The sequence below is a fragment of the Drosophila takahashii genome, chromosome X (assembly GCF_030179915.1).
Source record: "Drosophila takahashii strain IR98-3 E-12201 chromosome X, DtakHiC1v2, whole genome shotgun sequence".
Taxonomy (NCBI): domain Eukaryota; kingdom Metazoa; phylum Arthropoda; class Insecta; order Diptera; family Drosophilidae; genus Drosophila; species Drosophila takahashii.
The window spans coordinates 8,331,008-8,446,070 of record NC_091683.1 but is presented as its reverse complement, the minus strand read 5'-3'; the positions used below and the strand labels follow the sequence as shown (position 1 = coordinate 8,446,070).

At 38.2% G+C, this 115,063-nt stretch overlaps 2 protein-coding genes across 4 annotated transcripts; both read right to left on the bottom strand.

Annotated features, from left to right (window-relative positions):
* Positions 1-17,324: 17,324 nt before the first annotated feature.
* Positions 17,325-83,952, bottom strand: CARPB (Carbonic anhydrase-related protein B). 2 transcript variants are annotated; one of them, XM_017157515.3, is made up of 9 exons: positions 83,478-83,952; positions 60,089-60,399; positions 37,337-37,387; positions 33,468-33,604; positions 32,614-32,826; positions 22,901-22,996; positions 20,655-20,876; positions 17,891-18,074; positions 17,325-17,559 (listed from the first exon to the last, which is right to left on the bottom strand). In XM_017157515.3, exons 2-9 carry the CDS (start codon positions 60,144-60,146, stop codon positions 17,537-17,539), a joined length of 984 nt encoding a protein of 327 aa, XP_017013004.1. In that variant the 5' UTR covers positions 60,147-60,399; positions 83,478-83,952; the 3' UTR covers positions 17,325-17,536. The 2 variants fall into 2 exon arrangements, with proteins under 2 accessions (XP_017013004.1, XP_017013003.1); XM_017157514.3 differs by lacking the exon at positions 83,478-83,952 and adding an exon at positions 69,442-69,607.
* A 1,312-nt stretch (positions 83,953-85,264) lies between these two features.
* On the bottom strand, positions 85,265-89,212 carry LOC108068050 (obg-like ATPase 1). Of its 2 annotated transcripts, none has more exons than XM_017157425.3 (6): positions 89,108-89,212; positions 88,998-89,051; positions 88,699-88,890; positions 87,248-87,308; positions 86,686-87,067; positions 85,265-86,044 (listed from the first exon to the last, which is right to left on the bottom strand). In XM_017157425.3, exons 3-6 carry the CDS (start codon positions 88,877-88,879, stop codon positions 85,475-85,477), a joined length of 1,194 nt encoding a protein of 397 aa, XP_017012914.2. In that variant the 5' UTR covers positions 88,880-88,890; positions 88,998-89,051; positions 89,108-89,212; the 3' UTR covers positions 85,265-85,474. The 2 variants fall into 2 exon arrangements, with proteins under 2 accessions (XP_017012914.2, XP_017012915.2); XM_017157426.3 differs by having other exon boundaries at positions 88,998-89,048; positions 89,108-89,188.
* Positions 89,213-115,063: the final 25,851 nt, after the last annotated feature.

The following is a 115,063-nucleotide window of genomic DNA, read 5'->3' as shown; positions in this document are numbered from 1 at the left end:
AATTACACAACTTTCCTAAAAAATAGGTATTGTTTTTCTAGAATCAAAGGCGATTTCGCCATTAACTCAAGAAAAAAGTCCGGAAAATATTGCCATTAATCCAAGAAAATATCGCCATTAATCCAAGAAAAAAATCAACTATTCTTCTTCTTATTCATTTTATAAAAAATTTTATGGCAAATTTCCATAAACCTAAGAAAATTTTTCTATAATCTAGAAAAATTTTCTTAATTCAATGGCGATTTGAAATCACGGGCGATTTTCTAAAATTAAGGGCGATTTTTTTTCTGAGTGTATTTTCCACGTCCAACTCTGGGCTTTCCCTTCTTTCCCGATTTTCCCTAAAATGCCCGCAGTGAAATCTACGAAAATGTCACAGCAAAAACCGCATGCAGCACAAAAGTTGCAACTTTTTGCCCAGTGGGCGTGGCAGATGGCGCCTTCGCCTGCGTCTTCTCTTTCTCCTTTCTCCTTCAACAAGCTGTGCTCTATTAGAATCTTCTTTCTGAGTGCTGCCTTTTGCATAAATGCAAAATATTCAAGGCTCAAACTGTGCCAGCTATGAAAATCTGTCTGAAAAACGGGGAAAGGGGAAAAGGGAAGGGAAAACCGGGGCGATATGTCCGCACGCAGGATACGAAATTTGAAATGTTGCAGCTGCATGGTCAACAGCAACAATAATTTAAAAGGCCACAAGTAGCGCATTTTAGTTACCTCTCAAGGCTGGAAATTTCTTTATTATTTTGTTTTTTATTTTAAAATATTTTCCCAATTTTTCACATGATAAAATCTAAATTACAAAAACATGACATCGTATTTTATTAAATTTAAAATTATGTATATTACAATACACCTTTTCTTTAATTTTTTTTTAAATGAGTAAATCTTGACACATTTTTTGAAAAATTAAAAAAAATATTTATATCCATGCAATACAATTTTTATTTACTTTTTTAAATACAGCTTCTCTGGGAAATTTATTCAAAAATTTGCAAAAGAAAGCTTTCCAAGCATGATATTCTTTTTTATTTCTTGTTCTTTTTATAAGACTTTAAGATAAACCATTTTTGAATGCCATTTCCTGCTAATATTCAGCCAGATTAATTTCATATTTATTGGCCGGCTCTCTCGGAACCCACGGCCGTATTCCATGGGATCCTTCCACTTGATTGCAGTTGCCAATTTCCAGGCCACAACTCGAAACGGAAGTTTTCCTGCCCACCGAGATGCGAGATGCGTCGTCTGTGCCATGGCTTTTCTTTCCTGTGAACTGTTTTGTAGTCCTCGCTCTCTTTTATTATTATTTTTTCACAGCACGCAAAACTTTGTCCACAGTTCTGACTTCCCAGTGGGCGGGTCGGCTTCATTGGGCACTACGTGAGATGCGGGTGGGCGTGGCAGAGGGAAGGGGTTTTCAGGAGGTTTTCAGGAGGCAGGAAGCCAAACTTGAGGCAGAGCAGAAGTATCTGTTGCAATGTCACCGACTTGAAATGGCCAAAAGCAGAGAAAGGGGGCGGGGCAGCTGGTAAACGATAATGAATAATGTTGCTGGCGATAATGTTGCCGCCTCCGTCAGCAACATGAAACTATTCGAGGAGCCAGGCGATGGCATCGTGTGAAAAAAAGCACGAAAATCACGAAAAAGTGTTAGAAAGTAAGAAAAATCTTATAGCAAATTCAAGATCGTTTTTACATTTACTGAATTTATACTTAGAAACGAAAAGGCAATATTAAAAAATTGTATTTTATATTGTTATTCATTTATTTCAAGATCATTTTTATTACAATCCTATTAAAATAATTTGTATGATTAAATAAATGAATAAACGATATTTAAAAACCCTATCCAAATAATCCTTTAGCAATTTAAAGATTCTTCCTTAAAAATATTATAATATTTATTCCTAAACTAGTGTCAAAAACTAATGAAATATATTTTTGAAAATCTTTTTCACTTAGTAAAAACTTCTGGAAAAATCCGCCGGCACTCACGCTCTTCCCTAACCCTTTGGGCCAAAGTTCAAGAGAATACTGATAACATTTCAGTGGAATAATTTCAGCTACAATGACTGTCACTTGGCCAGACACCCCCTCCCGCTCCCCCTCCTCCACGACAACCCCTACGCCACTGCCAACCCAGAGAACCCCTTTTGGACTTTGGACTTTCAGCATTGATTCATGGCCGGGCAGCGTGCTTATGAATAACCATTCACAAATGTCCCCCTGCCCCTGCAACTCCCCATGCAAAGTTTTTTTTATTGAAAATTCAAGTCGTCATCGTTGTTGGCATGGAGCAAAAAAAAAGAAAAAAAATAAGAAAGGGGGAAACACTTTTATCACCGCATAAACAAAAATCGAACAAAACTCTCCGGAATGCGACAAAATAAATAAAATAAAATAAGAATGCGAAAAGTAAATAAATAAAAGTTTCCAATTCAGTTGAAGTCAACGTGTAATATTTATGCCCGAGTAAGCAGAGGGCGAAGGGAGGGTTAAGGCGTCGGGTGCTTTGGGGGTTAAGGTACGTCTGGGATATGCCCATACACCCGGCATAAAGAAAACGCACAAAGGAGGCAGCCGAATGTTTATCGCACGCTAATCACAAATCGCGAATCGGAAATGCGATTATTTTTGCACAGCCAAGCACAGCCAAACAGCAATGGAAGGGAGAAAGCGGGGGGTTTTTTTTTGGAAGGACTTTTTTGGGGAGGGCAGGTCGAAGGTCACACACCTGCTCAGGTGGAACAGCTGAAACGGAGGATCATCAACCCAAAAAAGGGGATACTTTCTTACCGTTTTTTTTAACTTGGTCAAAAGTGATCCAAAATCTCGAAAAAAATAAACTTTTGGACAATTTTAAATTTTTGTAAAAAATGGAAAAAATAAAATGACCAGGTTTAAATGCCAATCGTTAGGAAATTTTATAACGAGTTTAGAAAGGTATGACAATCCATATTTGGATCAATATTTCCTTTGTTACGGTCAAAAAACGAATTATTTTTTTTTTTTTAATTAGAATCTGGGTTTTTGGTAAAAAATTGGATTTTGATCAGATTGTTTTTTTTTCTATAACTTGGCCAAAAATGGTCCTACACCAAAAATAAATACTGTTTTGAACAGATAACTAAACAATAAAAAAATCCGTAAAACTTCCCGGGTGATCCTGCAAAAATAAAAATTTTGAAAATTTTCAATTTTTTTATAAGGGGGTACCTCATGATTTTTTACGAAAAATGGCAAAAAATAAAATGTCCAGGTTTAAATGCCAATTGATAGGAAATTTAATAACGAGTTCAGAAAGGTATGACATTCCATGTTTAGAGCAATATTTCCTTTGTTACGGTCAAAAAACGAATTATTTTTTTGTGAAAAATTGGAATCTGGGTTTTTGGTAAAAATTTGAATTTTGTTGTGTTTGTTTTTTTGCTATAACTTGGCCAAAAATGGTCGTACACCAAAAATGAATACTCTTTTGAACAGATAACTTAACAATAAAAAAAATCCATAACACTTCCCGGGTAATCCTGCAAAAATAAAATTTTCGCCTATTTTCAATTTTTTTATAAGGGGGTACATCATGATTTTTTACGAAAAATGGCAAAAAAATAAAATGTCCAGGTTTAAATGCCAATCGATAGCAAATTTAATAACGAGTTCAGAAAGGTATGACAATCCATATTTGGATCAATATTTCCAATGTTTCAAGTAAAATACCAATTTTTTTAATGATTTTTTAGTGTTTTTTGCTGTAACTTAAAAAGTATAAAAAATACAAAGGTGGGTTGGTTTGGATACATTTTTAAAAGTCCTCGGCTAATGTACAATTTTGGCTAAAGACCAAAATATTCCCCACGTCTATTTGTCATTTTTAAAAGTTTTTCAACAAGTAGCTAAAATAAAATAATTCCAGGTTAATACTTCTGTTACAAAAACTGTCTAAATATAAATAAAAAGGGAGAGAGAGGGGCTGTCTGCTAATCGAATCCCCCTGGAAACGACGCCCCTGTCCGCCGTTAAGCAGTTCAAACACGAGCGCACACACAGAACATTTCAATTGTCAACAATGTGCTCAAATGTGAATGCATCAGCTACTGAAACCACTTCAGCCTGCTGCTGCTCCACTTGCTATTTAAGGGGGTGGAGACCCCCCACAGGGGTGGTGGGTTCAGAGGGGACAGGTTAAGCTCTCTTCATGCGCGCATTTTATGTTTGCCTTGTGCATAAAACGCGAATACCGAAATTGATTTCGCTTCGATTTAAATAGACACGACTCCCCGCTGATTCTGGTTCAGATTTCCGATGCGAGGATGTAAGGGGTGGTCACCCCACCCCTTACTCGGTAAGCAGCCAGGAGTAGGGAGTAAGGAGCTCCTGCACGACACATGGAGACACAAAGGCAATTGTTGGGCCAAGTAAAAGTAAAAGTGTGCATAAAACGACGGCAGTCAAGGCGAAATAAATAAGCCGAATAAACAGGGGCCTGGAAAAGGGGGGAGGGGCGCGGCTAAGGGGGGTTCTAGGAAAAGGGGGGTTTCGCTTTTTTTGTCGTTCGTTTGTTTGCCTGGGTTGTTGACAATCGAGGCGGAACGCAAAATGTCTCACGGAGCTCATTTAACGGCCTCCCATCCAAACAAACGAAATTTATGTGCTCTCCACGCGTGTGAGTGGGTGTCTCTAGCCCCTCGAAACCCCCTCCCCCTCACACCTTTGTGCGAGGTGTGCGTGTGTAAAATAATGAGTCATAAAATTAAATTTCATTTTCAGCGCAAACTTCGATTTTGGACCCCCAGAGGCTCTTGGTTATTTTTCTCTTGCTTTTCCGCAAGACAGAGACTTTTCTCCAGGGAAAACAGATCTGCTGGGAAAACTCACACATCTTCCTCAGCATTTTCCAATGCAATTCTTTCCTTGTGCCAGGCCCTAATTGTCACACTCATCGATTATCGCTGCTTGGCCTGGCAAATAAACACATCAACCTATTGACACGCACCTTTCCCTGGCTTTTCCCGGCTTTCCCTGGCTTTCCCCCGCTTTTCCTGGCTTAAGCCAAGGCCTTTGCCCTTTGTCTTTGCTCATATTTCGAGGTGTGACAAAATGAATATGTTAACTGCGCCGGCGAACGCATAACAACCAACACTCCCTTACACCTGCAATAGGAAAAGAAAAAGGAAATGGAAAGCAAGGGAAGGAAAATTCCCCACCCCACTAACGACTGCTTGCGTGCTTTTCATTTGCGGGGGAAAAGTGTTTAGTAGGCCTTAAACTTTCGCCGTTTTTAATGAACCGCCCCACGGGAAAAGCGGAAAGGCAAGTCAAAGCGACAATTGACATGCAACTCGAGGGGCAAACGGGAAAAGCAAATGGCGATGACAGTTTGGTGGCCTTATATTCACAGTAAATTAAAAAAAAATAATATGGAAAAATTTTAAATTAAATAAATAACACACAAAAAACATAAGAATGAATTTCATATAAATTCGTAAATATATTTAAGTTATAAATTTGCACAATATTTTATATAAGTAAAAAATTATATTCTTCTAAGACTTTTTTTTTTGCTGCAACTTAGCCAAAAATGGTTTTAAACCAAAAATACATACTGTTTTGAACATGTAATAATAAAAAATAAATCCATTTTAAAATGTTCTAAGCTTTTTTAATATTTTAAAATACTTTTATGGCTTAAATAGATAGTTGAATTAATTGAATAGATAATAAATCATCAATATAGTTTCTTATTTTTGCCATCTCTAACGGTGCATCGACTTAGCCAGTTTATGCCCTCTTCGCTCCATTTCCTGTGTCAATTTGCGTATGACTGAGTGGGGGTTCCGAAGGGGATACCGGATATTCAGGACTCAGCTAGCAAAGGTCATAATCAAATTTTATGGCAAACACTTGAACCAAAATTGAGTGGAACGGGCTGAGAGTTGGAGAATCGTGGCAGAGAATCGGGGGAGGAGACAAGTGACTTTGGCCTTTGCATACTTTGTGGCACCGAAGCGATTGCCAATTGCATAAAAGCCAATTTGCCATGGCTGCAAAATAGCTGCAAGTGGCAATTTATTAACACATTCAACACAAGCACCAATACAGGTGCAGCGATAGAGGGGCACTCACAGATGCACACCGACACACACACAGATACTAAGGATTTTTGCATCAATTGCAAGATGGCAACGCAGCTCGATCGAAACAATTTTGTAGGAGAGAACGTAGAACCGCAACCCGAGCTGACTTCTCCAGGTGGCAGGCAGCATGTGGCAGGCTTTTCTGAGCCAACCCCCCTTCTCCATTTTCCAACCGCCGCCCCTGAAAAGCCCCTCCGATTATTATAAACGCTCACCTGCCGCCTCACACAAAATGAGCTATGCAACTCAGACGTGGCTGCTGCTTCCTCTGCTGCTTCTTCACTTGCCACCTGAGCCCCCGGGGACGCAGGGGGTCAAGGGTGGTCAAAGGGGGGGGGGGCACTGGCCCCTCGTCTGTATGAAATAAGCAAAACTAATATTTCAGCGCCATAAATCATAAAAAGAAATAGAAATTGCTGCAGCCATGGACTGCTTCTCGATGGAATCGGTGGACGGGCGAGAGGAGGGGGTTTTTAGAGGGCGGTGCTGCCAAAAGGGGCGGGGCCCGCACCTGAAAACAGTTGCAGACACTGACTCTAGGTCAACTTAAACTGGCTACAATTATTTATTATTCTTCGAATTGTTCTTCAGAAATAAAGAAAAACTGGAAATTATATTTTGACACTCACAAATTTAATATTTCTTTATTTTAGAAAAAATTTAATAAGCTAACAAGAATTTTTTAATATTATTTTTAGACTTGATTTATTTAGATTGTCATATTTCATTATACTAATCTCTTCTTCAATATTTACTTTTTAAACAAATAACCACAAAAACTATTCTATTAATTTCCTCCTAAATACCACTGACTTACGAACTCCGTTTCCGCCTTCGAATGACCACTGTACCGTGGGGCACGCAGGATCTGAACCTGAACCTTTCCCTGCTCGACTTTTGCCTCCCGGCATTGCAGGTGGGCGTGGCAAGTGGCAGGTGGGGGGCGAGGGCTACTGGGTCACTTGTTCATTGTCATAAGTGCAGTTTACATTCAATCTAAACACTCACCACTCCGCATTCCACGCTCCACCCACCCACATAGTTCAATCGATTTCTATCTGGCAGCGCATAAATCGCTTTGCCACATGCCCCTGGTCGTCGAGTCGCCTTAACCCTTGGCCGGCCCACTGTATCGAAACGACCCGGCTGCACCCCGAACATCGGAACTTTGAGCACCGAACATGTGCATAAATCGTGGCGGAATCTGGAATCCATATATATGGCAAAGGGCTGCAAGGTGGCCGGGCTGTGAGGAAATTGTATTTGTGGTTAAATTTAATGCCCTCTGTCTTAAAAGTGAAAAATATTCAGAGTTCGGCGGGGGAATTATTTGAATAGGGAGAACATTTATACTTATTATTTAGAAATAAACTGTAATTTAAATATGCAATTATTTTGTACAGCCTTATGATTTTATAATAAAGTCAAATATAGTTATCTAAATATTTAAAATATAAATTATTGTTAATTAAAAGTTTTCTTCTGAATTTAATATTCTTTTTACTTAATGCCACTGTCTTAAAGGTTGGTAATATCTTAAAGTTTAATTTATAATTTCTATTTATTAAAACTTTTTAATAACTTTCGAGTTTTAAAATAAAATCAAAAATACTATATGTAAATTTTAAATATATTAGCAAATTATTTGTTTAGCTCCTTAAAATAAATTAATACAATTTTTAATCACTTTTTCATTTAAATTGGATTTTTTTAAATTTTCTATATTTTATTTTGAATTTCTAGAAAATCATGGCTTGTAAATTTCATGTTTAGGGCAAAGTTTAAGTGGTTAATTTGGCGTTCCCCTTGCAGTTTGACATGCTGGGAATATCTGCAGTTGTTCCAATACGCTGCGCGGATGTACCTGACCCTTACCCCTTTCCACGCCCCCTTTAGCGACCGACACAACGCCACTGATTAGCCGGGAACGTGACCGATTGGCGGAGTGGGTTGGTTCATTTCGATTCGATTCGTTTCGGTTTGGTTTGGTTTGGTTTTCGTGCTGTTTGGAGGAACATGCATAAGTATAAATTCCAGCAGCCCGAGGCAATGACTTTTGGGCCACCCAGCCACCCCTTTTCGCAAGCGAACCGACGGCATTATTTACTGCCAGCAGTTCCCCTGGGTTCCCAAAACAGCAAATAGCAAACAGCTAACAGCAACCGTGACCCCTGACCCGTAACCTATAGCCCGCAGTCCATAACCGATTCGGGGGCTCCGAACTCCGAAATCCGAGTGTCCAAGTGTCCGAATGTCCCAGATTTGCATATTTTGATGATACATGGCTCTCTCGCTCCGCTGATGCTACCAAAAACTACACGAAATACCCAAACTACCGAAAAGGGGGCAGGAATTTATGCAAAGGCGCGTGGCCCCAAAAAACGCGCGAAAATTCAAAACGCGCGGTTTTCGGTCTGCATATTTTAATTTCCTCTTTTGTTTGGCTTTGGCTCTCGGCCCCCTTTGATTTTTTGGCCACTTCCTGCTGCCGCTGCAGCTGCTGGCCGTTAACATCCGGCTTCCGAGATTGGGATTCGAGTATTCGGATTTTGATTCCGATTCTGGTTCTGACTCTGTGTCGCCCAGCACCTGAGTTCGATCGGTTTGTTGATTCGCCACACTGCCGCCTTCTGCCACCTTTTGTTGCCTCCACCCAGTTTGCAGTTTTCATATTTCCAATTTGCCGGCCACGCGTTTGACAGCCCTGCGGAGCCCAAAACTGGGGTCCATTTGCTTTGTGGTCCCGATTCCGATTCCCAACTAGAGAGAGGAAGTCCGCCGTAATCGAAAGTGCTTTCCAGGGGAAAATTGCAATACCGCAAACTAATCGCCCAAGAAAAACCAAATCAGGCCTACGAAAACTAGTTACTATTCTGTATTCGCAATTGCAAATGGCAAATTGTGTGCAAATGCGGTCAACTTATTAACTGGTTTTCATTTATTTTCCATTTCCCTGTGGCCAAAGGGCTTTTTGAGGTTTTCGATTCTCTTAGGAATTTTTAATTACTTTTCAAAGGCAAAATAACAAATTTTACAGCTTTTTTGGGAATTTTTATTAGAGATAAAATAGTTAAAATTATTTAATAAATATTTATTAAGTTGAAAAATCTATAAAATATTCTATTATTTTTAAATGCTTCTGAATGCCAAAATAAAATTCAATTTAATTAAAATAACGAGAAGGTGTGTAGGAAATTTTAAAGATTTATTAAGAATATTCAAGCAGATAAAATGTCATTTAATTCTTAAATAATATTTAAGGTAAGAATTTAGTTCGTAAATATGTTATTTAAATTCAATTAAAATAACAAAAGATTTGAGAGGAATTTTTCAAGATTTATTACATAAAATTTAATCTTTTTATATATTTACTAAAATTTAATTTTGGCATTTCAATCAACTATTTTCCGGTCAATTTAATTGCCCAAATTTCGATTTAAAACTAGGAAACCGTAAGCGCATCTTGTTGCTATATTATACAGAAATCTGTAAGGATTTTCACCCTATTTCACCTATTTTCAGCTTTTCCGCCAACGACTGAAAGTCGACCACTGGCATATGGGTAATCCGATCCAAGTGCATCCACTAGTTTGGCTGCCCCGAAACTTTCCGCAGGTTTCGATTTGATTCTGTGGCGCTTTTTAGTATCGAAATTGAAAATGCAGCTGGACGGCATTCGTTTGTGTTTGTTTTTCCAGGGGGTTTCATTTTGGTCTCGGCCAGCTCCTTTTTGTTTTTCCTTCTTTTTTTGTTTTGCATGTGTAATCCGATTGCAGGCGAGGAAAAGTGAAATGTCTGGGAACGTCATCATCAAGCGAAGAGCAGTTTGGTTTTTTACCTATTTTTTGGGTTTTGTGTTTGCCCGTGAAATTGAAAACGGCAGCCGCAAATTAGAGGGAGAAGTCGAGGGGGGAAATAATCGATAGGCCGCCGAAATGGCCATTGAACCCAGGCAAAAAAAAAAAAAGAAAATCCAGCCAAATCTATTAAAGCCAAGACTTAGGATCTCGAGGACTTAGGGGGCGTTTGTTTAACAAATTTGCCGCTGCCCATTAACACGGCTGTTGCTGTCGCATCCTGGGGGCCAGGAAAAAAGAAGGAAAATATGGGAAAAGGGAAAGAGAATCCGGGGAGGAAGCTGCGCAACAGAGCCAGGATATCCGGCATTTATTTCGTCCTCGTCGCTCTTCCGTTTTTTATGCCTTGATAAGACAAGCCTCCCCGCGGAATCCCCCTGAAACCAACAGAAAAAAAAACCGAAAAAAACACATGCCAGCAAATTCAAATGGGAAATGAAACAGATTTTTATCGTCCGGCAGCATAACGCATAAACTCGGCCAACACGAAAATCCATTTTATCATCTTATTATTATTATATTTATTTATTTTCCCACCGCCCCCCGTTTTTTGTCCAAGGCAAACTATTAAATAAAATGTTGTTTGGCCTGCTCATCGCTTTTGATTACACGCCAGAGTCGTGGGATTTCAGTTTAATCCGATTATCAAATGCGGTTTTGTCAGTTGGCAGCCGTGTGTGTAGTTCCTCAAGTTTTTATTTTATTGGAACTTAAAAAATAAATTTCTCAAATGTTTGATAAATAAATTAAGCTGCAAAAAATTACTTACTTAGCTTTCATTTATACTAAATCATTAATGAACTGCTGTTTTATTTTCTAGAATTTTTCCAGAGTATTTAGAAGTGTCCTTTTATTTTTCCAATATCATTTTTAATTTGCACCTCTTATGGGAACGACAACGGCGCAGCTTTATTGTTGTTCGTCGGTGGGCGTGGCGGAAATTAGTTTTTTTTACGGGACAGTGCCACGCCCCCTTGCCGCCATTATCCTGCGCCTCCTTGGGCTTTTGTCGTTAAAGGTGAAGGCTTTCGGAAATAAGTAATTGTTGTGCTGTTACAGGTAATTTCCTCACAGGATCTGGGGGATTAGCCCCCTCCCCTCCCCACCAAAAAAGCAGAGACAAAAAGCGGTATCTATATATACTCGTATATTTGTTGTCCTCATATACACATATATACTCAGATATATATATAGCTTTACGGATGTATGTATATAATTATATATAATTTGTGGCCTGCTAATCTTTTTACACATGTCAGTATATATAGCACTATATTCGAGGGATTTCAACACACAACAATTGGGGGCAAGCTGATTTTTGGGGCAAGTTACATATAATATATATCATTTTTAGGTATAATATTTTTTGCCTTCCTTTTTTTACACTACACACTTGGTGTTCGCCTTGGTTTCGCTACTTAATTCGTTAAACATACAAAGCATTTAGTTGGTTTTCGTTTTCACTATGTGATGAATATATTCGAATATATATTCGTATTGGTTTAATTACGCTATATGGTTTTTATGTACTATATATAGGATTATTCGGTGGAGTTTCTGCTGCTCCAAAAAAATGTACATATGCCCTTTCTACGCTGCTAAGTGAATTCTTTTGTATTTTCTTTGTATTTTCATCATATTTTCCTTGTTTCTATCATATATAAACCTTAAAGAGAGAGAGTGTGTGCTTTTCCGCCTAGTTACATTAGGATATTCATCTAGTTCGATAGGTTATCATTGGTTATCATCGGGTGCTTGACCCAAAAGTTTATTCTTTTCCGGCTCGTTTGTGTGTGTGCTTCGGTGTTTCTATGAGCAAACAAGAAATCAACTGAATTTACCCAACAATCAGCGAGTTGTGAGCACAGCTCGGCCCAAAAATGTGTTTGTGCGAATTAAACAATTTTTGGCAAATTGAAATCCAAAAATTTGCACCCCTCGCCCCTCCGTTCGGAAGTCTATTATTTATTTACGTGTGAAATGGAAGCCAAACTCTTCTTTTCCGTCGGCTGGCCTGAACCTGAACCCTTGGCCTAAAGTGCAGAGAGAAAAATAATTGGTGAATTGGGTAGAAAGTAATCAGTAAAGAAATTAAGCAAAGTAAAAAAGATTTTTAATAAACAATTATTGGTGTAATTTAATGCAGATCATTACAAATTTAGCCTTTATTACATTTTGTTTGTGTAATTTTATTACCATTTTAATTTATATTGTATGTTGTAATATTTTTAAAATTCTAAAAATATTTTAATTTAATTTGAGCAGTTTTCCCTCGTTAGTGACACATTCTTTTTTTTAGCTGTGTGTTCCAAATATTTGATTTGGCAATCAGGCGCAAATACAACAAATTTGCCACAAGAGTGGGTGGGCCGAGGGTGGGTGGTCAGTGGTTGCTGGGCAATTGCCTTGTCCAGTTCCTGTGTCAAATGCATGTCACACACACAAATGGACACACACACGCCCAAAGTGTGAAATGAAAACACGGCAGCAACCGAAACGCGTTACAAAATGTTAATTTGCAGTGACATTGGCGGGGGGTGGTGGGTGCTGCTAAGGGGGGTGGCCTGTGGGTGGTGGGTGATGGGTAGTGGGGTTTGCGGCAGGTGCCTCACTTGACCGCAAGGCGGCAGCTTTGTGCTCTACAGGCATTAACAAACAGCAGCAGCAACAACAACATTTGCAATCAGTCGCCAACCGGCAGCAGCAACAACGAGAAGCTTGATGATGACGATGACGAGCAACCGCTAACACCAACCGAGCTGCAACCAAATGACCAATGAGCCAACCACTGCCCACACACACACACATGCAGGCAGCCACCCACACACACGCACAGACAGACAGAGACAGATAGACAGACAGACAGAGAGGGAGCGATATAGAGTCGACCATGTGTCAGGGCAAGCTTGTCGCTCGTTATACCCCTCGAAATAAAGGGAAAAAAGGGTTTGATCGACTGGAGAAAATCACAAAAATTCTCCTTTATTTTTAACTGAATTTCGGTTTTTTTTTTATTGTTTTAAAAAAACGGAAAGCTAAAGCACAGAAAAATATTGAATTTTTCTAATATTTAAAATAAAATAGTTAAGAAAAAGCATTGCATACTTCTAGGTGACTTAAAAAATGGTTAATGTCCTAAAGGAATTTTTCTTAAAAGAATGATAAATACCCTAAGACTCTTGTGAGTCCAGGGTATCAATGGTGTCGATCAAAACTCACAGCAATTGCCGCTGGATGCTGGATGTTGCTGTCGTTGGGTCAATGTTGATGCTGATAAGTAGCAAAACATGAGGTCGCCTGTAATTATGCGAGTGTTGCAAGTTAATTGCAATTGTGTGCAACTGACGGTAGCGAGATTAATTAAATTCATCCCATGCACGCCGTTCGCCATTCGCCATTCGCCGTACTCGCAATTGCAATTGCAGTTGCTGCCCCGCAGCAATATCGCCGCCCCGCAGCAACATCGCCGCCCCAGCGGCAACATCCTCCTGTTGGCTGCCATCACTCAATGCCAGGACAAGGCAATGGGGACAGTCAATCTGTTTATTTGCTTATCCCACCCATTTTAACCCACTGATGCCCCTCAGCACCTCTTAACACCCCCAAATGCGCACACAGGAATGGCATTGTTTAAAGTTTACTAATTTCATGCATATTGCCGGTCGGTCGGTCGGGCGCATTTGTGTTAGTTAAGTGATTTATTGTCGCAAAATTGTCATTATTAAAAATTAATGATGTCATAATTAAGTGTGTTGCTGCTGCTGTTGCTGTTGTGCCGTGCGTTTTATTGTGAAATGATTTACATGGCGGAACATTAGCTGCTCCGGACATTTTAGCAGCGCAAATTTATGAACTGCAAACAACAAATATGCTCGATTCAATTTAATTTCCATAATTTAATTAGTCTTGTGTGGACAGCAGCGATAGCCCCAAAGGGGGTTGATTTGCCCGCATGGGTGTGTTATTCAAGGGGGCGTTATAAAGGGAAGGGGGTTGCAATTTGCATAACCAGTCGGCAGGTAACCTTGCTCATCTGCCGGCTGTTCCGGTTCGATTCGGGTTTTCGAAAACAAGAACGAGATATGATAATAACAATGCCTCGAGGAAGTCGGTGGATCTCAGACCCTCTGGCTATCCCACTATTCTCCTGGAAATAAGTTGCATCACAAGCTCACTTTCGCTGACACTGCAGTTTTGCAAGCGTTTGATGGGCTGCTCATAAAAATATTGCAACATTTTACACACTTCTTTTTGTGCTTTTTGTGGGGCAATAGAAAAAAAACGTTCAATTGGAAAAGGGTAAAAATGCAGATTCATCAAAATCTATACACCTTTTTTTTTAAAGAAAAAAAGGCAATTTAAAAAAATGTTACGAAATGAATAGAAACAAAATACATAAGATAAATTAGTAATTTTTTTTCTTACATAAAATTATATTTTAAATATGCACGAATTAACTAAATATTTATTACACTTTACAGAACAACCCACAGTCGACTCTTCTGGTCCACAGAAATATATGAATGGCTGGGAATTTGTCACTTTGTCAAATTACAATATTTGCAGGGCTGTTCCGAATGGGTTTCGCCCTGTCATGATCGATGTTGTCTTTTATCTGGGAGCCTGGGAATGTCCACCCACAGCTTCAATGTATTAAAAATAATCACCGAAATGGCCAATAGCCAAAATGGCCAACTGCAATCGCAAAAAGTACTCATATATATGTATAAATCTTCCCGCCGCAACTTTTATGGCGTCGATAAAATGGTTTTCCCCTTTGAATGGCAAGAAATATACCCTGTTAGCCCCCTTTTAAATACGAAAAATAAATCCATAAAAAAGGCTTAACCTTAAAATAAGTTAATTTGAAGCTACTTCAGTAGTTACCTGCACTTTTGCGAGTCTGCGGTTCCCTCGGCCCGACAATATATACATATGTGTCGGGTTAGCCCCGTCCGGTCAGTTGCCGTGGTCAGCCATGCTGAGCCATGCTGTGCCACGCCCCCTGCTGTGCCGCCCCTCCGCCCACTTGTGCAGCAGCAGGCAACATAACTTCGTGCAGAACTCACCGCAAATCAGTTTGGCCAGAGTTGGCTCGTCGGGGTCACCCAAACCATTTGATTGATTGAAAGTCAGCCAAAGTTGGAATTGAGTTTGCTGCAAATAAACTGATGGACCGCTCTATTCCCTAGCCGGGCTAATTGGGTCAACAGTCTAGCTTTGAGATACCCTGTAAATGAGGAAGAATCAAGGGGATTTATGGGCTAACCTAAGAACATCTTTAAAAATTAAATATAAAATAATTTTTAAATTGATGATAAAACCCAAAAATAAATAATGAACGATTTTAATAACACCAAAACATCGCAAAATTAACAGGGAATCTGCCTTTTTAGCTTAGATTGTAAAGTTAATTTTACTTAAATATTTTTTAAAAGTTGTTATGGTCCTTAAAAATTAAAATGTATCACTAAAAATCAAGAGTAGAAGATCTACTACTTAAAATAATTTTTTAATTGTTTATAAAATTCAAAATTAAATTGCAAAAGATTTTAGTAACCCATAAATTACAGGGTATCAGGGTGGCTGGCGGCAGCAGCTGCCGCTTGATTCGCTCAAATAAATTACACTTGCCATGTATTAATTTAAGTCATAATTTCCCATTGGCAAATCCCTCGATGCACAACTGAAAAACAAAGCAAAAACAAAACAAAAAAACAATGCAAACTGAAAAGCAACTAAATGAAACAAAGAGCTCGCAAAAGTTTCTGTCGAACAACTGCAAAAATGTCAACTTGTGCAGAAATAATGCAAATGTTTATACAAATTATTATGTGATTTTGCAGGAGCCGAAAAGGGAAGAGGGTACGAAAAAAAGTTATTTGGCCAGCTTTCGACCATGTCCCTGGCCAACGTATACGCGGCGTATACGTAATCATTTTCCTTTCGGCCATTAAAAAGTTGATTTTTATGCTGGCCAAAAGCCCAACCGAAGCGAAGCGAGAGACAGCCAGCACTTTCGTATTTAAACGTGATTTTAAATAACCGCAACAGATTTTGTGGTTTCATGTTGCATTTGCCGTTCGATAAGCGACAGCCCGACATTCCCGGGTGTATCAGGGTGGTTTAGGGTGGCCCAGGGTGGCCCGGGGTGGTTGCCGAATGCCGGGTGAGTTGGTTTGATAAGGTCCCCGGTTACACAAACCGGTGGGGAACTGGCGCAACACTGGCTGCTGCTGTGGTCAAGTGCATTTAAAATGCAAAATGCACGCATTTGCGGCGACACTGCAACGTTGGTTGGGTGAGGAATGGGTCGCATCGGGATTACGTATTAAAAATGCCCAAAATTCATAATTTTAAAATTGCAATTAAATGTGCAAGCATTTTAAGCCCTCGCTGGCCCTGCAAAAAGGGTAAATAAATTGGTAGTTCGTCACGCTTTGGCTGATCAAATTTCAAAACAAATATGTTTGTTTGCTAACAGAGACTGCAAATTCACAGCTAAATGATAATTTAATGTAGAAAAAATAGTAAAGCCTGTGGAAAACATTTTAGACCTAGCAAAACATGTGCTTTAAATATATAAAAAAAATAAAAATACAAAAAAAGATATAAGATATAAAAAAAGATAAAATAAATATAAAATATAAAAAAAGATATAAAATGGCGGTGATAAATATTTATGGTATTTTTTTCCCCATCGATGTGCTCATAGAGATTAGCACTTGATTATTGTTAATGTTATTACCTAATGCCCACGGACACACGCACACACACAAACACAGAGGCCGCTCTATACACATTTAGGGGGCACATAAACAAACGCCAGTTTTTTTTATATATCCACCGACAGTGAATTTGCATTTGAAGTCTGTTCGTTTGGGTGGGTTTTGCATAATCATAATGCCTGCCATAACACTTTGCCGGCTATCGATACTCCTATTCTGTATTCTGTACTCTGCATTCTGTATATTATTTTGATCTTTTCACGTTTTTCGTTTCAGGCCTAACATAAAATATACAATAGTATTTTTTCGTTTTTGTGTGGATTACGTTAATGGTTATGTCGGTAATTATGATTACTAGTCATCGCTATTTTTTTTCGTTTTATTTTGTTTTCTCTTTATATTTATCGTTATTGTACTTACGCTACGCACACACCAAAAAAAAAATATTTATCCTCTGACTGCGATTGATTTTTTGTTTGGGGGAGACAAAAAAATGCACATTTAATGCTAATTATCGTAATCGTAATCGCTATCCATATTATTCCTTTGTTTAATCTCTGCCTATTTTATATATATCTATATATATATATATATATATATTTGTGTGTGTGTGGGTTTGTGTGTATTTCCAATCGCCATTTTGCTGCACTGATTTCCTTGTGATCCTTTTCTTTCAATCCTTCCCTTTTCTTTTCCCTCGGCATCGCCTTGTTTATATGTATGTTTAGTGGAAGCTCCTGTTGCACGCCGCTCGCTACTTACGTCATACGCTTACGCTTACGATACGTTACGTTACGTTACGCCATCACGCCGCCGACTTTTAGTTCTGTTTCCAACTGGTCGCTGTGAAAATATACAAAATAACACAAAAAATTAATAATATTGCCATAAAAATGTGTAAAAAAATTACAACGAAATTTTAGATTTAATTGCAAAGCTGTTGGAGAGTCAAAATGCAAATTATAGCACAAAAGAAAATGTTTAGAAATAGTTTCGATTTTCAAAAAGGTTTAGCCTTGTAATTATATTTTGTAAATTTGTAGTTTTACTAGTTTTTATGTAATAAAATAGAAATAATTACTACCAAGTAATTTGACTAGTTTTAAATCGATTAATTAGCTTTAATTGTTAGAAATAAAGAGCAAATGTATTTAGTTTTATATAGTTTATTTACCTTTGTAGTAGACCTCGCGGTACATGGTGGGGCAGGCGGCCTTGCCGTTCGTCTTCGTCGTCTTGAAGTCAATGTTGGTGCGAATGGGCCGGTGCAGCAGCGGCTGGGGCGGCCTGTAATTGTTGCCCAGGGGCGCTTTCGGGTGGTCGGGGCTGCCCTGCATCAGGCGGCGCAGGGCGTGCAACTGGAAGTAAAATAATAATGACATTTATAATAATTATTAAATAATACATTTAATTTTTTAAATCGTATAATAGAATTTCTTTTATTATTCTGAGTATTATAGGCCTATTGAAAATGTGTCCAAAGTAATTCTTTTGTGGGCTACAGTGCGTATGTGTAATTTAATTTATGAAAATGAAGTTATATTAACTATAGCTAAATAACACTTAATTTTTAAAATGGTACAAAATGACTTTAAAATAAATAATCAGTTTTTCCAAAAATAAAATAAGGTATTACTCATACGGCACGTAAGAAACGTGGGTGGGCAACGGTGCGTATGAGCAATAGGCTTTTAAAGTTTTAAAAATCTTAGGATACAATTTTAATCTCTTTGCTAATAATATCCTTTTGCCTTTCCCTTAAGGTAATCATAATTTCTCTAGTGCCTTCCCTCATAAATCGAGACACGGAAGTAGATCAACAATGGCTCGACAATAAGCCAATCCGCCCATCCGATGAAGATAAGCCGTAGAGCCCATCCATCCATCCATCCGTTCGATTTTGGCCCGCCTGTCGAGCGTTTAACGTGCATAATTATAAACTTTTGCGCAAACACACACAGCATCATCATCGATCCGCAGCACTTGGCAAAAAATCAAGCTTGACACAAATTGCTAATCCTAAAAATAAGCGCTCGCTGAACAAAAAACTTAAAAAAGAGGAAGAAGAAATGAAAACACTTTGGCTACCCATACATACGAACACTCACGCACACACACATAGAGAGAAGGGAAAGCATCGATGAGACGACAGGAGCAGCAGCAGCAACAACAACGAGTCAATAACACTTAATCTACTCAATCTGTTTATCAATTGACTTCCGTCAAAATCGCTTTTCACGACAACGTGGCCGATGGTTGATGTTGATTGAGGAGAGCGGGGGCTTCAGTGGGTTAAGGGTTCGATTCCGTTCGCTTCGGTTTTCGCAGGAGGCGGGGGAGTGCCCGTTCAAGTGTGAATTAAGTTGGCTGTACGTATATGAATTTCTGTGTGTGTGTGCGGATGTGGATGTCCCGAAAGTATGCAACACTAAATGGCACTCAAGGATTAAAGCCTGTTTATGGCTGAATTGTGGTTTTAAAATGAAGAGATTTTGCAATAATCATGCAATTTAAGCTGAAAGCCTAAGATATTCAAAGTTTGAACTTAAAAAGGAATTTTAGAAGATTTTAAACTAAAATAAATCTGTAGGTTTTAAATTTTTTAAAATACGCCTAAAAGTATGATGTAAAAATGCTACAAGATCTTAAAACTCAAAATATACAAGAATACCTATTAAAAGATTTTAAAACAAAATATTTCTGTAGGTTTTAAATCATTTTAAAAAAATGTAAAAAATTTGATTTCAAAATATATCATAGCCCACATTTAGACAGTTGCATAAACGATTTTAAACCTCTCTTTTAATTACAGAACTCAGTGTTAATCACCAACTCAGTTTAAGAACCGGTGTGAAAACCCTTAACCCTTTGGACGCTATCATCTTGCCGGTTTTCCGGCTGCGACAGAGCGCACGTTAATGGGTTAATTGCAATTTCAGCTCATGTCGCGCAGCTTCCTGTGCTTTCACTTCCTTCCCTTTGGCTCACTGGTGTTACTTTAATTTGGTAAATTATGTTTTGCCAGCAAGGTGCTGTCGCCGTCTGCCGTCTCTTTCTGCCACTCCTTTGCCGTCTCTTTCTCTTTCGCCTGCCATGTGAGTGTGCAATGCAGCCAGTAAATTACGTTGCCGGAGAATCGTGGACCAGAGAGTCCTCCGTGGCTGCCACAAGTTGTAATCATGTGCCCATGGGTGCCATTGAGCTTGTTGAAGTTTTTATGAGTCTGCCTGCTGCAGTCGCGTGTGTGCTGGTGTCCCTTTTCCGCTTTTCCTCTTTTCCTCCGCCCTGTTTACATTGTTTACACGTATGCCGCTGCTGGCCACCATTCAACCGCTCGAGAAAACCACCCACTCACAACCCACCACCCACTGGCGTCTTTATTACAGCGCTGCACTTAATAAACATTTGTGTTAAATTTTTTTCCCCTCTTTTTTTGCCCGCTGCTGAATGTGTGCTCCTCGCTCCTCGCTTTTCGCTTTCCGCCGCTCGCCATTCCTTTGAGTTATGGACACTATCCACTTTGTTGCTCCTCCAGCAGCGGCAGCAACTCAATTTAAAACTTAAATGAAATTAGCTAATAAAACAGAAGGAGCCGGGGAGCAGCGGACATCGGAGCACTGTATACTAATTAACAAACATTAAGGTGCTCATCACTCAAAATGCTTTCTTTTTTCTTAGCGACTTGATGAATTTGGTTGGGAAAAAAAATTTCGTTGACTTTTTTACTTTGTGCTGGGAGAAAAGTCAACGATTAAATCGATTTAATATTTAAACTTATTTTATTTTAAATGGCCCACAAGATAAGGGTTAAATTTATAATCTAGCACTAACTTGCTAAATTTTTATAAAAATATTATAAAAAATATAACTTTTTAGTGAAATCTACCTAATTTAATACATGGGTTTATGAAGTTATTTTTGGTATACATTTTAAATACCTGTTGCTTTGTTATGTAAATGGGCTTGTTGAGCACCACCCAAGTGACTGTTTCGTGGCAGGCTGGTGCCGTTGTTGATCCATCGTAGGTCATATAGTGATCCGTTTCCGGCAGCAATCCGCGAATCGAGAGTCGCTTCACAAACGCCTCATCGCCGCCATAGCGAATGCGCTCCAGCTGATCAGTAAGCATGCGCAGCTCCGCATTCGAGAGGTCTCCAAGCTACAGAGTACAAGAAAATAATAATAATACATTTTTGTAAAACATCTGGGTTTTTGGTAAAAAAAAGGAATGTTTTCAATTTTATTATAAGGTTATATCATGATTTTTTACAAAAAATGGCAAAAATAAAATGTCCAGGTTTAAATGTCAATCGATAGGAAATTTAATAACGAGTTCAGAAAGGTATGACAATCCATATTTGGATCAATATTTCTTGAAAAATTGGAATCTGGGTTTTTGGTAAAAATATGAATTTTTTTCTGTTTGTTTTTTTGCTATAACTTGGCTAAAAATGGTCCTACACCAAAAATGAAGAACAGATAACTAAATAATAAAAAAATCCATAACACTTCCCGGGTAATCCTGCAAAAATAAAATTTTCGCCAATTTTCAATTTTTTTGTAAGGGGGTACCTCATGGTTTTTTACGAAAAATGGCAAAAAAATAAAATGTCCAGGTTTAAATGTCAATCGATAGGAAATTTAATAACGAGTTCGGAAAGGTATGACAATCCATATTTGGATCAATATTTCCTTTGTTACGGCCAAAAAACCAATTATTTTTTTGTTAAAAATTGGTATGTGGGTTTTTGGTAAAAATTTGAATTTTTTTGTGTTGGTTTTTTTGCTATAACTTTGCCAAAAATGGTCCTACACCAAAAATGAATACTGTTTTGAACAGATAACTAAATAATACAAAAATCCATAACACTTTCCGGGTGATCCTGCAAAAATAAAATTTTCGCCAATTTTCAATTTTTTTGTAAGGGGGTACCTCATGGTTTTTTACGAAAAATGGCAAAAAAATAAAATGTCCAGGTTTAAATGTCAATCGATAGGAAATTTAATAACGAGTTCGGAAAGGTATGACAATCCATATTTGGATCAATATTTCCTTTGTTACGGCCAAAAAACCAATTATTTTTTTGTTAAAAATTGGTATGTGGGTTTTTGGTAAAAATTTGAATTTTTTTGTGTTGGTTTTTTTGCTATAACTTTGCCAAAAATGGTCCTACACCAAAAATGAATACTGTTTTGAACAGATAACTAAATAATAAAAAAATCCATAACACTTCCCGGGTAATCCTGCAAAAATAAAATTTTCGTTAATTTTCAATTTTTTTGTAAGGGAGGACCTCATGATTTTTTTCGAAAAATGGCAAAAAAAATAAAATGTCCAGGTTTAAATGTCAACCGATAGGAAATTTAATAAAGAGTTCGGAAAGGTATGACAATCCATATTTGGATCAATATTTCCTTTGTTACGGCCAAAAAACCAATTATTTTTTTGTTAAAAATTAGAATGTGGGTTTTTGGTAAAAATTTGAATTTTTTTGTGTTGGTTTTTTTGCTATAACTTTGCCAAAAATGGTCCTACACCAAAAATGAATACTGTTTTGAACAGATAACTAAATAATACAAAAATCCATAATACTTCCCGGGTGATCCTGCAAAAATAAAATTTTCGAAAATTTTCAATTTTTTTGTAAGGGGGTACCTCATGATTTTTTACGAAAAATGGCAAAAAAATAAAATGTCAAGGTTTAAATGTCAATCGATAGGAAATTTAATAACGAGTTCGGAAAGGTATGACAATCCATATTTGGATCAATATTTCCTTTGTTACGGCCAAAAAACCAATTATTTTTTTGTTAAAAATTGGAATGTGGGTTTTTGGTAAAAATTTGAATTTTTTTGTGTTGGTTTTTTTGCTATAACTTGGCCAAAAATGGTCCTACACCAAAAATGAATACTGTTTTGAACAGATAACTAAATAATACAAAAATCCATAATATTTCCCGGGTGATCCTGCAAAAATAAAATTTTCGAAAATTTTCAATTTTTTTGTAAGGGGGTACCTCATGATTTTTTACGAAAAATGGCATAAAAATAAAATGTCCAGGTTTAAGTGCCAATCGATAGTAAATTTAATAACGAGTTCAGAAAGGTATGACAATCCATATTTGGATAATTATTTCATATTTTATCGCTCATAATTTTTGGGCACCCCGGGGGATTACTTACCTGCAGCAGAATGGAGACGCCCACAATGCCCTGGGCGCGATTGAGGGCATCTGAGAAATTTGCATACAGCTGGGAATTGTAGCCGAATATTTGTATCTGGGAAGAAAACAAAGGGGAAATAAAGAGTCAGCAGGAGAAGAATATATATACAGAGAAGGAGAAAAGAGAGAGAGAGAGTCAGAGTGAGATATATGGTTAAGGGCTAGAGAATTCTTTCTTTTTTTTGGTGTCTGTGTGTGTCCTGCCTCCATTCTTTATTTCTTGTGTGTTGTGTGGCCAAAACTTTATTGTTGCTCAATTTAAGCCCAAATGCATACAGAGGAGGCGGTGACAACCGACACACAACTGGGGGGCGTGGCTGGGGTCAACGAAAGCTTTCGCCTTGTTTCGCATAAATTGCCCCGAAATAATCCCAACTATCAACAAAATGCACACAAATACAAATACAAACACAAACATTAGAGCACGTGGGCAAAAGCCCACACAAACACACACACATTTGTAGAGAAGATCAAGCAACAGAATCAGCAAATATTTTGCTTTTAGCCAAGACACCAAAAGGGCCAAGATTTTTCCTACCCATCGCCACCCCCAAAAACACAGACACGTGTGCATTTGCACTTTTGTTTCATGTCGGCAACGAAACGCCTACAGATGAAGAAGAACAGAGAAATCGGGAAGAAAGGACAAAGGACAAAGGAGAAAGGAGAGGCGAGTCCACAAAATGAATCCTAAAGCAGATGCTTAAAGCGAGGGTTGCACAACGGACTTATCGGTTATCGAGAGTGCTTGAAAGACAATCGTCGATTGTTGTTATGATCAATCCTTTCCTTATAACTAGCTTTCTTCCAATAACTATCTGGATTTTCTAAGTTTCTCCTTACTCAAAGGTTTTTAAAATATATATTTATGCATTATTTTATTTTTGATTTAATATTCCATCAATATAATGTGTATACTTCAGTATATTAGTCTTTTAAAGTAGCAGAAATATTTTTTGTTTTGTTTTGTAATAGATTAAATATTAAATATTATCTAGCATGGTATATTATTATTTTTGTTTAATTTTTTAGCAAATCCCCTGCAATCCTTCGTAGTGAAGATTCCTTTGAGTTTACTTTTCGGGCATCCCCTGCGATTGTTTGTGAGCTTGTGTAACATGTGTACATGGATTTTCGGGGGGATTTGGGTGTTGGAATATGTTTGTTTCCCCGACCTGAGTGTGTAGGTGTGTGTGCATTCGCTGGTTGACCAGACCAGACGCACCGAGCGGAAGGAAATGCTGCAGACAATAGTGAAAATAATAATAATAATAGCAGAGGGCCCACACTGATGGCCAGTGGGCATGGCCGTAGGCGCTGGGCAGTTAATAGTAGTAGCCCCGGAATCCCCCCTTACTTGCCACATGTCCTGGCCCGACTTTTAACTCTTCTTTTTCCCTGGGAAACTGGAAACTGGGGGATTGCACATACATACCAAAAGGAGAATGGCTGAAAAGAGCAAGGAAATGCGAGGAAATGCAGGGCGGCAGGCGGTGAGGCGGCGAGGCTTGCATTTAAATATTAAAAAACTACATGCTGCAATTTTAATGTGTGCCCAGCAAGGCAAATAAAAATTAAATTAAATTAAAATTTTCCCAAAAGTTACTCTTTTTCCTTTTTCCCCGAGTGTTTGGCGAAGTTGCAATTGCCGGGGCAGCGGAAAAAAGGGGTGGCAAAAATGGCAACTAATGCAAATAGAACAGAAGTTTCTATCAGAAATGAAGAGCTCGGTGGGTACAGTGCATTTCGCAAGTATACGTCTAACTTAAATAAAATAAAAGAAAAACACGGTCTTCAAGGGTATGGAATCATTTATAAAGGTGCCTAAAAATACGTTTTCATTTTATTATTTTTTAAATTTTATTTATTAAAAAATACATTTTTAATTAAGAAATATTTAAACACACGAAACGCACTGTCCCTGCATATATGTACAATGTACATATACTTAAGTATGTTTGAGAATGCAGATGCAAATGAAATTTTGACGAGACCATGGGCAAACTGAAGATGAAAACCCCACCCCTAGTTTTCTCCTTAAAAACTGGCCACAGTCCGAGCACCAAGCTATGTTCATTCACACAAAAACGCTTCCTGCTCAGACATCCAAAAATAGGAGCAGATTTTGGGGCGTTAACTGCATGAGAAAACTGAACAACCGAACAACTAAACAACCAAGCAGCTTTGCCACTTGAACAACAGATGCTGCACTTTTTGTTGTTAATTAAAAATTTAAAAGAAAAAACTAGTTTCGGAACTATAAAAGTTTAAGTAGACGATTTAAGTGGAGCCACCTTTGAATAAGCAATTTAATAATATATTTTTGACAAAAATAAACACTGAAAAGTAGGCATTTATTGCTGAATACTTTTAGACACCTTTAGAAGTGAATTAAAAATATACAAATCCCGCGAAATAAGAGACTATTTTTGAAAATTAAACCCTTACCGAAAAGTTTTTAATCCAATGCTCTTTAAATCAAATTAAATCAAATCCCCTTCCTTTAGTCAATAAATCGGAGTTCGCAACACATAAACCAGCTCAATTCCTTATGCCTTCACACCTTGGGCCTAAATATCTATGAAATTGAATCATAAAGGCAATGAACTCCCCACCTCCATTTTCTTTTTGTGTAACGAGCAACAACAATGGAAGTGGGAGGAAAATTATACAATATTTGACCGCAAACTAAAATGTTATATTTCCGTTTCATTAAACAGCCAAAGCCTGTGGCAAAGCAAATAAATACAAGCCGTGTGTCTGGGGTAGCAACAACAACGACAACAGTGTGGGGATAAAGACAAGAACAACAACAAGAACAAGAACAACAAGGGCAAATAGTGTAAGTACCAGCAAATAGCCGGACAACAAGCCGGCCAAAACGCAAAGAGCCAAAAGCCTAAGCGGTGTTAGGGGATGCCCCCATCCCCCTTTCCCTCTAGTGTTTGTTTGAACAAAGCCAGAGGAGCTGGCATATTTCTTGGCCAACACACACAAGCGCACACATACAGATACAGAGGAAAAGCTGGCCAACACACACAGACACAGAAACAGACACAGATAGACACACGCAGAGGCAAAGGCAACTTAATCAGATCAATTACACATGTTTTCACTGCATGGATTCCACAGACCGGAGAGCCCAGAGCCCCAGACTCAGGCCTAGTCTGTAGTCCTCGGTAGTCCCGTAACACCACCACCCATAGATTCCCCCCTCCTTAACCCCTCCGCAGGAGCAGGAGTCAAAGCGACCAGCGCGACGCCAGCTGCTGAAAGTTTGCCTGGCCAGCACAGTGGGTCCTCTTCTACCTCGAAAACCCCTCTACGCCGTCAATAAGCTGGCCCGCACTGTGGGACAAATAACAGAAAATAGGGTTAATAAAAAGAGTAATAGAAAATTAAGAAAGCTAAACCAAAGTGGCATTTTATAAGTATGTAAATTAAATAAATAAAAATAGGAGGAAAAAGCTTTTTTTCTTTTTTTTTTAAATGATTTTTTTTTACCAAACAATTAAATAAAAAAAAAAGTGAAACTATGTAATAAAAAAGAAATCTAAACCAGTTACTAAAATCTTCCTTACTAATAACTTAGTCAAAATTAACCTCTTTCAATTTCCACAATAAATAACATAGTTATTTTCCTCGCTATAAATTATTTCTAATTATAGAAACAATGAAATCAGTTTTAAATCAATTATCAAAGCAATAAACCAAAGCAGATAACCATTTTCATTGCTCATTTCTAGGCCACAGATAAGTGGCAAATAATTTGTGGCTTGTGCTCAAACATTACGATTTCTGTGATTTGTAATAATGGCAGATAAGCATTTTCGAAAATTTTCCTTCATTAGTAGTATTTAATTTATGGCAACTGATAAAAAGCAATTGCTGAGATCTGAAATTAATCAGTAAGTGATTTTGATATGGATATTTTTAATAATTATATTTTTGAGCTTTGCATTTTAAATTTTAGTACTAATATTTTTTTTATGATGAAATATATTTAGGGAAATTGATAACTTAGAATTGCTGTGAATATAATGTATTTTAATCATAATAATTTGTTATATTTTGTATATTTATATTTTTTATGTTTTTTTCCATAGACTCTTTTGAAATCACCCACTGTGCAGAAATATTTTTCGTAGCAGAGGTAACAGTGGGCTTATTGGTTTGGCTGGGGGTTGTTGATGAAGGTGGAGGCTAGCTGGCGAGGGGACTAAGGACGAAGGAGCAGCATTCTTGGCCCTTCAGCCGCTTGACTTGGCTTTCGTGCTGCACTGACCGGGCACGATAATATTGGCCATGGCCAGCAGGAGCAGAAACAGGAGGAGAAACAGGAGCAGGATAGGAGTATCGGTGGCAGGAGGAGCTTGGTGGCTTAGGCCGAGAACATGGCCTCATGTCAACACTTTGCCGCCCTTGTCTGGCCTGCCCCCCTCCTCCTCCCTTCTGGCCTGTGTCAGTTTTCTAGACAAATGAAGCAAATTAGCTTAACAACGCACTGGGGACATTGTCAAACACGCACACACACATAGAAAGCTGGGGAAAAACAAGAGGAAGGAGCCGATTTACCGGACCTAGATCGCTCCATTTCTGGCCGCAGTTTGTCATGGTTGTCTGGTTGTCGGGTTGTCCCCCCTCCTTTCTCCTGAAGCACTTTCCCGATGCACTTGTAGCACTTTCGGCTAATTATGCCCGGCACCAGAAAGCAAAAGATAAAGGAGAGCGACTGAAAAACACAGCAGGGAAATGCGCAGGAAAATGCGATTTGCTGGCGTTTTGAAAACGCGACCATTTGGAAACGCTGAGTGGGCAAAGGTGGTGGCTCCCTCTTTGGGATAACAAAGGAACTCGGGGTGACTGGCTAACAATAACAAAAATCACCAGGTGTCTAAAAGTATGCAATGAAAGTGTTTTTTTCACTGCATACTCTAAGACACCTTTGTGAAGTTTTTAAAATATTTTATATAAACTTTCTTTTTAATATTTAAGTATTTTTAATATTTAAAAACATTTTAATTCCAATTATAGCCGCTTACATTTTAAAACCCAACCGCCTTATTAGTGCCACGCAGACGTTTAAGCCACTTGCACAATTCTCTTGGCCAGACGCTTTAAACGCCGTCTTGCCAGCAAGCACCTTGCACCCATAGAGCAACCTAACTTGCCTGGCATCATAATCCAATCAAGAACTTCACCGAACTCATTACCCGCCCGCTGAAAATCCACTCAGCCCCCCATTAACGACTTAGTAGCGTTTTAAAAGGTGGAAAAAACGTGCTTTAATCGCTGCCTCTGCTGCTGGTTATCCTTTAAACGGATTTTCCGAAAGGGGTTGTGCACGAGGGGACACTTTCCGGTGGGGGAAACGAAAGGGGGCTGCTAAAATTACAGCACGACCTCATTAGCAGCAAATATTTTGGCGTTCGTTCGTGCTCAGTCACTCAGGCACACAGATAGAGATACAGATACATTTGTATATTTAAGTACTTCATGGTTAGCGCGTAAATTAATGGTTAAGCCATCGTTGGTTGTTGGTCGTTTCGGGTTGTGTTGTTGCCCGTGGTTGCCAACCGCAAAAGGGGGGTTTGAATCTGACCATAACGAAGGGGGTCAAGTGGGTTGGAGGGGTGGGGGGGTTTAACCCGGTCCATTAGATCACCGCCTACCGTTGGGCACGTGACTACCGGATGGCAGTTCATCCGTTCATCCGCAAAGTGCGGTGAAAATCGCCACCCCCTATCACCTACGCCCTTGGCGATCGCCCCCCCCTTCCCACTACTAAAACCGAACCCCTGGTGATTAAATTTTAGCCACAAGACAAGTGCTAAATTACCGCGGCCCAAAACAAATCAAAATCAGGCAACTGTGCATTGCAAATAGAAATAACGCATAGCTGGTGGGGGTGAAACAACCCCCCCTCACAGGTGTTTGTGCGCGCCACTGGCATCCAATGACAACAGGCTACCGAAATCCAAGACACGGCTGCAATCTTGTGCGGATTTCATGGGGATTAATTAAAATTGCCAATTACGAATTCATTAAGGCAGATCAAATTCCGAGGCGGGGCCCATTAAGGCGGCTTTCGTTACGGCCGGAAAATGCCTTACATTGGCCGGAGACAGGCGGCTTCCGGGAAAATGGGTAACTGGAAACTGGCGGCTGGAAATGGAGACGGGATTGCCCCGGCGGTTCTGGCCATATTTTGCCGATGACTTAATTGGGCCATTTTGGAAAATGGTTTTTTTACTCAAAATGTTACAGAATATTTTAAATATTTTTAGTAATAAATAATTTTCGTTTAAAAATCTAAGAAACAGTTTTTGTACTTTTTTGTCTTTTATAAAATACTCATAGAACTTAAAGATAATTTCATTAAAAATATTTAATATCTATAGTAAAAAATACTCAAAAATTATAAAATATTTGTAAAATATAAATATGCTCCCTTTTTTTCTATTGCATTTTTTTAAACATCTTTTAAAGCTGTCTTAATGCTTTTCATTTACGTCTGAAATGCTTTTCATTCTCACAATTTTCCAGACTTATTAAATATGATTTTCCACTGAAGTCAGAAATCAGCATTGATGGATTACTTTTAGATTTTCGTTTTTGCCAGATCTGCTGGACAGTTTAAAAATAGTTTTCAAGTGGCTGCCAGACGCACACTCAATCTTAATCTCAGATTCAGATTCAGATACAGATACAGAATCGGTCTCCCATTTCAGTTTGGCAATTGTTTGTCACTTTGGGCTTAAACCGAGAAGCCAGACGAGCGGCAGAATGCGTTTTAATCACCCGATTGTTGGCACAGGCGAAATAAATCGGGGAATTGTCGGGTTGTTCTCGAGGCCCCCGAGGCGGGGAAATTGGTGTCTGTGATTCCGAGTCGAAGTCGAAGTAATTTAACCCAAAATACACGGCACACTTTGTCATTCGCGAATGAGAACAGAGCTTCATCCCTGGGCGGGTTTCTAATTAATTTGCGTTGACATTCGGGGGTTAAGACGGCAGGCAGGGGCAGTCGGGGGTTAAAGGTTGCGGGCCAACTGCTGACATGCAACAGATTTATAACGTTATTTGTTTGTCGTCTGCAGTCGGCAGTCTGCAGTTTGTTGTGGCAGCTGCGGCTCACTTTTTGATTGCCTGGCAGCAAAGAGGAAAAAGGAAAAGGGAAAAAGGAAAGGGGAGAGGAAAATCAGTGAAGGAAAGGCAGACAAAAGCGCCGCACGAGCAAAGCGACAAATGGAAATGGAAATGCGACTGAGTAGGAAAATGAAAATGAAAACTGTGTCGCACATCACTCAGGGAAACTCAACTCAACCCGTCGCAACCGAACTCAACTCAACTCGACTCGAGTCAAGTCAAGTGGCCAAGGACCCAGGACCAAGGACTCAGGACCACGAACCGAGAGGAAGACAGACGCACGACAGGATTAACCCTCCGGGAGCCAAGAAGCACTCTTCGCCACTGAGAGCTTCTTAAAAAAGCGCCAAGGAGTGTTCTTGATTTCGGGCATTTGCTTTGTGGGGATGGCAGGCCAGGAAAGGACTAAAAAAAAGATCTAGTAGTAGCCAACCACACGACTCTTTTCCAAATGTAACCTCGGGTTTAATTTAACCTCTCAGGTTTAAAAAAAAAACCGAATAAAGGTGAACCAAACAATCTTAGAGTTGAATATCTCTGAAAGTCGTTTACTCGCTAAATATCTGCATTCAGCTGATTATACATTTTTGATTACATTTTAGGTTAGCTATTTACATAGGGTCAACCAAAACTTTATTCTCTTGATTCTCTAAATTCTAAATTTTATTAAATGTTTTTAGCTTAACCCTAAAAATCACCATTAAATTGTTCTGATTTCAGATGTTTGTTTCTCCAAAATGTAAAATAAAAATAAAACAAAATCATAACAAATCCTAAGGCGCCTAAAATATCGAAACACCCATAAATAGGCCAATCAATCTGCTGGCCAAGACAAAAGTTATGGGTTCATTAACACTAGACAATAACCAATTTGTAACGGCAACAGCTGGAGCCCCGCAATAAATGTGTGTGTTTTAATTAATGAACATCTGGCCAGAGGAATTTGTCAGAGATTAGGGATTCCCACCGCATCCTCAGGAGTCATTGAGTCAACGGCAGTTAGTTATAAATCTCGGGCAATAAATAACCAGCTAGGATGGCCAAGAAGAAGACAGACAAACAGGGAACTGAGAAGCCTTTGTTGAAAGTCGCGGGTATTTACATATTTTTAATAACCTGCTCGCACAAATCAACTGAGGCGAAGTCTCTGTGTGTGAACTTGACATCAAAATGAACAAAACACGGACTCTCCGGCGAGGTTAAATCATATTTGACAAACAGCAAACAAACAAGGGGGCGAAAGCACACGCATGTGTACATTCCGGAAAATGCTGGGGGAGGGGAAACTCAGGGTGAGGGAAAACTCTGGGGCTGAGATGGGAAAAACAGACAAGGTGTCTGAGCGAGTCGCAACAACGCCTGCCTGCCATATGACACATAAATATGTCCCTCCTGCTTCCCGAAAACAATGTACAAATAAAACAATACAAAATCATCAGCCATCAGGAGCAGGCTGTGAAAAGTCAGGAGGAAAACGCTATGCCAAATCATTCACTTTAAAAATAAATACAAGGGGATTTTAATGACGAGTAGAATAATACAAAATGGGAAATTAAATTCTTAATTTCATTAAAAATAAGTAAAAAAGGTTTTAAATGAGATTTATAACAATACAAAAGGGAAAAGTTTTAACACTACTTTAAAATAAACAAACGAACGAGAAAGTGGCCCTTAATACAAAAACAACTAAATAATATTAGCTACTTATTTATTTAAAATTTAAATAAATGTAGTTTAAGTTAGAATATATTTGTATAAATATATTACTTCATTTAAATCTATAATTAAATGAATTAAATTTTTATAAATTACTTCATTTAAATCCATAATTAAATGAATTACATTTTTATAAATTAAAACAATTGTATTACAATTATTTCTATATAAAGTTGCTTTCTGTGGAAACTTTCCGCCACGAAAAAGTGTGAATGATGCCTGCCTGGGGGGTCGGAAAAGTGGAAAAGCGGAAAAGCTGGGGGTGGGGATGGCAAATCAAAGCGCCAGACAAGTGGGCCGAATCTCCAACATGTTGAACCTGGCGACGACGTCGTCGCGTTGATGATAACGTCGAGACAAAGACGACGACGACTTGACTTTTTTGACTTTGTTATTTATTTTATTTGCCTCCCCCTTTTCTTGTGTTTTTTTGTCAGCGACAAATCGACATTTGCTGCATTAAATGCTGATCAAATACACTTCCGCTCGTTTATCTGTGTAAATATTTGAGCGGGCGGGCTAACAAGTTTACAGCCACCGGCTGGATGGCAATGAAATGACGCAAGAAAAGTTTCCCCCGTTTTTCCATCACAATATAGCATTCCATTTCACAGAAACAGAAACCGAAACAGACACAATTGAATTGTTAAAGAGGGAAATCTGTTGACAGGCAAGGAACGAAATAGCATCCAAGCCAAGGCTTTGAGCCCCAGCAAGTGTCAAAGTGTCCCAGGCTAAATTTAGGCCTCACCCAATGGGCCGGAAATTGAGAGTGACACCGGTGGAAGAATATAAGTACTATCTCACCTCCGCCGGGAACGTGTAGCCCTCGACGCTGTGCTCCGATCCGAACTGGTCGTTCAGGCCGTAGTGCATGTGGATCTCGTGGAAGCGGTAGCGGTACGAGAGCGGTCCGCCGGAGATGTTCACAGGCGTCTGCATGCCATCGTAGTTGGCCACCGTATCGTTGCCGGCCGTGAAGATGACGCTGTGGCCCGTATTAGTGATCAGTCCGGATATCTGGGGGGAGAGATATGTATAGCATAAGTATATTTACTAAAAAATAAATTATGAAAATGTTTAGATTTAAAATAAATGATGGATATCTAAAAACTAAAATGTTTCTGAATTTCTGAAAGAGGGGAAAATATAAATAAAAATATTAAAATTTAAATACTCATAAAATAATAATAATTATAATATTATTAAGACTTCCTTACTCTTAAAAATATATATATATATATCATAGCATATAAATATATCATCCAGTGAAGCAGTAAGTATTGATCGATATTTTTAGGCTTTATAACATTTTAACAAAATATAATATGCCTTAGAAATATATAATTCACAACAAAACTTATTTAACTTTTAAGGAACAATAAAATATATAAATTTATTATCTAAATCTTCTTCAAACTTGGATATTGAATTTTAAAATTTTGCGGGATTTATTAATTAGTGAGAAATTATTTTTATAACAATTTTAAAAATATTTGTTTTCAAATAAACTCAAATAGGCAAAAAAAAAAAATAGAAACTTAGCAAATAAAATACTATAACAAGTGATAACCCTTATAATATCATATAACATAATGTTATACTAAGTATCATATCTGTTCATATATCATTTCCCAAGGGCATGAGGATCCCCAACTTACCCTGTGCTTGTCTATGTGCATGGGCCTCAAGTTGGGATCGAAGAGCAGGCGCTGGGGCTCCAGATTGACCGGCGACTGGCGACGACCCTTGTTGCAGAGCGACCACTCCGGATTGATGAGGCCCCAGAAGGCAGGACCTGAAAGGGGAGCGAAATATAGTGCACCCTATTAGACAGGCCATTCGAATCGATGCCAGTGTCCAGTGGCAGGAAGATTTATGAACCCAGTTCCCTCGCCTCAAACTGTTTCCAAAGTTTCCTTGCCGACCACAATTGTGGGTTGTGTGCTGCAAAAACCTGCCACAAATTGCATAATGGCAGAGGGGCGGTTAAGGGAGGGTCAGGGGGGGGGTTGCAAAAGTCATGGAGGCCAGGGGCCATTACAATATTTGTCTGCATCTGCATAGGTGTTGGCCCTGCGTTGGTTTAGTTTTTTTTTTTTTTCGGTTGGTTTTGCGTCTCTTTGATTCTGGCCACACAACTAAGCCATCTAACCCGTAACCCCCTGACTTGTTTAATTTCGTGCGGTTTGCTTAGTTTTCCTCGCAATCACAGTCCCACATTTCCCATTTCTAGTGAAAACCCCACTGTAGCTGTAAAATTGCAGCCTTATCTCCCTCTCTCACTCTCTCCTATCTGCTGGCATCTCTTTCACTTGGCTTTGGCCAACTTTATCTGGGCAACCCGGCAGCTTAATTTATGGCAATATGAAATCAAGCTGAGCTGAAACCCAAAAAACAATAGGCCGTCTTTTTTATTGCCAGTTTTTTGCCATTGTTGAGTTTGTATAATCTATGGTCCTTGTATTTCCAGCAATTGAAAGTGTTTCATTGAGGTTTTCGAGTTGAGAATCGAAGGTTTTAGGGTGCTGGTATTTTATAGATTATTATTTCTGAGTTCAGGTTTTTTTTTTGATTTTTATGCTAAGCTGTTCTGGGTGATTTTGGCTACTTCTGGTTTTTTAATTGTGAATTATATTGATATAGTTATTTTCTAATCCACTTGTTAAATATTACACAGGTATTGCCTTCCACTTTCCACCATTTAGTTACATTTCTTAATTGAGTTTATGGTTTTTATTTATATTCCTAGTTTATCCCTTCGTTGGCCATGTTTTTCGCTTGCTTGCTCAAGGATCAACCCATTATTAAAACCTCTTCTGGCCGTTGTTCCATTCGAGTCCGTTCCAGCCACTTGTAATCCCATTTATGGCACACATTCCCCTCTCTCTTTCTCTCTCTTCCATAAAAATGCTTCGCCTGCAGTCGCATTGCGTATACGACACGTAGTCGGGAATAAAGGGGAAAAGCGGAAAAGGGGGGAGGTTAGAGAGGGGAATCCTGGGAATCAACACGTTCGCTGCGAGGCCGCAATCAGGAGCTTCAATCATAGATATGCCACGTACTCGCGTTTAAGCGATTGTTGACCTCAACGACGCCATCGCATTAGCCAAAAAGAAAAGCCAAAAGAAAAGCGGATGAAAAATAATCCCAAGAGTGGGAAAAATAACCAGTGTGGCTGAGATGAAAAACCGGAGATGCCCGGGGGCGTTAAATGGGTTAAGCAATTAACCCGCTGAAGCGTGGCGATCTTATGCTTTAATAGATTAAGTAGTTTGAATGTGAAAAGGTTGCAAGACTAGTAACTAATAATTTACATTATTTTAAAGGCCTATTTTTAGCTAGATTTTAATTAGAAATATTTAAGATGTAATGTGTAATTGATCTAAGCTAAATATTTTTTAAATTAAATATTAAATACCATTTTTTATGATAACAAAGCTTGTCTTTATCATATCCAACTAACTGAAGAATATGGAATTGGATATTATTGAATTCAAAGACATAAATAAATGGAATTTAATAATTTGATTTACAAAACATTTACAAAAAAACTATTAAAAAAATTAAATTTAAATTCCTAGTTATTTAAAGAGGATTTTATGGATATAAATTCGACTATAAAACTCTTGATTATAAATAATTATGTGCTTATTAAATCCATTTAAACAGGGAGCTTTTCAAGGATTCCAAACTCGTGTCACGTGCTCATCGCCACTGCATTTTGCGGCGGGGGAAAAGTAGGAGAATCGGCGGCTACGAGTTTGAGTTGAGGTCTTCAGATAACGCCGAACCGAACTGAACCGAACCGAGGAGTAGTAGGATGTTGCAGTCTCGAGTCTCGAGTCTATTAAATTGCGGTCTGGAGTCGAGTCAATGAGGCAATTGCCAAACGATTTTAGCAGCCATTAACAACATTAGTGGCTTGGCTGACTGGCTGTTGGTGTGGATGTTGCCTCGCTGGGTTGATGGTTGGATTTTCCCCCTCTTTTTTTTTTTTGAAGGCGAAAGGCGGTGGCATGCAGCACACGCCCCGTTTGATTCCGTTTGGCCGCTTTTACTTGGCTCGTTGGGAGTGCAAATCACGTTAAACAAGTGGCACGTTGCAGCTGCAACTGCAGCTGAGGCTAAGCCGTCTTTTTCGGGGCAACCTCTTTGGCATTTCACCCCCTTTTAGCCACCCCACACACTCAGTGGCTCAGTGGCGCCCCCTGACGGGGGATTTCGGAGTCCTGCATGCAATGCTTATGTAAATTTATTTATGCCAAAAGAGACACAAAGTTCGCCTCGGATTTCGGTTGCAATTTGTTGACAACACGTGTTACAAGATACCCCTGTTGCCAGGCTTTTACACGGCGAGAAAAGCTATTAGGTTAAGCTATCAAAATATCAAAATGCATACATGGAAAACCTAAACTACAATAAACCTTGAAATAGTTTTTAAAATATTTTTTTTACCTTTAACAAATTTCCCTTAAAGTAAAAATATTTTAATTAATATCTTGTCTAACAGAAAATCCATAAATAAATTAATCTCAGCCTTAAAGCAATGAGAAATATTATTTCCCTGAAACTCATTGCATTTCCCCCCAATCTCCTGCAGAATTTCGGCTTTCTGCACTTTAAACTTGATTCTTCTTCTTATTTTCCCTGTTCGCCAAAATCCAATTCAAAATTCAAAGCACTTGAACTTATTTATGCATTTGTCTTGTGCAAATGGCGTCGCCGTTGTGTCTCTAATAAGATTAAGAAAGATGCTTCCACTGCTTTCTAGTAAGAGAGGGAGAAAGAGAGGGGATGAGAGAAAGAGAGAGAGACGGAGCAACGCTTATCGGCTGTCTGCTGTCCTGTCTGGACATAATCTCCACGGACCTTTGCCCCGATTTTGCCGCCAGTTGAAGTGACACATGGCGAACTGTTCTCCATTTCTCCAAAGGCGATGGCATTTCGGGTCTCCATTCCCCGTCTCTTTCTACTGCTTATATACCCCTCTCTCTCGCTCTCTTTCGCCGTCTGGGCCTCTGCTTATCACGTTTCAACGCCAGACAATGGTGCAAAAAAGGAAAGTTCGCTTTCCTCCGCTGGGCTCTTTGAATACTTTGTCCGCCTTTCCATTTGACAGCTGCAAATCGGCTTCGTCTCCGCTTTTCCACCTCCCATTTTTCCCCCATTTTCCCCCCTTTTCCGCCCTCCCAGCCATTTTCCTTTTGGCTCTTTTTACATGCATTTCACGCGTGCAGCTTCAGTCGCTGAGAAAATCGTTTTACACCGGCAGCAACGACACAAGAATCGCCCTGGCTTTTCCGCGACCCCCGGAAAAGCAGGTGGAAAAGCATCACCCATTTTCCCTTCAACTTTGTTGCTGTAGCGACGCGTGCTGCTCGTTGGCTTGGCTCAAATTTTACTTTCCGCTTCCGTCCGTGGTTATTGTTGAGCTTTGATTAAAATTTACTTTGTTGTTGGTATTTATGAAAACTTCAACGGATGGGCAAAGAGGGGCGGGGCGGGGCGGGGCGGGGGAAAAGCTTACCGGAGATGCCATCGTATGTCCACCAATCCTCCCAGCTGACGGCGAGCAGAACTGCAAAGAGAAAGCGGAAAGGGAAAAGTGCATCAGATTTCGATTCTCGAGTTGATGAATATAAGCCGCGAACATGTCAAAGATCTGATTGGGTCAATATATGTATATGCCCAGTTTAAATACCTTATAATGTTTCTGAGGGCGGGGCTTAAATGTGCCTGCCAAATACGCGGGATATTGCAAGGGATTTCACATTTTAATGGCTTGCAAACAGTCATCCTTGTCTTTGCAATTTCACTTGTTTAAAATGGTAATACGTATTTCCATTTTTATTTTATAACTTTTCAAAGACAAATGTAATATTTATATAATTTTTTTTACAAATTTAGTTATATGGGAATATTTTAATAAAAAAATAGATATTTTAGTTTAATTAATATAGTAGTGGAATATTTATGAACTAAAACGTTTATACAGTTTTTAAACCCTTTAAATGCCAAAAATATAACTTTTATCATATAATTTTTAATAGACTTATTTTTGTATCGTAATAATTATTATTATTGCTTTTATTTATAAGTTAAATAACTTTTAAAAATATTTAAGTTATTTGTTAAATTTGTAAGTATCTACTAAAATATTTTAAAATATTTTCCCTCAAAATGAATCCAAATAATTAATATAAACACCACAAATAACCTATTTATTTGTCTTGCTACATAAAACAGCAGTTCGGTTCTCCATTAATGATAGGGCATCAACTCGTTTTGACTCGACTTCTGACTTTTTTCGGCAGGTCCTTCGTGTCCTGCACTTTGTGAAAATGATTTTTGCTTACTTGCCTTTTAATTTTTTCGTGTTCGAGTTGGTTTTTCGCTTTTTTGTTCGCCGCTTCGTTGGCTCGTTTTTGTTTTTCAGTTTTTTGTTTTGCGGCTGCTTTGCTCTTTTTGCTCGCCCCGTAAATTCACTTCCGTCACTTGTTAACTTTAACATTCATCGACACTTTTTGCCTTTTGGCCCTTTTTTTGCACCTCACTTTTTGCTGGCTCGGCTCGGCTTGGCTTGGCTTGCGAATGCAGCTGAAGCACTTTGTTATTTTGACAGCCGACAAAAAGCGGGCCAATGCCTTTTGGCCAGAAGCAACCGCCCTCTCCTTACACCCCCTCTTTGGACCAGCAACCTGCACTCTTTCTTTCCTTCCGCGACTCGAATCAAAGTCAAGAAATGTTGAGTCATTAAAACGCGTTACCAACCCCTTGTCACCCCCATCCCATTCCATGGGGCTCCCCACAAAGTGCAGTGCGAAATGCACTGTAGTTTCCGGCAAGGAGTTCCACGTTCGCGGGGAGAAACCCCAACGAACTCGAGTTCCACTCCAGATATTCTTGTGAAACTTTCTGAGGGGTGTTATTAGGTAAAAAGAGGTAGATTTACTAACGAATCGCTGGGAAGGTTTATATTTTTTGGGCAGAAAAGGGTATATTTACCTATAATCAAAAGTAAAGGAAAATAATATTTATATATTATTCATACAAATAAAAATATTTATTAAGTAGAAAAAAAACATTAATTTATTATACCTATTTAAAAAAAATTTAAATACAAATTTCTCTTGCTAATTCTTTCTATACAACTATTTCGCCAAGCTAAACTTTGGGTCAAAACAACCCAGAGTTCTCTGCCTTTTTTCTACCCCTTTGAAATATTTTGTAAAAAGCGCAAAAAGCCAGGACTAAAAAAACCTTGAAAATTTTGCGACGAGGGAGGGGCGAAAAGTAAAAGGCAACGACAAGAGCAACATCAACGAGAGTAATAACAATAATAATAATAATAATGCAAAGTCATGGGCAATGATTGAAATTAATGGATTTCTAAATGCTCAGCGTCATTGCAGTCCCCTGGCCTCTTACCCTTTTACAGTTCTTAACCCTTTGGCAACTGAAAAGAGGGATTCGAGGAAAATGGGGGAGTTAACCCGCTGTCGACAAATTGTGGCTTTGGCTGAATGTTGCGCACTGCAATTCATAAAATCTCTTTGTGATTTGTAATTTGTGAGGCGCACTTGAAGATTTCTTTCATTTTAATGCAGCCATGACAAAGAAAACAGCCTAAACTACCAACAAAAAGAAAACAGCCTAAACTACCAACAAAATATTTAATTCTCTAACATGATTTACTGTGATTTTGGCACTGAAGATAATAATAATAATAAATATTATAAAACCCCCAGAACCAAACACTAAGTTTATTTAAACACCCAATCCCCCAAGTCTCCGATTTCCCATTAAGCTCTAGGTGTTTTTATTCTCTCAAATTTACACACTTTACCAAAAGTTTTTAAGCTTTGTTTTTTTTTTTGGGAGGAGGGGTAGAAAAAAATAACATCTCGAATAATTTCTATTCAATTCGCTGGCTCTCCCACTCTCCTTTGGGTTTGTTTGTTCATTGAATTCTATTTATAAATTTTCACCTGGCAGCACGCCCCCCTCCCTCCCCTCCTTCCACACCTGAGATCCTTCTGTTGGCTTCTTCTTGGCCTTCCTCCATTCCTCCTTGGTCTCGCATTCGCAATCATAAAAGGCAACAAAATGTTGAACAAATTTTTATGGCTGCACAAAGCAACAGAGAGTGACAAAGCGAGAGAGCAGGGCAAAAAGTCACCAGTTCGGGATACACCGAGAGAAAAATCGAATTCGAATTTAAAGTTGGAAATATATCGAATAAAAATATTATGGTCTTAACCAATATAGAGTCTTTCCTTTAAAAACGGTAAGAAGCATAAATCACACAGAACAGCTTGACATAAAATTCTAAAAAAAAAACAGAAGTTCGGAAATAATTTATTTATTAAATATGTAGTTTTAAAGAAACCAAGTTTAGGTCTGGAAGATTTTTAAAAAGTAATAAACCCTTAATTTAAATTTATTTCATCTGATTAATTAATTAACCAATTTATAAATTCCTCAAATAAATTCGAGATTAAATTCATTAATCGCCCATACTTTTCTCTCAGTGCATGCAATGCCATGGCAGCACAGCCGTCTGAGCTTCCCCGCCCATCCCCTCGCCTTTCGTTTTTGGCTTGTGGTCGTCGCTTTTGTGGCTGCCTCGCATTTTCCACCCCGCCTGAATTTTCTCTCTCTGTTTTCGCCGTCGCGCCTTTTAGTATTAATTACAAATGAAATTTTCTTATCATTTCTGTTGCCGTTGACAACTTTCTGTCTGCCGACCCGTCTGGGTCACCACCCCACATCCCCCGCTTTCACCAGGGACCTCCTCTAGTTTAGGGCCAATAAGCAAAAATAGTTGCTGCTAATTGTTGTTTGCCGTTTATGGTTATGGCCAATGCGTGCTAATTGTCACCAGCCATCTCTTCTTGGGGCTTCCTTTTTCGAGGGTTTTCAATTTCAGCCGAGTTTCGATGCTGAGTTTTATTTTGTATTGTATTTCCTGTGCAGGAAATTAATGGCGACACTTTAGTTGCGCTCAATATTGTTTGGCCCGCCTGTCAGTTGGGTTTCTTCTTTTTTTTTCTGATACTCTTGACGGGGGAAATTGATAAAAAAATACTTCAACTTGAATATTTGTTATTTTAAAAAAATTGTCCTTAAGCAAATTAATCAACCAGTTAATTTATAATACATTTTAAAATATTTGTACCACGTAAAATTTTGAAGTGATTATTTTTTGAATTTAAAAATAATAATATAATTATGTTGGAATGTCAAAATATGTGTCTAAAATGCAATGAATAAAGGATAGTCGTCTTCTTTTATAAATTCATATTACTTTTAGGTAAAACATATATTGTTGAATACCTTTAGACACCTATTTTGATATTTCCCAGTGATTTCAAGAACCCAGGTATTAAACAGTTGTTTTAAATATAAATGTAATATATACGATTTAATTTTAACAATTTTTAAAATATGGCTGGCAACTAAAGAGCATTTAACACTTCGATCTATGCAATATATCCCTATTTTCCGGTTCTTCATTTCGTATTTTCTTTGCTTTGTGTTGCGTTCGCTTTTCGTTGGGTTCGCTGCTTGCTTTTTTGCCATTTGCTATTTGTTTGCTGTCATCGTAGTCGCTTGTCTATTTAAAAAGCACGTAAACATGGCCGACTTCTGGCGCGCCCAAATCAACAACAACAATAGGGAAAACAACAAGAACAATACTGGCAGGAAAACAGGGGTGGGAGGGGGGTGGCGTAATAGGAGAGAGGGGAAAAAACCAAAAAAAAAAATAGGGGAAAAAAGGATTGACGTGCGCATTTTAGTCACGCTGTCGCGGGTTTTTTGCCTTTTTGCCATTTTAGCTGATTGTTTTTGTTGTTGGCAAGAGGAGTAGTATTTGTAGTTGTGAGCAAAAGGATATATACACGACATGTGTGAGGGACACGAGAATATCAGGACATCGAGAGACATCGGGCTTCAGTTTCAGAGTTTTGTGCCCGCGGGTAACTTAATATTTTGTTGATGTTTGCCCAACTTGATTATATCTATCACTATCATAATATGGCACACATACACACACACCCCCCGCCAAGTTGCTAGCACACACACACACGCCCACACTTTTTGAGACATATGCAAATTTCTCTCTGCCGCCGAAGTGTCAACACAAAAGATTGGACCTAACACAAAAGGATATGTTCTCCAAAACTGAATTATATGACGAGTGATACAATATAATGAAAATGTGCGAGGTTCTTGTAAATTATCCCCATGTTTACATGGGGCCTGTGATTCATGTGGATAATTTATTCGCCAGCCTTTTTTGAGATTGTTGAAAGATTAGGAATTTACAACGTATTTATATGTACATTTATTTACTTGGTAAGACTTGGCAAAATATACATTACGTATACGCCTCGTCTAATTTATGTTAATTATATTATTATTAGAAAATCAATACAAAATAATATAAAATATCTGTAAGTAGATTTATATATTATTTATATATTCATATTTACATTTATTTACTTGAAGAGTCTTTGCAAAATTTAAATTACGTATACGTATATATTTCTGTTGTTAAAAAGTTCGTTGACTTATTTCACATTTATGTACATTTATTTAAAAACTAATTTGAAAATTCAGGAAATCCCTACAAATGTATATTAAATATTCTTCGATTTAATCAAGCAAACCCTGTAAGAGGTATTATTGCTAATCAGAATATCCCAGACTTCTTTAAATTTTAAAAGGAATCGTTTATTTGTATTTTAATTGATTGCGTTAACGGTCTTCCTGTCTTCCGCACACATTCCTCCTCCCTCTCCGCCGGCGCTCTTAATTCATTTGATTTTTATGAACGATGGTAAAGCGGACGGACGGGGGTAGAATAGTAATATGCAAATAGCCGAAGGCGTGTTCGCCTGAAATCAGGAGCAAAAAGTCGAAGGATATGGGGTTGGCAGAAAAAAAAGGAGAGAGATCTGGAGGAACAAGGCGGTGGTTCCGTTTTTAAAAGCGCAAGCAAGTGAAAGCTTTCAATCAATGTCGCTCGCTCGTCAGGCGGGGCGCCTCTCCCCTCCCCCTTTCGCCATCGCCCCTGACCATTGAATACCCCTCCCTGAACTTAGCTTACACGCCTCTGTTTTTGTGGCCAGCTTTGGCTTTTAATTTCTATCGCTACGATTTCATTTTTTAGTTCCGTTCGGTTTGGTTTGGCTTGGCCTGGCCTGGTTCAAGTAACCATTTCCATTTTCCCCCCGCTGCCACCCACTGACCACCCCTTTTTCCACCCACCACCCCCTAACCCTCTATGAAAGAGCCACACCTCGTTCTTTGATTTTTATTAAGTTTTGTCGACTCGCTTTTTGCTTTTTGTGTGTCCGTGTGTCCGTTTGTCCGCTTGTCCGTATCCCGTCCGCTGCCACGCCTTGGCCCGCCCCCTAACCCCTGACCTCTGCCACTCCCTTTGCCCTTCGCCTGGCTAATGGTAAATGCCATTTCAATTACGTACACAGTACTAAAATTTTATGCGGCCAGTCAACGTGGCCTCCCCTCTGTTTTTTTCTCTCATTTTACTTTGTCGATTTCCATTTGCGCTTTAAGTGCATTTGCAGAATGCCGTGGGGGAGTTTTTTTTTTGGGAGGGGGTATGGGAAATGGTATTTGGGGTGTGGCCATAATCAAACATCAATCGGATGCTATGGAGGCCGTTTTTCTCAACGCATTTTGGGTTTTTTTTTCGCGGAACAGCTACCTGAAATGTTAGAAGAAATGCAGAAAAGATGGGAGTAGTTTTAGGACGTAATAACTGTTGGTAAAATCTAACTTTAAACACCAATTTTGAAAGAAAACATTTTAAATTTGACTAGGATTTTTTCCCTTATTATCTGGGCCTGTAATGTTACAGAAAAGATGGCAAAAAACAGAACATCTATGCCAAAGAAAACAAATCAAAAATCATCTCGTTTAGCTCGATTTGTTTTGTGGGTCCCGTGAAATCCCTGTTTTGTTTATTCTCATCCCTTTTTTTCTTCTCCCAAGTGACACCTGCAGCTTTCAGTGAGTGTGTGTCGGAAACAAATGGTACGCAAAACACCTGTCAAAAAAAAAAGCAAAAACAAGACTGGCAACAAAACGAAGGAAATGCCAGGAAAAAAAGGCGAAAACTTTGTGAGCTCATTTCGTTACCCGTTGTTTTCACCACTTTTGTTGCTTTTGTCACTACTCCAACTGCCAATAGGCGCGTCAGAAAGTCAGAAAGTCGCCAGCGACGACAACGGCAATAGTAACAATAACCGAACACGAAAGGAGCCTCAACGAAAAAATCAGTTTGTTTTAAGTACTCGACGGAAAAATACCCTTTGCAAAAAATTAAAATATTTTTATATTTATCAAAAAAGAAATATAAATGAAAAATCAATAGATCTACTATAAAAATACATTAAAACAGAAAAAAATTTAATTTGGTTTCCATGTACTTTTTTGTAAATAAATTTAAAAACTAAGAAAATGTATTTAACATTTTTAGGATTGTAGGCTTAAATTTAACATTTCAAGGAATAAAAGTTCTTGATGGCGATGATCACTTTTCAAAAACACCCTTTAAAATAAGGGTATCGAAAAAGGGAACTGACTGAGCTAAATCGTGTTGGGCTGAGCTTTTCGTGCACTCAACTGGTACATGCATTTGTAACCCAACCCACCCCACTTCAAGCCCCCTTTTTCCATCCCCGATTTTCCTGCAGTTTTCCGAGGGAAAAGCAAGAATTGCAAAGAGGAACCGCAGTCACTTTGGCTTTGCATTTTTTGTGAGCTTGGGTTTCCCGGCTGTGTGTGTGTTTGGAAGAAAGTTATAGTTGCACGGGAGACTGGGAGAAATCGGGAGGGATGGAGCCTGGCATTTGGCAACAGGTGGTGAGGCTTAGTCCTCGGTGATCTGTTCCACATCGCCATCTCCGCCAAAAGAAGAGTTTCCCGTTTCCCATTCGCTAAGCCCACAAATAAACAAAACAAACGTCCTGAAACGGAATGAAAAAGCAAAAGAAAACTGAATTCAAACGAAGAAAAGCTGAGGGAAAATGGAAAAGCGAAAAAAGGTTGCACTTAAATATTAGCAAAAGTTTTTGGCTGTCGCCACTGTAAGAGAGAAAGGAAGAAACAGAGCGAGAGAGAGAGATGGAAATGTTTAAGCGTAAATTTTCCACTGACACTGATTTGTTGCTTTTGGCTGTAGAGTAAGAATATTTTCCGAGAAAAAGACAGGTGAGAAGAAAAGACAGCTGCACTAACTTAAAAATATTCTAAAATCACCACAAAATGTTTAACAAATTGAAAAAATGTTTCATAATTTTTCATGAAAAAAAATTTTAAAATTCCATAAGGAAAAATTAATTTCTTTTACAGCTAATTAAGTAAAATATTATTTTACAATTTTAGCTTTGGAAATAATTTTATTTTATAATTAATATAGAATTATTTAAATGGATTTTCATACTTTATATATATAGATTATACTTTTCTTGCCATTTTTTCGTGCAACCTTTCCTTAAAACCTTTTTTTCGGACTATAATTTTCAGGTAAGTTTTCGCAGTGCCCAAAAATAGCTGAACAACCGACTGACATTGCTTGTTTGCTTCCGAGAGCAGTAACTTGGCTTCCCTTTTCCCATTTTGCCCGAGGACCCAGGACCCAGCTTTTTGCCCACCTTTCTTGCACTTAAACTTTGGCAACTGGTTGTTTTTGCTGCTGCTGCTGCACTCATTATTGTCAAGTTGCCTCTCACACATTCTACTCATTTGGGTTACACAAGACACAGACACAACCGCATGCACCACAATGGAAATCCCCGGGAAAATGAGGGTTTCCCTGCTCTGGCTGCCTAAAAATTTGTGCTGCATACTTCGGGGCGCCTGCATCCATAGATGTGCCCCGGAAAACTGTGGATATAGCAGTTACAGTTGTTGCTCCCCGAACGATCCCATCCAGGTGTCTAACCATGATTGGGGGAGGGAAAACGGGAAGATCTGTAGTAGCTGCACTCAAATTGCCACTGCCAAATGGCCAGCAAAAGAGCAAACAGTGGAAAAGTTAAGCGGGCCCATTTCTGGTGTCATTTTCCCAACAACCTCCCCCCTTTCCACTTTCCACTTTCCCGGAGTTTTAATGATGTTGCTCGACTGTCTCCGGCTTCACTTGCAGCTGCACCGCTGAGTGACCGGATGACCGCAACATCGTCAGTGGGGAAATCCAAGTGGCGGTGGGGAGAAAGTACCAGGAGAAAGCAGCCGAGGCCAAATGAAGAGCGTCCCATTTTCGCTCACTTGAGAGATTTGAGAAATTAATCCTTCTTGGATTTGCATTAGTAATACATAAGTATTTTAAAATAAACTAAATTTCTTTAAAATAACTTTTAAAGGTGTCTTAAAGTATACAACAAATAATTTCGCAATAAATTGTTGCATACTTTTGGACCGCTTTTAAAAACAATTTAAATTAAAATGTAAATCTAATGATTAATAAGAATAGTTTATTAAAATTGTTTTTTTGCCAATCCGAAGTTTTTTTTAAGAATTTTTCTTTCCAAATCTCCAAAGGGATATGGCAACTGAGAGCCATGACTAACCAGTGTTTTTGGCCAGGGGCACTTTGGCATGTCAACGATATGAAGCAGGAGGACATCCGGGCAGTTGAACGGACAGAAGAACAAACGGACAAGCGGACATACGGACAGCCGGACAGCCAAGCATCGCAGCAGCCAAGTGACGGCGCAGTTAATTAGTCTAAGTGGAACTGGGTGCACAAACTTCAAGCACTCCCCACTCTCCATTGTTGCCCCCAATTGCTACTTTCACTAGCGGCACTTCTCCTTTCTCCTTTCACCATTCTCCTCCACCTTTCACTGCACTGCACTGCCCTTCTGTTTCTATTTTGTGAAGCCTTCTCCTGGTTTTGGTTGCTGCTGCTGCTGCCAATTGCTGTTCACTTTTCGGCTGCTGCCATTTAAAATGGGCAGTGAGCGTGTTGCGGCTTCAAAATTGTACAGGGTAGCCAGGGATTGGGAGTATTTAGGATATTTATAAAAATTAACATATACAATTTCTGCAACTAAAAATAAATATGGGAAATTGGTTAAAAAAAAATGAAGCGATTTTAGCTAACATTTAAATATTAATGTAAAATATTAGAGGTAAGTTAAGGGCTCTATAAGTGTATTTTGGTGTCACCTTAGGGAAACCTTTGTGATTTCTGGTATAAAAAAAGGGTGAAAAACTGAAAAGCCATTCCAGGACATCTTATGTTCGAGTACTTCTCTCTTTTTTCTTCTCCTTGACTTTGATTCAGCCAGGCGAGCGAACTGAAGAAGGACTCTCGAGGACTCGACCGCTGAAGGATCCAAGCTGGGTATATATTCATTTGTATTCATTAGACTCGCCCCGCAAGTGACTGACCATAAAGGCAGAAAGAAATCATGAATTTACTTTTACATCTTGGACATTCAATTGCATATTTTTATAAAAAATCCAGAATTTTAAGCTGGTCCCTTGGCTTTTTCTCTCAGTGTCCTGGAATTATTATTCACTTACACATATTCTCGTTTCGATTTAAGCTAATGTTTTCCGAATGAATTTTCACTTTGCACTGCAATTGGATTTCCCTTTCACCTGGGGGCCACTCATAATGCAGTTAACCCCTGGCAAAAAACGAATGTGTATGTGAGTGGGTTAAGGGTGGGGTTGAGGGTTTAAGGGGTTAAGGGAGACCTTGAATATCTCCCGCCGAGCGACCCGCAAAATGTTGGCCAAACATTTGCAATTCTTTTGAAATCATCATTATGCCTGGGTGAAAGGGGGTGGCAGGGGGTCTTAAATGGGTTAAGGCTGGGGTTGGGGGTGGCCCTTTGCGGCTGGGTGGGTGGTTCAGGGGGTGGGTGGTGCTAAGTTTCCCGCAGCGTCGTCGAAGAACACACATTCTTCATTAGCCGCGTGCCACATTTTTCTCCGAGGTTTCCCTCCTGCGGCTGCAAAGTATGCTACCATTTTCAAGGGCCTAAAGGGGCCACTATGCATGTGTGTGTGTGTGGGTGTTAGCCAGAAGCATGTGCATGTGTTGGCCATGATAAATGAGCCATTGGCATTTATTTTCGTTTCAGTTTCATTTCGTTTCGGCGAGCGAACCCAAGAAATCGATGTCTGCTGATTTTTCAGCCAGCCCACTGAAAATTACATTTCGCATTTTCCGGAACAAAAAAAAAAATACGAAAAGGTAAAGGAAAAGCGGCTGCTAGTTCATCTAAGCGCACACAGGTGGCGCTAATGTGGCCGCAGCACCTTGAATGCTCTTGATTTGTTGCCGAGCCAAAGGAAATTATGCCAATTTTTTGCATGTGACTGTGTGTGTTCGCTTTTCCACGACCTTGTGGCTTATTTATTTTCGCCAGTGGGGCTTGGTCTCTCTTTATAAATAACCGATGAGTTGCTTAAAGTTTTGGCTCGAAAGTTGTGAAAAATTAAATGGGAAAAAAATGGGCTTAGAAAGTCACAGTTAAAGGCGGCAATAAAAATTCTAGAATAATTGTATGTTAATATTTAAATCAATAAATAAAGTATATTCACAGAAAACGATAATTTGAAATTACTATTCAAATAAATAAATAAATGAAGACAATAGAACTGGGATCATTCAGATATTAAGTCTGTTTTTTTGTTTGGCAACTTTTAATTAGTTTAATAAGTCTGTACTAAATACTCCCAAATAATTTTTAATGATTTTTTGTCATTAATAACGTAGATATAAAATTAAACCTACAGTCTCCAAGATTTACTATAGATTTTTTATTAAACTGGAATCATTCAGGCATTAACTTTGTTATATGTTTAAGGACTTTTTAAAAAAATAATCCTAATAATTTTATACTAGTTTGTAAATCATAAATAAATATTTAATTATTCCCAAGAATAATTGGCTCTATAATCTCAAAGCTGTACCAATTATAGCCAGGGGATCAATCAGTTTTTAATTCTGTTTTGTTTGGGGACTTGCTTGTCATCACTTTTATGTGCATTTACAGCAGAATCGCAAGCGCCTTTGCAATCGGAATCGGAATCAGAATCAGAAGCCAGGAATCAGAGGCACCGAAGACACTTGGAAATCAAATCGCATTGCTATTAAATTTGACCAGCCAAGCATATCTTGGCCAGGAGGAGGGAAAAGCGAGTCTTGAGTCTTGACCAAAGTGGCCAATGACGATGACGTTGGCACGTCCACACTCGGCCCAAAAAGAGGAAAGCCAAAGGAAGGGCTCCACTCCCCTTCTCTGTTTTTTCAACCCCCCTTCTGACCAGTCGATGCTTCAATTTTACACATGTTTTGCATGCAAATCTCGCCAAACAAACACGGCAACTGCTACTACAAATACTACAACATCTCTCGACTTGTTCGTGCCGGAAGTTGGAAATTTTCTCAAGCAAATTTTTGGCATTTTTACAAAACGTACTTGGGCCAATTTTATTAGGCAGTCTTTCGCCTGCTTTTGCTTTTGCATTTTTTTTTGCTTTATTATACCCGTTACTCGTAGAGTAAAAGGGTATACTAGATTCGTGCAAAAGTATGTAACAGGTAGAAGGAAGCGTTTCCGACCCCATAAAGTATATATATTATTGATCAGGATCGCTAGCCGAGTCGATCTAGCCATGTCCGTCTGTCCGTCTGTCTGTCCGTCTGTCTGTCTGTCTGTCTGTCTGTCCGTATGAACGCTGAGATCTCGGAAACTATAAAAGCTAGAAGATTGGCATTTTGCACGCAGATTCTAGGAGCTCCTACGCAGCGCAAGTTTGTTTCAAAAAGGTGCCACGCCCCCTCTAACGCCCACAAGCCCCCTCTAACGCCCACAGTTTTAAAGCTATTATGAAAATAGTAACTGATATGTATTCGCTTCGTCAATACCTATCGATTGGCTAAGTAAAAAATTGCCACGCCCACTCTAACGCCCACAAACCCAATAAACGCCTTAACCTGGCCAGCGCCTACATTTCCGCCTTTCATGCCCAATAGTACCAATATCTGGCGGTAGATGAAGCAATACAATATACACTAGCGCCATCTAGGAAATGGCATTGGAAAAAATCTGCCTTTTTTTCTGTGGTCACTCTAATTCACATTATGTTAATGCAAATTTTAAATTATTTGAAATGCGGCGCGCATTTTTTGTCTCTTTTTGCTTGTATACGTTTTTCACAAGTGCATTCACCTGCGCTAGAGAGAGACGGAAGATGTGCTAGGCAGAATTGAAAGTTCTGGAAAGCTGAGTAATGGGTATCTAATAGTCGAGGCACTCGACTATAACGTTCTCTCTTGTTTTTTATTTAGCTTCTTTAGTCTGGTTTTTGTTTTTTGGTTTTTGGGGCACACGCAAAGCAGCAAAAGTTGTAATTTTAATTTAGCCTCTAACTGCCTCAAAGACACACGCTCACACACGCACACACTTGCAGTTGGGAAAATTGGAAAATGGGCGGCAGATTCCGAAAGTCCAAGGCGTTGAAAAGCCACAAAGTTGCACGTTCGGCTGGGAACAGGGAAATGGAAAATAAGGGGAAAACTTTCGACTCCTGCCATCGTCACGCATGCCAATGCACCTGAAAACTGAGTTGTGTGAGTTGCATTGCCAAAAGGAAAAGCTAGTGGGTTTTTCTTTCTTTTTTTTTGTCAAACGGGCTGGCAGAATTAGGTAGCCCGAAATTAAATAAACGAATTTCATTTGCATTTTGCCGTTCGTTTATGCCATCGCCACCCGGGGGAAATTAAATTCAAGGAATCCAATGAAATAAACGAGAAACACACAAAGATAAGCCTTTGATAAGTAGGTTCTGTGAACCCATGAACTTTTACAAAAAATATATAGGGAAAACTTGGTATTTTTTGTATAATTTTAATTTCATTTATAATTTTAGTTTCCCCTGAAAAGAAAGTTTGTCTCAAAGAAAATACACGCAACAAATGGAGCGAAAATGGTCTTGAAAATGGACATGTTTATCCAATTTGGTAAGCTAAACCACAGAAAACCGAAGCTTGAAGCGCTTTAAATATTTTAGAAATAGTTTTCACCCGCTCCCCGAATTTTCCTCGGAAACCCAAAGAGAGAGATTGGGCAAACTTTGTTTTTCTTTTCTATTTTTTTGAGGGCTGTCCGACTTCTTTCAATCGCCTGCCAATCTCAGCCGCCCTGCTGCCGAGTTTTCCGGATTTTTCCAAGCTTTTCCAACAACCCCTTCCATTCCCCTTCCCCTTCGGCTGTCTGCTCAATAATTTGTTGGGTCTGGAAATCAAAGCGAGCCTTTGCTGATCCCCTTTGAGTGATTTGCTTGCTCGCCTCACGGACATTTGAAATGGAGCGCAGGAAAAGTGGGAAAGCGTCGACAGGTGAGGAAAAGCGAGGGAAACTCAGCCGGCAATTAAGGCGCAAATCGTTTTTGTTTCCACACACCACGAATAATTAATGGCCGGGCCGTTGCAATGGATGATGGCCCGACAACTGCAGTTCGGCTCACTTAATAATTGAATCGGTTAATAATGCAGCATAATGCTGCATAAATGATGGCCCTAACAAATCGTAATTGGCCAGCAAATGAAAACAGAGAGAGAGAGAGAGAATAAGAGCTGAGATAAAATTGCATAAATACAGAATTCAAATGAACATGCATTTTTTACGCCTGCTATTTTTGCATTTATTGTTTTGTTTTCTCTTTTTTTTGTTTAGTATTCCTGTGGGATTTTTCTGCACTTAAAGTGTTTAATTGATTTGCCTAGATTTTATTTTAAATTTACTGAACATTTTTTTTTATTCGATTTTTATGGTTTTTACCTTTTTATCAATAATATATGTTTTTTAATTTATAAATATATAATAATATTTCTATAATTTTATTTACTTATAATAATCTTTAATATTTTATTTGGAAATATCTAATCTTTTAAATTTTCTATATTTCCTTTTTGACCACTTTAAAATGTTCGCCGTCTTGAAGAATTCTGGTGCGCACACTTGCTAATAAAATGCTATAATTATATTTACTTTTCCTTACTCGGCTTAATGTTGTTTGGTTTCGGTTTTAGCCACTCCACATGGGTGCACTAATTTTTCCGGTCAGTCTGCGGTTTTTCCCAGCTTGCTTTGTGGTATATATTTTTATGGGCGGCACTCTTATTTAATGCTCGGTTTAAATGCTTACTTCATGGTTTCAAGCTCTGAACCGCTGAAATTTGTCCCCTTAAGTTGGCTTGGCTCTCGTGTTTGACCTGCCAGGACTCTGGCTTTTCCTCCCGCTTTTCCTCTAGGTTTTCCTCTCTCACTTCTCCCTTTTCCCTTTTCCCCATTGTATTTGCCATTGTGCCGTGTCAAAGTCACACATTCCCTTGCCCAAAACACACACATGGGATGCAAGTGCATTTGGTGGGGAAAATGGTGAAGGGGGAGGTGTAGGGGGGATTGCCCATGGGCAAGGTCAAAGGGCCAATGGGTGGGCGTGGCGTGCATTGTGTGTGTGTAGATGGACCGCCGCCATGTGTGCGTGCGAGCGTATTGTCAGGTTAATCACTCGTTTTGTTGGCAATTACCGTTATGACCCCAACGAGAGAGCACAACAATAAAGGCAAAGGGGGTGGGTTTCAGGCTTCAGGTTTCAGGTTTAAGGGCGGGCCAAAGCCACTTGACCTTTTGTTGTTGCCAGCGAATATCAATGAGTCCATTATGTATGAATGTCAATGATTATGGCCGCCTGACATGACACAGTGGAAATTCCGAAAGGGACGTCGATAAGGGAGGCCCCCAAATGACAGTTGACAGCGTTTGGCATTTTGGCACTTTGGGTAAACCCCCCTCGGAAAACACCCCTCTAAGGAGACGAAGGAAACGACGCCCGTTGACAATAACAGCATCAATTTGCCGTCACCTGGGCAGCCCATTTCCCAGGGGGAAGGCTACGCGAGGGGAGGGGAGGTGGGAAAATCCAACAAAAACTCTGGCAAAATCCAGGGGTAAGTGCGCCTGGCCCACATCATAAAATTTTAGCAGCACGCACTGGCGACGTATCAATGTCAGCATGCCAGATTCCTTTTCCTAAGCACAGTGGTGTCAGGAGCTTGGAATTAATTTAAATATATTTAATAATTAAAAAAAAAATTACAACAAAAATTAAGACTCTGTAACCACTTACAAAGGCATCTAAAAGTATGCAAAGAAAAGCAATACCCTCTTTTTTTGGAATAAAAACATCTCAATACCGAATTTCAAATATTGTTGCCTACTTTTGGACACCTTCAAAAGTGAATTTAAAGCTCATTATTGAATAATGCTAATAAAAAACAATATACCCTAAAAATTCACTCATTAAAAATATTGCATTTATATAATTATCTTTTCTTGGAAGCCTCATGTATTTAAAATATTTTCTAAAAATTCAGCATATTTTCCCGTACCTTCTTGCCACTGTGTTTCGTTCCCCCAAACTTGTTTAGGGTCGTTAAACGGCGAGGGGTTCACTGTACAGGGGAGCCACTTCAGACTGTCTCTCGCATTTTGTTATGATTATTGTTATGATTGTTGCTGTTTTCTTTTTTTCTCTTTTTTTTTTTGCTGCTGAAGTGCTTTTCTGCTTTTTTGCTGTGAGTTGAAAAATGTGTAGGCCTCTTTTAGGGTCACAAACACACATACTAATGTCTGAGAGCCCACATAAACGTACACATACACATAGAAAACACCCACACACACAACAGGTGTCTTGGGCGAAATGTTATCAATGCCAAATTAAGCGTAAAATGCTGTCGCACTTTTAAAGGCAAATTAGCCCCAAAGCCCAAGGCAAAAACCAAATGAGGCGTGAATAATGCACATGTGTGTGTGGGTGTCGTGTCGTGTATATGTGACTCACACATACTCTGTGGGGGAGTTGGGAAAAATTATTATGTCTGGCCGGGATCATTTATTAGCCAAGTTTTTAACCCCCACTCTTTTGCACATCGATGAGGCGTAAAAGAATTATGCAGGCACCATTGCCACGCCCCCCTTGGATTCCCGCCCCCTCCCGCAACCCACTTCCGGCGGCCATTGTTGCCATGCCATTGTTCCAGCCATTGGGAACAATTAAGCGAGCTTAGAACTCAACTGGAAACTGGAAACTCTCGGCCAGCAAACTGCCAACTGCCAATTGCAGCTGCCATTCAATAAAATTTAAACGTCAAAGCGGCATCGGGCCAATTATTTGTGACCGCACTGGACCCAAAACAGAAAGAGAAAAAAATCAGCAAAATTGTGGGGGGCTAAAAAAAGGAGAAAAAGAAAGCGGGGCGAAAAAAAAAAACAAGAAAAGCGGAATAAAAGAAAGAAGCGTCCTGGCGGGAGCCTTTGTCTCTGCGAATCCTTTGTTTCGCGCCGAGAGAAGATGACGCGGCCTCCGCGGGGGTGGAAAAACCCAGGGGTGGGGGGCTCTGGCGGAAAAGAATGGCGAAATGGCGGAGAAAGGCCCAAGGGGAGAGTTCTTCAACGAAGCCGGGGCATTGTGCAAATTAAAACTGCACTTGATTATTTCTCCTGCTAATTTTCATTGTTCAACCCGAAAAAAAAGAAATGCCAAATGATGAAGAAAATGAACAAAAAAAAGGAGGGAGGAATAGAATGGGAGAATCTCTAATAAAGAAAAGTCGGGGGCAAAGATATCTTCCCTTGAAGAACACTATGCTCGATCTATGATCTGTTAAATAAATCAAAAATATAACTAAAACTACATTTTCTATGTAAATGTAAAGCTTCATATGAAATATTTATATCTTTATTTCTACACTATAAAATATTTTTATTTGTAATTTACAAGGTAGTGTACCTCTGAAAAGTGTCTCGGAAAGGAAAGCGAAAAATCATTTGTGGACAACAACTGGCAGTAGCTTTTCATTAGCGCGCGAGGCGTGGCAACTTAAGCGATTTGAGGACAGGGAAAGAGACGTGGGGAGAGGGGCGAAGGGTCAGAGGTCAGCGGGCGGTTTCGTCTTGAAGGGTTGTTTTCTCTTTCAATTCTGGCCACAAATTGAAAGCAAAATGCCAACGATGAGGCTGATGATGATGATGACCGGCAGGCCAAGCGACAGTAACAACAGAAACAGAAAGAAAAAAAAAGAAAACCAACGACTTTTGGCAACAATGAAACAAAAGGCCAAATGGGGGACAGAAAAGGGGGTGTGGTCACAGTGGGAGGGGGTCATGGTGAAAAGTCGGAAGGAAGGAAGATCGAAAGACAGCAGAAACAGATTGAAATCAGTTTGAAAACAAGCGAAGCGGAAAAATGCATGACCCGCTTCGACTTCGAGCGAGGCCAAAAACCGGATGAGAGAGGACAAAGGGGGTGGAAAATGTCACCGAATGGCGGAAAAGGGGGTGGTTGCGGAATGCTGGGTTCAACAGTTCAGCAGTTGGCCATGGTTAAGTGCTGGAAATTATGTTATGCTCGTCGGCCATTGTTTTATGTCTCCATTCGAGGATTATTGGTCATGCATGAGGAGTCACCGCCCACCGCCACCCACTCAACCTTCACCACCCCCTTTTGCTCCCTGATTAACTCAATAAATAAACAATTTCCAGCAGTGAAGAGGAATTTCTGGACATTGTTTGGCCAGCAATTCAATTGAGACACACTTTTCGGGTCTCCTGCAACAATAAAAAAAAAACAAAAACAGAAAAGACACAACAAGAAAATATTACTTCATTTAATAATCAATTATAAATATTTTTAATTCGTCCAGCGGAACACAGGGCGTATACGTTATGTTTAATAAATAAAAAGTTTTGCAATTGCCTATTTTAATATTTTATTTTTTAAAATAACAATTTTATAATTTGGTAACACATTACGTATACGTTATGTAAGCCCACATTAAGCATACGTCATGTAAGCCCATGTATAGAACAATTCAATCGATTTATTAAACAAAATAAAGTTTACTGGAGTTTAAAAGCTTAGTCGTGTAATTGCCCTTTTTTTTATTAAAAAATATATTTTAGTTATTCTATGAAACCTTTAAATTTAAACAGTTCTCATATGAAGAAGTAGGACAGAAAATATAGCATACTTTTATGGTGTGTTTTTTTGAAAGTTTAAAATGGTTGAGGAAAATTAAGAAAAACAATTGTATTACATATTTTTAAAGATGATCTTTAATCTTACGTTAAAGCCCAAAATGTTAACAAATTTTCGGTTGTGTGCATCAGTTTGCAATCATATTTCCATCTGATTTTTTTAAGCCCAGCCCAGTCACACACTCACAAAATCGAAACGATTTTCAAATGCAACACACATTCACAGAGCAGGAAAATCTGAAGGAGAAAAACAAAAAAAAGAGTAGCTGGGAGAGAATAACAAACAAACAAGCAGCAACAACAATGCGAAAATAAGTGAAGAAAAAGTATAATTTCCATTTCAAATTGAATTTTCATTTGCACAAAATCAGAATGGAGATGGTATACGAATGCTACGTATATATGCTTCCTATATATATATATATATAGGGGGGATTCCCATGCACAGATAAGAAGCAGAGCTGGCTAAATATTGGGCAAAAGCGAAAATCAATGTCCTGACGCGGCCAGTTTAATGTTTTTGGGATTACAGCCTGCCGGCGGTTGAGCATACAAGCCAGAGCCACCCACCGATTTTCCCATTTTCCTCCTCCGGAAAACACCAACCACCCACCTACACACACACACATACTACGACGTATATGCTACGACGTGCAGCAACTTAATTTAGCATTAACACACACACTCGCAGAGACACACACACACAGACAGATATGTTGTTGTTATGGCCATTGCACAGAAGCTAACAAACTTTGAAGCCCCCTTCCCCTTTTCCATGTCCGAAGATCCATTCCCCTGCTAGGTACGTGCCACATTACGTAGCCGACTGGAGGTCCCAAAAAAAAAAGAATACAAAAATAGCCAGGTAAGCTGCTAAAGAAGCAACTGCTTCTTTTTTTCTTGTGTAGGTATATTTATAGTTCGAAATTAAAGAGTTATGGTTAGCGAAGAGTCATCATTTTCTAAGCAATATTGGAGACTAAAAAAGGGTTGCAAGCAAGTATATTTTAAGTAAACTTCTATAAAAAAAATTAACATTTATTTCTTTCTTTCATTAAAAAAATGATTTATCTTAAGGCAAAAAAAAAATTAAATTTTAAATTAATCTAAGAAATATATAATGTTTGTTGGAGCTTTGTACTAAGAACTAATCTATGCTAAATAAAAATAATATATTTAAATTATGATTAACTCAGAACTAAACGAATAAAAATACAATAAATAAAATGTATGGTAATTTATGATTAAATTTTTAAATTTGCCTCCCAACAGATCGCTTCAGCCTTACACTGTCGTAACGCACTGTAGGGCACTCAACTTTTGCCTGGCAGCTTGTTGCCACTTTGGAATTTTGTTTATTTCCGACACGAACCGACAACGGCAGCTGCGACCCAGCCGAAAATCATTTCAGAAATGCTTCTTTCAATTTCGCGTTGCAATTTGATTTTTTTTTGGGTGGCGGAAACAAGGGGCGGTGGCGAAAGGGGACGCGATATCACTGTAAATTGCCCAATGAAGGGTATTATTTAGGGCGAATTAATTTATTAAGCCCTAAGAGGATGCTCCTTGCTCAGCGGCCAAACGTTCCATGCCCGGCACTCTTTTGATTTCCCACACGTGCCCAAAGGAGGCGGAAGGCTGGACAGAAACCCCCCCCTCCCGCCTTTTCAATGGGCGGGGGCAGGTTGCAGGTTGCAAGCTGCAGGTGCAACTGTCCCAACGCTCACGGCTGATTTATCGTCCATGAAATTTATGTTTAGTTTAATCGAATGGGGCAAACAAAAATTGTGCAGAGAGCGGCCTGCTTATCGCTGGCCACCCGAGTCCACCCCTTAGTCTACCCCGTCCACCCCCTTTTCGCCACCCACCCATGGAAAAGTTTACTTAAGCACAGGAGGTGCTGCAAAATTAAGCAGCAGCAGGAACCACTCAACTCAAAGTGGGTGGGTTAGCTGGGTTGGGTTTTCCTTCTATTTTTTTTGTATTTTTGGGGGGGGGAGGCCAGCCTTTCTATCCAGCCCCCTTTTATTTCTTCTAGCCGCCCCTGCCTTCTCTTCTCATCCTCGAGCGTTTACTGCTGCAACTCGCAGACGCAACTATTGCAAAATTTCAACGTGAATTTATTGCATGAACATTTCTTTTTCCCTGCTGCTTTTTGCATTTTTTGTCCGTCTTCCTCATCTTCGTGATATTTTCGTTTTTCCTATATATATATACTTAAACTATATATAGTTTTATTTTTAAGCTACTTTTTTTTTTGGCTATCCTAGTTTTTGTGAGCCCGCCGGCTATATATTTGTCTATATATACATTTGTAGGACTATGAAATGCCGAGCGCACCTATATATAATCTAGTATATGTCTGTGGCGGGGGCCTTAAAGTCGGTGTTCAAAGTTATAGCGGCCGCTGGAAGTAAATATTTAGCAGTTGCAACTTTTATGAGTGTCGGTTGGCCGGGGAGTCTGTAGGTCATAGCCGTGGGGTCAGAGTTTGAATCACCTTCGAGGCGATATTTATTGGAAAGAAAATAAAGGCTTAAGGAAAATGCCAAATAATTTATTTTAATTTTTGCCAGCCATCCAGAAATGTATTTAAAATTAATTTCAATCTTCGACTTAAAATTTGATGAAATTTACAACAAAGGCTTAAAGAAAATGTCTAATAACTTGGGCTATTCAATTTATTTTAATTTTTGCCAGCTATCCACAATTTAGTTACAATATTTAACTACCGATTGAACATTCATTCCTTTTCTTCGATTTAAAATTTGATCAAATTTGAAATAAAATTACTGGGCATGAAAACTTTTACGCATTTGCATCTATCGATTTGAGTTTGAGTTTCATTGGCTTTCCCCAAAGTCGCAATGCAAATGAAGATGCCCCAAAAAGTCCCTCCTGATTTCCCCCTGAAACTTGGCCTAAGTAGCCTCGATTAATGTGCAAACTTTTTGGCCACTTGCATCCGTTTCTGGTAATTTGGAACCCCCCGCCTGCTGGCCCGTTTTAGCTGCAATTTATTTATTTATTCTGTTGCTCATTATCTGTGCCAAGGGGCTGGGATGCGACCGCTTCGCAATTAATGTTGAATTTACGATGACAGATCTGTGGCATTGATAAGACAGCAGGCGGCGCTCCCAGGGCCCAGAAACTAACCACAAGTGCACAGGAAGCTTATCGGAGGACGTGACTGCAAGCTGCTGCACTGCTGCAAAAATTCATGGATTTAGCCAAGAACGCTAATTGAAAAAAAAAAGAGCTACTGAGTTGCACTTAAATCAATAGAAAACACTGTGGAGATTTTGAGGATATTTCTTAACACGTATAAATAAATGTTAACATGGCTTAATACTAAATAAACTATTAAACATGAATGAAGGATGTATAAAAATATACTGCAAAAATTTTGAATATTTACCAAAGTGAAATACAAATATCTTAACACCTATAAATAAATCTTAGCCTCGCAAAATTACTGAATAAACCATTTGCTGCAGTTATTTAGAATATTAATAATAATGCATTAAAATTATAAGGCATTAAAATATAATTTTTTAAGTATGAACTATTATATTTTAAATACTTTCATACCTATAATGTCTAAATTGTCCAGTAATAGGACTATTATAAATATCTTAATAAAATATAGTATAAAAATATAAAAACAATTATAAATACCTTATTTTATAATTTAAATGTTTCTTCAATACCCAGTAAAATAGTAATAAATCCTTCAAATATGACTAGAATTTTCCCCAAATAAATATATAATTTCTTTGATGAGATATAAATTTAGAACATCTTTCTTTATAACTCCCAATAAACAATACTATTTTTTTTTGCAGTGCATTAAAGTTGTTATTGCTGCTGCTCATGTCGATGCTGTTCTACTTGTTGTTTGCCCAACTTGCAGTGTTGCAAGTTATGCAAGCTCGTGTCAGGTTGATGTGGAAAATTTGCATATCGCATATCGTTGACACGGTTGACACTGACCCCAAAGGGGCGTGGCAGTTGGAGGGGGGGGGGGGCGCACGGTACTGACGAGTGGGAATTATTCAATTTTTGACTAGATCAAAGCGGATGCGCTGACAGCGGGCAAATATTAACCAAATGGCGGGGGTCGAACTGTCAGAAGGCTAAAGGGACCGGGACTCGCTCTCCCTCTTCTCTGCAGGACTCACCTTGCATCCGGGCCAAAAGCAGGAGCAGCGTGCAGCAGAGGGCCTGCAGCAGCTCCATATTTCATCAGCTCTGAGTTATGCCAGTTGCGCCAGCGACAAGGCGACTCCGGCGAAACTTGGCCCGTAACTTACTGCCACTGTCAGTGGCACTTCACTCCTCCGACTCCTCGGACTCCACTCCTCTCCACTTCACTAACGTCCGTTTTTCCGCGCTTTTCCGCTTTTCCTCCTCCTGCTGCTCCTCCGCCGATCGTCGAACAATATGCAACTTAAAAGGCAAACGGCATTCTGCGTAATTGCACGGCCAAGTACTGCAAAGAAAAAAAAACAGAAGAGCGGTGGAAAATGAGTGAGCGGTGCATAGATTGCGGGGTGGGACCTAAATTAATTAGGACAACATGGCCACGATGATTTTCGAGTGGTGTACCAAAGCAAGGGGTACCCTGTATAAAAAAAATGGGTTGAAAATTCTACATATTTATGGAAAAAATAATATTTTTTAAATAATAAAAATTATTCAAAATTTCTCCTTTTTTTAAATATTTTTTTAAAATTTAGCAAATTATGTTTTTTATTTGGAAAATTATTAGAGATTGAAAATCAAATTAAATATTTAAAGTAAGATATTTACCCTCAAAATAAAACATTTATGGTTACCTTTATAAAGATATTAATGCATAACAATTTCAATAAATATGTAATAATTATTTTTGGCCAATCCATTTATCTACCCCTTTTTTTACAGGGAATTCGGGAGCACTTGTATTGGCCATAAATGGTGCATGGTGTAGTGGTTTCGGCCCTTCGAGGGCATTACGTCAGAGATGGAATGCACTTGCTGCAAATGTTATTAACAAACACAATGCCATAAATACAGCACACACACACACACATACGTCAGTGGGTGGGTGCTGGCAGCAAGGACACGGCGAACAACAACAACAATGGCCACGGCTGAGTGACCTTTCTGGTCGTCAAGTAATCGCATTCGCAACGGTAGCCCCGACAACTTCGCATTTTTATGGCAACAAACGTCAGCCATAAACATTTTTATAACGCTGAGGGGGCGGGGGGGCGGAAAATGCGGAAAAGTGGGCGGGGCAGAGCAAAGAAAACGCATAAACCACAAGCAAAATGAATTGTGTTTTCACTTTTTGTAATTAGCCTGCACTAAAGTGCTCGACAGAGAAGGAGAGGGAAAGAAAGAGAGGAGAAAAGTACTATCCCTACTCCTGAAAAACCCCTCCGAAGTTTCTGCATACATATATCCTACCGCCGGATCTAAATCATGATAAATACACTTGGGTTGGGTGGCGGAATGTACGGAACGTTCAGGAACGTACGACCCCAGAAACTTGGTCGTGGAAAACTTTACAGCAGCTGCTAATCGAAGTGGGAAAAGGTGAGGACTTTCAATCGATCAACGATTAAGAATTTCCGCAAAGAGAAACTAGGAATTTCCAAAGAGGTTGCGGACAAAACAAAAGAAGTTCTTCAGTTTTTTCAGTTTGATTAAACAATCATAAATAGCCAGAAGAATAGTAAGTCGGATATGAATATTACATCATTTTTTAACCAACTGGCAGATTCACAAAGTTAATTATTTAAAATTGCTTTTAAATATTTTCTAAAATTAAAATTAAGTGTTTATAGGTATACGTAAACATTGGAAAAATTGGAAACGAAAAGAAAAAATTCAATTTTTTCCAAAAACCCAGATCCCAATTTTCCACACAAAATAATTAGTTTTTTTACCGTAACAATGGAAATATTGATATCACATATGAAGTGTCATACCTTTCTGAACTCGTTATTAAATTTCCAATCGATTGGCAATTACAAAAAAAATGAAAATTGGCGAAAATTAAATTTTTTCAAGATCACCCGGAAAGCGTCATGGATTTATTTCTTATTTTGTTATCTGTTCAAAACAGTATGCATTTTTGGTGTACGTCCATTTTTAGCCAAGTTACAGCAAAAAAACGAAAAGAAAAAATTCAATTTTTTACCAAAAACCCAGATTTCAATTTTCCACAAAAAAATAATTCGTTTTTTGACCGTAACAAAGGAAATATTGATCCAAATATGGATTGTCATACCTTTCTGAACTCGTTATTAAATTTACTATCGATTGGCACTTAAACCTGGACATTTTATTTTTTTGCCATTTTTTCGTAAAAAATCATGAGCTACCCCCTTACAAAAAAATTGAAAATTGGCGAAAATTTTATTTTTGCAGGATCACCCGGGAAGTGTTATGGATTTTTTTTATTTTTTAGTTATCTGTTCAAAACAGTATTCATTTTTGTTGTGGGACCATTTTTGGGCAAGTTATAGCAAAAAAACAAACACAAAAAAATTCAAATTTTTGCCAAAAAACCAGATTCCAATTTTTCACAAAAAAATAATTGGTTTTTTAACCGTAAAAAATGAAATATTGATCCAAATATGGCTTGTCATACCTTTCTGAACTCGTTATTAAATTTACTATCGATTGGCATTTAAACCTGGACATTTTATTTTTTTGCCATTTTTCGTAAAAAATCATGAGGTACCCCCTTACAAAAAAATTGAAAATTGGCGAAAATTTTATTTTTGCAGTATCACCAGGGAAGTGTTATGGATTTTTTTATTTTTTAGTTATCTGTTCAAAACAGTATTCATTTTTGGTGTAGGACCATTTTTGGCCAAGTTATAGCAAAAAAACAAACAGAAAAAAAATTCAAATTCGTTTAAATAAATTCTAAAAATATATTTCGCCCACCATCACAGTAAATTTTAAATGTCGGTTAGTTTTATTAGCATGTGCTTAACTTGTTCTCCTCTTGCTGAATGTGTAAAATGCAGACACTTTAATTAAGCTTAGACTGAGAGGCGAAAAACACAGAAGCACCGAACATTTTCGGGAACCTCAATTTTGGTCGGCTTGAAGTTTCTCCTTGAGTCGAAAGCTGAAAGTGAACTTGAAACTATTCAGGAGGGGGGGTGCACCGGAATTATTTACTCCAAAAAGTCCACTTTTGGCCGGAAAAACAAGGCAACAAGTTCTGTCCACTCTGTTTTTGGCGAATTGAGCAATTTGGCCTCAAGTTTCGGAGTGAAGTTCGAAGTCCGAAAGTCCCAAGCACTCTACTCCGAATGTCCGCTTTAAGTTATTTGTATTCAAAATATTCATTTCGTGCTGGCCACGTTCCACAGAGCCGTTGCGACAATTTGTAAACTAGGCCTGAATAAAACATGAAAATGGAAAACAACGGAGGGAGAAAAGCGGGGGAAAACAAGGGGACAGCGGGACATGTGACCGCTCTTTTCTCCCGGACCAAAAACAAAACTGCACGGTTACATAAACAGGATAATAAGGCACTTAACATGCACTCGTCGCTGTTGGCCAACACACACAGCCACACACACATGGACACACATAGACTGTGGAAAAACCTCGAGCAGCAAATGGCGAATGTTGAATGCCAGGAATGCCGGAATGGCTTCGTTGTAGGCGTAACAATAAGGCGACCAGTCCGACTCCTAAACTTCCTACTCCCAAACAGAACCCCCACTTATGTCAGAGCAAATCAAGCGTTACACCCCCCTTTCCACCGCCGCCACCGCCGCCCATGCTGACCGGGCTTTCAGACGATGTAGACGACGTTCCTGCCTTAATTTACGTTTTATGTCATGTCACGAACGTAATTGAAAATTTACCCCAGCTATCACATGTTTGCATATGGGCCCCAAGTTAATAGCAGATCGAAGCTAATGAAGCCATCAAGTCAAGAAATTTACAGAAAAAAAATATTACTAGATGGGATATTTCGAATTCGGATACGGCAAAAAGTAAATGTTTCTTTAGATTAGATTATTGTTTACATAATGCAGACATTAATACAAATAAAAATACAGATGATAAATTTCAGATAAAGTAAAGTTTAATGTATTAAACCAAGTGATCCTACGTTAATTTAAAAATGTTGGCTAATTTAAGGCGAAAAAAAACGAAAACGGAATTTCAGAAAAAGATACAAACGGAAAAATCAAAAAATAAATACATTTTTATTGAACGACTTGCAGTGGCAACTATTTTTGCTCGGAGATTGTCATTTTTGGGCCGGCATTTCATTTGATCTGCAGCTGCCAGTTACGATAAGTGAAATTCATTTGGCAACTTTTGCCAACACTTTGCCGGACCAAACTTGTTTTTGGGGCCACAAATTAAACTACACTTCTCAATTAACTTAGTGCGAAAAAGCTGGGAGCTGGAAGCTGAAATCTGGAAGCTGGGAAATGAAAACACGAAGACGGAGACGCACAACAATGGCAGCAGATTATGCAATTTGAATGCAGCCTTATCTCGCATTTCAGGCATTTGTCGCACAGTTTACACATTGGGCACACATTTTATATTTTATTTGAATTTTAATAAGTCGCTTTTGTGCCGGGCAAAACGAAACGAAACGAACCGAATTTAAAATCCCAGAGTTTAAGCATCCAGAAATGTGAATTGTTTGTGCGTGTGCTGCATTTATTCCATAAATAATTGAGTTGTATTTGGCTCGAGATTTCGTCTTAAATGCAACGCTTCCTTTTTTTGGGACTTTAAGATTTTTCCCTAATCGATATAAACAAGGGAAAAAACAAAACATGACGATGAAAGCCCTAAATTATGGAAAACATTTAATTTCGGACTACTGACAATTGGGCTTAACTTGTAAATGGGGCTTAATCCCCAGGGATATCTGCGTGTGTCCGATTAGCCGCAGGCACAGGACTCACAGGACTCGCAGGATCTCTCTGTCTGGTTTTTGCAGGACACACACAAATCATTCGCAGGCCATTGGATCCTTAATTTGCTTTAAATAAATTTTATTGGCATTGCCATGCAGCTGAGCAGCTGCAGGATCTCGAAAGCCCCTTTTCCCTTTCCCCTTTTTTCCCTGCAACTAAATGACATTTATTGTCAGTTTGGCCAAAGGAAAAGGGGTGGGAAAAGCAGGAAAAGCGGGGAAAATGGTGGCTGGGCGATACGTTAACCGAAAAATGTCTTTTCATATTTTGCATGCACAATTGCAGCCTTGTATGCGTTGTATATACATATATATATATATATATATAAATTTTACTTTTATTTATTTATTGACCAGGTCCACAGCCATTCCATTCCAGTTTCATTTGCGGCCCGCGAAGAAGAATATTGCAATGGCTGACAAATTTATTTCGTTTGCCGCCGCCGGCGGTTTTTCTTTTTCCGATCCTGCAGCCCCCCGAAAAGGGGGTTAACCCTGTCCACCCGCTTTTGTTCTTTTCATTTTCGCAATGTGTCGAGCCCTGCCATGCATATTAAAATGTTCAAAAAAAAAAAAGCAACCACCTCTCGCTGGCCATTTACTGTTGCATATTCATTATTGAAAAGTTTTTCTGCCTCGGCCGCCGACGCCGCCTACAACTCATAATAAAAATGATAAGCAAATGTTTTAAAATCTGCCATATATATATCTGTATATATACCTATATGAATTTATATGGATATAAATGCATTGCCCTGGCTATGCAAACACATGTACGCCGATTTCCTTGAGGGATCAAATAAGTGCTTTATTTTATTTCATTTTGCATTTCGCATCTCGCATTCCATTTTATTTATTTGTTCGCCCGCACCGCATGCAATTATTTCAGTTTGGAATCAATTTATTTGCAAATTAGTCGACCAGAAGACCATTGTCCGCAAAAAGCGGACCAAAGCGATCCCAGTTTTAGTTGCCAAAGAGTGATTACAAAATGATGTGTCAAATATATTTGCACAATGTGTTTAAGTTTCTTTGGATTGTTGAGGTTTGAGAAGGTGTTGAAATAAATATTGAGGCTTAAAATATTAGGGATTTTTCTTTTGAAGAATATTTAATAAATGGAGATTAATCGTGAAAATAAATATGAGAAAGGTGTTAGGAAAATGATTGGAATAAATATTAAATATCCAATGCAAATTAATGTCTAATTACTATTTTAATTAAGGTAAATTAGGGATGTATTTGTTAAAATGATAAAGGTGTTGAAGGAATTATTAGTTTTTTAAAATACTAAGGATTTTATTTTTAAAGAATATCTTATTAGCCAAAATTAAAAAAAAAATAATTATTTTTATCGTATTTAAATTATTCAAATAATTCAACGTATTACATTAATTTGCATAATAATTAATTAGGATTTTTAAAAGGCTTCGTCTTTGGCTTAGGTTTTTCTGCACATTTATGAGTTATTTCCTCCACAATAATGACACAACAAATCTGCAGTTAAACTTTTGAAAGCAAATCCCTTGCTCCTTGGTTTTGTTAGATTTTCTCAACTAATTACTTTTTCCGTCGGGCAGGCAGCCTTAGAACTTCGCTTTCCGGCCAAGTTAAACCAACTAGTTTGTTGGCTTCGCTTGGCCAACTTACTTTTCGGGTCCTTTACGGGGGATTTACCACTTGGCCACAGATCGGCCAGATGATGCACAATAAAATGCGCAATCTGTTAAGTGTTCGGCCGCAAAAATCACTAAAACTGAGAGTCAGTCCCCTTTCACTCAACAAGAAAATAAACCAAAAAAATAACAAAACACATGGCGTGTGCGTTACGACTTTTTGGCGTAACAGTTGCGTGGAGCATTACGGGAAATTCCTGGCGATACGTAAACCTAAACGACTGCTAATTGAAATATTAACACCTAAACGGACGATGACGACGAGGATGTCACCACAAAACTGCTGGAAACGTCGGAATGAAATGAAATCGGCGTGTGTGAGTGTGTGCAATTAAACGAAATGCGCATAACAATTGGCCAACCGCGATATGCGACCTCAAAAACATAAACAACCGCAAATGTTGCGTCATGAACACGCAAATGGCCAAAAAGCGAGGACAAAGTGAAGTGCCGGAGGGAAAGGTGCTATATTTGCTATATGCCATTTGCTATAGAAGTACATTTGTAAAATCCCCCTATGCCCCAACCTATATTCCCTTCATATCCACACACTCCACAGCTGGGCAAATAAATTTTACTCCCTCTGCGGCTACTAAATTTAATTTGATAAATTGGAATTTTAGTTTCGATTCTCAATTAAGTTAACTACAAATATATTTTTGATTTATATACAATGTTCTATGAATCTACGAAAAACTATAGCTGGCATAATAATATATTCGATAGGGTTTTAGTTGGATATCATTTAACAATGTGTATTTTATTTTAGTCGAATTTCGAAGAGAAAATTGTGGGAGATTTTGTGTTTTAGATTAATTTTTAATAGGTTGAAATATTTTATAAAATATTCAATTTCTTATTCAATTTGTTCAATATTAATATTAATTTATGGTATTAAAATACCAAGTCAATCAAAAATAAAATTTTTGTCGTTTTTTTGTTGATATTATGATATAATTAATTATTATTTAATAACACGGATTAGTTTTTTTTCATTTTATTTTTTACAGATTTTGTTTTTAAAATTTCAAATGATTCATAAATTAAAGGCTGTTTTATTCATTTACAGAAATTTACAAGCTAATTTATTTACTTTTGGGTAGAGAGAAATTCTTTGATTAGTTTACATTTTAAATTTAAACTCGACCCGACTATTAAAAGTAGAACAAACCTATCCTAAATTGTTACCAAAAAAAAGTAACTCAGGATTAAAACTTTTGGCAGCCACAAAATTGAAATCTTATAAAAACGGACAACTACATTTTTTGGAATAAACTAGAATAAACTGAGTGAAATGGCGCTCGGAAATGGCAACCTAGAGCTGTATTTTTCGAGGAGCTCAGCCAGGACAAAGGACTCTAAGCCGGCGTCGATTCAGTTTCAGATTCAGTTTCAGTTTCACGGCGCCTGGTGAATGCAGCTTGATTGGCAACTGCGACGGCGGATAGAAGAAGATAGAGGAAGCTGCCGCCGCCTCTGTTCTACATGTGCGCGCCAAATTTTTATGAAAATTCTTTTTATTAATTTCGTTTTGATTTCGTTTGGCTATTTTTTTATTTTCCTCCCGAAAGCGACATGGAAAAAATCGCAAATAAATTGCCAGCTTGATTTTATTGTCGGCAGCCTGATGATGTTGATGGCGACGCCGTTCGGGGAAATTGTTGGCAAATATTTGTGCAATTTTTTGTTGTTTATTTTTTTTGTGTTTCCTGTTGTACCAAAATTGCGTCGTGTATGTGTGTGTGTGTGGAGAAAACGAGACTGTTGTTTGCTCAAAAATTGGCCATTTGATTGATGAAAATTTGATGGAATATATTTGCCATAAATATTCGCATGAAGAAAGAAAGACCGCCGCTTTCGAATGATTACAATCGTTCAGCGGCAACTAATCTGCGTCAATTAAACCATTATTATAGCCATTTTACGGCCGTTTATCAAAATCACCCAACTGTCGTAGTTCAAGCACTCATTTCTTATTTGAAATTGTTAATAAGCTTTCAGGTGTCTAGCTTTCTGACATTATTAAATATTAAATTCATTAAAATTACGAATAAAAACAGCAGGCTTACTGACATTCTTAGCCTCAAAAAATTCAACACTTTTTTTTATGTGTTTTCACTTTCAATGCAAAATGTAACTTTAAAACTTCACATTTTTTAAAACTTTATAGAACTTAGTTCTTAAAGAACAAACAGGTAAAATAAGTTGTAGTTAGCAAAAATTTTTAAAAACTGGGATAAATTTTTGTCTCTCAATAGAGTTATAAAATAAACAGAACTCCCTTGATTTAAAAATACAAATTTTGTAAAAATTTCAAAATTTAACCTAAAATCTTAAATAAATCTTGTAACCCAAACTAAACTCCAAAATAACTTCTTCAGGCACAAACTTTGAATGCAAAATATGTGAAAATATTTGACAGCACTTGAACCTCTTGAAAAAAGATTCCACTCCACTTAAATGCGACACTTTGGATACGGCGGAAATCTTGGAGATTCTCCTGGTTGGGCGGACTGACTGCACTTCCGTTTCCGGCGCTCCAAGTTTGCCATTTAAAATGCAATCGAGAAACGATTAGTCAACAAACGTTTGGCTTTGTCTTCGATTGCGATTTCGATTTGGATTTCCTATTGCCGCTGCCATTTCGCTATTTCAGCTGGAAAAGTGGGCGGGAAGTTTGGCTAATGAAAATTACCAGGCAACGAAAACGAAAAGAAAAGCATGTGAGCTTGTTTTGCCTGCTTTTGGATTATAATGAGCGCAAATTACGTTGATTTTCGGGGGCTTTTTTTGTTGGCTTCGCTTTGATTCGGTTGCGGTTGCAATTTGGTATTGACAGTTTGTTGGTTTTGTGGGGCCTCTCATTAGTTTGCTCGAGGAATTTCATTGGCTTTACCTTTTAATTTGATTAATTCTGGCGACCGAAGACTTGTTGTTCTCTTTCTATTTTTTTCTTTTGGTTTAATGCCGACACGCAACAAAAACAACAAAAATCATTAATAAATCGGTTAACTTGATATGTGTGTGTGTGTGTTTTTCTTTTTCTTCTATAATTATTATTTTTTCTATAGCACTCGAGATGGTCTTTGAAATGGATTTCAATTTGTGTGTAAAATGCACTTGGCTAGAAGTATTTCATTTTATTTTCCCGCTACGCGAAAGACAACGAGTCCTGCCTTTTGATTAAAGTCAAGACAAAATTGGGCTGGCAGGACCAAGGACGACTGACTACCGCACGTGTTGACGCTTCAAACAAAACTGTTGCGCGGCTGAAGAAGACGCCACAACAAAGTCGATTCGCATCGAATGGAGTCCTGTGGCCCTCGGCTCGGCCGAGCAAGCCGAAGGGTCCTTCGGCTCGGCCATCGGGTCCTTCAGGACTGCCGTTGGCTGTGGAACAGTCCGGCGGCCCTTGGCCTCGCTTCCTGTTTACAAAACTGGCCACCGGCGCCTGCGCCCCTTCGCCAAAAAGCAGCCGAACAGCCGACAGGACTCGAGCCGAGCGAAAACGATGCAAAACCGAGCCCCCCTCCCAAAAACCCGATTGCTCATCCACCATGTGGTGAATTTCCTCGCGATGCCGGCTATCCGTTTGTTTACGTTTTGTGTGTTTACATTCCAGGACGAACTGGAAACACGTGGCACGTCAGTGAAAACAGAGAAAAAGGACGAAGGACGAGGAAGTGCCTCGCACTCGATGAGTTCGTTGAATCCCAGCGTAGTTAGTCGGAAATGGAATGTTCGCAAGTGCCATTGAAGAGTTGATTTCATTGACTGCCAGACGAGGAGGGAGTTTCAAAACAAAAGATCAAATTCTACGGGTTCCCAGGAGTCTTGCCTAAATGTCCTTAAATTTGGTATAAATTCTGTATGCTGGTTTGCAAGCCATTTCATTTTATTGTATTGACAATTTTTTAAAAATATCCAATCTCTTATAAAATATTTCTATATTTTAAATATAATAAATATGTGAATGCAAATTAATAATATTTTCAAATGTTTTCTAATTTTTGGATTGTTAAATTTTATACATTTTAAATATTTTATATAAAATAATAACACGCCAAAAATTAAAATATATTTGAAAAATCCAAACTAAAATCACAGCTTCTTTAAATTTTAAACCTCTTTGGTTTTCCCCATTTCTTCCGTATCCTGCAAATGCATAAGTATCTGCCAGATGCAACCTGAGTCCACAGTCCAGAGTCCTGATTCCTGAGTCCTGGCTTCCGTTCTGCCTGCTTTTCGTGCGCATTTTTCCATCTGATTTGACATTTGTGCTAGGTAAACACAAGAATGCCAGCAACTTTTAATAAGACCAAGGAAGTGGACGGTTTGGGTTTGGGTTTGCTAAAGTGTCGAGTGCCGAGAGCCGAGATTCTGGCCAGTCTTGGCCAGAAGAACCCCTCTTTCAAGTTTCCACACAGTGTGTTTGTTTGTGTGCCCCTGTTGGCTCTTTTGAGCAATTTAGTTTGCTGCCATTTGCCACAAATGAAATTCGCTTTTTTGGGCCGCCACGGCGTATGCGTCATGTGTTTGCACTGCACTTGTTCCTCGTGGAGGATGAGTTCTGCTGAAGAACTTCCCCAGTCCCGTTTCCATTTCCATTCGCCCCCGTACAAAGTGCTACAAAGTGTACCATACCCAACCGAACTGAACTGAACTGAACTAACTAGCTGGCCGTCGAATGTTTGTTTGTTTGCTCAATTTTAATTAAATTTTTAGCATTGCTCGTGTTTTGTTTGGCCCGGAAAATTTAAGCAAATTAATTGGCGCCCAATAATAGAGAAATCAAGTGAAATGTTTGCCAGTCGGTAAGTAATTTTAATTAATTTCCCACGCCCTCCGCCTCGCGTCGGCAGAAGCTAAAATTGCAATTGCAATCAATGCGGAATCAAGTCAAAAGCCCAATCAAGTTGTTCAATAGTGGGGCAAGTGGTGCGAGTGGTTGGGTGGTGCGACCTGCAGGTGTCAGGCCCTTGAAAAGTGGCCAATTGGAATTCGAAATACCCTGGCAGTCAAAATAGATTAAACAAATGTATCATTTAATTTTAATATTAATATTATTTACCACAAAATAGAGAAAATCATTTTTAAAAAGTTCAAATAATTAAAACCAATTAGGAACCTTTCTTTTGACTAAAAAACTATAAGCTAATATTAAAGTAAATAATATTATTAAAATAATAATATTCAAAAATCTATAAATAAAGAAGAAAATTTATTCAATCATTCAATTAAAAAAACTTTATAGAATCTCAAAAAAAATTGTTAAGGCGAAAACTGTTAATAATTTTCAATAAAAAAAATTTTATTAAAAATCTCTGCACATTATAGAACTTAGGTTAATTTGTAGCCCTGCATACCCTGCTACCTCTTAGAAAAAAAAGCACACGTGAGACAGGAAACGGCCTTCAGCCCCACATGTCCAAAAGTTCTTTATTACCTTGGTAGCTGGATTATTAAAATTTCATCGAATTACGTGCGAATAATACCAAATTGCCCTAGCACTCTATACGTTGCTTTTCCTGCTTTTCTATTTTCCTTTTCTCCTGCCAGTCAGTGTACAATTAAGTTTAGCCGCCGAGGGGAAAGCAACTAAGACAAAACCAGAGAGATATCGGTGAACAAAAGTTATTAATTTTTTATTGCATTCGTACCGAATTTAGCCCGGCTCAAGGTTGCATTTTCGACCGTGGAATAGCAAAAATACCATATACATTTATACAAATATATAGAGAGATAGAAGAAATAGATAGAAATCTACCCTAGAAAGCATTTATGCAGCTTCAATGAGGCTGATGATGATGATGAGTGGCCGCCTGCCCCACAATAAAGCAAAACTTTTTTGATTACTTTATGCTAACGGCAGCTGCGTCGCGTTCACATTTAGTTTTTGGCTTTGGCCACAAAGTAATTGCAGGACCAACACTGAAAAAAAATCAGGGGCGGGGGAGGGGGCTGTGAAACGACCAACCGACAGATGTCTGTACATGGTCTGCCATGCGGCGACTTGCGGAGCACCCAGCCACATATTGAGAGAGTTATGAAACGGGGCAGCAAAAAACTGCATTTGCTTTTGTCAACCAAATGAACTCTATTAATACCCTGAAAAATTTCCCTTTGATTTTATTTGAACAGCTTTTAAGTGTAGAAAAAACACTAAATAAAATTTAAATTTATAAAGTTTTTGAATATTTGTCAAAAAAAAAATAATAATAATAGTAGAAATACATATATTTTCTAAGTTAATAAGGTACACCAAAATCATTTGAAAATAGAAAAAAAATGTTTATAATTGTAAAATACAAAAAAATAATCAAAATACAACCTACAAGATTAATACATTTTTTTGTAATTTATAAAGCTTAAAATTTTAGAAATCTAAAAAAAAATCTACAACAATATTATACATTTTCTAATAAATATTTTTTTATTTCCACAAAAATCTCAAAAAAATATAGCCCACTTGAATTCTTAATGGGTATTCAACTAGCTCAAGTGAATGTGCTGCAAATGTAATTAAGCGAAAGACGCTTGAAATGCGCGAGCTTGACCGCTCATAAAACTTTGACAATGCTGACCTGCCACGCCTCCTTCCGTTTCGTTCCGCCCCTTGCCCAGTGAATGACCGTTTTATTAGCCGAGAGACATTTGAATTCTGGCTAAAAAAAAAAAACAGAAAGAAAGTCGAATGGAGAATGGCCGGAAAGTGCATTCATTACTCATACGACATGCTGTCGTTAGTCAGAAAAATTAAATTTACGAAGCGGCAGCTGGAGCGACAGGTCGGGATTATATGGGATGTACATATAGGGTTCAGGATCGTAGGAACTGCTGGCCCAGAAAATGGAACTCCGACTTGCCACAGTTGATTGGTTAGCACTAAGCGGCAAATTTGCCGGCCATAAATGTCGGTTGGGCAGCAGCAGCAGTAGAAGCAGCCTTATGCCACATATCCCTTTTTTCCCTTTTTTTTCATGCCCCACAAAAATTTACATGCGCTCAAATTTTTAGCAGCCGCCTTTTTTCTGCTCTTTTTGCCTGCCGCTGGTCATTGCCTGTGAAATATATATATATATATTTAAAGCCCCGAATATATATGTCTGAGTGTATGTGAGATGTTAACTTGGCTGGCCAGAAAATGTTCGCAGCCAGGCTAAAGTTTCTCCAGCTTCCCATTTTACCGAGACCCTCTGCTTGCATATGTGCCGGTTAAGTGGTTTTTGTGGCTGAAAAGCAGAAAACTCATTAAAGTTTATTTCAAACACCAACAACAACAGCAGAAGTAGCAAAAGGGGTGGTTTTTAGGAGGGGTTTCTGGCAAACTTCGGTCAAAAATTAAGACATATGCTCAGGCTGAAACCGAAACTGAAACAGAACAGCAACGAACTTTAGAGTCTTTGTCCATATCTATACAGTTATGCATGTCTCCGGCTTGACACTTGAAACCCCCTAGAACCCCCTCTATATATCGACATGCACTTCGATGGGTGGTGCAGAATGGAAAATGAAGAGAATGGGGGCTACGTTTGGGCCACTTTTGCTGCGGTTTTCTGGCCCCAAAACTTTTGCCAAGTGCAGCGAGTTTGACGGCATGTGGGCGCCGTCATATCGCACCAAGGGGGTTGGCTAACCCCCGAGGAGGTGGAGGGGGGAGTCGAAAGAACAACAAAACTCCCATTGAGTCACCCACGAGGGTCAATTTACTCAATTCCGAAATTTCCACTGCCAGAGCCCAAGGGCTCTTCAAAACGGGAAAAAAGAGAGGAAAAACAGCTCTCGGTTAGGAATCTCCACATGTCGAGGAGCTACGATCGTGGATGATTATAGACACGGAGAAAAAATGTTTGTCTATATGGTCCTTCGATCAGGATTTCTAAAGATATTATATAAAATTTTAGGAAATCAAAGCAATAATAATAATGTTGGTCCTTCGAGACGGATTTTAAAAGATTTTATATCAAATTTTATGAAATTTATTTTTCAAATTAAATATAAAGTTTAAAAATCCCACTGAATGAAAAAAAGTACCTTTTAAAATGAAAACTAACGAATATTGTAGTTTTTAGTTTAATTTTTTCTTACCCATTTATTTATTTGTAAAATATACGCTCTCCACTGAATTGAAACCACAGAAAGGCACTTGAAAAGGGAATATTTTAAATTACTTTATGGATATCTTTAATATAATATCCCCATTCCCCTCCGGGGACTGGGTGACAAAAACCAAAGTACAAGAAGCGCAGGGCGGCCTGTGTTAAATATGACATCATATTGTGTGTGTCGCAGCATGTGTTTGGTTAGTTGGTCATTTGGTCAGTGGGCTGGATGGTGCAGATGGTCCGGACCAGTCTGCTTTTGTTGCTGGCACACTCGGCACAAATTAAACAATCTGTTGACAACTATTGGCCACAAAATCTTTGTTAATTGCCTTTTTGTCTGGCCTCAAGGCGGGTGTGTGTAACTAATGAACCACCCACAGTTTGCTAATTGCTTTGACCCCGCCGCCCCTTTCGTGTGTTTCTGTTTCAGTTTCGCCTAGTCCCGTGCAATGATATCAAATTAATATAATCGGTTGCTGTTTAAACTGCTGTTTGGTGAATTTAATTACTCTTCAACCGCACACACACATTTCGAGGGTTCTTGGGTGAAGTAGAGAAGCAAAGTAATCCTTTCAATACAGAAAATATTTCAATTAAAATCATAATCAGAGATGAGAAAATACTGCATAGATAAAATTATATTGATTAAGTATGACAAAAATAGAAGTATGACAAGAATAAAACTGTAAATATGCAAAATAAAAAATAAATAAATGGATGCTTTAAAAAATTAAACCAGAAGAAGTAGTTCAAAAATACACATCTTAATATTATAAATAAAGTATTTGGACTGAAGAATATGCAGAAAGTCTAGAAATTAATAAGCGTATATATTAAATACATATTATTCCCAAGATTACAGACTCTCTTATCAAGAGATCAAAGGTCAATCAAGCTCTGAAAGCGACTTTAAAAAAGGCACGACTTAATACACAAGCCTGCCACTTGGACTAGGGACACTGAAATAGAAACATCGAGCCAAGAAACAATCTAATTTAAAGTTTACAACTTACGAGCCAAACAACAAATGCACATAGCCCAGAAAGCGAAAGAGACGGGGCGATTCAAAAGAGTGAGACAGAGAGAGAGAGAGGGATATGGCGGGGCGGAAACGACTTGCAACATGCAATTTGTTATCTCAAGTATGCAAAATTATGAAAGTTTATTTAAAAGTTATGCCACGGCCCGCTCTTTTGGCTGCCAGGAAAGCCAGCCAACCGAGCAGGATAATAATTGTGCCGCCTCCAACGGCAGACGCAGATACTTTTCCCACACACAGAGATACTTTTGCTTCACACAGATACTTTTCCCACACACAGACACTTTACACGCACACACACACCGAGAGTCCTTCTCACACATTATTCAAGTTAGCGGCGACAATTTATTAGTTTTACAATACAACTTGGCAAATTGGTGTATAAATCTTGGGGCCTCGCGAGGCTACTTCTTTCTGCACTCCTTTAAAACAAGTTCCCTGATCTTCTTTACAGCTTCGAGCAATGTAAAAACCATAATTATATTTTTTTATTTTGGTACTTTAAGAAATATTTCCTTTAGGTTTTCATATTTTTTTAACACCTGGTCCTTCGAGCCGGATCCCGAAAGATGTTTTTTCTGTTAAAATTTGTATTTTAATCTTATTTTTCTAATTTAATTAGTTTTTTTAACGACTTTCTTTAGAAAGTAGAACGAACTTAAATATTATTTTGATACAATTTTAAACTTAAATATTTTTAATCAAATTAGGTAATGCATTTTCCCCAGTGATTTCTGCGGCACCCAGGGCCAAAACTGATTCTCGTCACTCTGCTCTGAGCCGCTTCACAGGATCGGCAATCGTCGGCGGGATCAGATTCTCTTCTTAGCAGGCAGCAATTTTTGAACTCGTCCCCCATCTTTTCAATGGCACCGCGACAACCTAGCTCAGCCGCTGAAGCTTGCAAATTGATATTCTGACAGCCATCTGGATCCCTAATTGAAAAGTTCTGAATATCTGGAGCACAAGCTGCCAGAATCAAAGGAAAAAATAAAATAGCTAGCAGCACCAGCGGTTTGTACATTTCAAAGGCAGAAATGCAACTGAATCGAACTTCATTAATATTTTCTACAAAGCTTATCAGCTGGGTTTAATCACTATTTTTATTCCCCTTTCACTGGATTTATTAATAAAGTAAATATAATTACTTTGACCTTTGGGGTTTTAAGTAAATACAAATAAATATATTAGATATTTACGTTGTAATATTTTTATTTCCCAGGATCGATATTAGGTTTTGGAGAAGTTCTTCGAGGAGCAGAATTCGTTGAACGATTCTGCCATATATTATTGCGTGACTGATTGCTCCAAGCCAAGAAAATCAAGGGACGGGGAATATTCTCTTGACCCGTAATCTGAGCCAGAAAAAACACGAGAATGATCGCAAAGAAAAACGGACGCGATGCGTGCATATTGGAAGATGAAAGCCGAGCTACTAAGTCACCATATTCAAGTAGCAATCTCTGTTAGCTTTAAAAGAATACACAACAAAATATTAAATGAAAATTATTTAGAAAAAATAATTTTATAGCTGAAATTTCTATGCTTTTCAAGCGAATTTCGTAAAATTATACCTCTAAAAACACTTATTGAATTCTTAATTTTTGTTTTTTTCATTTATAATTTTCTACGATTTTTTCTTGCAGTGGTTCAAAGTGTTGATTCCGTAATCCGACCTTGAATGAGATCACTGAGCTATAGCATTGAGTTCTTTTCCTATCATTCGTTTTTCCTCGATCTCGTATTGTTGAACTCAATTAACACTCGGACAAATGGAGACTTCAGACTTCAGCTGCCGTGATAACCCTTTCCTGACTTTCCCTTTCCCCCGAAGTTTTCCGCTTTCCCGTCGCACATATGCTGTCTGCAATGTCCAACTTTTTTAACCAGTGCAAAACAACAAGTACAGTGGGCCGATTGCAAGACTAAAATCTATAAAATTTGTGTTAAAATATAAAATATATAGTTGGTGTTTTCAATTATTATGTGCGTCGTTCCAAAAATATCTTCCCGTAAACAAAGTACAAAGAAAATCTTCAAATTGGTCCGCCATAACCTCTGTTTGTATACAAATAGGGTTCATTTTAAAAACCCCATCTATAAGCTTATCATTGTTATTTGCTCGGTTCGAAGGACCCTTATGTGGGGGCGAACATCAGACGGCGGCGGCAGCTTGCGCTTTATGATTTAATAACGTTGCATGGGTGTGCGACCCCCTTTCTTCCGTCCCCCCTTCCAGCCACCCATGCACATTATCAACAACAACGTTGTCGTTTGCTGGGCGCTGAATTGTGTGCAGAGGAAGAAAAGTTGTGAAGAATTTGGTTTTAAAAGGCTTTAAAGGTTTTAAAGGCAAAAATAAAAGTATAGAAATAATTGTGAAGGTTATTTTATATAATTGTAGGTATTTGCTAAAACTTTAATCTTAGATACCCAAATAAATATAAATATATTAAAAATAAATAATAGGAATATTTTTAGAAGCAAAAAAAATATTTTTTTCCCCAATAATGTAATTACTAATTTTTTCCAGTTATCTTTTGAGTTGGTTTTTGGACTGGGCGTTGTTTCCATCTTGGGCCTCGTCGAGCGCTCACATTATCTGGCTCTGGTGCATGTCATCGCTGGGAAAAGTTGTCTCCGTTCGGTCTTCCCCTTGCGCCCGCTTTTCCTCTGCTTTTCCACCGCTTTCCTCTGCCTTTCCCCCGCTTTTCCCCTCCGCACAGTGTCATCTCCCGTTGTCCCTGTCGTCATCGTCGGGCCATATTAAATTGTGTTAAAACACTTGCGCCATGCATGTCACACGGCACCAACCCCCCTCCTCCTACCACCCCCTCCCCCTTATTTTTATGCCACCCCCTGAAACCACCCACCACCCACTTTTGTGCAATGGCGCGTGTTTTGCCATGTAACTCGTTTTGTCTCCAAGCTCCTTTGCTTTTTCTCTACATTTCTTTTTGCTACTTTTTGCAGGTTTTTTTCGGGTGAGGTAGCTTTTTTATGCCCGCTTCATTTCCGGCAAATTAAAACGCATACGGCGCCACACGAGTAACATTCTGGATGGCAAAAATAAAGTGAAATAAAATAAAATAAACACTAATTTTGCAGCCGTGTGACACTCGTAGTTTTTGGTACATTTTTCGCCGTATTTCCTCTAGAGTCACATAATTTCTGGTTCAGTTTTGCCCAGTTCAGTTCAGTTTCCAATTTATTTGTTTGCCAGGGGATTTGCAGTCAGCACCATCCACTCAATGGCTCTGTCCTCTGTTTATTTCTTTTTTTTCTGTATTTTTCCCATTTTCTGTTTGCACCTCGCCTCATAATTAAAAGCTGCACTACGAATTTTTCAATAACAGCCATAAATCAGGCATATGGAAGCCGAGGGAGTTGGCCATAAATAACTTTACAGCCACACACATTGGCCGGCAAAACGGCGTAACGTAACGTGAAGGCCCAAATGGAGGGCGGTGGAACAAGGCAGAACACAAGGGGGCGTGGCAGAGGCTCCATCGATGACCCAGTCAAGCATGAAAAGCCCCCACTTGGCTCCTTATTAGTCATGCCTGAGATCGTCCGACGACACTGGCGGTAAATGCAATCGAAAAGTCGAGGAAAGCGAATTAAAACTTTAAGCAGGAGAAAAGCAGGTAAAAATTAAAGGTCCTTCAGGGTAAGTAATAAATCTTAAGAGACAATTTCACAACACAATTCAGGGGGGAAACAGAAACTCGAACATTCATCAAAATTTTAAAAATACAAAATAAATATTCTTAAAATGTTGACAAATTTGCGAAATATTTTTTAGCATTAAATAAGTCTCAGCAATTATTTGCTTGAAATCATTAATGAAGGTGTCAAAAAGTATGCCACGAAAAAATTACGTTGTCATTTGAAATTCTGCATATTATTTCATACTTTTAAACACATTTACAAATTATTTTTTAATTCTTCCGAATTTTCAGATGAAGGTTTTTCTTAAAATACTTTACAAGTCTAACAAAAATACCAAAATATATATAAGAATACAAATTCTTTCCTTTCATGCAACCAACTTCAAAGTTGTATTTCATGCACCTTTAATAAGTTATTGAGTTACTTTGTTCTACGCCAAATTGCATTATTTCCATTATGGGTTCTCGGTACCTGTGTTACTTTTAATTATGGGTTCCTAACCCCTAAACACACACACACTCACAGTCACACAACTCACACATATAGAAGGAAGCTTATAGCATAACTATAGATTGCGGTTGCCTTATTTGCCCCCGGTTTCCCCTTTTCCCCCCTTTTTATGGCTTGCATATGTATAACAGGAAATTAAAAATATATGCTGCATTTGGGCGGCACTCTTTCTCCGTGAGTGTGTGTGTGTGTAAGGTGTAAGGTGTATGTGTGTGCGATAGGATGTGTTGCCTACTTTTTGGCATTCGCCCGGCTCTTTTTGTCTGCTCACTTGTTGGTTGGGTTTTGTTTGCTTGTTTGCTTTGTTTTCCACATGGGCCACATTATTATGATGTCTCTTCTCTTTTCGCCTGAATGAAGTGCATCGCACATAAGGGAGTCGAGTGTATGGGTGTGCGTGTGTGTGAGTTTGAGAGTGTGTGTGCAAGTCCCACCCTAGAGATGGAAAACTATTAAAAGTTTTCAAGAGATAAGATATAACAAATAAAAGCTATCGAGAGTTTCATAGAAACCACTTTAAAATCACTTATAAATGTATCTAAAAGTATGCAATATTATTTTCTTTTTGACGCAATCGTATTACAAAAAATCTAATTATTTACGAATTTCAATTTTTTTAATAATTTGTCGAACCATTTTTGTTGTCTTTCCCTTTAAAACAGCCCTTCTGCTATATTAATCGTACATTTTAAAAATATTTCTTTGGCTTAAGTCTTTAAAAATCTAAAAATATTTCAAAAAATTTTCTGAACTAGGAATTTATAGTATTCCGAATTAAGGCTGCAATTAAGTCTTTATTGATATTCTAAAATAAAAAAAAAACTATTTTTTCTTTTATTATTATTTCTTTGGCTAAAGTCTTTAAAACTATAACATAATATATTAAAAATTTTATTTAAAATCAATTAAAAATTGTCCCAAACTAGGAATTTCAAATTCCCAAATTAATTATTATAATTAAGTCATTATTGATATTTTAAAATCAACAAAAACTATTTTTTCTTAAGGGTAAATCTAAGGAACCCTCTATAAATCGCATCACGCGGTCATCACCAAAGACACACACGTTTCAGGGGTCGACTGGCAGCGTCAGCTTCGCGATTTTTCATCAAAGTCACGGCGGGCAAAAGTTGGCGAGATGCTGCCCCATTGTTGCCTCTGACACTGACACCGGAAATGAACACATTTTCCGGTGCAATACGTGTGTGTGTGCCCGTGTCTCTGTGTCTGTTTGCACACACACACACACACACACACACACACACAGCGACACACAAGACCACCCAGTGGGAGATTGAAAGTCGCTTAATGTATTGTTTTCCACCGCTGACTCTCGCCTTTCAGCTTTCGGCTTTTGGCTTTTGGATTTCAGCGTTCCGATTTTCAGTTTTTCAGATTCCACGAGAGGAGGCCAAACGAAACGAAACGAAAAATACTGATCTCCCACTTATTAGTGTTAAAGGAGCCAACGAGAGCCGGCGGCGGCCTCTTCCGCCCAGAGAATTTAATTACTCGAGTGGAGCGACCGGCAGAAGGTGTTAATGAGATTGCTCTGCCGACTGCGGCTTTGCCAAATCAACTCGTCAACTCAGAGGTCTCAGTCGCAGTCACAGTCACAGTCGCAGTCACAGTATCCCAGTTCACAAAAGCCGGGAACTCTGGAAGATTCATGCGGCTAAGTGCAGCGGGGATTGGAATTGCAATTCGGCCAACTGGCAGCGGAGCAATCACTCGGATTGGCGGTAGAGGATTATAGGATCCTACAACCAAAGTAGGTTGAATTTGGTCCATCGGATCGCGACTTTAAAAGGAAATAGCTCAAAAGGTTTGAGATCTGAATTAGTCAGCATTTAAATATTTATTTTGGATTTTAAAAAATTCTGTATTTATGGTTTGATTGAAAGGTGACCCAAAATTGCAGAATGGTAACCCAAAATAGCACTTTTATGACCAAAAAAAAAAATTCTTACCTTAGTTAGCGTGCCTTTAAATATTTATTTTTGATTTTAAAAAATTCTTTCTTTATGGTTCAATCAAATGGTGACCCAAAAATGCCTGTTTAAAATCTGTAAAATCAAAAAAAAATCCTGCTTTCATTTTAAAGATTTAGTTTAATTATTTTATAATTTGCATTTTAATTTTCTCGTTTTTTTGTATATATTTTGAAGAAAATTCAAATAAATTGCGAAAAGGTGACCCAAAATTACACATTTATGGCCATACCTTCATCAATTGAATAACGATTTTTAGGTTGGATACCTCAAAAAGTTTGTGATTTAATTCTCAAGTAATGAGCATTTAAGGCTTTAAAACTGTTGACCAACTTTTATGATAGGAAATTTCCAGTTCTCGATGAAGCACTTTTAACCTGTTGGTTAACCTCCAGTTAAAAAATATGATTCTCATTTCCCCCATCCTCGCAGAATGAGGATTTCCCCTTAGCTTTCTCATCCCATTTTGCTCTGTCTGATGGCTTCTTAATTAGCTGTTAAAACGTTTCGGCAGCTGCCAAAACAATTACACGCTTTATTTCCATGAACGGCACGTTTTACCTTGGTTGCAACGCCCCCACCCGCGAGTCGTGACCCTTGACCCCCCTCTAAGGCCCCCCTGAAACCCCCTCCACGCCCAACAAACTACTGTTGCTGCAGCTGGGGCAACTCTAATCCAGGACTCAAATCGTTTTACGCTGTCGCCGCATGTGGGCATTAAGTTAAATGCCGGCGTAGACGACAGGAACAATGATGATGGGGCCCAGCCGATGATAATGATGATAATGGAGGGGAAGGATGAAGGGTGAAGGATGCGGATACGTGATTATGACGATAAGGTTCCGGGGCTTCAGATTCCCAGAAGCCCATCGACAGAGCGGCACAATCTGCTGATTTATATTATTGTCACGTTTATGGCCAGATTGGGATTGAAATTGAGACGAGATGTGGGCTAATATTGTGGGTGGTGCAGCTTACGGTGCATTGCACTTTTTACAAGCAATTAAAGGTATTCGAAATAGAATATATATGTATGTAGTAGAAGCGAATGTCTAGAGACAGCTGTAAATGAATAATGAATGCCAATTCAGCGAAAAATATATTCAATTCAATTTCGATGCGTCACTCGAATGCCGCCGCCGCCGCGTTCGTCGCTCATTAATTTATGACAGTCATTTTTAACGCTTTGCTGCCCACGATGCCCTGCAAGTGACAGTTGATGCTGACGGCGTGCCACGCCCCCTCTCTAACGCCACCCGCCCCCTTTTTGCATGCGTCAAATATTCAAGCGCCATTTTTCAATTGAATTGAATGAATTTCTGAATTGAGTGCATGAATGACGGAGTCGCAGGACAAGAAAAAACGTATGACTAGTTGGCTAGATCGAGGGATTTTCCAGTTATATTCGGTAAAATATATAATACAAATATAATAAAATATCGAAATAATAAATATGATTAATTAAAAAAATAAAAATTAAAAATATATCAAAGAATAGAATAAATTTTAAAATTCTTAAATCATTTCTTACATTTTAAAGGCTAATTTCCCCTACACTTCCATATAATTTTCTTAGAAATATCTATTCAAAGAGAGTATTTCTCTATTCGCTCACCTGAAAATCGCCATTATTCCGTCTTGTTGTCCTCCGAATGATTTGTGTTTGCCCCCTTTGTTGACGGACGTCGAGGACAGAGCGGTTCTACGGCAAACGGGCCATTTGGCCGGACTCCAAAGTGGCCATATTTCACGCTCCTTCTGATGGGCCTTGTCAACGTTGGCACCCCGACTTCGCCTGCTCCTTCTCCATATGGATATATCCATATCCTCCAGTTGATGCAGGAGTACATGGGCAGACATTACACTTTAATTAACTACAAATCCAGTGAAATTGCATTTCTCCATTTCTCCACTTTGCCACGCCCCCTTTTTGGCTAGTTTTTGAGCTAATAAAACATTCAAAATATTTTTGTCGGCTCGCTTCTTTGGCTTTTCCTTTTTTTCTGGCCGGGGGAGTGTGTAATTTTGCACATTTCATATGAAAAGTTGTCGGGCTCACGCAAAAAACTTTGGCAGCCAACACACAAGGATGCAGTTGGCACCGTGGAACTGTGGATAAAATAATAAAGAAGAAATTAGTGGGGAAAATATAAGATTTATGGAAAATTATTTATTTTAACATTACCAATTTGAAGGGAAAATTTAAAAACTTCTCATTGTGCTTTAAAAAATTGTATTTGAAAATTATTTATTAATTAACTAGATATAATAACTTAGGAAATCCCTGAACTGAAAATATTTTTTAAAGTTAGTATTAAGTATCAAATTATTCAATTACTAGGGTTAGTAAATTACAGATTCATAATTTATTTTAATAAATATTTTGAAATTTTGCTATTAAAAATAATCCACTATCTCCTAATAAAAATAATATATAACAATTTAAAAATATTTCCCTGATAAAAAAGTGACTTCTTACCCTTTAAAATACTACTTATAGGATCTAAAATATTTTTAAAACTTACAATCATTTTATATTTTTTTTTTAGCCCCTGACTTCTAAATCTACACACAGTGCACAAGAAAAGTTTCTTTCGGCAAAGATTAACAGAACCCAGAGAACGCAACCAAAAAGGGGGTTTGAGGATGGGGATGTGCGTGTTTCTGGCGGCGCATGTTTGGCAATGCGGTAAACCAAATTATGTGCTTAGCAAGTTGCCGCTGCGACCAGAGTCAGTGCACCACCTAAACCACCCGATCCTTTGTGTGCTGGATGCAGCTGCATTTGCTCAGCAGCACCACATGGCCCCTCACTCCTTGGCTCTTTGAGCTGCTCCCCATGCACTTGGTCGATTTTCCCGGTGGCAAGGAGGTTTGCACAGGTGTTTCTAGCAACTTTGCCCAGCATGATTAAAAAGTTTCTCCCACGGCGAAGCAATGGAAAACCGAGGCTTTGGTTACCAGATTGTCGGTGACTGACAGCACGAGGATCTGTCAATGCTTATTGTTTATTTTTTGAGCTAGGAATGAAAGCTATGGAAACTATTCTTGGATATCTACGTATACCAAAGGTCTATCCTGATTTTATTATAAAATATATAGGTATACAAAAAATGTATCTTGATATTATTATAAAAAATATATAGGTATACCAAAGTTCTATGTTGATTTTATTATAAAATATATCGGTTTACCAAAGTTCCATTCTGATTTTATTATAACTTCATTTTAAGAGCCTTTTGTAAGCTGGTTTCTATATTTAAATGTATTATTCCAAGCGATATCTATCAGTAGAAGCTCGGATACCCATATATGATATATTCTTAATATCCCTCTTAGTATAAAATATATCATATTTTATATTTTCGAAGAAATCCCCCCCATGCCATAGAAAAACAGCGATTGAGTGTGTGTCATAAGCGTGTTTACATAGCGTACAAAAAAAAAGGAAATTCAAAATGCATTCTTCGGGCCTCGAACATGAGAGTGAGAGGGGAGTTTTGGGGAGGGGGCAACGAGGAGCTAGCCTCTGGCGAAGCGAAACATCTGCGAGTACAAGATCAAGTTAATGTACAGAACGGTCGACATGGCGATGAGCATGGCCAGACGGTATCATTTCTTCTTGGCATCCTTGAGGCCAGCGCCGGCGTTGAACTTGAAGAAGATGATGTCGCCGTCCTCGACGGTGTAGTTGCGTCCCTGCTGGCGGTACTTGCCGGCGGCCTTGGCATTCACCTCGCTGCCCTCCGCCTTGAAGTCCTCGAAGTGCATCACCTCGGCCATGATGAAGCCCTTCTCGAAGTCGGTGTGAATCCGGCCGGCGGCCTGCGGTGCCTTGGTGCCCTTCTGAACGGTCCAGGCCTTCACCTCATCCGCTCCGGCGGTGAAGAAGTACTCCAGCTGCAGACCCTTGTAGCCCGTCACGATGATCTTCTCCAGCATGCTCTTGCACTTGGTCTCCGTCTCGTAGGCCTTGCGCTCCAGCTCGTCCTTCTCGGTCAGCTGCTGCTCGAAGGCGCCGGAGAACGGGATCAACAAAGCTCCGGGATCGTTCTTGTCGATCCACTCCTTGATCTTCGGCAGCCACTTGTTCTTCTTGCGGATGAAGTCCTTGTCGGAGAGGTTAACCAGGTAGATCATCGGCTTGGAGGTCAGGAACAGATACTTGTTGAGGGCCTCAATCTGAAAGTGGTGGTAGCGTTAATAAGAACGGGATGCAAAATCACAAGGTCACACGAAAAAATCCACAAGAAAGTCGGATTTAGATTACAAATAAATATTATAAATTTAAGTTCTATGGGAATATTTTTTAAATAACTTTTTAACTTGTAAGTGAAATAATTGTAGCTGGAAAATTATATATCCATTAATAAAAAAATAAATATTTATAAAATATCAACAAAAATGTCTATAAAAAGTCGGATTTAGAATAGAAAGAAATATTATAAATTCAAATTCTAAGGGAATATTTTTTAAATGACTTAGAATAGATTTAAGTAAAATATTTGTAGCTGGGAAATTATGTATCCATTGACGATTAATAAATAAAAATTTATAAGATAACAACAGAAATGTCTATAAAAAGTATAGTTAACTTTAAATGAATAGAAATGAAGGACAATATATAATAGTATTTTTTAAATAACTTTTAGAAATGGAATTAAGTGAAACAATTGTAGCTACAATAATAATTAAATAAATTGTAATAAAATATCAACAAACATGTCTATAAAAAGAACAGATGGTTAACTATACTTGACTTTAAATTATATAAAATAAATAGAAATAAGAGACAATACAGAAGTGGATTTCTTCGCACTCACATCGTGGGCATTCCAGTCCTCGAAGCGCAGATGACGCTTCTGGTCGATGAGGATCTCCTTGATCTTGACCATCGAGTCGTATTCGGGCTTCAGCTTCTTGTCGCCGCCGCGGGCCACCACCTTCTCCAGCTTGTCGAGGTTCTTGAGCAGATTCTCCTCGTCCTTGAGGCGCAGCTCCTCGTTGATGATCTCCAGATCGCGAACGGGATCCACCTCGCCCTCGACATGGGTCACATCGGGATCCTCGAAGGCGCGGCACAGATGGAAGATGGCATCGCAGGCGCTGATGTGCGAGAGGAAGTCGTTGCCAAGTCCCTGGCCCTCGGCGGCTCCCTTGACCAGGCCGGCAATGTCCACGACGTTCAGATAGGCGGGCACCACACTAGTTTTGGTAATTTTTTATTTTAAAAATTATTTCTGTGTGAGCACATTTAACTTAACAAGCGATTGGCAACCAAAAAGTGAAGTGTTTAAGTTCCGGAACTCAATGAATTGTGTATAAATGTTGATAAGCAAGGCAAAAACTAAAAACGAAAGGATTTAGATCCCTTTTTTGACTTACCTGGCGGGCTTGTGGTACTCAACCAGGTAATCGAATCGCTCATCGGGCACCGGAACACGACGTGTGGGTAAGGCAATCACCAGCACATGGAAAAAAAAGCGGTAAGACGCATGTTAGTCGGGTTTATTTGGCTGGATGCAGAAATACAAAAATACAAGACTCAGCCCGGCAGCATCGCGGGCCAATCATGGCAATTTTCTATAATTTTGCCCCATCCGCAAAGGGGCTGCATAACCAAAATGAAGTCGCTCACAAATAAAAAGCCCAGGAAAATGAAACCGAAGCGAACTGAACTGAACTGAGCCAAACCGAACCGAAGGCGGGGGCAATTTGCATATTGGGAACTGGATCTGATAAAATTGCTAAGGCCGCGACACGCCCACCAAGCGAAAGACAGTGGAGCGGGGATATTACAGAAAAATATTTCGGGGTTCCTTAAAAACTTAACTTTAATTTTATGAACTTGATTAAGAAAATGTTTCTTGTAGTTTTTCTGAATTCCTACGTTATACAAATATTTTTTGCTTCTTTGGGTTCTTGTTTAAGGAATTTGTTCTTTTGTTTTCACTTCTGAATAAAAATAGTTATTGTAATAAATTATTTGGAATACAATGGGATATTACAGAAAAATATTAAGGGTTCTTGAAGAGCTTTACTAGAATACTATGAACTTGATTGGGAAGGTATTTCTTATAGATATTCTGAATTCCTACTTTGGGTTCTTATTTAAGGAATCTGTTATAACAGATAATTATCCAATAAAAATAGTATAATAAATTATTGTTAATAAGAAATGAGATGGTATAATAATTAGTTTCTAAGAAAACTCTGACTTTTGGTTGACTTTTATCTAAATAATATAAGAATAAAACGGAATAGATCTGATTATGATTTGACATAGGATTTCAGTTTACAAAACCTAGGTAAATGGTCTTCTAAACTACACTTTTCCTAGTTTTATAGAGTCCATTAATCATCGAATTACGGGAATTAAAAAAGCAGAGTGTATAAATCAATATTAATGGTATAATATATGATATGTAGATGGTTAAAAGAATTGGTAAGATGATATTGGACTAAAATATAGTTTGATTTAGCTTAATGCTTTTAGTAAACTCTAAAAGCCTGTTGATTATGTTTCCCTTCACAAAACTACTAATATCATCGATTTCTCTCCTGTTTAAAGACCCTTCCTCTTATCGAGGCTCCACTGTGGCTATTTTAGAAGGTCCAGTCGAGAGAGCAATTTGGAATTAGAAGCGGCGGCGGCTGCTCCTGGAGGCCATTGCTGCATCGCAGCGGCGGGCATAAAAATTATATTCCACAAGATGATTACAATGATCGAGGAAATTGCCGCCGCCCGCAGGTTTTGCTTTATAATTGGCCCTGCTATATATATATATACCTGTATATATATATATATACAATATAGAGACTGGGGGAATACTTATTCTCATTCGGCTTGATGGTGCAGAAGGGAAAGTTCTCCGCGGGGGCGGCACTTTGGGTCAAAACGTTGAAGAAGGTGGACTTGCCCACGTTGGGAACTCCGACGATTCCGATCCTCAGATTGGTTCCAATTCGACCGATCAGCGGCTTGCGTTCCGGTTCGTCGTGCTTCTTCGGCGGCATCGTGGATATATCTAGAGGGCGGATCGAAAGATATATATTTCAGATATTTGTGGACTATTTTTGGGACGCCCCAGGGCATCGGACTTAACCTCACTTTGCCGGCTGTCCCAACACTCACCTTTCAACCTTTTCGCTTGGACTCCGCTCTTCTATCCGCTGAACTCGGCTGCTGCTGTCGAAAAAGTTTTTCATTATTAGTTGCTTTCCCTGTTATTTACAAATATTTACGATTATTTTGGGCGTCCGCTGTTTTTTGCGGCTGACGGCGTGGAAGGAAAGAGAGCGAGCGAGAGGGCGATAGCCGCAAACAGCTGTCGGCGGCGCAGGGTTGCTTTGCGACTGGCGCCCCCGGGCGGGGGAAAAAGGAGGTGATAGCTTTGCGCCGCGGGCGGCGGGGGGCGCCACTGGGCCAGCGGGCGCGCTATTTGAATTTACCTCCAGGGCTTTATCATTATCTGTGTGAAATTGTATGACCTTTTTTATATTTTTAGGTGATTTGCATTAGCACTTTTCCTTTTATTCAGATAGTTCTCTGCTTTAATTGCTAAAAACAAAAGACTATAACATTTTAAATTGACAATATCAGCTTAGCTTGAGGGCTATATTATTAACTCTGTGGAATTTCTGCATTTCTGCAACAGGTTTGACCACTTACTATGTATTTAAATATTATTATATAAGTTTACATTTTACCTTGAAAGTTGTGTCCTTTAAATGCTAAAAGAAAATAAAAAAAAGAGTAAACTAAGGAAATTACTTGAGTTTGTAAGCTTTGAGTTCTTATTTTGGAGGTTTTTAATTAAAAAATCGATTACAAAATTTAGCATATTTTTATATTTTGTTAATTTTATCTACTAAGTTAATTAACCAGAGAATATATAAATAAATCAATAGTTTTATCAAAATTATAACAAAAATAAATAAAAACTAAGAACTTAACATAACTTTATTTTACAGGTTAAGTAAATAACTTTATAATCCTATTTAATCAAAACATTTTAATTCCGTTTTGCATAAAACTTATATTTAAAAAAACAATAACAGTAATCAGCAGTAAAATAATTACATGTTTTTTTAAAGGAATAAAATAAATATGTTTCTTACTTTTAGATCACATAATTCTTATTTCATTTTGTTAATATATTTTGAATAACTGGCAAATCTTTCACACATTTTAGACACTTTAAATTGATATAGTAAATATCTGAGAGCAATTTGATGGTTTAATTTCGTCTAGATCTGCAGATCCGATTCGATCCCCACCTCTTCCCCTTTTTCCCCATCACCTATCTGAGCCACAAAAGCGATCGAGTTAACTGTCAAGGTCGTCGGGCCGACGCACGTACACGCAATTTGGCGGTTTAGTGAAAAGCCCGCAATAATCAATAATTTCGCATAATTAGCGAGCCGATCGGCGGATCGATCCCTTCGCCTTTATGGCCAACTGAAACGCAACTCTGTTTCGGTGGGTAAAAACGAGGGGGAGGGACTGAAAAGGGGCTAAGGATCAGGTTTGTTGATCTTTCGCGATTGCTGGCAATCGATTTGGATCGCTGGTCGTCGATGCGCTTTGATTGATTCCCTGCTCCGCGTTTATGGCCCTAATTAAAAGATCCGTTATGCGTGATCGGTCTGCCGTTCGATATTCGAATATTGGAATATTCCCTGCTTTCATGTGCGTGCTAGAAAACTTACTTATAATTTCACGCTGTCTTGCCTTCTTAGCCAGTTTCTTTCTTTTTTTCCGAGTAGGTCTCACTTTGCGGTTGGCCGACCGTTTAAAAATCCATTTGCAACTGACCCTGGACAACTGTTTTTCTGCCTTTACCACTGGAGCATGTAATGCCAAGCCCTTTGTAGTATTTGTCCACTCAAAACCGCAGGACAAGTGATCCCTTGTGGTTCCTTTGCCTGCTGACGATCGCTTTTTTGACTGTGGTTTCTTGCTCTTTTAAATAACCTTGCCACTGACCCTAAAATAAATATTAGATCATCGTAATTTCTTTTTTTTTTGTATGTGATAATATTTATAAAGCATTTAAAATAATATTTATTGTAATTAAAATAAATAAACCTTGCAACTGACCCTAAATAAAATTAAAAGATCAACGTAATTCCATTTTAATTCCATACCTAACAATATAGAAAAGTATTATTATTAATATTACTAAAACCATTCCTCTATTTCTAATAAAATAATTAAATAAGTATATAATTTAGCAATGCGCTGACCTCCCAATCTATTTAGCATTCATAAGAGCAGCACCACTTCCGTTTCTCTGTATAAATTTTCCCAACTTCCCAGAAATGACCAATTTAATATACAATTTCCCCACCGCACATTTCCAAGGACTCCCCGAAAAAATTATTCAATTTTCCACCATGATTATTCAACGCTAAGCCGGCTTCTTTTGCATATTGTTTGTAGTGGGTTAATTAGGCTGACTTTTAATTGCCTTTTATTGCACTTAATTATTGGAGTCGGCAGAGAAGAGAGAGGCCCGCATATAGAGAGGTCTCATAAATTTCGTATACACGACCATATATGACTGGATAATTGCGGTTCCCGCGGAATTAGCCCAACGAGCCACCACGCATCTCGATTTCCACTCCCATTCGCACCCACATTACGCGCGGGGCGTGGCCTCAGCTCAGAAACAAAACCAAAAAAAGGGGGCTGAGGGGATAGGGGGCGTGGCTGTCGGGGGGCAGGTGGAACCCCAGAACTCCAGCAAACCAAACTGAACTGAAACTGAACTGAATGCATAACATCAGCAGCGCGTTTCAATGAGCCGAGCATTCGTTTCCAGCTTGTTGCTCCAATTAAAAACAACTGGAAAAGTGGCAAAAACAGCAACGGCAACAGCCATTCATATTCATAACCATTTGGCGGTTTTTTTATTGCCTTTAATTATAACGTGGGCCGTATTCAAATTGTTCTGGCTTGGAAAATTTTCAGAAGCAAACAAAAGACTTAGGCAACGAACTCGACTGATCTTTAAGCGGCGGTTGGTCGGCGGCAAAGGGGAGTGAAACAGGAGCATTTCTAGTTTAAAAATAATATATTTTGTATTAGTAATTTATTATTATCAATTTAGTATCTTTCGGAGAAATAAAACAAAATGATCTCAAACAAATAAAATGCATTTTTTTGTTAACTCTTAATATAATATAAAATTATTTAATTTAAAAAAATTCGATACCTTATGTGAACTTTCATAATTCATTTTATTGTTAAAAATCTTAATATTATTATTTAGAAATAAAAAAAATATGTTTTTAAAATATATTTAAAATAAATAGGCAACTATTAGATTTTTTCTCAAAACATGTTTAATTTAATATATATTAAAATAATTTAAATTTCTTAAAATTAAACATATATTTTAGCTTAGCAATTATCTTTACTTTAAGCTTTAATTGAGTGCTAAAATTATAATTTTTTTTTTAAATTTTTAATTGGTTTGACCATTTATTTTTATAAAGCTAACTTAAGTTTAAAATCTTCTGGCCATTAAATGATTGTGAAAATCGAAGAATAATTTAGATGACCATACCAACCATACTTAGACTAATTTATGAATTAAAGTTAACTATTCGGCTCGGCTGGTCGCTTTGATCCTCCCCTCTAGCTGATCCACTCGGCTTGATCCCCATTTTATCCAGACCATTTGCATAACGATCTCAACGATCTCCGGGGTCTTCCATCCGGGGGTATCCATATCGGAGGCATCGTCAAGTGCATCCTCCCTAATGGCCGCGACCGTCATGCAAATTGCAACTGCTGCAAGACTTATAACGATGTGCCATCAATGCATCAGCTGCCAAATTACATGTTTTGTGCAGGCGGCCACCGAGAGAAATTATGAATTATTACGGAAAATATGTGTACGAGTGTGGGTATAAGAAAAGCAAAGGAGGGAAAACCGAGACAAGGATCTGCATGATGAGGATGGGTTTCTGTTTCTCAGAGGATGGGTAGATTTTTTTAGGGCCATGAGTAGAGGAAGTGAAAAAGGTGCCGATAAAAGAGGGTCGCTCGTGTGTCATTGTTATAGAAAAAGCCTGACACCGGAACGGGAAAAAATATATATATTTTTTTTTTTGATATTCGTGCATATGAAATATACAAAGGGGGCGTTGCCCCGGCCACGCCCCCAGCCACACGGTCCGAAAATGGAAATGGAAATCGTAATAAACGCAATAATAATCATGAACTGGGAAAACAACAAAGGAAAAAGTGTATGCGAGAAGGCAGGAATAAAAAAGAGAGAAACTAGAAAACCGAAACCGAAAGCCACCCTTAACCTTATCATTTGATTTGCTTTGCACCACCTCCGCCGGATAACCGAATTATAAACACACACATAGGTGCACCACCATCCATCCATCCAGCTTCCCTCCCCAAAAATCGGCTCCTCCGATCCCCGAATTATCCCCGCAGTTCCCCAGTTTTCCCCGTTGTTGTATTAAGCGATTATCACCGCAGGACACTAATCTAATCGAATCGCATGGGTCGGGGTAATTGTGGAGCGTGCTTGGCCCAAAGTTATAGAAGTAGTTTTACCATTTTACCATTTTTCCCCGGCAGCTGCAAGTCGCTGGCGATATGAATGGCATTTTCCCGGCTTAAAAAAGCGATGATTGGTGGCAGGGAGAGAAAATCAATTGCCTTTGATTCGGATATAGCAAAGGATTGCCCTTGGGGAATTTCTGCTTTACAAGAACTTTGTTGATCTTTTTTGCCAAAATGGAAGAGCTGAAAGTTATCAGTTTTAAAATTCGTAAGCAAATAAAGTTATCAGCTGAAAATTATAAAAATTATAAAAAATGGAAATTAAATTATGGGTTAGATTTTTTTTAGATTTTAACAAATTAAATTTTATAATTATAGAATTATATTTATTAGAATATTCCTTGATTTTATTTTAAATTGTAATAATTTAATACATTTTCTATTGAAGACTGTATATCTTAAATTTGTTTAGGCTTTATTAGTCTCAATGTACATTATTTTATTTTATTATTTTCATTCTGCGTTGAAATAACTTTTAATGTTAAAAAAATATATATAGAGCCTTATAAAACTTTCTTTGATTGTGCCCAAGATAAGTTACGGTTTGACTTGTTTATAAACAGATTCCATGGGATATCTCGGGGAATCTGCGGAGGCAATTGCTCTCAGAAAGAAAAAACCGCCTTATCTCCCGGGGGCAAATGGCGCATAATTTCCATTTGGAACGGCCATTTTTGCAACAGCAATTACTTTGGCAGCCTGAACCTGTCTCGGGGAAGCCCCCTTGCGACCCCCTCAACTCCCCAACAATTTTCAGCGAACGCATTTCATTCGGGCAGCGACGAACAAAAAAAAGCGGCAATAAAAATTAAGTTGAAGTTGAATTTGAAATTCAGATGACGACGAACGACGACGTCGGACGACGACGACGACTTGCCCAATTATTATTAATAATAGCAACAACAGCAGCAACCTGAAGAAGCAGCAAAAGCAGAAAAAACTGGGCAAAAAAAGTTAATAGGACCGCATTCATTAAATCCATTTAATGCACAGAGAGGCAAATTATTGCGCTAAAAGAAAAGCAACAACACACTTGGAAACTCGAAAAAAGCAACAAAAAAAAAAGCCAGCAGAAAAAAAGAAATAATTGCAGTTGGCTGAACACCCCAAATGGCCAAGAAAAAGAAGCAGAAGCAGAAGAAGGAACGGCGACGTTCGGTCGGCGGCCATTAAAATGGCCAACGAATTGGCCAAAAGGTGGGTGGGGTAGGGGCAGGGGGAGGGAGTTTGTGCCAAGTCCAACTGGCCATGTAAACTGGCCGCACTGTGTGTGTGTGTGTAAAAGAGACGAATACATGCGAAAAGAGGGAGAGCGAAAACCGGTAGCTCCACTTTAATGAGCGCCAAACGCAAAGCAAGCAAAATTCCAGCCAAAAGGAGCAGCAGTCCACCAAAATATCTAGGGTATCCCTAGTGGTATTATCGAAGGTTTATTTTAAGATCCGTAAAGAAATAAACCAAATCGGGGTCACCAAATCAAATATTTCAAGCCAAGTGTATTAAAACTACAAAAAGAAAATATCCCAATAGCTATTCCCGTAGGTCTCTACCAGATCAATGAAAAAATTCACTAAATCGGGGTCACCAAAGTCAAAAGAAGTCTTAGAAAAATTCCAACCAAAAAGTTCAGCAGCCCTTTGTGTATGCCAAATGATATTTCCGTTAGATTCACATCAAGAACAGCAAGTAAACTTACTGAATCGGGGTCACCAAATCCGAACTAAGTCTAACTAAGAACAACTAAGAAGAACAGCAGCTCCCAAAAAACCAAGTAAGTAAATTCACTAAATCGGGGTCACCAAATCATAGAAAAATTATACAATTGGTTGAAATTGTTGTAAAAAAAAATACTTACTCTTCATATTATTATTTCCACTTTAAAAACCGAGTAACTATTTCTTCGAACCCACGGGAAATTTCCGATGTTTGCGCTGCCCGCATTAATTACTTTCTGGGAAAAACACGCGCGCCATTTTGCTTTGATGGGTCAGCAGGAGGGGGCTTTTCCTCAGCCACAGTCAAATTGTAATTTCATTGGCTTTCCTTTTGTGTTTGTGCTTTTCTTGTATTTCGTTGGCCCCAAAAGTTTCGCCTTCTCTTTCTTAATCGTCAAACAATTTGCAAATCGCATGCAATTTTCCTGCCTTCTGCTGACTTTTCCTTGTTACTGCCTTCGTGTTGTTGCATTTCCTGTCGCCTGTACGAAACCCCCTTTTTGCCCCGCCCCTGAAACCGGCCCCGCATACGTTTTGTATATTACATGATCATTAATGAACTGCTCCAATTATAGAGAGCGAGGAGAAAAAATTACAGAAAAGAAAAAAAATATGTGAGGAATAAAACATACCTCCATATCTGGATTTCCATATTGCAGAGAAAACAGAGGCGGGGAAAGGGGAAAGGGGGGACTCTTTGGAGGCGCCTTTGGTCATTTAAATTGTTGTTTTGCATGTGAACTCCACATTTTCCACACCTTTTAATTGACGGGCCCAAGCGAATCCATTCGAATAGGACGACGAATGGAAAATGGGAAATGGGCTGGGGAAATGGCTGGGGGAAATGGGAAAATGGCCAAGCGGAAAGCGACAGCTGCCCGGAGCAATTTCTGCGACTTTCCGCCGCGTTTCCGCCGCCAACTGGGCCACGTCATCAGATTCAGAATCAGATTCAATTGTCCAGCGGAACCACGTGGATCCGATTGACGGATTGAGTATCTGTGTCTCGAAGTGGAACACCTCCAATGGATTTTGTTGAAAGACTTAAAGGAAAACAAACCTATTAAGTTGCTTAAAAGGTGTAAACTTATTTTTGGTTAAGAAAATTTTTCATTAATATCATTTTCTAAATCTCAATAGAGTATTTTTTATTGGCCTAACTCGTTGGTTAAATTTGTAACATAATACTTAGAATAAAAACAATAAACCTAAAAAAATAGTTTTAACTTAAAAGATGTTTAATTCGTAAAATAAAAAATATATATATGATTTGGGACATATTTTTAGATGAAATATTATTTTAACAATCTGTTTTAAAATACAAGAATGCATAAATAAAAATCTTTTTTAATTTTCCATTCCCAATTTTGTTTAAAAAATTTAAAAACAAACCCCACATTATATAAAATTATTAAATACATGTTTAAATATTTCCTTAAATAGTAAAGATTAAATCTATGATGATTTAAATAATTATGTAGTGAAATTAATAAAATAAATTTAACGCAATCAAAAATATACAGGATTTCTTCTATTTTTTCTTCAACTCGAAACGATTGCGAGATCATTTTTAAATTACCATACATATTTTTTTTGGTAAAAACCATTGACGTAATAAATCGAAATGGGAGCATTTCGTAAGCCAAACTCAGTAGCAGGTTATGCCCAATATATCCACTCGATTGGCACTCAATCTGAAAGCCCCCCTTTAAAACTAAAAACCTGAAAGTCAAACGCATTCCGTCACGTAAGACGCGATTGGCACCTGCGTGGAATCAAGGGGATCAATATGGGGGAATCAATATTGGCCGCAATCGGAATTATCGATGGAGTCTAACGGTTAGCGGGCCATTTCGCAGGTAAGTTAATGCCATAGAGCCCCCGGGAAATTGCAGAGAACGAAAAGCCAGAGCATTCGTAATTGAGCTTATTATTATTTTTTTTTTTTTGTGGTATGATTACGTTTTAGCAGCTTTCTTTTCGCTCGAAATGACGCATTTTGGGTTGCTTTTGTGGTTTTTTGACCAAGCAAAATGGCAACAATCGCAAAATCGCAATATCGCTGGCAGGAAAGAGATGGCTGATGGAGCGGCGGCGGCAGCGGCGTTTCGCGATTGGAAGAAAACAGAAACAGACGAAAAACCGGCCCCGCCAGCCACACACACACACACACACACATAACAGCAACTAGCAACATCTACAACCAGCAACATGCACACCAGCAACTAGCAACATGCAGCCGCACAGCAGCAACAACACGCGGACAACGCCTTCCAACGTGACTGATTGCCACTTGGCACGCAAGCTGAAAACGCAGCCAACAACGTTGCCAAAGTTACTGCAGTCAGTAGTTTGGCTCAGAGAAAAAAGAAAAAAAAATATAAAAAAAATATACACCCCCTTTCCCGCAGCCCCTGCAACCCGTAGCCATTGCGCCAAAAGCAATGGCCGTCAAAAGCTGCTGTTGTTTACCATTTTGTGCGTGTGTGCTGCGTTTTATTTGCTGCTAGCATGCAAACCCATGCCACTCCTGCAATCCTGAATCCCCCCCCCCCTAAAAAACGAGAGAAAAACTGGTTGGATGGTCCACCAAAAAGGGGGGTAGAAACTGATGGATGGTCCACCAAGATGATTGACTTCTGCTGTTACACTTTAAGCAGCAGCCATTGCTGCCGATGGGCACTATATCCACGTGGGTCCGCCGATTATATAGATGACTTTCTCAAGCTGAAAAAAAGGGGGGAAGGTGCGACATTAAAATATACAGATTAAAACGTAACAATAGTAAATTATTATTTTATATATTTTTTTTTTGAATATTTTACACAACTGTTTTTCAAACTCCTGACTTAAATATATAATTTTATATAAAACTTATTTTATAAACTTTGTACTTATGTATTTATTGACTGTATTATTTACATGTACCTTATCAATTAGTATTTATTTTTTTAATAATATTATTTCAAGACTATATTCTAGTCAAAAAAAGTTCATGAAACTGAAATATTTCTATTTATTTTCTACTTATTTTATTATACTTAAGAAAAGAATTAAATTATTTCTGTTGAATTTCGTATGAAAATGTTTGGAGCTTAAGTTGTAAGTATATAAATATTTTAGTTACATTAGTATTTATAAATTAATTTGTTTCTATTAAATTGTTTCAGTTTTAATAAAAGAAGCATTATTATTTATTAAGTATTCTGTAGGGATTACATTTTTAATTTGGAATTTCCTTAACCCTTTTATTCTGCAGTATATCACTAATATTCCAGGGTACTTACTTCTTCGTGTTGGCCATTTTTGGGCCGAAACCCCCCGGCTAAGCTGGCTTTTTGTCTCTGTGCTCGGATTCCTACCGATCGAGTCAGAAACTCGGGGGGCGATCGAAATGGCAGCCGTTGTTATTGTAATTTCTGTATGATAATTTGCGGAATTTTGTTTGCTGCCGTTGAGCGTGATTACAACTCTTGGCCATCGGCCTGCTTTTTGGCCCGGAGGCAGTGGGCAGTGGGCACTGCGATCTGGGATCCCAATGATTCCGAGGGGCCAGTGTTTCCAGTCTTGGGGCCATCGAAGCATTGTTATTAGGCGCATCTTATCGACAGGAAGCGATCATCGCACATTGGAATGGGTTCTTGGCCCCCCGCTCTCTCTCTGTTTTGGAGAAACCCCCTTTATTAGCCCCCCTTTTTATGACCGCCACTGATTGCCGGCTGCGTTGCACTTGTTGTTGCAGTTTGCCATTTGCAGTTGCTTATTAAATGGATTTCGTTGTATTATTAAGTTCTCTGGCATTCGTGGAAATTGTTACTTAGCCAGCAACTGGTTGTGGTTGTTGTTTTGTAGTTGCTACTGCATTGCAGTGATACTCGCAATTTTCCATCTCCATTTGGCATTGTTCGTGGCCGAGCCGAATCCGCACTTCAGTCCACAATCCACAAATCCAAAACAGTTGCCAGTCGCATTTAGTGGCTTTGTTTCACTCGATCCCCCGCCAAAGTGTGAATAAATGCATATTAATCTGGCGCTGTTTTGCCTTAATTATTTATCATTACTTGGTTTAGGCCAAGTAATTGCCGACCGCGAGTTTCCCTTTTTTTTATCTGCTGGAAAATGGAAATGGAAATGGCGTACATAGAGACATTAGATTTGGACCAGAGATTTTTGGTTTGGAAAATCACAGAGGAAAGTTGCTCAGTAATTTTAGCTTGGCTGCGTTTTAATATCACAATTAAATGCGCCGTATTTTTACACCTCTTTCAAATCATATTATTGTATTTTTAGGACTACAATTAAATATTTGAATGGTTTTGACTCAATATTGATATTTTATTAAGTTATTTTATTGTCCATTATTAATTATTTTTTTGGTCTTAAAAACAGTATTTCTTTTGTAATTTAGCTAACTTTTTAAGTCACAATTTTACGTTTTTAGAAATTAAATTAAAGTTTATTTTATATAATTTAAAGATATATTTTTAATTATTTGTTATATTTAATTTTAAACTTTATATTTTTTAGGTATAAGTTCTTAAGACCGTTTCTTAAAAAGTTTAAAATTTTTAAAAATAATTTAAAAAAATCTTTTCACACATTAACGCTGATTCGGGGATAATGAAAAACGAAAATTTCCAGGGACATTTTCCATTTTGACAGCGCCATTGGATCAATCATCTTGCTATTTGCACACAGCTTGAGTTGGGTGAATTACGCTGAAGGACCTCCTGACAGGACCTGAGAGGTCCTAGCACGTGCTCTTCGGCTGTTGCCCCCTCCAGAGGGTAATCAATCTTTCAATTACTCAAACAGCGCGCGAAAATTACTTAGCCTTTCACGAGGGGCACTCGATAATAATTTTCAATTTTTCAAAAATCAAATTATTATTCGCCAACTGGCAACTGTTTTCCGAGGCAGCTGCAGCAAGGACACAGCGAGGACTCGGGACAGGATGCTTGAAAAACGATACTCGGTGCTTTGTTGCTGCGATAATTATATAGTGCGAGCGATGTCGATCCAGCACCCAGATTTAGATTCAGATTCCTGCGACCGATTGGTGCGGCTCCTGCGCAATGCCCATCCATCAGGGAATCGGTGAATCAGCGCGTCACAAGGACGTGGCTTCCGCTCGCCAGGACACTCGCAGAACGCAGACGCAGCAGCACCAAGGATGCCTGCATTCCCGGCACCCCGGGCTCACATTTTGGATTTCGGATTTTGAATTTCGGATTTTGGGTGCTGTGAAAGCGCTTCCGGCCCGGGCTCTATAATTATATTAGTGCGGAATTTCAATGGTCGAAAAGGGTGCAGAGTGCCGAGTGCTCACAACACGAGCTAGAGCTCGAGAGTCCTGCGTAATTACGACAAATCACAGACAGCGTAATAGAATTCGAGAGCGAGTGCCAAATTCTGCACCAAAAAAAAATGCTTTCAACATATTAAACTGGTATTTATAAAGAAAAATTGCACAATTTTTAAACTAATTTGGCCAAATAATATAAAATACCAAAAATCTTGGATATCTAGTACATTTTAAGCATTGTTTTTTTCCTACACAAAAAAGTTGATCATAAAATTCGAGAGCTACTGCAATATTGTGCTTTGTATTTATACAAAAAAAGGGATATTATTCTGGGACTAAATCGACAAAATAATATATGTTTTTTTTTACCAAAAATGTATACACAATTGCATGTTGAAAATTATATTTTATGTTTTATTTTAAAGATTAAAAAATGTTTTTACTGTTACTGTTTTTTTTTTGTTTCTTTTTCTGATCTTAAATCATTTAGTTGTTAGGGGTAATATTTAACCGACACTTATTCGAAAATGTTTTAAGCACTACAAAAAGGTATTTTTCTGTTTGGTTTTAGAAAAGAGCGTAAAATCGCTGCACTAAAGCAATTAGCCCGGTTCACCCCAAAAAAAATTAATTTTGCAGCAGTGTATTATTTGCCTTTGGTTTTCGCACACTTCCGGTTTGACATGTGACAGGCAGCGTGTCCTTGTGCCCCTCACTTCCCTTCCCCTCCCCCCGCCTCCTTACCTCTACCCATGTGCCGAGTGGGCGTGTCACGCCCGCCCGTCAAATGAATCGCTGCCTCCACCTTCTTTTTGCTCTCAATGCAAAAACAAAAAAAGCAAAATGAAAAAGAATAATAAAAACTCGCGCCAGAAATGGGCCGGCTGTCGAAGGTCCTGGCTGCCCTTTGGGGGCGTGGCAGGACTCGGGGTTTTGCACCTCGTCATTGCTCTGCTTTCAGTTGCCTGCTTTCTGATTTTCTGATGCATTTTAAAGGAGCTCGCGTTTGTCGCTCGTCGCACAATTGGCACGCCCGTTCCGCCTCCGCCGCCGCCTCCTATTCGACTCTCTCTCTCCGCATCTCACTGCCCAGCATCGGGAATGTCCTGTGTCCTTTGTCCTTCGCCCAGGTCCTCTCAATGGCCTGCTCCTTTGGCTGCACAGCGAAAAAATACAGAGTTTTATAGAATTTTTTAAGTTTATTTTTAATCAATTCTACTCTAATATATTCTATCTTTATTTATTTTATAGAATATCCTGAGTACTTTTGACTAAACATTTTATTACTTTATTAAGTTTTTTTAAACATGTTTAATGGCATCTAAAAAAATATTATTAAAGTGCAGCTGATTTTAAAAAATATTAAGTAATCATTTTAATATTGTTTAATATTTTGTAGATTTTATTTTCTGCTTTTTAACATTTGTATTGTAATTTTCCCTAAGAATTAATTTTTGTGAATAAAAAATGATGTGTAAATGAATCTGTTCTAAACATTTTTAAATGATGCATTTTCTTAACTAATGGAATTAAGGAAAAAGGCAATGTATTTTTTTTCCGTGTAGCCACACAGCGTCACTTGAAAAGAAGTACGCACAATCACAATCACAATCGTTGCCTGGAACGTGGAACGTGTCGACCTAATCAGCTGCGTTGTCCTCGTAATCCTTTTTGTGCATATATCCTTATATATAGATTCATAATGCTGCACTACCGTTCCGCCCTTCCGCCCCCTCTTTCGTTGGGCGTGGCCAGCTGGCTGCGTAATTGTGTGGGCGCTGATACACTTAAAAATTTACTAGAAACCCATTTGGCGATCTCTTTGGCAGCATTTGCAGCTAATGCGGATCAGATCCTTAATGGAATTTCGTCCTCGGGGAGGAGTTTCTGTTGTGGGTGGAGCCGGAGCCCAGTTATGACAGACAAATGGGAAGGATTACGGCGGAAATTCGTCGAAGAATTGGTTTATGATGCGATTTGGTTATTAACATTGAATGTCAGCATTTTAGATACTGGGAAAAAGGGTGTGATAATGCTGTTTCTAAGGGGTCTTAAACATGCGAGAACAATTGCTGAGTAGTTATTTGGGTTTAAAGGTGTTAATGTTATTATTATTATTCAATTAAAATGTATTCTTTGAAACAAATTGTAATAAAGTTTTTTAAAACATTTTTAAAATCTAAAATAGGATACAGGTTTTATATTATTAAAATTATGACTATGGATTATGATCTGTAAATGAGTATAATGTGTATTATAAAATATGTTCTCATAATGTAATCATTAATATTTATTTTGAATATTATTTACATATTAATTTTAAATGATACCATTATTTTTGGGAATATTTTTAAAATCTACAAAATGCCACAGCATATTTCTTATAAAAATTATGGTAATTGTTTATTACATGATTAATAAATGTAAATTAATATGTATTCCAAAATATATTCTTGTAATATAATCATTAAAATACAGTAAATAAATCCAATTATTTTTCCTATTTCTCATTAATCGTTTTGTAAACATTTTATTTTACTTCCTATGTAGATTTTGTTTTGTTTTCCTCTTACAAATTAATTTATATTATTTTCATAGTGCATTTTGAAAATAAATAATTTACTGTTCTTCTGATTTTATTATTTTTTTCTTAGAGGTAGAATCCTAAGCCAACTGTGGCCATCTGGGCCAATTGTCTATCCCCTTTGCATCGATTGAGCGACTGCGGCATTTGGGCCAGGCCACGTTTTGTGGCCAATAGTCTCGACCTGGCCTGTACTTATCGCAATTACACGGTGGCAAGTTGCCGGGGCACGTTGCACAGCAAAAGTGCGTGTGTGCCGCAGTCGCAATTGAAATAGTAGACAAATGGCAAGCTTAGAAAAAAAAGGGTTGCCAGGTGCGTGACAGTGCGAGATGAGGATGAAAAGGCTCCTCTGCCCTGCCTCCGTTGACGTTTTTCCATTGCACGCACATGTCGTCGGTGGTTATTATTCTAGTTTTTCCATGATACCATATTCAATTTCAATTTCGCAGTTAAATGGCAGTTAGAAAAGTGCACGCAAACCCTGAGATACAACCGTTTTTTGACTTCTCCGTTGACCGCAAGGCGATTACCAAGGTCCATCAAGCATGGAAAAAATGGAAAAAAATGGGTAAAAAATAGGTAAAAAAAAAAAAAGAAATGCTGGGAAGTTGGGGCGCCCCCTGGAGGCAGATGGCCAAACAGATTGGTGGGCCAAAGAAAAAGAAGCCGAGCCAAGTGAAGCCAATCGGCGGTCGCTGTTTGCCACAACAAACAATCGTTGGTTGGCCACCGGAGGGTTAAGCCATCTGCTCTCTCTTTCGCACCGCCCAGCCACGGCACTGGCCATCTCTCTCTGTCGCACACGGTCGCCAACTATGCGTATCATCCATGGGAGTCTCGTTCCGAAAAATAGATAGATAGATATATAAACTGATTATTAACTTTAACCGCGTAATTACAGGAGGAGGCGGTTCGGGGGGCGTGGCACTCGTTCCGTTGACAGTTTTTTCTTCCTTTTTTTTTTTTCAGTATCTCCAGTCAGCCATTGTCATATGGTCGGATATATCCATATATATACATATCCATTGTACCACTCGCATTTTTCACATTTTCCATTATCATTTTTTTCGTTTCGTTTTCGTTTATTCGCCATAATCACATACGCGACGACGAGCAATGTTTATTTAATTTTGCTCATTGTTGTCTGTTTATTATTATTATTTATGGTTATTTGTTACTTTTTTTTTGTAATATAATCAGGGGGCCGGGGCACGCCCACTTTGGTCAGCGTTTTGTCGAACATTTTGCACACACACAAACGTTTAATCTTTTTTTTCATATATCTTTTGTTATTCGATTTGTTGTGTTTGTGTTTTTTTCGCGATGTTTGCGCAAATTATATGTTGTAAACAAATCACACAAAAAGTAATACAAACTTGCATTAGTCGGATGTGTATTTAAAGAATTATCCAAACCTGTAATCAAAAGACGTAACTTAGAACCTGGGAAACCGAAGAAAATATTATGATATATAATACTAAATGTAGAGATGAAAATTAGTATTAAGTAAATAAATCTTAAGGTATTATTAATAAAATTAAATGTATAATAAAACCTTATTTGAATATATTCAATGAAATTTAACTTTACTTTTCTGAATAAGCGACTATTTTAGAGGGTTCTTAAAACTGAACTTATTAATCTAACATCAATAACTTAGATCTTGGAAAGTTAAAGAAAATTATAAGAAATAATACAAGAAATAATCGAATAAATCTAAAATATTTAAATATACTTATTCCTCTTTATCTAATGTTACAAAAAGGAATATTTTTTTACCTTTATTAAAATAATATGTTAATTAAGTAAAAATGTTTCCAAACTTAGGATTTGCATGCCAACACAATCGAATTATGAATTATGCAGAGAACAAAAATAAAAAAGATTTTAAGGGAGGGGTAAGCTCCGAATTAGTGGAGTGTTAATAATGCGTAGGGTTATTCAGGGGAAGTCGCCTGAAAACGTGGATAAATGCCAATTGTGCTGAAAGTTCGTTAAGCAATTAAAAAGTTTGACAAAACACGGCGAAATTAACGCACAAACACATCAGGCGCGATTTTCAATTTAAAGATTTGTATATATTGTTGTATTATTTTATGCAAAAAAACCCCCAACCTTTTCTTTTTTATTTTTTGTTTGCTTTACGGTTTTTGTGTGCAGCGAAATATGGGATATATGTAGAGATGTGGGGACCACATGCTGTGCGTGCTCCTTTGTTTGGCTTTTGGTCCTTCTGCGGTTAGCGGTTGGAGGGGGGAAAAAGGAAGAAGGATCGAGGGATCGAAGGATCGAAGGGGATGCAGAATCATCATCATGCCAACTGCAATCTGGACGATCGATTCGATCGATCAGACAAATGCCAGGCGACCGAAAAGTGACAGCCATTATCATCGTTTATGGGGATTTACGAGCCATTGTGCTTGAGGAAAATGGGAAATGGGAAAAACTGTTACTGTGAAAATTTGTCAGCGCATGTCGCGTAATTAGAAGGCCTCTCGCCCAAACAAATGGCTGGGGACTTTGGGAAAATCGGAATTTCCTTTAATTGATAAATTGTGTCGCATGCTGCGTTGTCCTCGAGCGCAGACCGCATTTCCATTGTGAGGGATTCAGGATACAGGACTCGGAGACTGGGGATTCAGGACTCGGTATTCAGCATACAGGACTCAGGGTTCCGAACTCCGAACTCCCCGGTTTGCGAACTCATTGTCAGTTGCGTAAAGTTGACATTTATGCGTGTTATTGTCTCTCTCCCCTCGATTGTGTCGATTGAGCGTATCAATTACTTGGGCAAACAATCGATAAAGGACTTTGACTCCTGTGCCTGTCTGTCCTTTTTGTAACTTTTCCTTTTTTTTTGGTCTGGCCATTTATGACTGCCTCCTTTTGTGCGGCCAGAAGAATCTGTATCTGTTTCGGTAGTTTTATTTCTTTTTCTTTTTTATTTAATTTTGCACACCGGTAACTACTTCCTGGAAGACTCTATTACACCGAAAACTTACTATCCACTGGCGGCTCTTTTGAAAGGATGTTGTAAAAAGGATAAAGGATATAGGCTATAGGAACTTTGTCTCGAGTTGTATAAATTTAGGAGAAAATTGCTGATACTTAGATTATTTTTTATATGATGATCAACAAAAATATTTTAAAAAATTTAAAAGAACTATAAACTCGTTGAAAAAAAAACAGTTTCTTGGGAGAAAAGTTTTTGACAATAAAGGCCTTTTCAAGCGTCCAATTATTACTTATATTATTTATTGAAGACTTAAAAACCAATTTCGAAATCACAAAAATGTCTATTAAAATCAGTTTTGTACGAGATGTACTATGTATTTATCAGAACTTTCCACTGTTATTATTTACATGCATGTGTGGATAGTTTAAAAGTTAGATACATTTGTGCGGCGGCCTTTGGCAAATTGCAAGGCGAATCGAATCGAATGGAAACGAATCGAATTCGATTTAACTACCGCCAGTGCCCACAAAACGACAATTGCCGATCATTTTCTAATTAAATCATTAAACTTAATAACCACTTGTCTCAGAAACGAGTGGCCATACAGAATGCCATTGACATGAGTCGTCGGTTAGGAGTTAAGATTGCCACGAAAAGGGGAAAATAAATATTTGCGAGAAGGGGTTGCGAAAACAGGACACTGGTCATCTGGTATCCGCTTTTCCATCCCCAAAAATATTTCTAGTCCTGATTAATGCCCTAATGGATTATGTCAAATTGCGTAAATGATTTCATTGTCCTTCGTGTGAATGGCAAAATTGAATTACTCTAGATTATATATTTTTCCATTTTTTTGTTTAACTTTTCTTTAAATTAGCCGCCAGCACCACGAAATAGTTGACAGTCGACGCACAGATTTTCAGGGCAAATTATTCTGCTCGAATGGCTCTCGACAAATGATTTTCATTAGGACTGTCAAATGGGGAATGGAATTTTTTGTGATTTGTGAGCAAGGGAATGAAAAGGAATGAAAACGATATCAAAATGCTAAATATTATTTTTATAGGAATTTAAAGGTAATTTTAAGTAATAAATAAATAAAGATTTCATTTCAAACAATAAATGTTAATCAAAACTCTTTATATTTACTTTCTACATTTCATTAAAAATCTAGAAAATCCTGGGTGCTTTCTTTTTCTTAAAAATAAATTTATTTTAAGTAAACTTAAAATACTCGCATTTGTAAAACATAAAAATGTAAATATATTTTTATGTTTTACAAATGCGAGTATTTAAAGTTTTGAGCTTTTAGTGACCTTTAAAATATTTTTAAATCCTTCTAAAATCAGGAAAATCCGTTTTGATGCCAATTTGCCTGCCGCTAATTTTGATGGCACCAAAATCAGGTGACCAGGTGGGCGGACTGGACATTTCTCTACGTCGTCGCCCGCAGCGACGGCAATTTGTTGCACAATTCTATTTACGTAAGCAGAGCCGATGACTGCAGGCGAGGATCGAATCGACACGCGATGCAGCGGAGCAGTGGAACCCACACATCTGTTGACACAACATACACACTACCGTTCCGGAATTACAGGGATTGCGATTGGGAATCGGACAACTGGCCGAGGTTCCCATATATCCATCCCATATAAGCCTGTAAAAGGGACCTTACCATTGACGATAAGTTGAAAAGTTCAGGGGGGAATGGGAAACCTGAAAGCGGCATCGAAAACTTTTGCAGCTCTATAATTTCCATATAAAGGAAACAGAAAAATAATTATTAATGCCCACCAATTGTGGCACATTTTTTACATACCTACCTATATATTATAATATGTAGACATTTTTTATTGTGGCACCTCGTTGAGGCCATCGAATAGCCGGCTGAATAATTGACAATGTCCTGCGGCTTTGGTGCGAATGGCATGTGGGCCATGATTTACAATTTCCCAGGACACTCTTATCCACACTGGGTATTTTTATTTTCTGATAAATAAAATGTGAATTAATAAAGTGAGAAAATAAAATTAAATACAGTTTACTTCTGTAATTATTTACACATTTTTCTGTTTTTTCTTTCTAAATATACATAGTTCCTTGTCTTAAATTACATTTTTTAAATTAATTATCCCTTTTTGGTTATTCTACAATTATTTAAAAAATATTTAAGCTTTGACTGGGATTATTTTTTAAAGATATTTGAATGCAGAATTTCTTAGTATTTTAATTCTGTTTTGGTATTGCCTATTTCTCCAGATCTTAACTCTTTTAATGATATAGTAATGTCAAACAAATATTCCCGAAAATTTTTAAGGGTATTAAAGGATGTTCGACTTTAAAGTTTCCGAATGTTTACCTCACTTAGCCGCACTTCTTTTTGTTAGTAACTTTTCTTTATTGTTTTACCATAATTGTTGTTGGTCTTAACAAGCTACACGACAGCAGCGTCAAACCGCAAAATGTCCATGAGGATATATGAATGAAAAAAAAAAAGAAACCCGGAACAAAAAAAAATTATAATTGTAATACCTTTCATTTGAAAAATATTAATTATAAAGCACGGAAATTTTCAACTGCCAGCTGTGGACATGTGGAATTTCTGATCCGTTTTCCGCTGTCTTTTTTTTGTCGGCTTAGAGTACTAATTTTTTTTGAGTTTTCAGTTTTCACGAATGCAATGTTGACAAGTGGGCGTGCCTCGATATGGGAAAAATAAGAGTAGAGCAACTGGAACGGGGCTAATTGTGGGAAATCTGATAAAAACCGAGCCGAGCAAACACATGTTGCCAACAGTCTTTTCTTTACATTTTTTTTCTTGTATTTTTATTCCTTTTTATCCTTCTTTTTTTCTGGGTGAAACCGAAGACTTATATTAGCAAGGAATGGCACTCGGGAATCGGGAATCATCTAATGTGCGGATGATGGATGATAAGCCGACAAAATAGCTCGACACTCTCGCACTTCCTGTGCTCCTTTGGCATTCTTATTTCGTCTCCCATCTTCCATCTCCCGTTTCATTTTCATCAATGGCAACTACATTATTATTGCAGCGTGGGAGCTCCAGGATCCCCGAGTTCAGGATCAAAACAGGTACATATATTGAATGGGAGATTCGCCCTGACACACGATACTACTTCAAATGGCAAGGAAAACGAGAAAACGAGAGAGAAGGAGACACTCTTTGGGGTGCAGAAAAAGGATAATAACGAGGCTAATAGACGGTATCGAATTTAACTCTAGCAGATAATCATCTCGGGCCAAGGTAATTGTCTAAGGATACTTGACGCTCGGAAGGCAAGTGTCCTCCGCTGAGGTTAAGGAACTCCCTGCCTCAACTCAACTCTTTGTGTATCCTGGGTCCTCAGTTCTGGGTCCTCGGTTTCGAGTCCTTTGTCCTCTGGCCTTGCGTGTCCTTCGGCTCCTCTTCCTCATCCTCGTCCTCATCATCCTCTCACTCATCCTCTCCTTCCTGCCAGTTGGCTGCAATGAACCGGAGCAGATCCAATCTGACGTAATTAAATGCAACTATCTGCCATCGATGGAGGCGCAGCTAGCAGGATCGGATCCCTTCCTAATATCCTTTCTGCGATTGCGTGCCACAATTAAATGGCATTTGGAGTTTCCGAGAATACGCGCTCAATTATTTACATACAGTGGAGATGCTTTCGAGCGGAATTTTCAAACCTAATGTTCAGGTTTAAATGCCAATCGAATTCCATTTCAATTTTTTTATAGGGGTTACATCATGATTTTTTGCGAGTTCACAAAGGTATGACAATCCATATTTGGATCAATATTTTTTACGAAAAATGACAAAAAAATAAAAGGTCCAGGTTTAAATGCCAATCGATAGGAAATTTAATAACGAGTTCATAAAGGTATGACAATCCATATTTGTATCAATATTTCCATTGTTACGGTCAAAAAACAAATTATTTCGTTGTGAAAAATTTGAATCTGGGTTTTTGGTAAAAATTTGAATTTTTTCTGTTTGTTTTTTTGCTCTAACTTGGCCAAAAATGGTCATACACCAAAAATGAATACTGTTTTGAACAGATAACTAAATAATAAAAAAATCCATAACACATATCGGGTGATCCTGCAAAAATAAAATTTTCGAAAATTTTCAATGTTTTTGACTTTTTACGAAAAATGGCAAAAAAAATAAAATGTCCAGGTTTAAATGCCAATCGATAGTAAATTTAATAACGAGTTCAGAAAAGTATGACAATCCATATTTGGATCAATATTTCCTTTGTTACGGTTAAAAAACCAATTACTTTTTTGTGAAAAATTGGAATCTGATTTTTTGGCAAAAATTTGAATTTTTATACCCTTGCAGAGGGTATTATGATTTCAGTCAGAAGTTTGCAACGCAGTGAAGGAGACGTTTCCGACCCCATAAAGTATATATATTCTTGATCAGCATCACAAGACGAGTCGATCTAGCCATGTCCGTCTGTCCGTCTGTCCGTCCGTCTGTCCGTCTGTCTGTCTGTCCGTCTGTCCGTCTGTCTGTTTCTACGCAAACTAGTCTCTCAGTTTTTGAGCTATCGGGACGAAACTTTCGCAAAAGTCTTCTTTCTATTGCAGGTAGTATATATGTCGGAGCCGACCGGATCGGACAACTATATCTTATAGCTCCCATAGGAAGGATCGGAAGAAAAAAACTTTAAAAAATTCTAGCTTCGGTGTTTTTTGAAATATTACCTTCTACTTTTGGGGATGTTATTTTTTAAATATTTCTGAATTTCGAATTAATTATTTAAAAAATCGGACTACTATATCATATAGCTGCCATAGGAACGATCGGAAAATTAATGGAAAAGTAATAGGAAATAAATTCTAGCTTCTTTGATTTTTATTGTATTATCTTCTACTCTAGGATATGACTCTTTTTAAATATTTCCGAATTTCAATTTTAATTTGATCAAAATCGGACGACTATATCATATAGCTGCCATAGGAACGATCGGAAAATTAATGAGAAATATTAGAAAATTAACATTTTTGCGATTTGTTAATTAATAGGAATGATCTGCAAGGGTATATAAGCTTCGGCTGGCCGAAGCTAGCTTCCTTTCTTGTTTTGTGTTTGTTTTTTTGCTATAACTTGGCCAAAAATGGTCCTACACCAAAAATGAATACTGTTTTGAACAGATAACTAAACAATAAAGAAATCCATAACACTTCCCGGGTGATCCTGCAAAAATAAAATTTTCAATTTTTTTGTAAGGGGGTACCTCATGATTTTTTACTAAAAATGACAAAAAAATAAAATGTCCAGGTTTAAATGCCAATCGATAGGAAATTTAATGACGAGTTCAGAAAGGTATGACACTCCATATGTGATATCAATATTTCCATTGTTTTTGGTAAAAATTTGAATTTTTTCTGTTTGTTTTTTTGCTATAACTTGGCCAAAAATGGTCTTACACCCAAAATACATACTGTTTTGAACAGATAACAAAATAAAGAACAAATCCATGACCCTTTCCGGGTGATCTCAAAAAAATAAAATTTTGGCCAATTTTCCATGTTTCAAAATGTCAAAAAAATAAAATGTCCAGGTTTAACTGCCAAGATGACTTATTTTTTTAATATTATTTGTTCGTTCGCCCTTGTCTTGGCCTTACTGTACTTGCACTTTCTCAGCCCAAAAACCCGCCAAGTGCGACTGACAGGACTGGGAACTCAACCCTTTGGGAACTTCCGCTCAAACGCACGCAGTCCGAAAATGATAGGTTCGTCAATTGGAGACGCATTCGAAATTAAATATTACCATTCCGAAGAGTTGTTAACGAACTTATTAAGAGCAAGGGGAGTGTCAGTGCCAGTGGATAAGTAAGTATATAAATTCGAATGTGAAATATACTCATATTCCCGTAGAATTGCCCCAGAGAGATAGGTACACTTCTCGAGTACATTAAATAATTGCCTTATGAGTGAGGTGGGGGATGGGGTTGAAAAAGTGGGCGGAGTGGGCTGAGGGGGGTGTGGCCTCGGTTCGGGCCATGTCATGTGGCTGGGCCAACCGGCTAATTGAGCAATTAGTGGCTAAAAAGGCAACAATTGAGGCCATTTGCTGGGAAACCTGCGGGGAATTCGTAATGACTGCAAATGAATGGGAGAAGCCTTTTCCAGCGCACCTTAAAGGTCGAGAGAATTTGCCCGGATTTCGGTAGTAGAAACCAATCATATTTGTAACCCTATCAGCCTAATCAAACAGAATTAAAAACTAAAATCGTGGTGACCCCGATTTTTCATCGCTTATCAAAATATTTTCTTTATAACTAAAACTTAATAATAAACCTTTTTTAAATTATGGCAAACTTTAAAATTGATTATTTTTATATTATATTTTAATTAACCAAAAAGGTGACCCCAACCTGCAACCGATATCTGCACCTATTCAAGTTTTAATTCTCTATTAATCTGTACTGAAATTCATAGCCCAAGTTATGTTTATAGGGAGGGGCACGCGACCCCTCAAGCCGTGAAAAATAGAAACCGCAGGATAACAAATGCAATTTGCTTAAATGTTATTGCAGCCACAACAACACACAACAACACAACATTTGTAATCAGAGGTCACAAAAAGAAAATATATATAGACGACGGAGGGAAAGAGCGTTGAAATCGCGTCGACAGTTAATGAGATTAAAACACCCAGCGGGTATCCTTTTGCTTTTCGTCGGTTATCCTGGCCCAGCGGGATATTACCGAATTGCGCAGTGCCAGACCAAAAATTGAGAACTCAAATCGAGAGTTGTGGGTTTTTGAGGAGGAGGAAGAAGTAGGAAGGATGCCGAGGAAAAGTAAAAGGAACCCTGAGGAAAAAATAGGGAATGCCTGGAATCCGCGGCATAAATCACTGCCATAAATTAGTTGGCTTTTAATTACGATTATTATGCTGATAATAGGGCGCATTTAACGCGCGATAAACATAAATAATCGTGTCAAATGCAAACAGATGTCGAAACAACGATGACAACGGAGAGGAGATGCTCCAAACAACTTCAACAACTCCAAATCACGGAGTCTCCATTCAGGCAACGAGTAGAGATTTAAAAGATAATCTTGGATAATTATGAACTAAATAGATTCCCTGTAATATTGGAAATATGTAAGAGATCCTAAAATTTTGTTATAAAAATTAGAATTTAAATTATCATATTTAATGTTAAGCTTATACATTTTCTGTATGAATACATTTTCAAAATCTTTGTTTTAATAAAACCTAATAAAAATGTATAACAATTTAAAACAGAAAAAACTCTTGAAAATTTAATATAATTTATTTTTACTTACAAAAATCGTAGATAAAGTCAGTATTTAATTAATAATAACTAAATAATTTAAGTTACCAGTATTTATTATGTAATTATTATAATTAAAATTATAATCACCATGTTTATTATATTTTTCTAAAATATATATATTAATTTCTTGATAGATCCACAATTTTTTTTACCCAAAGAAAAGTAAGTTTATTAAGCATACCCCATTTTATTGATTTATTTACAGGGTATGCAAATATTTTCTGTGCGCGCTTCATTTTTTTGCTTAATGAAAACAATGTGTGAACAAGATTTGTGAACGGGGGCTGTCGGGGGCGTGGCAACCATTAAAAGATTCTCGGGATGCCTTCAGCATCTCGCCGTTGACACTTTCTTGGGGTTTTCGTGTGTGTTTTGGGGTTTGGAGATTTGAAGATTTGGGGACTGGGAACTGGGAACTGGGAATGGGAATGGGGAATGGTTGAATAATGGGCATCTCTCGCTTGTGGCGCCTAACTCGGTTCAAATGTGTGAAAATCATATTTTAATTAAAGTTTGCTGCTAATGATTTTGTCAGCGCCGCCGAGTCGCTCGTTTATCATCGTCTCAACTGCAGATCCACCTTCTGATTTCTCTTCTGATTTATGCAGTGTTATTCTCGGCTCCTTTTCCCTTTTTTACTTATATAACATATATATATATATATTTACAGCCAGCCCATGTCCTTTGCAAGCCGATGCCAAACGCATGTCCTGTCCTTTGTTTTATCTCTTTTTTCACATCCCCTCCCTTTGTGTTTGTATTTTTCATTATTTTAATTTACAACTTGCTCTGGCACTCTTTTGAAATCCGAATCCTGCTGGGGGAGTGGGCGGAGGGAGATGGGGAGGGGGTGAGGAGCGCAGCGGGATGCGGCTACCATGTGACACACAATACCCAGAAAACAGGAGTCAAGGATTCCGAAGAGAGAGAGTTACCGCACTTGAGATTCCTTCGAGGAACACTTACTTTAAATTGCCTTTGATTTACGCCACAAATGCAAAGACTTTTGGGAAATTCCCAGATATTATATTAAAGATGTCATTTTTATTTTAATTAAAAATAATCTGAAAACTATTTAAGAAGCTGGAAAATAAGAAATCATTAGATACAAAACCTTTTTTAAATGTTTAAGATTTATTTAAGACCGTTTGACAGCATTTAAACATTGTTTGTCGAATTTGTATTTATATTTCGAAATTGAATTCCTGCAAAATGATTTAATTATTAGAATTAGAATTAGAACTCCAAAAAAGTATTTTAATAAATAGATAAAATACTTAAAAGGCTCATAAATGTTAGAATTTCAATTTTTTGTTCACAATTTAAAATTTAAATTCACAATTTTTGAAAAATATATTAAAATCTTTATGATTTTGTTAAAAATTTGTTTATTTTCTGACCTCAAAATTGTTAAAATAATTTTAAACAAGGCAATAAACTTTGAATTGAAAAACATATTTCTTCCACCATTTATTTGTGTTATTGAATTGAATTATTGATAAGTTTTTAATATTATTATTGCTATTTTTTCTCCAATTTTCTGTTATAAATGAAACTACAGCTATGAGTGCAAACGAGTATCATTGCGGCATCCAATTCTTTACGACTCTTTACGACGCTTTAAGTGAGCAGCGAGGGCTTTCCATTAATTCTCCCCAAATGCAGAGAGTCCTTGGGCAGGTCCTTATTCATTTGAATCTTGAATTCATTGCCCTGGCAA

What these genes read in the sequence shown, in the direction of transcription:
- CARPB (XM_017157515.3), bottom strand. Translation starts at nt 60,146, where the DNA reads ATGGAGCTGCTGCAGGCCCTCTGCTGCACGCTGCTCCTGCTTTTGGCC. An exon ending in GCGTCTCCATTCTGCTGCAG is followed by an intron (nt 20,877 to 22,900) that starts GTAAGTAATCCC and finishes TGTACTCTGTAG; the next exon opens with CTTGGAGACCTCTCGAATGC. An exon ending in TTTACATAACAAAGCAACAG is followed by an intron (nt 18,075 to 20,654) that starts GTATTTAAAATG and finishes TTTTACTTCCAG; the next exon opens with TTGCACGCCCTGCGCCGCCT.
- LOC108068050 (XM_017157425.3), bottom strand. Translation starts at nt 88,879, where the DNA reads ATGCCGCCGAAGAAGCACGACGAACCGGAACGCAAGCCGCTGATCGGT. An exon ending in CACCATCAAGCCGAATGAGA is followed by an intron (nt 87,309 to 88,698) that starts ATAAGTATTCCC and finishes CCTTACCCACAC; the next exon opens with GTCGTGTTCCGGTGCCCGAT. An exon ending in GAGTACCACAAGCCCGCCAG is followed by an intron (nt 87,068 to 87,247) that starts GTAAGTCAAAAA and finishes TACCAAAACTAG; the next exon opens with TGTGGTGCCCGCCTATCTGA.